At 53.2% G+C, this 138,233-nt stretch overlaps 2 protein-coding genes across 3 annotated transcripts in view; both read left to right on the top strand.

Annotated features, from left to right (window-relative positions):
* Positions 1-20,156, top strand: part of PUF60 (poly(U) binding splicing factor 60) — a 21,091-nt gene extending 935 nt beyond the window's left edge. Inside the window, exons 2-11 of the mRNA XM_054385641.1 lie at positions 5,981-6,076; positions 7,982-8,071; positions 9,031-9,081; positions 12,861-13,022; positions 13,434-13,526; positions 14,644-14,857; positions 15,357-15,547; positions 16,951-17,086; positions 17,936-18,171; positions 19,742-20,156. Of these exons, the coding sequence (XP_054241616.1) occupies positions 5,981-6,076; positions 7,982-8,071; positions 9,031-9,081; positions 12,861-13,022; positions 13,434-13,526; positions 14,644-14,857; positions 15,357-15,547; positions 16,951-17,086; positions 17,936-18,171; positions 19,742-20,041 (1,569 nt within the window). The 3' untranslated portion in view covers positions 20,042-20,156. The remainder of the gene's footprint in view (positions 1-5,980; positions 6,077-7,981; positions 8,072-9,030; positions 9,082-12,860; positions 13,023-13,433; positions 13,527-14,643; positions 14,858-15,356; positions 15,548-16,950; positions 17,087-17,935; positions 18,172-19,741) is intronic.
* A 7,979-nt stretch (positions 20,157-28,135) lies between these two features.
* Positions 28,136-118,541, top strand: SCRIB (scribble planar cell polarity protein). Of its 2 annotated transcripts, XM_054385621.1 has the most exons (46): positions 28,136-28,297; positions 49,792-49,909; positions 50,110-50,188; positions 51,707-51,796; positions 52,513-52,569; positions 54,898-54,961; positions 56,054-56,128; positions 56,205-56,349; positions 57,030-57,148; positions 57,738-57,937; positions 58,645-58,811; positions 59,367-59,491; positions 60,533-60,670; positions 61,685-61,909; positions 62,331-62,648; positions 64,263-64,325; positions 76,726-76,815; positions 77,291-77,368; positions 78,117-78,431; positions 79,213-79,293; positions 84,307-84,561; positions 84,804-84,914; positions 85,243-85,419; positions 85,819-85,935; positions 86,546-86,734; positions 87,151-87,270; positions 87,472-87,528; positions 89,451-89,507; positions 90,200-90,283; positions 94,434-94,835; positions 97,393-97,461; positions 99,624-99,674; positions 100,378-100,419; positions 101,181-101,306; positions 101,602-101,709; positions 102,723-102,770; positions 102,972-103,134; positions 104,444-104,612; positions 106,121-106,210; positions 106,846-107,034; positions 111,561-111,710; positions 112,383-112,522; positions 113,239-113,276; positions 114,032-114,106; positions 115,118-115,169; positions 117,682-118,541. In XM_054385621.1, exons 1-46 carry the CDS (start codon positions 28,136-28,138, stop codon positions 117,840-117,842), a joined length of 5,949 nt encoding a protein of 1,982 aa, XP_054241596.1. In that variant the 3' UTR covers positions 117,843-118,541. The 2 variants fall into 2 exon arrangements, with proteins under 2 accessions (XP_054241596.1, XP_054241597.1); XM_054385622.1 differs by lacking the exon at positions 102,723-102,770 and having other exon boundaries at positions 94,434-94,839; positions 97,403-97,461; positions 101,178-101,306; positions 101,602-101,732; positions 102,995-103,134.
* Positions 118,542-138,233: the final 19,692 nt, after the last annotated feature.

Below are 138,233 nucleotides of genomic sequence, written 5' to 3' on the forward strand. Positions count from 1 at the left end.
TGGCGACCCTCCAAGGTGTCCAGCCTCTGAGACAGGAAGCCTGTGCTGCGACCACAGGTGCTGGGGTGCTGCGGGGGAGGTGACCAGGCTCATGGGGACCATCCATACATCTCCAGATGCTTGTGGAGTACTGGGTTGCTAAAGAAACTGCAGCACTCTGAGCCATTCAGTGCCGCCACTTTCGGGGTCAGTCCTGTGGAAGTGCCACTATGCCACAGCTTGAGACGCTTCCATTGGAAATGCTCCTTTAGTGCCTCCTTGCCCTCGGTGGTTATTTCAGGGTGACACAGTGAGTGGGATTTACCCCATTTCTTGCTCTTGTGAACTTTTTTTGCCCATTTTCTGTGTTCCCTGCATGTTTCCCAGGCCCTTGTCATCCTGCGACAGAGGCTGGAGTGCTCCCTGGCAGGGTCAGCAGCCCGCAGTCTGCCCCAGTGGCTCTTGACAGGCTCAATCTCTGCCTGGGGTTCTGCCCTCACCTGGCGCAAGCTCTGGACTCGATGAGTTCTGGCTTAGCACTTTAATGAGGAGCCCATCCTGGAAGGATTAATCGTGGCCATGTTGGAGGATGCTGCTCCAAGGCTCCTGCACACAGCAGCGTAGGGGCCACGACCATTCTGAGTGCTACCTGAGGGTCCTGAGCCCTCAGTCTCTGACAGAGCAGTGGCCTCGTGGCCCTTTGCTGGTTTTTCCCCAGCTGTTTAGTGTTGTGTTGGGACTTTAGGAGTGATGTGGTGTCCCATGTGGTCTGAGGAGTGAGCTGAGAGTTGAAAACTGAGGTGCAGGTGATGTCTGTGCTGATGGCAGAGCAGTGACCCTGCAGAGTGTGATGCTGCACACAATGTCTGGGAGTTGGTTTTGGTCCAGGATTCCATCAGATGCAGTGCAGGTGTATCCCAAGGAGTTGTTTCAGGGCACACAGATCACTGTGGGTGTGTTTAGGCACTGTCCCTGTTCTCAGGTGTTGGATGTGCAGAGGACTGGTGCTCTGGATGGGCTGGGTCATGCTGCTGGGCAACACATTGACATCTGTCATAGGATCTCCTTGTTCATTTGCTACTGGCCAAATGTGCAGGGATGTGAGCAGCTGGGTCACGAGGTGCCAGAGCAGTGAAGTCTTTTGGAAGGCTTTAATCCTCTCCATTCTCTGCAGAACACATCTGGTAGTACGGACATGCCCTGTGCCCAGGCTCTGCGGTGTAGACAACCCGTGATCACTGCTGTTACTGGCTGGAATAATATTCCATAGGGAAAAGAGCAGTGCTATAGAAATTCAGGGATGGTGAAAGGTTCCCCTACACTAAGGTTTTTAGAGTGACAGGGTTTGCATCTGGGTCCACCAAAACCGAGAATAGTGTAGCTAGTAGGTCAAGGGAGGTTCTTCTAACCTCTCTCCTCTGCCCTAGTGAGGCCACAGCTGGAGAACTGGGGCCAGTGCTGGGTTCTCCAGTTCAAGAGAGACTGGGAACAACTGGAGAGAGTCCAGTGGAGGCTGGGAAGATGCTGAGGGGCCTGGAGCATCTCTGTGAAGAGGAAAGGCTGAGAGCCCTGGGGCTGATGAGCCTGGAGAAGAGCATCTTGAGAGGGGATCTTCGCAGTGCTCAGCAAGAGATAAAGGGTGGGGTCATACTCTTCCTAGTGGTGCCCAGGGACGGGCCAAGGGGTCTGGGCATGAATTGGGGAAGCCAGGAGGTTCCCTCAGGGCTCAGAGGGTGCAGGAGTTCAACCCACCCCAAAGGGCCCAGCAGTGCTCATAGCAACAAGTACTCTGCTCATTCGTCTCCTGAAGGAGGGTCCTCTCCTCATCCTCTTCCCAACTCTTCTCCCAGTTCTTGTGCCCTGCTGCCTGTTACAGCTGGTTTAGATGGGAATGTTCTCGTCTGTAGACCACCCTTCAGTAGGTTCCCTGCTGCCCAGCAGACTCCAGTTTGTGAGACTAGTGGCCCTTGTACTCTCTTTTTCTTCTCCCAAGTCCCATAGCCCATCAAGGGCACTACTGAAAAGCTGAGGGGAAGGGGGACAGAGCAGAAGGTGTGGGCTTTGCCTACAGAGGGTCTGCAGAGAACTGAGGAGGTTTCTTGGAAGTCTTTGCTAGCAGATACACAAGGTGTAAATGAGGAGAGCTAGTGGAAAGCATCCCAAAATGGGTTTTAATTATCTCTTTGAATGTTCTACAACTGAAATGAATCCTGGAGTCTTCCTGCCACCATCACCGTATTGTGACCATATAGGTGGAGATGGTTTGGTGGTGACCTGGCAGTGCTGGGTTGATGGTTGGGCTTGATCTGAAAAGTCTCTTCCAACAGTTCTGTGATTCCATGGTTGGCTTTGGTGGTCCAAGTGGGCTGATCTGGGAGAAGCTTGGCAGTGAGTACAGGAAATGCTTCAACCCCATTTTCTGCTCTGCACTTTGGGTTTTCTATGGTTGCCCTGCAACCAGTGATGTTCTCAGACATCTGCTCAGCCTCATGTGTGTGTGGCCATGTGGTCATCTCAGTGGTGAACCCTGGGCTGAGGAAAAACATTTGTTCTGCTGGCTGATACAGGCAGAACTTCCAAGAACAGCAATGGCAGATCCATGTCTTGTCCTGCCACTTTAAGCTGAAGAGGTGGTGAGATGAATGGCTCCTGCAGTGGGACCATCCTGTTGTGACTGTGCTCTTGACCTCTACTGCATGGATTGGTAGGAATGAATCAGGCCAGTCCTGCCCTGAATCTGTGAGAAGAGGTCAGGGCTCTCTTGGGAGGGATCCCAGGGCTCTCTTGGGAGGGATCCCAGGGCTCTCTTGGGAGGGATCCCAGGGCTCTCTTGGGAGGACACACAATTATCTCATGGGCAGATGTTCCTAGTCCAGTGGTTGCTGTTACTGAGGTGAATGAGCTTCTGGAGGATCTTGAGGTAGAAGGTGGCTGGATAGTTTGGTGGCACACACAGTGCTCTGCATTGGGAAGATGAAGGGGTTAGGGTAGGCTGGGGCAGTCTGTAACCAGCTGTGTCCTGCCAGCTCTCACTGGGGTCTGTCTGTTCCAGAGGAACATGGCTCCAGTTTGTACCCAGTGACAGAGACCTTGATTCATGCACTGGGTGAGCAGCATCAGCACCAATCCTTGGTTGCTGGGGAAACATGTTGGTGACAGCCCTGCCTTGAGGGTAGGGTCCCTGTGACAGCTGGGAGGGGTGGAAGTGAGGACATTTTAGTGTGTATAACCGTGGAAAGTCACCATCCTGTATCCCATGTGTAGGTGACATGAGCAGATGGGCCAGCAGGCAGAGCTGGGGATCACAATCTTCATGGTGGGTGCTTAGTGGTCTTGGCATTGAAAGGCTGGCACTGGAGCTTCTATTCTCCATCCAGAACTTGCCATGGCTGTGGATGGCTCAGATCCTGCCTGGAGTTTGGTGCTCTTGTCTCTGCATTCTGCTCCTTTTTGGTGGGGGGACTTGAGGGTTCCTGCCTTGGGCCAAGCTGCCTTGTGAGTAGCTGTTGCTTGTCTCCTCTCTGCTGCTTGCTCTGGGTCTTGGCGATTTCTGTTGTCCTAAAGTAACCTTTAGAACCCAAGTGCTAAACTGAGGACACTGTGGGAATGTGCTCGAGCTACATCTGCACTTGGGTGGTGTCTGTCACTGCTGAGGGAGAATCCAAGTGGTTAAGGTGTCTCCTCCTTCCCAGCACAGCCAGAACATTGTGCACAGCAACCTAGAGAGAAAGTGTGAAAATACCCTTGCTGAGAAATGGGGCTGCTGGAGAACTTGGTCACAGAGGATTCTGCTGGCTGCAGGGTGGCACCACAGCAGGGCTGGTGTCCTCTGGAGCAGCTGTCCTTGTGGTGATGTCTGTGTGCTTGCACCTCACCACCCCATCTGACACTTCTCTGAGGTCTTGTGAGAGCTCTTCAGCAGCTTTCCCATCAGGGTGACCATGTGGGGTGGAGAGGGTGCCATAAAGGATGTGTTTTCTGTGCAGCCGTGGTCAGGATCTAGTGCTTCTGAAAAATGTTCTTCTCCCTGAGGCTTCAGGTGTGGCCAAACCCCACCCTTTTCTGCTTTGCCTCCTGGTGTTGTGTTCATGAGATCTGGATGAACCTGCAAGGGGATTTATTTTCAGAGACCTTTGTGCCTAACCTCTTGAATTACTAGCCAACATCCGCCAGTACCAGCAGTGATGGTCCTGCATGAATGGGAAGGAGGTCAGCAGGACACCTCTCTGCTCTTTGTGTACCAGTTGCTTTGATGTCCGTTTTCCCAGCGCCAGCTGTCCCTTTGCCAGGGGAGCTGCTGTGGGTTTGCCATGTGGTGGGTCAGGTCCTCCCTCTGCACTGGACTGTTTCAGGGTGCTTCCGTATGTGAATTTTTGTTGGTTTGACTGGGGAACTGGGACATCTGTCAGGAGGTTTTTAGTGACAAACCCTCTTGACTGGGAATGGTGCTGGCACTTTGGGATGCCACACAACAGCACTCTGAGGGTAGCAGTTGGCTGTTCATCAGGAAGATCTGAGCTGCTGAATCTCTTTAATCTAACTCAGGCTGATGGGTCCACCTTGGAGATACCTTCTGGTGCTTTGTGGGGGGAATCATGGACCAGTTGTTTGACAGGAAGGGAGTTCAGGGTGGAAGGGGTGCCTGAGGCAGAGAAGTCACCAAACCACCCAGCGGGGTAACATTGTGTGTCTGAGCTCATGAAGGGTCATTTCTGTGGCCCAGAGGCTGCTTTTGGACCTGATGTGCGTCAGTGTGAGCTGAAATTCCGCCCCCCACCGACAATAACCAGGCTAGATCAGTATGGAAGCAAATGAAAGCTGTATTTACAAGCAAAATCTACAATCTATGATGAAATGCAATGGATATGTACAAATGTACAAGATTCACAACATTTACAAATATATACAATCGACAGAAAAGCACAACCAAGCTCCCTTTGCTTGCCCCCAAAGGGGACCTTTCCCAAGGGGCCTCTCTCCCAGGGGCCTCCCCCCCAGACCTCCCTGGCAGAAAGCAGTTAGCTAAAGCAGAAGGGTTGTTAACTTAGCCCGCCAAGGTCAGTGTGTTGTCTTCAGCCAGAAGAGAAGAAACAGCAGCCAGACAGCCCAGCAAGCTGCCCTGACTGCAGACTGCAGAATGCCCCACTTTGTTTTGAGTTCATAAACATTTCTATCTATCCAGTGGAAGTGTTTAGAACAATCATTATTTTGCTTTCTTACACCCAGTAGTGACTTATTTACACTCTTTCTCTGCTTGAACTTTGTAAAGAAAAATTAGAGACAGTTTCAAACCATCACATGCTGAATCTCTTTAATCTAACCCAGGCTGATGGGTCCACCTTGGAGATACCTTCTGGTGCTTTGTGGGGGGAACCATGGACCAGTTGTTTGACAGGAAGGGAGTTCAGGGTGGAAGGGGTGCCTGAGGCAGAGAAGTCACCAAACCACCTAGTGGGGTAAAATTGTGTGTCTGAGCTCATGAAGGGTCATTTCTATGGCCCAGATGCTGCTTTTGGACTTGATGTGTGACACCCTGATGGTGCCCTGCAGGGACAGATGGTGCCCGTGGGGACAGCACTTCCCTGTTCTTGGGTATCTGGAGTAAGATGTGGGAGCTAGGAAGGGGTTAGGAGGGGACTTCAGAAGGGAACTTGAGAAACCAGGGAGAAAACAGTATGGGAAGGGATAGGAAGAGAGAGCAGAGGGGTCCAGTGACACCTTAGCTGGTGACACCTAGTTGGGAGGTGGGGTGGAGGTGATGGGAATGCAGAGTGGGAATCGCTTTATCTCCTTTAGGCTGAGAAACTGCTGGTGGGGAGCTCTGAGTGCCCAGTGTGGCATCAGCCCTTACACTGGTGGGGCAGTTCTGCCCTGGGAGCAGCCAGATGTTTGTGGACAGGTTTGGGAAGGCTTTCCTTGGTGAGCTCTGAGTACCCTGGGTTCTGGCAGTGAAGGAATCCATCCCTTTCGTGTTTCTCACAAGCATTCTCTATCCCCTCAGGGCACAGAGTCCATTAAGATGGAAAATGGACAGAGCACAGCAGCCAAGCTGGGGCTTCCTCCCCTCACACCAGAGCAGCAGGAGGCTCTCCAGAAAGTGAGTAAACCTGATGTCAGTTTGCTTCTCAGTGCTCTCCTCTGCCTGGGGATTGGTTTTGTTTGGTGTTTTTCCAATTATTCTCTGTTCTGATGTTGTCAAAGGGAAGTGGTCTGCCAGGGACACATCTGGGGTCATGGCTGTGCTGTGCCTGGATTCAGCCACCCCTGTGCCCAGGAGCTCTTTAGTTTAGGTGGGTTTTTATGGAGCATGGTGTTGAATTTGCTGTTGGGATGGGGAGAGTGGTTTTTAACTGCAAAACTCCCAAATGATGAATAGATAAGATCTGAAGATCAGATCATTGTAAGACAACATGCAGCTGCCACAACACTGCTGAAGGGAGCAGCCTCTGCTACTCAAGCAGTGAGTGTATGAGATGCTCCAGCTGGTCTTTTGTTCCATCCACACATGAAGACATCACAGAACGTCTCTGCTTTTCCCTCTGCTCTTCCTCACATTGTAAAGAGGCCCAGTAGAGAGCATTTTCATAGATTTGCAGAGTGGATTGGGTTGGAATGGACCTTAAAGGTCATCTAGTTCCAAGCCCCCTGCCATGGGCAGGGACACCTCCCAACAGACCAGGTCACTGAAGGTCTTATCCAGCCTGGCCTTGAACACCTCCAGGGAGGAGGCATCCACAGCCTCCCTAGGCTACCTGTTCCAGTGTCTCACCACCCTCACTGTAAAGGATTTCTTCCTAATCTCCAGTCTAAATCTGCCCTCCTTAAGCTTCAGTCCATGTGATCCAACCTGGTTGAATCCAGCTGAAGCTCCAGTCCAGCTCTGATGGCTGGTCCCGTCTTACACAGCCAGTGGGGAGGCTCCTGCTGGCTTGGTGCCCACCTTCCTGATGGGAATGACCAGTGCTCAGCTGAGAGCTCTGGAGAGCAGAGCTGAGCAAAGAGGGGAGAGAAACCAAACCCAAGGCCTGTGGGAGCTGTGGGTAGGTGGCCCTCGTGGGCCAGCAGAGCCCTGCTGTAGGTGGGCTCCGTGTGGGTGTCTCCTGCTGTGCAGCTGCCTGTGTGTGGTGGCTCTGGGTGTGGAGCAGTGTCTCCTTGGCTCACGGCTGTGACTCCCCTTGTCCGTTTCCAGGTTCCGAAGCTCACGCCTCACATCCACGGCTTAGAGCCTGCTGTGCCCTGGCACCTCCCAAACCTGCAGCCAAGGAAAGCAGGTGCCCGGGGGTTGGCTCAGTGTGTGCCCTGCCCTGGGGCTGGGCACGGCTGGCTGTTAGGTGACAAAGTCTCCATGCCAGCACCACCAGGTGTGAAGTTCAGGCTTTGTCAAATCTGTAGAGTGCTGAGAGCTAGGACAACTGAGGCTCGTGCCAACAGGCAGGAGCTGAGTGTGTGGCTCAGGCTTTGTCACACCCATGGAGCACTGAAAGCCAACCAAGCCCTGTGTCTGCAGGCTGGAAGCAGAGGAGCTGCAGTGTTGTAGACAGCAGAAGCAGCAGGTCCTCCAGGCTAGAGCAGGCCAGATGTGATGGGAGAGAGGGAGTGCCCAGTCAGGAAACTGGATTGGGGAGTTGGAGGCCCTTCCCTTCTGTAGAAACTTTGTCCAGATATTCTCTGAATGGAGAGGACTTGAAGGAGGCTCTGTCCTGCCCTCATCCCAGCAGGTAAGGTGCTGTGGTGGGACCCAGGGGCCGAGGGCGGAAGCGGGGAACACTCAGTGTCCAGTGCATGCTGCTCCCTACCATGGTGCCCTGCTAGCTTTCTGCTCCAGCCCTGTGCTGTGCTCCAGGGCTCAGGGCCCTGTGAGGAGGACCAGGATGCAAGTGAGCTGGTGGCAGTGCCTAGGGCTGGAGCATCCAGAAGTCCCAGTGGTGTGGTGGTGTGGAGCCAGCTGTCCCTCCCTGCGCTGCGGTGCTGTCCTGTGCCCACAGCCCCTGTCTCTTTCCAGGCCAAGAAGTACGCGATGGAGCAGAGCATCAAGAGTGTGCTGGTGAAGCAAACCATCGCCCACCAGCAGCAGCAGCTCACCAACCTGCAGGTGAGAGCCCCCCGGGTGCCCCCGCGCTGCCTCACCTCCCCCAGGCGGTGGAGTTCTTGTTGTGCTCAGAAGCAGACACAGCCCTGAGGCCTCCCTGCAGCCAGGTGTTGTCTGGTGTTTCCACAGTGAAATTCAACTATAGAGGGTCTTCAGCCCACCAAAGAAACCCACATTGCTCTCCTGCACAAATTGTCCCACATTGGCCTGGTTTGAAGAGGACATTTCTGAGGGTTTCTCCCCTGCTGGCTGGCCTAAAGCTTCCTGAAGTGCCAGAAGCCAAAATGTTTGTTCTGGGTTTTGGTTTTGACTCATGTTTGAGGTGATGTCCAGGGTCATTGGAAAGTGTCCTTCACCACCTCTTCTGCCTGAGGGGACAGTCCCTGTGTCCTGTGTCCCAGCAGTGCTGTCCCATTGCCCTCATCCAAGTGCATCCCAGAGACATTCTGTTGGCTGTTCCTGCCAGTGCTGGAGTGCCATTGCACTGGGAGCACCTAACTAGGGTGGAAATCTCCCTGCAGAGGTGTACTGGTCATGTCTCGCTGCCCTCTGCTCTAAGGGACATGGATGTTGACCCCAGCAGCAGCAGTGGGTGGCCTGGCCATGGGGTAGCTCAGGGCTGTGGGTGCTTCTGAGCCTCTGCTCTAGTTGAGGGGCTCCTTGTTAAAGGCTGGGGGTGAGCCAACGACAGTGGTTGCAGAGGTTACTGTTGCCTTGAGTCCCCCCTGGGAAGAGAAGACCCTGCTTCCTGAGGCAGTGGCAGCAGCACAACTCCACCCTGGCCTGGTGGGACTGGCATCTGCAGGCTCCCCGCGCCGGACAGCCCTGGGGAGCAGGCAGTGAGGGGCGAGGAAGGAGAGGCCTCTGCCGCAGTCCCTGTGCCGCCGCCTGCTTGAGTTTGTACAAACAGCCGTAGTATGCTCAGCTCCAACAGACTGAACTCTGTCTTTACTGTCTTTCAGATGGCAGCAGTGACAATGGGCTTTGGAGATCCTCTCTCACCTTTACAATCGGTCAATAGACATATTCACTTCTTCTGGGGCACTTTGTCTTAGTCAGGGCCTAGCGTGGGGACCTACCTAGTGGTGATACAATGCTCTTAACTCCACCCAGCACCACCCTCCCACATCCCCACCTGTTATGGACAAGCACCACAAGCAGAGGCCAAGTGTAAGCTCCCCAGAGAAGACCCTAGGCTGGGTGCAGTCTGCTGAGACACGGGCAGTCGGGGTCCTGCAGTCAGGTGGCAAAGCCAGCGTTAGATTTCCAACAGCTCTGAACGCACCCGTGAGATTGTGGCAGCTGCATTTCTAGGGATGCTGCAGTTCTGAGGTCCTGACCCAAAACTAACTGCCAAGGTAACTCACCAGTGGGCAAGTTCTCGGCCAACAGAGCACCGGAGAGCTGGCAGCTGCGGTGCTGGGGAGGACTGGGGCACTCCAGGCTGGCAGAACATGGTGCAAGACTGCTCTTTACTGTGCATGTGTCCAGACTAGGTGAATATGGCATGTTCCACAGACCATGAACACAGGATGGAAGTAACAGAGCTGCAGAAACACCCAGAGAACCTGTGCAGCCCCTTAGTGCTGGAACCTCTAATCAGATGCCACCAAGAGCTTAATTACCTGGGATTGTCCATCCCCTCCTGTTTTTGGGCACTGGCCACTCAGCTCCCCCCTGGAAAGGTTCATCTGTAAATTCACCTGTCAATATTTTTCCATCTTGTTGGAGTTCAAATACAACCAGAGCCTCCCACTGCAAAGGGAAAGCTGCACCCAAACTAAGCCTTCCTCCAGCACTGCCCCAGCTGTGTCAGCTGGGGAGGCACAGTAAATGTCAGTGGGGTGTGAGCTTAGTGTCCACCTCAGTGGGAGCTTGGCAGAGTGGCTGCCTGAGCCCTCACACCCCAGTAACAGCAGTGAAGGGAGGTGCACCCTGGAGAGCACAGCTCCATCCCTTTAAATGAAAAAGCTGAGGCTCATTACTCCCAGCTGGGCAGCAGATGAGAAGTGTGTGCTGATGGTGGTGCAGGAGCTGTTTCATTTCTCCTCATAGCTGGGTTTGAGTTCTTTTCCCAGAATATTCCTCCTCTCTAGGGTCAGACCACTCCTGGTGGACAAGCCAGGAGCAGTGGTTGCACTAAATTAGCCTGGTGCAATTGGGGTGCCCTGTCCTCAGCAAGTGCCTCATCCCAAAATCCCCAGGGGTGTAAGAAGTGCCCACAAAGCCCTGCTCAACACTTTGTCCTGTTGACCAGACTCACCAGTCCCTAGCTGGAGGAGGTGCAGCCTCTGCTTCCTATAGCAGTGTCTCAGTGCCTGAGGTTGTAGCTCTTTCTCTTCCCAGCACTGCATCAAGACCAGCACAACTTCCTGGCCTTGTAGTGAAGCTGAAGCCAGTGGTGATGTTCTTGCATCACCTCCTTTGTTCAGAGGAGCACTCCCAAGGGGATGTTTGGCTTGTCCTGAAAATAACCTCCACAGGCCCTTGGCAGCAACCCCACCTTGACACAGCTGTCAGCTGCTGCCTTTGTGAAGGCTGCAGGTGCTTCAGGCTCCACTTTGTGGGTGGAGAAGGAGGTCAGTGGCCAGTAAAGCCCCCTTGGTGTAGCTGGTGAGGACAATTGAGATTTCTGGTCAAGAGTTACTGATGCTGTTGTGTGCTCAGTTCACAGCTCTACATCCCATCATCCCCCATGCCTGATGCTGCAGATCCCTGCTGGGGAGCCATGTAGTCACCGTGGCCAGCTCAGCTCTGCCTTTTGTAGGCCCAGCTCTCTCACATGGTGTAGAGAGTCCTTCTCACTCCACCCCACCTGTTCTGTTAGGATCTCTGCAGCAGGGTAAGGTCTGGATGTCTTCCTGCAGAGGTTGCTGCCATAGTGGAGGACAATGCTATTTTCCTCCCCCTGCTGCACTGATAGAAGAAATGTCCTCAGGGGGTGTCTGGGCCCTCTAGAAAGGGGAGATCTCTCTGCTTGGGGTGCCTTATCAGGAAGCACTCACAGGAGAGCACTAGGTATTTGTCACAGTCTGTGGCACCCGGGGTGAAGCACGGGGACACTTGGGGTCAGGATGGTGGTGGCTCTGAACCCATAAAGCCCCAGAGTGCACAGGCTGAGGGCTGATGCTCACGGGCTTTCCTGCACCAGAGCTGGGAATGTGTTGGAGAAGCTGGGAGACAACCCACCCGCTGTGTGTGTGCCATAGTCCTCTAGTTGCAGCCGTGCAGAGTAATTTGAACACTGCCAGACACTTAATGTCACCTCAGGAGCAGCAGCATGGGGTGAGAACCTTTCCTCTTCATGGTGGCCCTGCCCTGCCCAGGGGCAGGAGCTGAGCCTTCACAGTTGGCTTCCTCCCATGGCAATGCCAGTCCTGAGTGGGCTGTGGGGGAGGAGGAGTTCTCCAGGTACAGTCTGTGGGCCTTGAGCTACTTGTTCCAGTGGGAGGTGTCCCTGCCCATGGCAGAGGGTTGGAACTAGGTGATCTTTAAGGTCCCTTCCAGCCCAGCCCAGTCTGATTCTGTGACTGTCACAGATGAAATCCTGTCCCCAGGCACCTCAGAGCCCGATGTGCTTCCTCCACAGGCAGGCCTCTTGTCAAGGCCTCAGCAAAGACCCTCTTAAGCAGGGCTGGGACAGAGGTGGTGGTAGTCCAGAGCTCCCCAGTTGGTTCCAGCACTGCTGTGCTGGGAAGGGAGAGGCCCTCAGTTCTGCACTGCATGTGCCTGCTCTGTGGCAGGTCCTGGCCCTCCCTGCCCCACCGCTGTCCCTGCAGAGCAGGAGGACGAATCTCCAGTGCCCTGTAGCTTGCTGAGCATAGGGAGCTGCCTCCACAGAGACCAGGTGCCTGCCATGATCCCCAGGAGGTGCAGCCAGGACCCATTGTCCAAGCTCTGCCAGCCCTGCAGGCAGCCTCTGCTAGAACAGCCCCAAGGTCCTGGCAGGATCAGCTGCTGCCTGGGTGCTGCTGCCAGAGGTGTTCTGGGCTTGTCCTGCAAACAGCTTCTCAGGCAGGCCCAGGAGATAGCACAGAGCCTCTCTCTCTCCCAGAGTAGTGCCCTGGGGGCTGCAGCCCCTCGGAGCTGGAGGGCAGGCAGTGATGAGTACTGGCACCACACAGGCCCAGCAGCTCCAGTTAACTCTTTAGGTCATGTTTTTTTGCTTTGCTCTTGAGTGAGGTGGACGTGGTGCCCAGTACTGGATCTCCTGCTGCCTGGGGCGGGTGTGGGGGTGTGATGCCTGTGGGGGTGGGAGGAGGTGCCCAGTTCCAGATCCTTTGCTGCCTGGGAGGATGGGGGTGGGAGGGAGTGCCTGGTGGTGCCCAGCATTGGATCTCTGCTGTCCCTTGTGGGAGGGAGTGGGGTGGGAGCACTGCTGGGAGTGTCCAGAACCAAGACCTTTGCTGCCTGGAGGGGGATCTGTCCTAGAGTGAAGTTATTTTCTCCTCCTGCCAGCGCTGCTGGAGCTGTGGTCAGGCTTGGGGGGGTGCAGGGGGGAGCGGTTAGACCTTGCCAGGGGGATTGGAGCTATGGCTCCTGAGGTGCCAAGCCCTGCCAGAGCTTTGGCTGTCCGGGACTGAGCTGCAGCTGCACTGCTCTCCTGCTCCCGCGGTCTGCATCCAGCACGAAAAGGCTTCCTCATACCACCTGTGCCAGGCTGTGCTGCAGCCCAGTGAGGAGCTCCCTGCAGTGGGGCCGTAGCTCCTGGGAGGGAAGGAGGCTGGGAAGGAGGTCCTGGTATCCATGGCCACCCCCTGGTCTAACCAGCCAGTTCTTCTTTCCACTACAGATGGCAGCTCAGCGGCAGCGTGCCCTGGCCATCATGTGCCGCGTGTACGTGGGCTCCATCTACTATGAGCTGGGAGAGGACACCATTCGCCAGGCCTTTGCCCCCTTTGGACCGATCAAAAGCATTGACATGTCCTGGGACTCGGTCACCATGAAGCACAAGGTGAGTTGGCAGCCCTGCAGTGACCTGGTCATTTTTCTCTTCTGAGTGTATCCAGGGAGGAAGGAACCGTTGTCACCCTTGTGGGGAGCAGGATAAACATCTGTGGCTGCTGCTGCCCTTGGCTCTGCAGGATTCTGCAGTGGGAACCAGGCCTGGGTGGAGCGGGGTAGATGAAAGATGCCCAGCAGCCCTGTGTGCCATGGCCTTTGGCTGGTGGGCCTCTTGCTGCGAGTCTGTGGGAGCCTTGTGTCAGCTCTTCTGCACCTGATTCTCTGCTTGAACAAAAGCTTCTTGAAGGAGAAGCCTCTTCTTGGCTGCAAGAGTACATGGGAGGTGGTGTCTGCCTCAGCCTGGCACCAGACTGGAGGCAGGATGGGTCTGGTGGTTCAACAGTGTGTCCTTCTGTCCCAGGGCTTTGCTTTTGTGGAGTATGAGGTTCCTGAAGCTGCCCAGCTGGCCCTGGAGCAGATGAACTCAGTCATGCTGGGGGGGAGGAACATCAAGGTGAGTAGCAGGCTGCTTAGGGGGTTCTTGGTTCTCTTTGCTGGCATAAAGGCTTTGTGCCTCCAAATGCTTCTCATGGGGCTGTAGTGTGGGGGATAACCTCAAGTTTGTTCCTTGGACCTTGGTGTTCAGCCTGTTGGGGATATGGTGGCACTGAATACCTTTTCCTCTGAGAAGGCTCCAGCATGCTATCAATCCTAGGAACTTCTGGTGAGCCATCTCAGGGCTTGCTTGCCTGCACATGGGCTGGAAGTCTCCTGAGGATAGGACAGAAGTGATGGCTGATCTTTTACTGCCTCCATCTCGTGTTGCACATATGTGGGTGGCAGATGAGTAGCACCAGACTTCGGTTGGGCCTGGTGATAGTGAGGGACTTAAAGCAGAGGCTGACCTTGTTTCCAGAAGGAGACCTTGAGCACAAAGGCACAAACCATGGCGTTCAGGTGTGTTCAGGTGGTCAGAGTGGGCTTGGGAAATGTTTAGGGGGAACCCAGCATTTTCTGCATTTCTATCTCTTCTGCACTCTATCTGCGGTGGAGTGTCCAAGGGCTTGGGCTTGCAGGAGCCTCCAAAGGAAGGATGTAGAAGAACTGTGCTTTGCTGCTAGGAGGTTCTCAGTTCCTGGCAGCTCAGGGAACATAAGAGGAGATGTGGCAGAGAGAGAGATAAGAGTCTGACCGGGCTCTCAGTTCTCCTGCCATGCCCAGAGCTGGGTCAGCAGTACCCTTCATTAATGATGGCCTAAGAAGTGTTGTCTGGCTGGAAGAAGGGTGAGGGCACGAACTTGAGCATGAAAGGTTCCATCTCAGTGTGAGGAGGAACTTTGTTAATTTAAGGGTGAGAGAGACCTGGAGCAGGCTTCTTCATAGAGGTGGTGGAGTCTCCATCTTTGGAGACGTTCTAAGCCTGCCTGGACGTGTTCCTGTGTGATCTTCTCTGGGTGACCCTGCCTTAGCAGGGGGATTGGACTTGATGATCTCTGGAGGGTCCTTCCAACCCTCACCATTCTGTGATTCTGTAAAGAGGCAGTGGGTGGCCAGTGCCTTTCTGCTGCAGCCCCTGGTGAGGCTGCTGGTGCTCCTCAAGGCTGAGGGGCTGCTTGCTGTGTCCTGTGCAGGTGGGCAGGCCCAGCAACATTGGGCAGGCACAGCCCATTATCGACCAGCTGGCCGAGGAGGCACGGGCCTTCAACCGCATCTACGTGGCCTCCGTCCACCAGGACCTCTCAGATGATGACATCAAGAGTGTCTTTGAGGCCTTTGGGAAGATCAAGTCCTGCACACTGGCCAGGGACCCCACGACAGGGAAGCATAAAGGCTATGGTTTCATCGGTAAGTGGCTGGGGAGCTCCCTCCCCCTGGGGCTTTCACTGTGGTGGAGAAATTGCGATGGGACAGAATGAGACCCTGGAACAGGCTGCCCAGGGAAGTTGTGGATGCCCCCTCTCTGGAGGTGGTCAAGGCTGTGCTGGATGAAGCCTTGAGCAACCTGGTATACTGGAAGGTGTCCCTGCCCATGGTGGGGAGCTGCCCATACAGTGCAGGGTTGGAACTGGATGGCTTAAGGTCCCTTCCAACCCAAACCGTTCTGTGATTCTATAAAAGATTCCTGGAGCAGGCCTGTGCCTGAGCTTGGAGGTGCAGTGAGCAGCCAGTGATGTTGAGTCACTGTTTTGTAGCTTGAGGGATCCCTGCTGGCTGCAAGCAGCAGGTCTGGTGGGATGAGGGAGCTGAGCACCAAGGGCTCCTCACAGGAGCTGTGTGTGCTGAGAGAGGGGCTGGGTTTGAGATTAAAAAGGTGGTTCACAAACACTGCTCTTCCTTGCTGCAGAGTATGAGAAAGCCCAGTCCTCTCAGGATGCTGTCTCCTCCATGAACCTCTTCGACCTGGGGGGCCAGTACCTGCGGGTGGGCAAGGCTGTGACGCCCCCAATGCCACTCCTGACGCCTGCCACACCAGGAGGGCTCCCGCCAGCTGCTGCCGTGGCTGCAGCTGCTGCCACAGCCAAGATCACAGCACAGGTAAGGCCTGGGCTGGTGCCACCCAGCCAGGGGCATGGCATAGGTGTGCAGTGACAGCCAGCTGTACCCCCACTGCTCATGGGAGAAGCTCCTCGCTCAGACCGTGCTCAGCTCCCAGGACATCACAGGAAGAAGCCTGCCCCTGACACCAGCGTTTTGGGGGATTCCAGCATAGCTGCTCAGAGCTTGGTTGGGGGAGGATGAGAAGGGGACAGCAGTGATGAGGGAATGGATTGCAGAGGCTGGAGAAGCCCTGGGAGTACATGAAGCGGGGTGGGCTGATGAGGGCAGTGACAGCTGGGTGAGCAGCATTCTGTTGAAAGGGCTCTGCCTGCCTGGTGAGGTGGCATGGCTGCAGTGGTTTCAGGCTGGCCAGAGACAAGAAGAAGCAGTGATGGAGCGCAGGACTGGTGTTGATGCAGCAGTACAGAGGTTCTCCAGTTGTTTTCCTGAAGTGAGAGAAGCTCTTGGCTGTGCACTGCTGAAGGAGGGTTGCCCCTCAGAGCAGACCCCCATGTCTGTGTCCATAGTCCTTGCCCTGGGCAGCAGAATCTCCCCTTGTGTTGCCCTAACCCATGAAAGAAACCAGTCCCACCACTGCTGACTTCTTGGGTTTCTTCAGGCCCAAGAGCTGCAGGGACATGCAGGCTGTGCATGCTGCTGGTGCTGGCTGGGCTTGGCCTTGTGAGGGGCTCTTTATTGAGAGCAAACGCAGGAGCAGGAGGAGCTGCCACTGCAGTGAAGTGCCCAAGCTGGGGACCTCTGCAGTCAGCTGAGGCTTGGCTAGAAGAATTATTTGGACCAAAATGACTTTGGGAAAGAACTGTTAACTTCATGGGATGACAGAGATCTGTCACAGACATGGAACATCTCTGGGACACCTTGACCAGAGGAGTCAAAGGTGACAGTGGCCTGGGCAGAGCCGTGGGGTTCCTTTGTTAGCAGCATGAGGAGCTGGGCTGAGGATGCTCCAGGGTGGAGCTGCTGTGTGCTGGGGGTGAAGCTTAGAGCCTGGCAGCTGCAGGGCCAGGTTTGCCCATTTGGGGATTTTGCTGCAAATTTGTCCCGTGCAGGCTGTTGCTGTGTGGCTGAAGAACAGCAACAGTGGGACTTGCTTTCAGGGAAACTGGGATCTGCAGGCACTGATCTCAGCCCTGCAGCTCCAAAGGAAAGAGATTTCCCAGAGAAGCTGAGGTGCAGAGCCTGGTGTTTGGGGGACACGCACTGCTAGATTAGTGTGGCTGCCTTGGAGAAGACTTGCAATTCATGAGGGAAAAAGTGAGAGCATCCTATGGAGAGCTGAGGAGTTGGGGACCTCTGTGAGAAGTAGCTGAGCCTTAGTGGGATCCCCTCCATCTCTGGCTCCTTGGTGCAGAGCTAACTCCTGGGCTTTTGTCTTGCAGGAAGCAGTGGCAGGAGCTGCAGTTCTTGGCACGCTGGCAACCCCTGGGCTGGTGTCCCCAGCCCTGACGTTGGCCCAGCCCCTGGGGGCATTGCCACAGGCTGTGATGGCAGCACAAGCTCCAGGAGTCATTACAGGTGTGTTGGCTCTTCTCTGACACTTGTCACCTCTCACAGAGTAGGGTCCCTGTAGCTCAGGAGAGGCGGATGCTGAGATCTTGCTCCCTGCCCTGGAGCTGCAGTGGTTTTCATTGGTGCAGCAGAGCAGGGATTTGGTTTGGTGCAGGACAAGGTGGGGGATGGCTTTTGCCTGAAAGGGGGAGCTTTACATTAGATATTGGGAGGAAATCCTTCACCATGAGGGTGGTGAGACATGGAATGGGTTCTCTAGAGAGGTTTTGGGTGCCTCATCCCTGGAAGTGTTCAAGGCTGGGTTGGTTGGGGCCTTGAGCAACCTGCTCTAGTGTAAGGTGACTGCCCATGGCATGGAACTAGATGATCTCAAAGGTCCCTTCCAGCCCAAACTATTCCATGACATAAAGACATGACACGTGAAGGTCAGAGCAGGAGAGTGTGGGATTCTGAGTGGAACTGGGCAGGTGTCCCTCCGTGCAGGATCCTGCGCTCCTGCCCTATGTGTGGGTGCTGCATGTGCTGAGGGTTTGTGTCCTGGTGCCGCTGAGCTGCTGCTTCTGCTGTCCTGGGGGTTGTTAGAATCATGGAATTGGCTGGGGTTAGAAATGACCTCCAAGGTCATTGAGTCCAACTATAAACACCACCATAGTCACTAATCCATGTCCCCAAGTGCCATGTCCACATGTTTCTTGAACACCTCTGAGGATGGTGACTCCACCACATCCCCTGCTCCTGCCTGTTGGTACAAAGGAACCCATCCAGACTCTGGCCCCCCCTCTGCTGCTGCTGGTGTGCACCCAGGTACCACAGGGCTTCGATTCTTCTGATGCCACAGAGCTTGTGCCCCTGCAGGTGTGACCCCCGCCCGCCCTCCCATCCCCGTCACCATCCCGCAGGTGGGAGTGGTGAACCCCATCCTGGCCAGCCCCCCGGCACTGGGGCTGGTGGAGGTGAAGAAGGAGAAGGAGGAGGAGGAGGTGTTGCAGGAGTCGGAGCGGCCGGAGATGCTGAGCGAGCAGGAGCACATGAGCATCTCGGGCAGCAGCGCCCGCCACATGGTCATGCAGAAGCTGCTGCGCAAGCAGGAGGTGAGTGGGGCTGGTGGGCAGCAGCAGGCCACCCCTGGTAGGGCTCTCCACACCTGGTGTGGCTGTCTGAGGCAGCAGGAGGCTACCTGCTTGCCTGCAGCTCATGATGGTTCTCCCTCTGCCTCTTGAGTCTTCTCATGGTTTCCCTGAAGGTTCAGAGCAGTCGCTGCCAGAAGAGCCCTTGGTGGCCTTTTTGGCTTGTCATCGGTGGGGCTGGCACATGGTCAGGGACAATCTAGCCCTAGCTGTTGAGTCCACCTTTTCCCTAGCACCTTTTCCTGCAGGATGGAACTCTGAGGTGTTGATAAACCAGGGTTTCACAGGAGTTGCCATGAGAGAGGACAACTAAATGAGAGGAGCAGCCAGAACATCAAAGAGAACAGTGTGGAGTCTTAGGTGATTTTTGAAGGGGACATGTTGATCATCTCAGCAGGCTTCTTGTTTTGGCATGAGCAGAGGTTGAGGTTCCTCTGAGATGTTTGCTGAGCTTTGACTCTGAATTAATGACATGTCTTCTGTTTGGTGAGCAGGGACAGTGCTGAGGGGCATTTCATGAGGGAAGACACAGCTGGCTTAGCCAGGGAGTGTTCTCTTTTGCTTTCAAAGACATCTCCAAGCTTCTGGCTGCACAGCCACTTCTCTTCTCACAAGCACCTTCCCCAGAGAACCACACTTACTTGGCTTATTGCTTGAAGAAATGTAGCAGTGCTGAAAAAGTCTTAGTGACATGGTCCTCTGAGATGCTTGGTATTCCCAACAGCTTTTGCTCTTCTAGGAGACCCTCAAAGGTGGTCCAATCAACAGGAGAATGAGAGCTGCAACAAATGTTTTGGTTAGCCCATGATAGAAAGGACCAGAAGCTTCCCAGAGAGGCTATGGAGTCTCCATCTTTGGAGACACTCTGAAGTAGTCTGGAAAGCTGGACTCTGAAGTAGTCCAGGGAAGCTTCAAGTGGTTCTTGAGCAGGTGACCTCCAGAGGTCCCTTCCAACCTCATGTGTTGTGACAGAGAGGTGCTCAGTCTCAAGAGGGCTCAATGGGGGATGCGTGTCAGAGGTGTGCTGCAGTTGCTCTGACCAACTAACCAGCTGGCAAAGGTATCACAGACCTGGGTGACCTTTCCACCTGATGCAGAGATGAAGGAAAACATGAAAGCCATGTAAGGTGGGAATGATGAAGATGAGAAAATAGCTGGATAGCAGCGTGAGGAAAATCAGAGACATCTCCAGGTCACTTGAGATTCCACAGTGTGTGTGAGGAAAGCCTAGGAGAGGGCACAGGGCTTCCCTGACAGAGCTGGCCATGGCACAGGAACTTGGGACTTATGCTTTGGGTGTTGGGGGAGATGGACTGACGGATGCCTGAGAACGTGGGACATGAGTGGGTTGATGGAATGTGGCTGTGCTTCCATAGCTCTGGAAGGACCGGTGGTGCTCAGACACCTGCACAGCCCCATTTGGCTCTGCAGGTCCCATCTGTGTTTCAGGGACATTGACTCATGGAGTTGTTTGGAAAAGACCTTTAAGAGCGTGGAGTCCAACCATTAACTGACTTGTCCCTTCTGTCTGCAGTCCACTGTGATGGTGCTTCGCAACATGGTGGATCCAAAGGACATTGATGATGACCTGGAGGGAGAAGTCACAGAAGAGTGTGGCAAATTTGGGGCTGTGAACAGAGTCATCATCTACCAGGAGAAGCAAGGAGAAGAGGAGGATGCAGAGATCATTGTCAAGATCTTTGTGGAGTTCTCCATGGCCTCAGAGACTCACAAAGCCATCCAGGCTCTGAACGGGCGCTGGTTCGCGGGCAGGAAGGTGGTGGCAGAGGTCTATGACCAGGAGAGGTTTGACAACAGTGACCTCTCGGCATGAACTACACTCCAAGGACTTGGCCTGGTGCCCTCTGCCCTGCCCGGCAGGATTTTGGCCGCGGGTGCCAACGTGGCAGGGTGGGCAGGGGTCTCTGGTGTACTCATAGCTTGGATAAAGGCTCAAAGCAAGCTGGTGGGCTCTGTGTGTGTGTGCCCAGGGCTGGTGGTGTGTGTGTGTGTGTGTCTGGGGCTGGTGGTGGGCTGGGGGGATGTGTGTGTCCCCAGGGCTGGTGGTGGGCTCTGCGTGGGTGTGCCCGGGGCTGGTGGTGGGCTCTGCGTGGGTGTGCCCGGGGCTGGTGGTGGGCTCTGCGTGGGTGTGTGCCTTGTGTGTGCGTGCCTGGGGCTGGTGGTGGGCTCCGTGTGTGTGCGTGCCTGGGGCTGGTGGTGGGCTCCGTGTGTGTGCGTGCCTGGGGCTGGTGGTGGGCTCCGTGTGTGTGTGTGCCTGGGGCTGGTGGTGGGCTCCGTGTGTGTGTGTGCCTGGGGCTGGTGGTGGGCTCCGTGTGTGTGTGTGCCTGGGGCTGGTGGTGGGCTCCGTGTGTGTGCGTGCCTGGGGCTGGTGGTGGGCTCCGTGTGTGTGCGTGCCTGGGGCTGGTGGTGGGCTCTGCGTGGGTGTGCGTGCCTGGGGCTGGTGGTGGGCTCTGCGTGGGTGTGCGTGTCCGGGGCTGGTGGTGGGCTCTGCGTGGGTGTGTGTGCCTGGGGCTGGTGGTGGGCTCCGTGTGTGTGTGTGCCTTGTGTGTGCCTGGGGCTGGTGGTGGGCTCTGTGTGTGTGCGTGCCTGGGCTGGTGGTGGCTCTGTGTGTGTGCGTGCCTGGGGCTGGTGGTGGGCTCTGTGTGTGTGTGCGTGCCTGGGGCTGGTGGTGGGCTCTGTGTGTGTGCGTGCCTGGGGCTGGTGGTGGGCTCCGTGTGTGTGTGCGTGCCTGGGGCTGGTGGTGGGCTCTGTGTGTGTGCGTGCCTGGGGCTGGTGGTGGGCTCCGTGTGTGTGTGCGTGCCTGGGGCTGGTGGTGGGCTCCGTGTGTGTGTGCGTGCCTGGGGCTGGTGGTGGGCTCCGTGTGTGTGTGCGTGCCTGGGGCTGGTGGTGGGCTCCGCGTGGGTGTGCGTGCCTGGGGCTGGTGGTGGGCTCCGCGTGGGTGTGCGTGCCTGGGGCTGGTGGTGGGCTCCGTGGGTGTGCGTGCCTGGGGCTGGTGGTGGGCTCCGTGTGGGTGTGTGCCTTGTGTGTGCCTGGGGCTGGTGGTGGGCTCCGGGTGTGTGCGCGCGCCTGGGGCTGGTGGTGGGCTCCGGTGTGTGTGCGCGCCTGGGGCTGGTGGTGGGCTCCGTGTGTGTGTGCGCGCCTGGGGCTGGTGGTGGGCTCCGTGTGTGTGCGCGCGCCTGGGGCTGGTGGTGGGCTCCGTGTGTGTGTGCGTGCCTGGGGCTGGTGGTGGGCTCCGTGTGTGTGTGTGCCTGGGGCTGGTGGTGGGCTCCGTGTGTGTGCGCGCGCCTGGGGCTGGTGGTGGGCTCCGTGTGTGTGCGCGCGCCTGGGGCTGGTGGTGGGCTCCGTGTGTGTGCGCGCGCCTGGGGCTGGTGGTGGGCTCTGTGTGTGTGCGCGCCTGGGGCTGGTGGTGGGCTCCGTGTGTGTGTGTGCCTGGGGCTGGTGGTGGGCTCCGTGTGTGTGCGCGCGCCTGGGGCTGGTGGTGGGCTCCGTGTGTGTGCGCGCGCCTGGGGCTGGTGGTGGGCTCCGTGGTGTGCGCGCGCCTGGGGCTGGTGGTGGGCTCCGTGTGTGTGCGCGCGCCTGGGGCTGGTGGTGGGCTCCGTGTGTGTGCGCGCGCCTGGGGCTGGTGGTGGGCTCCGGGTGTGTGCTCAGGGCAAGGTCCCACAGCACGTGCAGGGGACTGTTTGCTGCAGATGTGTCCTTTGAGTGGTGAGAGTGCAGGAGGGATTCCCCGTGAGGTGTTTGAGCAGCACCCTGAGTGCTGCTGTGTGACCATGGGGGGAGCCTGGGTCGTGTTGGGAGGGGCTTTCCTGCTCAGGATCTGCTTGTTCAGCTTGGCCTGAGGCGTCCCAAACGTGAGTCAGAGCCAAGAACTGGACCAGCTGGGCCTTTGTGAAGGGTTCATAGCAGCTTTGTGCTGATGCATGGTTTGGACTTCACTCTTCTTTGGTAGGTCAGAGCCACCCTTCGCTGCCTTGCTGTGCCAAGGCTTCCTCAGAAGGGTGGGCTGCAGCTGGGCTGGGGTGGGAGAAGTGCTGGGGTATGGCACCTGTGAGACACAAACCTCTGGTCCTTGGGCTGTGATAGTGACACCAACACCTCTTGCCTGAAGGGGAGAGTTCAGGGGGGCTTTTGTGAAGATCTCAAAGCTTTGGTGATGCTGACAATTCTGAAAGATGTTGACTGCAGCAACATATCCAGCTGAGGAGGAGCAGCAGAAGTAGCTTCTGGTAATGAGTTGAAGGGGCTGCTCCCCTGCTTGGTGTGGGTGATGGAGGCAGAGCACAGACCTGAGGAGATGACCTGAGAAGATGAACCATTCTAGATCAGAAGCTCAGGTAAAGGAAGAATGATCTCAGAGGGGTAGGTGAGCCTGCAGCTGTGGGTTTGGAATCCAATGTTTGTATTTTGTGTTGGACACACAATGGAGCTTTCTGTGCTGGGCTGGCCATTTGTGGTCACTGCTGATCAAGTTGTGCTATTTGCACTCCTGCTGCTTGTCAGCTTGGATAACCACCTTCTTCCCACCCATTCCAAGTTAACACCAGGCCTGGCCTCCGCTTGTTCCCTCAAGAAAACAGCACTGATGGGAAGCAGAGGCCAGCAGGCTGCTCTGGATTGTCCTTTGGGTCCTGATGCTGTGTCACTAGTTAGCAGCAGAGAGGTCACAGACTTCAGCTCTCAGGACTGTGAACCTTTCCTGCAGGTCCAAAGGGGCTGATTTAGAGGATGCAGCCTCAGTAGGGTGAGGAAAAAAAACCCACAGCACATCAGCCTGGTCCCAGCTGTGGTAGCAACCAGAACCTGGTGGGTTCTCAGGTCTTTGAATGGGATCATTTTGGTGTAATAGGAAAAAGAGCTTGGGAACTCCTGCTGAGACCTCTCCTGCCTCTGGCAGGATTGCTGCAGGAGGGTTGGACTTAGATGACCTTTGAAGGTCCCTTCAGATGGTTCTGTGATTGCATTCCTGGAAAACAAGCTTGAGGTCTCACCCCAAATGACACAGCTTGAGTAAACTTAGCCAGGAGACTTACGTCTGAATTCATCTCAGCCTGCTTCCAGTCCATTCCTGTATCCATGGCTCCTGTTTTTCCCCACCCCAGCTCTGAAATGGTTTCCTGAGTCCATTGATCTGAACTCCTGGGCAAAAGGGAAATAAATCTCCATCCCAAGTCCTGCAGGATCCAGCTCAGAGCTGCTTTCTGCTGTTGTCATCCTTGGGCAGGACCATGTATTCTAGGGCCTTAATTCAGGGGATGCTGCTCTGGGTCCAGTTCCTGCTGCAGGCATAGGTTTAAACTGGAAATTCTATAGGCAGGGAGAGACCAGGTGAGTTGGGAAGCAGCAGTCAGGAGTAAAATAGCTGCCAAGAGACCTCCTTATGTATCTCCCTGGGGCTTGGACACACCACCTCTCCACGTCTTCACTCAGGGTTCAGCTTCCAGAGTGGATCAGGCACAGTCCTGATTTGTCAGTGTTTTCCTGCCTGTGCTTCTCATGCAGATCTTCCTCTCATAGCTGCTGGGCTCTCAGAGATGGCTGGCATGACAAGGCCCTGTGCTGGTGGCACAGACAGGAGTGTCTTATGCTCTCAGTGTGGCTGAGAAGAGGGACCTGATGGGAACATTGAAGAGCAGCTTCAGACAGTCTCCTCCAACTGAACTAGGGGGAGCTGGAGTAACCTGAACGTACACCCGGGGGAGGTGGTGGCTTTGCTGAGCTGGTGACCAGACCTTCACTGGCAGGTCTGGGGAGTCCCTGCCACAGCAGCCTATCCCTCTGTCCTCACTTGGATCTCATACAGGTCATGCAGCAGAGCTTCAGCAGTACCCCTCCTGTTCCCAGTGACCTCTTGGTGGTGACGCTTTTCTGCAGAGCCCTGGTGCAGCTGCTGCTGGAGAAGATCAGTCCCTGTCTCTGGTCCCTGCTTTGTGCTGGTGGGGTCCTTGTCTCTTGGACCTCACCTGGAGTCCTGGAGACTGATGTAGAAGAGCCATCAGCTATGGCTCTTCCTACTCTGCCCCATCTCAGCAGAGGCTGTGACACCCACTGTTCAGAAGCTGCCTGGAAATGGGATTTCCATAACTGGGACCCAAGGTTCCTCACCTCTGAATCCAGGTGACTTCCACTGGATCAATCAAGAGGGCCTTGGTCAGAGCCCACTGCCCACAGCCCTGCTTCTCCTGCTGTCTTTGACCCTGCTCCAGCTGAAGTGCCTGGGGACTTTTAGAAAAGAGCTTTTTCCTCTGGGCCTGTTTCAGTGAGCCACTGAAGATGCTCAAGATGACTCAACATGGGTCATGTTCTGGGGGACTTCTGAGGCTAAAGGGAGAGAAGCAGCTGCTCCAGGGCAGGAGGCTGCACACAAGGAGCTTTTGGATCAGGACATGCTCTGGGTCCAAGCTTCCTGGTGAAACTGCAGCTTCCCAGTGAGAGCAGCAAGCAGAATGGCCTGAGCTTCTCCAGCAGTGCTGGGCAGAGGAATGATGTCCTACAGACAGCATCTGCTTGGCAGCAGGTGGGAGTTCAGGTGTAAAGACACCAAAACCTGCTTGTTTCAGAAGCTTGGTCCTGCAAACGAAAGCAGCATCACATGGAGAGGGGACCAAGGCTGTGGTGGGACATTTCTAGTAATCTTTGATAAAGTCTCCTTAGGTTGGTTTACCATTGGTGGGATGTATGAGCATCAGAGCCTTCTGTGTTGGGATGGTGACACCCCAACAGAGGCAGAGCTGGCTCAGTGCTACAGCCACTGCAGAGAGCAAGAGAAGCCCAGACAAAAAATACATCTTGCTTCATCTCCAGCTTCAGGGGAAAGGACCTCACACCCCTGAGCTGCTGTCAGGTCCAGCAGCACCTCCATCTCTCATTGGTTTGCAAGATGAGTGATGATATTTTGTGCCTTCAGAAGTTCTGCCACTGTGAGCTTGCAGAAACCACCCTGCTAGTCTGGCTGCTCTTAAATGGCCCCCACTTCTCCCAGATGTTTCACCTGTCCCTCCACAAAGATCTGAACTTCTCAGTAGAACCATTTTCTTTCCCCAACAGAGGCATTGAGAATGTCTGTGCTGGGCAGAGACATGGCAGGGCTCATGTTTTTGGATGGTGAGATTTACAGGTAGATTTTTGCCAGCTCACTAAAGATGGAAATTCAAAGTCAGCAGCTTTAGCTCTTGTGCTAACACCTTCATTTATCTTCAGTGGGTCCTTCTCCTCACCCTTGACCCTGTGCTTCCATGGAGCACATTTCTTGCCATCATCAGTGAGTTAGGTGGATCAAATTTACAACCTCCTTCCTCAAGGGTTTCCCATCAATCTGCTGCTTCCAGTAGCTGGACAGGGACACAATTTGTCAGCTCATTTTTTCTTGAGCTGTAAGTGACCAGCACTGAGGCATTTTGGTGTCCACCAGTACCTGGGTGACCTGGCTATGATAATCAGTGGACACATCCAAACCCACCATGTCCTTTCAGCTCCCTCAAAGGCGCCTTTTGGGTTGCTTTCTATTCTGGGTGAACTGTTTCTATTTCTCCCACATCATCTCCGACTCGTGCATAACTCAAATTCTTGTTCTTCACCTCTGACATGACCCTGTGCTGAAACCATCTTCAGAACAGCCTTGTATCTGCTGCCTTGTGCCACCCCTCCATTCCTGAGAAGCACAGCTGGGACATTCCTCAGAGCTGGCCTTAAATATCCTCTTTCCTGATGGCTGAGTCATCACCTGTTCTGCAGTTCCTGCAGTCCCTCCCAGTTTTTTCTAGGCACCTGCCTACCTTGGTGACTTCTGACAGGCACTGCATCAGCAGCATGGCACCGGTTGTGCTTCTGCCCACAGGAAAACAGCTGAAGTCATGGGTTAAGGTGATAGGATTCCTGTTACAGAACCACACTGCAGCTGAAGTGCATGGAAGAGTAACACACTCAGAGGTTTCAAAGTTCCTTCCTTCAGCATCTCACAAACACTGCCCTGTCCAGAGAAGGAAGCTGAGGAGGGGTTTGGGGAATTTGTGAGGAGCAGCTAAGGGATTTGGGATTTTTCAGCCTGGAGAAAAGGAGGCTGAGAGGAGACCTTTTGGCTCTCTGCAACAACCTGAGAGGAAGCTGGAGCCAGGTGTAGCTGAGATATCTCATCCCAAGAGACCTCAAGATCTCAGACAAGAGGAAATGGCGTCAGGTTTCCCCAAGGGAGGTGGAACAATTTCTTGCCCTTGGGCCTTGTCCAGGCAGTGCTGGAGTCTCCATCTGTGGAGGGTTTCAAAGGTGTGGAGATGTGGTGCTGAGAGCTGTGGTTTGGTGGTGACCTGGCAGTGTTGGGTCAGTGGTTGGACCTGGGTCTTCAGAGGTCTTCGTCAGCCTTAATGATTCCATGATCCTATGGCTCCTCACAGGGAAGCTGGAAACAGGAGGAGGACAGAGGCTGTGGAAGCAGCCTGGGTAGAGCTGCGGTGGGCTGGTGTCTGAGGCTCTGCCCCATGTCACAAAGGTGTACATGAAGATGCCGCATTGGAACCCTGAGGGATGAACAGCTCCAAGTCTGGCTGAGAGATTGATGTCTGCCCTGAGAACTGGTGGGGAGTGAGAGCACAAAGGGCTTGGGACATCGCATCTGGCTGGAGAGGAGATGAGTGTGGTGGGACCAGGCTTTTTTCAGTGGTGCCCAGTGACAGGACAAAGGGTTACGGGCACAAACTTGAACATAGGAGGAACCCCTTTACTATAAGGGTGACTGAGCACTGGAACAGGTAGTCCAGGTCATGAAGTCTCCATCTCTGGAGACATTCCAAACCCACCTGGGTACGTTCCTGTGTAACCTCTAGGTGAATCTGCCTTGGCAGGGGGCTTGGACTCAATGGTCTATAGTGGTCTCTTCCAACTCCTACCTTTTGTGATGGCTGGGTGGAAAAGCTGGGCTGCAGGTGGGATATCAGGACGTGGTGAACGGAGATGAGCAGAAATAACTGGGCAAGAAAGAGAGCGGTGAAGAGATCAGGAATGGTGAAGGTAACACAGGGGACCTGCATTGTCTTGTGGACATCTTACAGCTCCCCACTTGTTTTGGGTTTTACACTTTTGTCATAGAGCTGCAGTTTAGGCTGTGAGGCTTTGTGTGGGGGAGATGGCAGCTGCTGTCTCCTCGAGTCTCGTTTCAAAGCTCTCGCTGTGAGCCGCTGCCGTGTTCCCCCAGCTGTGGGGCTGTGAGCTCCCGTGGAGAGCCTGCTCCTCGGTGTTCTCAGCTCCATACCTGGCAGGCGCCTGCAGCGGGGACTGCGGGCTCCTCCCGAGCAGTGATCCTGGCTGCAGCTCCTACCCCTGTCCGAGCCACACGGGAGCTATCGAGCCCCGCTGGGTCCATTTCAGGGTCGTTTTTCCCTCTGGTGTTCCCGCTGCGGGCAGAGCGGGAGGGTTCGGGGCCGGGAGTTTGTGCGCGACCCCCGCGGCGGCCGGGCTGACTTTGAGGTGGGACACCGCCATCACCGGCGCCGGATACTGCTTCCGAGTCCGGCTCCGGTTTGTTGCCCCAGCTCCCTTCTCGACCCCACCGGGGGCGCTCCGCGGGCGGGGCCGGGGCGGGCGCGGGGCAGGGCGGGAGCGGACTCGGTTTCCCAGGGAGAGCCGCGGCGGGGCGGTGCGGTCCTAGGAGTAGACCGCGCCCGGGCGGGAGCGGCGGGGCTGGAGCCGGAGCGCGGCACCCAGGCCCGAGGGGCGGGCGCGGAAACGGCGCGGAGCGGATACGGGGCGGCTCGACTCGGGCCGGCCCTGCCCAGCGCAGCTCGGCTCAGCCCGGCCCGGCCCCCGCACATCCGGGCCCTCCCTCGGGCAGGCCCTTCCCGGCGCGGCGGCGCCCGGCCGGGCCCGCCCCTGCGCGGCCGGAGCCGATCGCGGCGGAGCGCTGGCGCGGCCCGGCGCGATGCTGCGCTGCATGCCGCCGCTCTGGCGCTGCAACCGGCACGTGGAGGCGCTGGACCGGCGGCACTGCTCGCTGCAGGCCGTGCCCGAAGAGATTTACCGCTACAGCCGCTCGCTGGAGGAGCTGCTGCTGGACGCCAACCAGCTCCGGGAGCTGCCCAAGGTGAGGCCGCGCCCCGGCCCGCCCGCCCCCCGGCGCAGGCCTCGCTTTGCCGCGGCCCGGCCAGCGCGGCCCCGGGGCTGAAGGCTGGCGCGGCCCGGTCCGGCCTGGTGGGAGGCCGGCCGCAGCCGCCCCTCGGCTGGCCGGGAGCGGAGCCGGCGGGCGCTGCCCCGGCCTGCCCGGCGCCGCTGAGGGGAAGGGCTTCTAGCTGCTGGCCGTGCCGCCTTCCCTCCCCTGTGTGCTGGTGGCGAGTGGGCTTCCGGGCGGCCGGGGACCGGCCGCTTCCCCGTGCTGAGTGTGGGGCTGAGCCGGGGAGCGGCGGGGCTGGAGCGGGCTGTGGGAGGGGAGCGGGGCTGCCGGGCCGTTTCGTGCTCCCCGCAGCCGGAGGAGAGCCTCGTGGGCAGGGGAGCCCCCGGGTGGGTCGGTTGGCACTGGGGCTTTGCCGTCCGTCCGCCGGGGGACCTCTGCTCGCGAGAGGGAAGCTCTTTGCTGCTAGCAGCAGCGCCCAGAGCTGCGTTTGCTGCTGCTGCTGAGCGAAGCGCAGGGGGGTTTGAACACGGCTTTAGCCCATGAAGCCGCGAACGAGTTCCTACAGCGGTACCGGGGCTCTGCTCTTTGGCTGCCCGCGCCCGCAGCCTGCGCCGGCAGCGGCTCCCGCAGCTCCGTTTGGCCGCAGAGCTCCGAGCTCAGGCACCGCGGGGGTGAGCCCCCAGCGAGGTGCCCCGCACCGCACGGAGGTGTCCCTGCTGCAGCAGAGGGGAGTTCTGTTCGGGGACTCCGGTTACCCGCATCCTCCAGCCCCCGGGAGGTCTCTGTGCACCAGGGGCCGTGCTGAGCTCGGGTGCTGGGCCTTGGAGCCCTCAACAGGAGCTGAGCCATGGTGGTCCCAGTCTGCTGTGCAATCTGGAGCATGGGGCACCACAAACAGGAGGCGGAATCTGAACCTGGCTCTGGGGAAGAAGGCCCTGAGATGGCACTGGGCATGGAATGTGCTGGAGAAAGTTCTACCACACACCCTGTGGAAACTGCACTCTTTGTAAAGAGTTAGGTAAGGGTTAGTTGTGCTGGAGAGAAGCATGGGGCTGTAGCTTGTTTGGACAGAGGCTCCTCAGTGGATGCGGACTCAGTCACCTCTTTATTAAAGATGTTGAGAAATAGGTAATTAGTTTTTGGTTTAAAGTTTCTTGTTGAATTACTGACGTGTTAGGAGATTGGCCACAAAATCTGGAAAGAAAACCCCTGTGCAGCCCCAAAATTGACTTTGAGTCAGGCCAGACTGAACTGGTTCAGTGCTGTCAGGCTGTGCAATTCATCCTTCCCTACCTGAACTCATTTCCTTGTCTGGACTGGACAGCTTCTCGTGTCCTCTCTTCCCTGCTTGTTTGCTTCTGGACTGCCATGAGCCAGATTGCTCAGGTGGAGACACCAGGATGACATCTCCTCAGCTCTCTGTCCTTGCACCTCAGGATCTTGTACTTGAGGCAGGGATGTTTCTCCAGCTGTTGGGAGGTGTGTTACAGGCAGGTCAGGACACATGGTGAGAGTTGGTCTCCTGCAGAGGAGGCTGATTGTGGCCTGGCTGCCTGGAACCTGATGGTTCTTGCTGCTGCTGCGTGGTCACTATCCTGCCCTGTGTTTGCAGTGATCCACTGGGGCTGAGAAACTGCTGGGGTCTGGGCAGCTGGTGAAGAGTATCCCTGGGATGATACAGACACATTTTGCATTGATATTTGGTCAGTCTGTGATCAGACAAAGTTAGTCCTGCCCACGAGCAGTTGCTGTGTCTACTGAGCACCACATCTCCTTCCTGCTGTCACCCAAAGGCTTTGTATCCATGAGTGCTGCTGTTGAACCTGGGCTGTTGTGTTAGTGTGGCTTGGGAGCATCAGAGCTCTTGCCAGGACTTTGCCTGTGGTCATGGTTCCTCTCCGGTGTTTGAGTTCCCACACGTTATTAGGAAAACAACAGAGAGCAGGCAGGGAAGAGTCTGGTCCTCCACTCCCATATGAGCTGTGGTGAAGTCAGAGGAATGGAGTGATCACACCCAATGGACAAGCTTTTTTGGTTTGAAACTAGAGCAGGGTGGATTGAAGTTGGACATTAGGAAGAAGCTCTTTGCTATGAGGGTGGTGAGATGCTGGAACAGGTTTCTCAGAGAATTTGTGGCCACTTCATCCCTGGAAGTGTTTCAGATCAGGCTGGATGTGGGCTTTGAGCAGCCTGGTCCAGTGGGAGGTGTCCCTGCCCATGGCAGTGGGGCTGGGACTATCTGATCCCTTCCAACTAAAGCCACAAGCTCCACAGTCATGATGGGTATTGGTCCTCCTCCAGCAACACCTAAATGCCCTCTCTCCCTCAAGGCAAGGTGAGCATCAAAGATGTGGATGCTGGAGAGGAACCAGGCAGAGCACCTTGAGTGTGAGCTGTTCCTGGAACACACCGAGGAGCTGATGGGTGCTGCCTCAAGATGGTGAGCACCAGAGACACGTCAGGAAGACAGAGCAGAAGCAGGACTCAGAGTCTTTCCAGCCTCTTTCCCTAGGTTTCCTCCTGCTGATGGCATGGATGGTCTGGAGGCAGCTGGTGAGGAGGTCCTCAGCCTGGTGAAACGAGGACAGGAGGTTAGATCCACCTGAGGCTTCCCCAGTGTGTGTCCTAATGGTTTGTGCTTGTAGAACTTACCTGGCAGTGACCAGGTGGACTTGATGGTCCAGAGCACGTGCAGGAAGAGCCTTGTTTGTGGATGCTGGTGTTGGGGCTGTGTGGGCATCCATGAGGAGGTGAGCAATGGAGGGCTGGCTGGCTGGCTGGCTGGCTTTTGGAAGGGCCACCTTGTCCTACAGTTTGCAAGTGGCTTCCTTTGGAGTTGTTGGAATTGAGCTGCCTCCTCTCCTAGGCTTCTCCTGCCCAGTCAGGCCACCTCTGCTTGCCGTGCCCATCTGTCTGTGTCATGCTTATCCCGGAAATGTGGGCAGCCTCTGACTCTTTCTGCAGCAACATTTTCTTTCCTACCAGAACCTCAGCTTCAGGGAGACCTTCAGCTGCTGCCTCGCTGATCCGATTGGATGATCTGCTGGCCTGCTGACTTTCCTGACCACATCCCTCCATTCCTTCTCCAAGTCTGTGTCTCTGTCCTCTGGTACCAAGCACTCTCTACTTTGTTCCTTTTCTCTTGTTCCATGTGGAATCTTGTCTTTTTTGATCCTCTGTTTTCCATTTTGGAGGCAGTGCTGTGATGGCTGCAGTGATGGATGGGATCTGTGTCAGGAGCATCTGCTGCCTTGGTGCAGGGATTTGCTGCCAGGGTGACAGAGATAATTTAATATAAAATTATCAACTCCATCTGAAAGGTCCCTGTGCTCTTCACCAGGGTGCTCACCTCTGAATTCAGAGGAGGCCATCCTGACACTGCTGACTCCTGCCCTACCTGGCACAAAGTGACTTCTGCAGGACCTGAAGTGCAGGTTCATAGCAGGTGCTTCAGCTGGGGTGGAGATTTCGAGAGTGCAGCCTCTCATTTCAGGAGAGCTACAAGATCCACCTGGCTCATTTAATCCACTCTCAGGAGCACTTCAGAGGTGCAGGTCTCAACCAAAGAGGAATGAGCACAGTCTGGAATTCAGAGGAGGAATTTGGAGGTGGTGGATGGAGCCGGTCACAGCCCAGGAGCAGATCCAGAGGCTCTTGGTGTGCTCTCAGGAGTGCTCAGGTTTGGAGCATGGGAAGGCAGAAGGGAGAGGTCGGAGGAAACTTGGGTGGAGCAGCACTCCTAGGACCTGGTGTAGGAGGAGGAGAAGGTGGAGCTGAGCAGGGATGAAAGTCGTGAACAAGTCATTGCAGAGGAGGGAGGAGACCTCTCCTGTGTCAGCAGGAGTGATGGCTGCTGGAGACCTGCAGGAAGGATCCTTGGGCAGGAGATGTCTTGAGGTTGGGGTCCTTCAGGGAGGGGAAAAGAAGGAAGGTGCAGGGAGGAGAAAAGGAGGAAGCTGCAGAGCTGGCTTTGATAACAAGGTTTTGAGCAGCAGTGGTGCTGGAGAGGCAAGCCCTGGGGATGTCTGTGGAGGGGTTGTCATTCTCTGCTGTTTCCTTGTTCATGCTCCCATGCCAGACTGGGCCCGTTGCAGAGCAGCTTTTGTCTTGCCCAGTGAGCTGTTACTGGCTTGCACTGGGAGCTGAGAGATGGACACCTGCCTAGAGCACCAGAGGGAGGAGGCTTCTGGGCCCAGTATGGGCCCTTCTGGCCAGACCTGTTGCTTGCCCCTTGGCCAGGCCATTTTGGCCAGCAGGAGCCATCCAGGTTCCAGCCATTCCTCCTCTTTGGCTGCTGTGGGCTGGGGTGACAGCATCCAGTGTCCTTGTCTGGAGCCTGGATCCAGCTGCTGGAGCAGGGTGAAACCCGAGAGCAGTTTGTCACTTTCCCAAGACAAGGTGGGGCCTTGCAAAGCTAATTAAGAGCAGCTTTTAATTTCCTGGCATCTGGGGCCTGCCAGAAGCATCTTGGGCTTTAGTCACTTCATGGAGGTGCAAAGCTGCTTCTTTTAATTTCTCCTTGCTCCTGAGAAAGTCGGGGAGCCAGGAATTGGTGCCTGGACTTCTCCAGGGTTCACCAGACTGAGCCAGCTTTGGTACCCATTAACTCTTGAGCATGTGGTGGGCACCTCCTGGGCACCTTCTGCGTTCTGCCTGTGAATTCTTTGCATTGTGGGCCATGTCAAACCTGCCAATTGCATTTGCTTAACAAAACCAGTCAGGGAACTGGTTTCACTTGCTTGCTGTGGGACCTGTGTGCAGAGTTGGCAAACCTCTCTGCTTCCTCCAGGGGCTTCAGGGCTGCATGAGTTGATGGGTACAAATGGATGTGGTGTTGTTCCTCCACAGCCAGGTGCTCTGGACATGGTGCTGCCCAGAAGATGAGATAAAGGGCAGGTCATTTCACCTTGTCCTTTCCTCTCTCTGTGCAGTCATCATCTGTCATCCAAACCCTGGGAGGTGGCCAGGGGTTTGTGCTGGCATGGTAGCGGCTCAGTTGTGGAGAGAAGAGCTGCTAAATCTCTTCTGGCATAAAATTCTTGGGCATATGCCCATGAAGGTGGTGAGGCACTGGAACAGCTTACCCAGGAAAGCTGTGGAGGCTCCAAGCCTGGAAGTGTTTAGAGCCAGGCTGGATGGGGCCTTGAGCAACCTGGTCTAGTAGATGTCCCTGACCCCCATGGGGGCTTGGAAGTGGATGCTCTCTAAGATCCCTTCCAACTCAAACCATTCTGTGATACAAAGAAGGGAACAGGAAAGGGGAGCACGGAAGCAATTTTGTCCTTCAAGGCTTGCAAACAAGAGCTGACTGTGAACATTTACCCTCTGAGCTCCAGGGTGTGCAGCCACCTTGGCTGTTGGACAGCGTGTGGGTGTGCTGCCTGTGTGCATCTCAGAAGGACCTCAGGTCTTGGAGAAGGTTCAAGAGAGTGTGACAGTGAGATAAAAAGACCTGCTGGGCAGTGAAGAGCTTCAGTGGTGCAAAGAGTTCATGAAGACGTGGGTGACTGTGGGTCTGCATGCTGCTGCCTCTCACCTTCCTTTGCGCTGCTGTTGTGTGACGCGGGGAGGTCACCACCTCCTCAGTCTGTCCCCTGGGTTCAGCTGACCTGGTTATGTTGCACCTCTGTCGTGTGGTTAATGACATCCTCTGTGTCTTTGGGTGCACTGACTGCTGAGCTGGCTGCCTGGGGCTCAGTTGCACCTCTGGGGTTCCTCCTGTTCTTTGGTGACAATTTCTGGCATAGGTTTGCCTTCCCTCACTCATGTTCCAGGACACTGCATCTAAAGCATGGTGGCCCTGCAGAGCCATCACCTGATCTGCCTTAAGACCTCTCTTTATTCCCTCTGGCTACTGTCTGAGTGTCTGCAGGAGTGACTGAGATGTTTTGTTGATGGTTAGAGGTAAAGACAGGACTAAGTGAACCTCTTTAGGTCTCCTCTGACCTGTTGCATACGTTCCCCTGAACGTTCCTGGCTTTCACTGACAGAATGGGATGAAGCAAGGAATGGTGGTGGAGGAGCCTGGTGGACACTGAGACAGGCTGCAGGCTGTGAGGCCTACAGAGCTCTTGCACTGCAAGGTTCTCTGTGGCTTCTGACTCCTCGTCTTTCCATTTCAGGGTGTTTAATGGTGGATGTCTGAACTGCTCCCCTGAGAGCTGCTTTGGCACCTGCCTGCTCTTTGTGCTCTTCCTGTTCAGAGTTGTTTGTTTCCTTCGTGTCTGAGAATCTCCTGCTGTCTCCTTCCACACAGGGGCACTTAACTCTTCCGGAAGAGTTTCTTCTCCCAGCCCCCTGAGGTGTGCTTCCATGAGCTCCAAATGTCCAGCCTGCTGCAGTCTGAGTCGCTGTCTTCCAGTTAATCAACTTGAGCTCCTTGGCCAGTTTCAGGGTTAGAGCTCATTTGTTGGGGTTGGTTGGTTTGATGTTCCTTGGTGCTGGAGATACAGCTGTTTGTTGTGTGAACTCATGGGGTGATAGGACTTCTGCCTCATGAAAACACCTGAGACAGCTGGAGGAGGTTCTAGTGGAACTCGTGGTGTTTCTCCCTGCTGCTCAGGTCTGTGGCATGACAGAGAAGTGAGTTCTGCCCTCTGCAGTTGTTGGGTGACCCTTCTTTGGTCAGAGGAAGCTAGGTTGGTAAGTCAAGCCTCTTTGTTATGCTGGAAGAGGCCATTCCTGAGGTGCTGGTGTGTCAGGGCTGGGTGGGATGAGATAAATGGTAGAGTAGATAAGAGGAGTCATCTTTGGCTAGTGCTTGGGGTGTGTTAGGTTTTGCTTCTGCACCCTTGGCCAGAACACTGTCCCATGGAATGATCTCAGCAGGTCTCCAGATCAGTGCTTTTGCAGTATTCTGCTGGAAAATGCTGCTGGGTGCTCCATGGCCATGCAGGACTTGCTGGTGTGTTGGTGGCACTGGATGTTGGACTGCTTCTGGTCTGCTGTGTGGGACTGGGGTGGAAGTCCTGGTGCTCTGGTTTCAGGAAGGGGTCCCTCTGCTGCTGCCCTCATGTCTGAGACCATGAGTTGCTCCTGTCAGTAAAGCTCCCACAGCTCTTCTCCAGAGCAAGGTGTGAACTGTGGTGTGGTCATCTGCTTCTGGCCTGGGCATTCCTTTCTGTGGCCAGGAATTGGTTCATCAGGGCATTTGGACCAGAGACTCCACTCCTGCATCCATCCTGATCAGTGAGCAATCTGTAGGAGAGCTGGTCTTGGTCAGTGAGCTGTGTGCAGGGCAGCAGGTCCTGGTCCTGGTCAGTGAGCTGTGTGCAGGGCAGCAGGTCCTGGTCTTGGTCAGTGAGCTGTGTGCAGGGTAGCAGGTCCTGGTCCTGGTCCTGGTCAGTGAGCTGTGTGCAGGGCAGCAGGTCCTGGTCCTGGTCAGTGAGCTGTGTGCAGGGCAGCAGGTCCTGGTCCTGGTCAGTGAGCTGTGTGCAGGGCAGCAGATCCTGGTCCTGGTCCTGGTCCTGGTCAGTGAGCTGTGTGCAGGGCAGCAGATCCTGGTCCTGGTCCTGGTCAGTGAGCTGTGTGCAGGGCAGCAGATCCTGGTCCTGGTCCTGGTCAGTGAGCTGTGTGCAGGGCAGCAGGTCCTGGTCCTGGTCCTGGTCCTGGTCAGTGAGCTGTGTGCAGGGCAACAGATCCTGGTCCTGGTCCTGGTCAGTGAGCTGTGTTCAGGGCAGCAGGTCCTGGTCCTGGTCAGTGAGCTGTGAGCAGGGCAGCAGGTCCTGGTCCTGGTCAGTGAGCTGTGTGCAGGGCAGCAGGTCCTGGTCCTGGTCAGTGAGCTGTGTGCAGGGCAGCAGGTCCTGGTCCTGGTCCTGGTCAGTGAGCTTTGTGCAGGGCAGCAGGTCCTGGTCCTGGTCCTGGTCAGTGAGCTGTGTGCAGGGCAGCAGGTCCTGGTCGTGGTCCTGGTCAGTGAGCTGTCTGCAGTGGCTTGTTGGCCCCAAGAGGTTCTGCATTCCTCAGGCCCCTCTCAGTGCCCAGGAAGCAGCAGCTGGGGAGCTGTGGTGTGGAGAGGACCTTGTCTTGGCTGGAATGTCCCCTGGCCAAGTGCTCTTGCATGTCTGAGCTGCATTCCTCAGGGCCTGAGGCTGGGGTTAAATGGTCGGAAATCCGCAGCCTGCGTTCCAGGGCAGCCTGCTGCCTGTGGGTCATCTCCTCCTGGCTCTGGTGTGTGTGGGGACACGTGGGGCTGTTCCTGTGTCCCCTCCTTGTCCTGGGTCTGCCTGGGGAATGTCTTCGCTTCCTGAGGCCCCTCTGCAAGCCCCAGCTCAGCTGAAGGCTGCTTGGACCGTCAGCTGTCTCTGGACTCTTGTGGTCTTCTTCCGGGCGCTGGTGGTTGTGTGCCTGTGGCCAGGAGCCAGTTTGGTGCCTGTGGCTGGAGCCGGTTTGGTGCCTGTGGTGAACTCTGGGAGGAGTGTGGAATGGGAGCTGCTGTGACCTGGGGTCAGTCCCTGGGGAGACCTCTCGTTTGGGATGGCAGCTGCGGTGTCCACTGTCTGTGGTCTTGTCCCACACTGCCCAGGGGGTCAGGCTGAGTATCCAGGTGCTAGCACCAGGTGCCCAGGGGTGGGGGTCTGCTTTGGTACTGCTGCCCTCCCCATGGCATCAGGGCTGCCCCGTGGGGGCCTCTCTGCTGGAGCTGCAAACTGCTGTTCTCCTCTCAGCAGTGATGATTACTTCTTTGTCCTCTGCAGCCCACCTGGACATGGTGATCCTGGGCAGCCTGCTCTGGGTGACCCTGCTGTGGCAGAGGGGTGGACTGGATGATCTCCAGAGGTCCCTTCCAGCCCCCACCATGCTGGCATTGGGTGACCACTGGCTCCCTTACCCTGACTGGATTTTGTGTGGAGTGATTCCTCTGGGACCTGGCTGTTGTGGGAGGGCACCAGGTGTGCACTGCTCCTCGGTGCAGGGAAAGGTGTGTCCTGGGTTCACTGCCAGGTGACGCAGCCTGGCTCTGCTGGAGGTGGCCTGGCTCCTGCTGCTGGCATCCTGCCCGAGCTGCCCTGCTGTGGAGGACAGGTCTGGCTGGTTCTGTGAATCACCTGTGAGGTGTTGGCTTTGAGCAGAGCGACTCGGAAGGACCGAGTGTAACCTCAGACCTGAGCAGCTCCCTAGTGCTCAGCTTTGCTGGCTTTGCTTCCAGCTTCTCCTGAGCCTCTCCCATGCAGCTGGTGTCCCCAGGGGCAGCCTCATGGGCACTGCTGCCAGAGGTCAGCTCTGCGTTGCAGGAGGACAAGAAGGAACGCCGGTGGTGGTCACTCTTCTCCTGCCTGTAGGTCTCCGGGGCCAACATGTGTTGTGTGTAGGGACCCTTGGCTGTGGAGCACAAAGCAGAGCCTCTGCTTGCTCCATGGGCAACTTCTAAGAGGCCAAGTCCAGGTCTACTCAGGGAGGTGTGAAGGGAATGTGGCTCAGAGGCCTGACCTGGTTTAGCTGAGAGCACCTCGAACTGCTCTGTCACTGGTGGTGGACACCTCCTGCCCATGGTGGCAGAGCCCTGGGCATTCGCTTTGCATGGGCATGACCATGGAGCTCTGCTGCATGCTGCTGGGAGCCCAGCCCTTGGTGGCATGGGAAACAAGCCCTCCTCCTGCTCCTGAATCACCAGGAGAGTTGTAATTATCTTCCTGCCTTTAATTAAATGTGTGCTGTCCTGCTGGAGGCAGTGGGACTCTGCCAGCAGGGTTTGACAGCTGGACCTGAAATTCTCTTGAGTGCCATGAGATGTAAGGAGGACCTGTCCTCATCAGGGGCACCTCCAGGGCTGGAAAGGTTAGCAGAGCCTCTGCTTTGCATCCCCTTAGCCTGTGTTGGAGCAGGAATGCAGCAGCTGTTGGTGCTCAGTCCTGGTCTGAGCACCCCTGGCTCTGGGCCCTTGTCTCAGAGACAGCCTGGTTTGATTTTTGGGCAGGAGGAGGAGGGGTCTGGGACCTATCGTTGCCCAGTAGAGCTTGGGAACATCTTGATGGTTCTGACTGCATAAACCAGAAGGTTTTGTGGGATTCCAGTTTGAAGACCACGGTCGAGGTTCAGACTCAGTTCCTGGTCTCCAGATGTGTAAATGGTCACCACCTTGTTTTGGAGACATTGGGCTGCATCTGAGAGCATCATAGCCCTGTGTGTGTGAGCTGGGTGTCCTGCTGCCCTTCAGCAGAGCTGCAGGTGTTTCTCCTTGAGAAATGCCTCATGTTGGAGGTGTTTCATTGAGGCCTGCTGAGAACTTGCTTGGTGGAGGGGAGGACTGTCCCTCCAGCCTGATGGTGCTTGACAGCTACTCTGTCCTGTCTGCTGTTTGCAGCAGGGTCCTGGCGTTGGGGCAGCCCTTGAGCTGTCTGCTGCACAAGAGCATGGTTCCTTCTCTGGAGAGACTGTTAGAGGACTCCTGCCTCTTTCTTGGCTGCTGTGGAGATGGTTCTCCTCCAGGTACAGCAGGAACATGAGGGCTGGCTGTCAGAGGAGAGCAGTGAGTTGATGCTGTGGCAAGGACCCCGATGTCCTGGTCCCCTTCCCCTGGGATTAGGCACATTGCCTTTGGAGGGACTGAAGCTTGAGGTGTGAGATGGGACAGATACCTCTGCTAGGATACATGGGATGGCTTCATCTATGTCTCAGTGCTGTGAGTTGGTGCAGGGGTCATGGAGAGCATCTCACTGGAGCATGAAGAGTGTCTCTGTACCTAAGCAAAGCCAGGTGAGGGGAGAGCTGGAGCTGAGCCTTGGGTAGGCCAGGAGATATTTGCTATATCTGCAAGGAAACAAAAGATTCAGAGGAGTCATGAAACCACCCTGGGGCTGACCTGGAGGTGAGGAGCAGTTGGTGTTGTCCAAGTGCCAGGCTGCAGCACCTTTCCCTGCTCACGTGGCTGGACTGTGTGGTTCTGCAGGTGGGATGGAGCTGTCGGACATGTGGGCTTGTCCTGCATCCCTCTGTGGATTGTAGATAGACACAAGGCTCTGGCCTCGTCTCAAGGACTCCGTGGCCATGGTGGGTGCAGGCACAGGAAGCTTGGTGGGCCTGGTCACTCTGTGTCCCTGACCCTGCTGCATGTCACCAGCCTGCTGGTGGTGTTCTGGGACCCGATCTGTTCCCTCCCTCCCAGCACAGCCATGGGCCAGCCTCACCAGGTCTCTTCTGAGGAGCACGGGGTGGCTGGGGACAGGAGGCTTCCTCAGGGGTGACTGGAGGCAGGTGGCTGGGGACAGGAGGCTTTCCCCCGGGTGGCTGGGGACAGGAGGCTTTCCCCCGGGTGGCTGGGGACAGGAGGCTTTCCCGGCTTGCCCTTGGGTTCTGTTGTTCGTGGGAAGGGGCACAGCCGAGGGTGGCTCAGTGGGGCTGTGCTGAGCCTTTCATCCATTGTCCCTTCTCCTCCTTTCATTTTCCACCTCTTGCTCTGCCTGAAAGAGCGAGCAGGGGTTGGAGGCTGGGCTCTGAGCGGAGAAAGGAAGCCTTTGGGGGTGGTGGCCACATTCCCAGCGTGGTTATCTGAGTGCTGTGGTTCTCCAGGCCAACCTCATAGCTCCAGGAGCTTCTTTCCTGTCCTGGGGCATTGCTGCAGCCCCACCAGCAGTGCTGGGAGCTTCTCAGAGGTGAGCATGGGTGGTTGGAGGCAGGACTCTGGAGGACGCTGTCTCGTTGGCACGCCGGAGGCACACAACTCAGCTGGAGGCACGCTGATTGCAGAGAGGAGGATGGAACCTCCTCCAGAGGTTTTCTGGGGCCTCTCACAGACAAGAGACTGGGCTTACAAGGGCCCTTTGTGGCTTGGCTGCATATGAACGTGCTGTGTGTGACCTTCCTGTGCCAGGTCCTTGTGCTGCTGCTCAGAGGGACCTCAGCAGGCTGGGAAAATTGGCCAGCGGAAGGCTGCTGTTGCCAGTTCTGCACCTGAAGAGGAACAACCTCATCCAGCAGGACAAGCAGGACACTGACTGCCCAGCAAGCAGCTTTGCTTGCTTTGCAGCTTGGGGGGCCTCAAGCTGACCAGCAGTTAGGAAGAGCATTGTCACAGAGGTCAAGGGAGGTGATTCTTCCACTCTGCTCTGGAGGAGCGTGTCCTGTGCAGGGAAGGCATGGACATAAATAAGGGACTCTGGGGCATCTGTGGTGTGGGGAGAGAAAGAGAGAGCTGGGAGTGTTCAGCCTGGGGGGAGTTCACTGTGTGTTTATTGACAGGGAGCAAAGAAGATGGAGCTGGACCCCTTTGCAGTGGTGTCTGAGGGCAGGACAGGAGATAACTGGCACAGAGTGACACAGAGGAAATTCTGGGTTTTCTTTTCCTGGAGGGGTGGTCCAACACTGGAACACGCTGCCCAGTGAGGTTGCAGAATGTCCATCCTTGGAGGTACTCAAAACCTGAGTGGACTCTGCTGTGGGTAACCTGCTCTAGCTGACCCTGCTTGGAGCAGAGGCTGGAGTAAACAATGTTGAGAGGTCCCTTCCAGCCTCAGCCATTCTGTGGTTCTGCTGGACCTGCCTCCATGATGCACGTTGCCTTTTTGAGTGCACTGCTGCATGTGGGACCCTGCAGCCCTGCCTTGCTCTCCTGCTGTACTCCTTTGGCTGGTACTGACTTCCTGCAGCTGGGAGCTCTGTGCTGGTCTCCACAGGCAGCGAGGTGCCTGGTGCTGAGAGAGGCTGGGGGTGAAGGCACTGGGGGCTGGCTCTACTCTCTTGCAGAACAGGAAGTTTTGGAGATGGACACTTGGAGTTCCTTATGTAAGGAATGAGGAGGGTGGACAGGGGACTGTCAGACTTCTCTCTGCTCAGGAGCTGGACATCTCCCCCTCTTAATTTTGGGCAGTGCCATGTCCAGTGTCACCCACCTGCACTGCTGGGGAGCAGCTGTGCCATGGTGAGGACATGAGGCCAGAAGCTCATCTCTGAACTGGGTGGGTGTTGCCTCTGCTTTTCCATGTGGAGCTCCTCACTGACCAGGGCTGGAGCTGTGGGAGGCTTGGACACGAGGTGCCTGCTTTGTGTACGCTGAACTCCATGGGCTTGTGTGCTTCTGTGTCTCACTGGGTGGGAGGCTCTGCAAGGTGGCTGCCGGACCTCCTTGTGTTGCCAGTAAGAAATGTGTCCTAGGTCACGGAGGGTGTGCAGCTCAGGACCTCAGCTGCCCAGGACCTCAGCTGCCCAGGTTCCTCAGCAGGAGTCAGGTGAACCTGCCACATGGAGCCCTACCAGTGTTTCTTGTTCTCATGGACTGGCTGTGCCTGGTGCTGCTATGCAGCACCTCAAATCAAACCAGCATGCTGCTGGGAGATGTTCCTTGGGTAGGACTGACCTACCTGCTGGAGATGAGTGCTCTAGGCTCAGGATATTTCCATCAGAAGCTGACGTTTCTGTCCCTTTGCAATGAAATTTTGGACCATCACAGCAGTGGTTTTGCTCTCTTAGTCTGACCTTTTTCTTCTATGAGGTGACTCCAGAGGTTCATTGGTAGCTTCACTGGGGCTTCATCCTTTCTCAGTTCTCCATGTATCATGGTGTGGATGTTGAAGTGGGGCTTCCAGAGCTGCTGAGCCATTGGTCATTGTTAAGACAGAAGCAAAATCATTCCAGTCTAGCTGTGGTTAGCTGGACCTAGCTGACTGGTGAGCATTGTGTCTTCAGTCAGGAGCAGAGCAGCTCAGGGTAGTCCATGGGCTTGCTGGAGTTTCTTGAAGCCCAGCCCACTGATGACAGGTAGCTGTGACTCGTGTATGTGTAGCTTCCAGGTGACTGGTGTGGTTTACTTTGAAAGCTTTGTCACAGTCAGGGGGCTCCTGAAGTTCTGCTGGTTGTGTTCCATTGTTTATGTTGGTTGCACACTTCAGGGTTTTACTGGAAGCAGCAGAAAGGGAGATTGGAGGCTTTTTGTTTGGTTATGCAAATGACCCTGTGAGCCTGTGGCAGGTGCTGCTGTTGGCAGTGCTCTCTGTGCCTTGTTGATAGCCACTTCCTCTCTGCTCTCCTCATGGGATGTGGTGCTCAAGGTGCTCAACTTTTGTCCTTGGGTTCAGCTTCTCACAGGGTCTCACCCACAGCAGGTTGCTCAGGATCCTGATGTCCAGGTGGCTTTGGAAGCTCTCCAGAGAAGGAGTCTCCACAACCTCTCTGGACAGTTTGCTTCAGGGCACTGAACCCTCCAATCCAAGAGGTTGCTCCTGATGGAACCTCCTGGGTTCCAGTTTGTGCTCCTTGTCCTGTTACTGGGCACCACTGGGAAGAGTCTGGCCCCATCCCCTTGCCGTTGCCTTTAGCTCTTGCTGAGCATTGATCAGATCCCCTCTCAGGCTGCTCTTCTCCAGCCTAAACAGCCCCAGGGCTCTCAGCCTTTCCTCCCAACAGAGATGCTCCAGGCCCCTCAGCAGCTCTCCAGCTTCCACTGGACTCTCTCCAGTAGTTCCCAGTCTCTCTTGACCTGGGGAGCCCAGAACTGGACTCCAGCTGTGGCCTCACTGAAGCAGAGTGGATGGGGAGAAGAACCTCCCTCAGCCTCCTGGCCACACTCTTCTTCATGCACTGAAATGTTTCATCTTAATAGAGCCTTTCATTGCAGTGCTGAATTGGTGTCTTCTCTCCTGCCAGCTGTGTGAAGCTGGGTCAGTGTTGATTAGAGAAAGGGATAATTGCTGATCTCCACAGGGGCAGGCCTGGAGCTTCCACTCTCATTTCCAGCAACATTTTGGAAATGACTTTGTTCTCTGTTTCCAGTGCCACAAATGAGTCCCTGGTGCAGGCTGTTTGGCCTCATGAGCTGAAGTGCCCAGAGCTGAGAGTGAAGGGCTGGGTGTGGTGTTTGCAGCCCCTCAGGTCTTGGTGATGTCCTGTTCCTGTGCTCTACAGATTCGCAGCATGCAGCAGCCTGATCCAGTGTTTCACCACTCTCATTGTGCAGAGCTTCTGCCTTGTGTCCAACCTAAACCTATCCTGCTCCTGTTTCAAACCACTGCCCTTCATCCTATCATCACAAGCCCTTCTAAAGAGTCCTTCCCCAGCCCTCCCACAGCTCCCCTTCAGATAGTGAAATGCAGCTATAAGGTCTCTCTGGAGCCTTCTCTTCTGCAGGCTGAACAGCCCCAATTCTTTGGGCCTGGCTTTGTAGCAGAGATGTTCCAGCCCCCTGGTCATCTTGGTGTCCCTCCTCTGGAACCATTCCCTCAGGTCCATGTCTCTCTTGTGCTGAGGGGCCCAGAGCTGGACTCAGTACTCCAGGTGAGGTCTCACCAGAGAGAGCAAAGTGTCAGAATCACCTCTCTCAACCCACTGGCCATGCTGCTTTTGATGCAGCCCAGGATGGGATTTGCCTTCTGAGCAGCAAGTGCACATTACTGGCTCATGTCCAGCTTCTCATCCACCAGCAGCCCCAAGTCCATCATATTGATTCCAGTCCCAGTAGAGGTGAGAGCAAACTTCCCCTGCTTGCTGGCGTTTGAGAAGAGCTTTGCCAGCAGGAGCTGAGCTTTGGGTGCTCACACAACGAACGCTCCCAGCTCTGATCCAGCTGTGTCCTGGGCTGATCCCCAGCACCAGTGGGAGGGAATTCTGCCCCTCTGCTCCATGCTGCTGAGAGCCCACCTGCAGTGCTGGGGCCAGCTCTGGAGTCCTCAGCACAGGAGAGACATGGACCTGTTGGAGCAGGGCCAGGGGAAGCCACAGCAGGTGGTGATGGTTTGATTTTGGTGGCCTTCCTAGGACAGTCAAACTGCCTTGTAGGCAAAGCTCCAGCTGATGTTCAGGGCAACCTGGTGGTTGCCCCACAGACAGATAATTCATCTCTGTTGTGTCACTGACCACTTTCCATGCACACTGCAGTGCAACCTGCAGCAGGAATTGTCCTAGTTTGTTATAACTTGATTTTTTTTAAAGAAGGGTCAGCACCTCTCCTGTGAGACCCTGCAGGCAGCAGTGCTGGAGGTCTGGCTGTAGATGTTCTGTTCCCGTTGTTGTTTCCCAGCCTGCAGCCTCCAGCAGGTCAGCACAATGTCTTGCCTGGAATTTCCTTGCATTCTAAAATTAGGAGAAGGATCTAGGAAACAATAGCAGATCAAGTCTCCCAACCTCCTGCTCTGGCCTGAACCTTTGTTGTCTTTTAGACTTTCACCTACTTCCCTTCTTGTTAAACTGATCAGCCTTAGATAAACTGAACCCAAAGGATTGAAGTTGTGCAGTGTCAAGAGGACTTTTTCTCCTTCCTTCCTTCTCTCTCTCTCCCTCCTCCTTCCTTCCTTCTCTCTCTCTCCCTCCTCCTTCCTTCCTTCTCTCTCTCTCCCTCCTCCTTCCTTCCTTCTCTCTCTCTCCCTCCTCCTTCCTTCCTTCTCTCTCTCTCCCTCCTCCTTCCTTCCTTCTCTCTCTCTCCCTCCTCCTTCCTTCCTTCTCTCTCTCTCCCTCCTCCTTCCTTCCTTCTCTCTCTCTCCCTCCTCCTTCCTTCCTTCTCTCTCTCTCCCTCCTCCTTCCTTCCTTCTCTCTCTCTCCCTCCTTCTTCCTTCCTTCTCTCTCTCTCCCTCCTCCTTCCTTCCTTCTCTCTCTCTCTCCCTCTTCCTTGCTTCCTTCTCTCTCTCTCCCTCTTCCTTGCTTCCTTCTCTCTCTCTCCCTCCTCCTTCCTTCCTTCTCTCTCTCTCCCTCCTCCTTCCTTCCTTCTCTCTCTCTCCCTCCTCCTTCCTTCCTTCCTTCTCTCTCTCCCTCCTCCTTCCTTCCTTCTCTCTCTCTCCCTCCTTCTTCCTTCCTTCTCCCTCTCTCCCTCCTCCTTCCTTCCTTCCTTCTCTCTCTCCCTCCTCATTCCTTCTCTCTCTCCCTCCTCCTTCCTTCCTTCTCCCTCTCTCCCTCCTCCTTCCTTCCTTCCTTCTCTCTCCCTCCTCCTTCCTTCCTTCCTTCTCTCTCCCTCCTCCTTCCTTCCTTCCTTCCTTCCTTCTCTCTCCCTCCTCCTTCCTTCCTTCCTTCTCTCTCCCTCCTCCTTCCTTCCTTCCTTCTCTCTCCCTCCTCCTTCCTTCCTTCCTTCTCCCTCCTCCTTCCTTCCTTCCTTCTCTCTCTCCCTCCTCCTTCCTTCCTTCTCCCTCTCTCCCTCCTCCTTCCTTCCTTCTCCCTCTCTCCCTCCTCCTTCCTTCCTTCCTTCTCTCTCCCTCCTCCTTCCTTCCTTCCTTCCTTCCTTCTCTCTCCCTCCTCCTTCCTTCCTTCCTTCCTTCCTTCTCTCTCCCTCCTCCTTCCTTCCTTCCTTCTCTCTCCCTCCTCCTTCCTTCCTTCCTTCTCTCTCCCTCCTCCTTCCTTCCTTCCTTCTCTCTCCCTCCTCCTTCCTTCCTTCTCTCTCCCTCCTCCTTCCTTCCTTCCTTCTCCCTCCTCCTTCCTTCCTTCTCTCTCCCTCCTCCTTCCTTCCTTCCTTCTCTCTCCCTCCTCCTTCCTTCCTTCCTTCTCTCTCCCTCCTCCTTCCTTCCTTCCTTCTCTCTCCCTCCTCCTTCCTTCCTTCCTTCTCTCTCCCTCCTCCTTCCTTCCTCCCTTCTCTCTCCCTCCTCCTTCCTTCCTTCCTCCCTTCTCTCTCCCTCCTCCTTCCTTCCTTCCTCCCTTCTCTCTCCCTCCTCCTTCCTTCCTTCCTCCCTTCTCTCTCCCTCCTCCTTCCTTCCTTCCTCCCTTCTCTCTCCCTCCTCCTTCCTTCCTTCCTTCCTTCTCTCTCCCTCCTCCTTCCTTCCTTCCTTCCTTCTCTCTCCCTCCTCCTTCCTTCCTTCCTTCCTTCTCTCTCTCCCTCCTCCTTCCTTCCTTCCTTCCTTCTCTCTCTCCCTCCTCCTTCCTTCCTTCCTTCCTTCTCTCTCTCCCTCCTCCTTCCTTCCTTCCTTCTCTCTCTCCCTCCTCCTTCCTTCCTTCCTTCCTTCCTTCTCTCTCTCCCTCCTCCTTCCTTCCTTCCTTCCTTCCTTCTCTCTCTCCCTCCTCCTTCCTTCCTTCCTTCCTTCCTTCTCTCTCTCCCTCCTCCTTCCTTCCTTCCTTCCTTCCTTCTCTCTCTCCCTCCTCCTTCCTTCCTTCCTTCCTTCCTTCTCTCTCTCCCTCCTCCTTCCTTCCTTCCTTCCTTCCTTCCTTCCTTCCTTCTCTCTCTCCCTCCTCCTTCCTTCCTTCCTTCTCTCTCTCCCTCCTCCTTCCTTCCTTCCTTCCTTCTCTCTCTCCCTCCTCCTTCCTTCCTTCCTTCCTTCTCTCTCCCTCCTCCTTCCTTCCTTCCTTCTCTCTCTCCCTCCTCCTTCCTTCCTTCCTTCTCTCTCTCCCTCCTCCTTCCTTCCTTCCTTCTCTCTCTCTCCCTCCTCCTTCCTTCCTTCCTTCCTTCTCTCTCTCTCCCTCCTCCTTCCTTCCTTCCTTCCTTCTCTCTCTCCCTCCTCCTTCCCTCCTTCCTCCCTTCTCTCTCTCCATCCTCATTCCTTCCTTCCTTCTCTCTCTCCCTCCTCCTTCCTTCCTTCCTTCTCTCTCTCCCTCCTCCTTCCTTCCTTCCTTCTCTCTCTCCCTCCTCCTTCCTTCCTTCCTTCCTTCCTTCTCTCTCTCCCTCCTCCTTCCTTCCTTCCTTCCTTCCTTCTCTCTCTCCCTCCTCCTTCCTTCCTTCCTTCCTTCCTTCTCTCTCTCCCTCCTCCTTCCTTCCTTCCTTCCTTCCTTCTCTCTCTCCCTCCTCCTTCCTTCCTTCCTTCCTTCCTTCCTTCTCTCTCTCCCTCCTCCTTCCTTCCTTCCTTCCTTCCTTCCTTCTCTCTCTCCCTCCTCCTTCCTTCCTTCCTTCCTTCTCTCTCTCCCTCCTCCTTCCTTCCTTCCTTCCTTCTCTCTCTCCCTCCTCCTTCCTTCCTTCCTTCCTTCTCTCTCTCCCTCCTCCTTCCTTCCTTCCTTCCTTCTCTCTCTCCCTCCTCCTTCCTTCCTTCCTTCCTTCCTTCTCTCTCTCCCTCCTCCTTCCTTCCTTCCTTCCTTCCTTCTCTCTCTCCCTCCTCCTTCCTTCCTTCCTTCCTTCCTTCTCTCTCTCCCTCCTCCTTCCTTCCTTCCTTCCTTCCTTCTCTCTCTCCCTCCTCCTTCCTTCCTTCCTTCCTTCCTTCTCTCTCTCCCTCCTCCTTCCTTCCTTCCTTCCTTCCTTCTCTCTCTCCCTCCTCCTTCCTTCCTTCCTTCCTTCCTTCTCTCTCTCCCTCCTCCTTCCCTCCTGCCGTCATTCCTTCTCTCTCTCACTCCTCCTTCCTTCCGTCCTTCTCTCTATCAGTCCTCCTTCCTTACTTCGTTCAGTCTCTCTCTCCCTCCTCCTTCCTTCCTTCCTTCTCTCTCTCCCTCCTCCTTCCTTCCTTCCTTCTCTCTCTCTCCTCCTCCTTCCTTCCTTCCTTCCTTCCTTCTCTCTCTCCCTCCTCCTTCCTTCCTTCCTTCTCTCTCTCCCTCCTCCTTCCTTCCTTCCTTCTCTCTCTCTCCCTCCTCCTTCCTTCCTTCCTTCTCTCTCTCCCTCCTCCTTCCTTCCTTCCTTCCTTCTCTCTCTCTCCCTCCTCCTTCCTTCCTTCCTTCCTTCTCTCTCTCTCCCTCCTCCTTCCTTCCTTCCTTCCTTCTCTCTCTCTCCCTCCTCCTTCCTTCCTTCCTTCCTTCTCTCTCTCTCCCTCCTCCTTCCTTCCTTCCTTCCTTCTCTCTCTCTCCCTCCTCCTTCCTTCCTTCCTTCCTTCCTTCTCTCTCCCTCCTCCTTCCTTCCTTCCTTCTCTCTCTCTCCCTCCTCCTTCCTTCCTTCCTTCCTTCCTTCTCTCTCCCTCCTCCTTCCTTCCTTCCTTCCTTCCTCTCTCTCCCTCCTCCTTCCTTCCTTCCTTCCTTCCTTCTCTCTCCCTCCTCCTTCCTTCCTTCCTTCCTTCCTTCTCTCTCCCTCCTCCTTCCCTTTCTCTCCTCTCTCCCTCTCTCTTGCTGAGGTCTCCTTTGGTGCTTCAGACATCAGGAGCATGGATTTCATGTCACAGCTGTTCATCCTGGAGCGCTGCTCTGTTAGCATGGGCAGTGACATGGAAGGACCACTTCAGCCTGGCAGAGTCTCTGCTGGCTTTTGCTGTCCTTCAAACATTCCCTGCACCCAGCAAAGCTTCCTGACTGAGGCATCTCTCAGAGATGGCAGAGAAACCTCTCTGGGTGTATGATTTGCGCTGCTGTGAGTGACAGTTGTGGGTGTCCCACTGCCCCACCCCCCCCAGCTATGCTCCTGTAAGGGGAGGTCTGTTTTGGCAGCCTGGAATACTTGGAGAGGCAACTGAGAAAGCAGGCTCAAACCTCCAGTCCTGGTTGGATCCTCCTCAGTGTGAACAGCCCTGGCTCTCTGGGGGTGCTTCCTGCTCTGTAAGCTGGGACTGCATGTTCAGATGCTTGCTGTGACCCCCTCACTGGTGTGGGACAGGCAGGATGGTTGCATGGATTGGAAGTGGCTTCTGCCTGTCCCTTCGTGGGCCTGAACTTCATCAGTACTGACTTTTGCATCCCAGTTTGAGTTTGCTAAGACTTGGCCAAGACTCGTGGATGGTTAGAGGAGTCCTAGAGGCCTTGTCTGTGCTGTGCACAAACTCCTTGTCAGAGACAGCTGGGTGTGCCCAGCAGCCTGTCTCTGCCTTTATCTGCTGGTGGGTCCTGCTCCAAGCTGCAGGTTTTCTACAGTGCCCAGTGTTGGTTGGATGCCATTCCCAGGTGCTCTGAAACATTCCATGGCTCTGGGTCCCATCCTGCCCAGTGTCCCCTGTCCCAGGGGGTCAGAAGCAGCTGCAGGATTTGCTCAGTGGATGATTGCAGTGGTGGTGGTCAGTAGGCTTCTGAGATGCTGCTGGGGTCTAGAAAGTAGGAGTGATGATAGAAGTGACTTCTGAGAAGGGTCAGGTGTGAAGAAGTTGAGTGCTGCTGGGCTGGGACAGCTCTGGAGGTCCCTCCAGCCAACGTTTTGATGACTGTGGGGATTTTAGAAAGGACAAATAGCACAAACTAATTCCCTCTTGGTGCTGGGGCTTGTTACTGGTGTCCTGGGAAGGGTCTTCCAGGTGTGAGGACCTCACTGGTGTCCTGTCAAAGCCAATTCTACAGCAGATGTGTGTGGTAGCAGGGGCAGGCCTTCAGCATGGAGGTGCCCTCATTTCTCCTTTGTTGGCTTCTCTGGGCCAGACTCGTAGACACTGTGATGTCTGCTGGAGAGCTGCTTTGTAGTCACCTCCTCATGGAGCTTGTCTCTGAATGCCTGTGGTGAACTTACCTTGGGAAGCAAGGAGCATCCATTCTGTGCCCTACCAGGGAGGGAGAGGAGCAGTGGGATGACAGAGGTGGTAAAGGAATCCTCAAGCTAAACCCATTAAATGCTTTTCTCCTTTCACCCCCACTGACCTTAATCAGGGTTCTCATCTGTGCAGGAACTGCAGGGTGAGGCCCTCAGCAGGGCAGAGGTGGTGAGGGAAGGCAGTTGTCTGTGTGGCTGGAGCTGAGCTTTGCCCTGAGGTGAGGAGATGAGTTTCCCCCAGAGCTGACTGAGTTTTGCTCTCCTGTCGTAGCCTTTCTTCAGGCTCCTGAACCTGCGCAGGCTGGGTCTGAGTGACAATGAAATCCAGAGGCTGCCCCCCGAGGTTGCCAACTTCATGCAGCTGGTGGAGCTGGACATCTCCCGTAATGGTAAGGCCAAAGCCAGCCCTGCACTGCTCTGGGCACCCCTGTCCTGCAGGGAGTCCTGCGGTCACCTCTTGTCCAGACCCAGGGCAATATGGTGGCTTTACTTTGCAAGGCTGCCACCAGTCCCTGCTGTCCCATTTTCCACCTTCTAGGCTCTTCTCAAGCCTCTTTTTTTTTTTTTTCTTCCATGTATTTTTTTCCAGACATTCCAGAAATTCCTGAAAGCATCAAATTCTGCAAGTCCCTGGAGATCGCAGACTTCAGTGGGAATCCTCTCTCCAGGTAGGAGACCCTTTTATCCAGCTGAAAGCAAAGTTCCTCCTTCTCCCTAGCTTTCTCTGGTCTTCATCTTGGAATCGTCTTCTCCTGAAGTCCAGGCCTAGAATCATGCAGGTGTCTGCTCTCCAGGCAGGTGGAGCACTCAGCCTAGGGAAGAGCTGGTGTGTGCTCCCTCTTGGGGGGACTTGTGGTGATGACTTTTAGTCATATGGGTGCCAGTGGTGTGAGTGGTGAGGACTTCAGTCCTCCTGGGAGAAGCTTGTTTCCTGCTCCCAACCTCATCCCCCGGTGCACAAACTAGAAGGGATTTGGGCTTGTTCTACTACAGAGGAGCAGAGAGAGGCCCTCCTGCTGTCCTCTGCTTGCTGCTGGCCTTTCTGCTCTCCCATCTTAGGGTGGCTGCCCTTTGAGCTCTGTTGGGTTGGCTTCCCTGCTACCTCAGTGCCCAGAGCTGTGCCTTGTTGTTTAGTCTCCTCTCTCTGCATCTCTAAATTCACAGTGTTTTGGGGAGGTGGCTCCTTTGCTTTGGTGGACCAGGACTTCAGGCACTGGTGTCTTGAGGTCTTGTCTGCAGGATCCCTGTAGGTGCCAGTCTGGTTCCTGCCCTTTGTGTTCCTAGGCAAGCTCTGCCCAAGCCACCCTTTAACCAGCTTCCACTCTCTGCTTCCCTCTTGTGGTGCCAGAGCCAGAGAGTTGGAGTCAGTTGGGTTGGAAGAGGCCTTTAAGGCCCTCAAGTCCAACTCTTAACCCAGCATTGCCAGGGCACCACCAAACCATAGCCCTCAGCACTACATCTCCATGGCTTTCAAACCCCTCCAGGGATGGACACTCCACCACTGCCCTGGGCAGCCTGGGCCAGGACTGAACAACTCTCAAGGGGCAGAAATTGTTTTTCATGTCCAACCTAAATCTCCCCTGGGGCTTCTTGGGGCTGATTCCTCTTGTGCTATCAGCAAAGCTCTCGATCAGTGAGATACCCTGTCCCCCAGGAGTGACCAGACCAGCATTCCTACACCAGCAGTGACCTGTCAGAGTCTTCTCGTGGCCCAGGGCTGTGAGATGTGTCATGAGCAGTGGGACAGGGGAGCTCCAGGAACAGCAAAGGATTTCTCCTCTTTTTCATGGGTTATGTTGTACGTTGGAGCTGTTCTGATGCTACCCCTTGGTCCTGGGGAATGCTGCAGTGTCATCTGCAGAAACACCCAGAGATGAGCATTTGGATGACTCTGTAGTCCTCCCTGCTTCCAAGTTTGAAGGATCCTGTGGGCATCATCTAGTCTGGGATTCATTCCTGGGTGCTGCAGAGGACAGCCTGGACTTGCAGTGGTGCAAGGGAGCGTTGGCATCTTGGAAATGGGCATCTCCTGGGCCAGGAGCTGAGGGCTTGGTTGGTTCCTGCTCTTCTCCTTTTCTCACCTGGGCACTGATCGTGACAAGAGTGGCTTTGGAGGGTCAGAGCGAGGAGCTGAGTGCTTGCTTTGTGCACAGCATTGATGTTGGTTTGTTCTGCCATGCCTGTAGGCTTCCAGAGGGCTTCACACAGCTTCGGAGCTTGGGCCACTTGGCCTTGAATGATGTGTCCCTGCAGAGCCTCCCCAATGACATTGGGAAGTGAGTACGCCACAGTTCCTCGGGCTGGGGAGGAGGGCTGGGGGACACCACACTGCTGTGGAGGGAAGCCCAGCAGGATGTGGAGGGGCAGGGTGTGCCATCCCACTTACAGCTTGCCACTGCACTCAGCATGCCATGGAGCACCTCCAGCTCTGTAAGAAGAATAATGACTCTTCTTAAAGGACCTTTCTAAAAAAGGATCCTTTCCTGGTCCCAGCTGCTGCTGCTCCTCTGATCTGTGGCACAGGCAAGGAGTGCACCCAGGGTCCTCGAATCCTTTCCTTACTTTTGAGTCCCTGTTTGCCCCTTCCCAGCCAGGTGTGGTCTGTCCCATCACGTGGAGGTGGTTGTTGGCTTGGCTGTTAGCAGGTGGCCAAGGCAGAGCCCCTGGGACCTTGCCCGTGGGGTGCAGGGCCTCTCCCCTGGGATTGGGCTTTCTGAGGGCATTGGTCTTCTGGGGCAGACAGTCCTGTGTGTGATGCCACAGTCCTTGTCCTGGGCACGGCGTTGTGTCCCCATCACTGTGCCATCAGCAGTCACCTCCATCAGAAGCCATTGCAGCCCCTCCTGTGCTGTGTCCTCCCTCATCTCCATCCGTGTGCTCACGCACTCCTGCAGGTGACCAGGGTGGTCCCAAGGGAAGGACATGAGCTCTCCTGCTCTCCCTGAAGCCCTGGTCAGTGAACCTGGCTTTCTCCATCCCTTTTCTCTTGCAGTTTGGCAAACCTGGTGACTTTGGAGCTACGTGAGAACCTGCTAAAGACTCTCCCCACGTGAGTGTCTGTCTGGTGGCTTCAGGAGTCTCCTGCTGATTGTTCTTACTGATCCCTCAGGGACTTGCTGTTTCTGTAGCACAGGCTCAAGGCCTTACACAAATTAGCTGCATCTCACTGGACTTCTGTAAATTGGGGTGAGGAGGGAGAGAGGCACAGGGCTGAATGGCAGAGAAGGATGGTCAGGGTCCTTAGCCTCTGTGTCAGGACTGGTTTGGAACCAACAGGGTTCCCCAGGAAAGCTGCTGGAAATGGTGAGAACCATTTTTCCTGGAGTGGTGTAGCAAATGAAGGATTCATCTGGAAAAAGATGGAGAGCTGTCCTGATGTGGGTATAGGGAGAGCTCTGCACAGTGCAGGTGATCCTTTGAAGAGCAGCAGAATATGGCTGAAGATCTGCTTTGCTTCTGAGATCTCTGGTTTCTGGGGTATCCCTTCTGATAGCTCTGGCTGAGGGATGGGTGGGGTAATGGGCTTTGCTGCAGCAGACACAATCAGCCAGCCAGGGAGAAGAGGTAAGGTCTGAAGTGTGCCAGAGCTCAGGGGCAGAGAGGAGTTCCTGCTGGAGGGCCTGGTTGGTGCAGCTGCTGCTGTGTGGGGTAGATAGAGGAGGGAGAACCAAGTAGTCTGTGCCTTAGTCCTGGCTTGGAGCCCATGAGAGCTGCTTATTGAGGTTTGTAATCCACATGAGCTCTGTCAGCCAGATTTCAGCCTGCTGCTTATCCATCCAGTCATCCTTGGATGGATGTTGGAGGGGGTTCTACCTGACTGATCCTCCAGTGGCAGTGTTCTGGGGCCACAAGAACTCCTCAGTTGAATGTGAAACATGCTCAGCTCATGTGAAACATGCAGCTGTGGTCACCTCAGTGCCCTCTTGCTTTTCATGGCAGGTTTTCGGTTTGGCTGCCTGTATTTTCCTCTCACTCCTCTGCTTTATTCAAGAGAGAAGGCAGAGGAGGCATCTGGTGGTTGTGTTCAGGCAAGGTTTGAGCCTCTGAGCAGCCAGGGCTTTAGTCTTTCTTCTGTGGTGGCCACATCTCCTCACTGTGAGGTGTTGCTTTGACTCAGGCACATGTTCTTCCTGTTGGTTATTTTCCTCTGGGACCTGCAGGTACCTGCCAGGCTTTGTCTGTTGTCATTTGTGTCTGCTTGTAGAACTTGTGTGTCACTTTTGGCCTAGAGGACAAGATGCTTCCACAAAGGAGCTGAAAGAGTCTGCAGTGGTCATCTCCCAGGCTTCATGTCTGGTGATGGCATGGTGTAGAAGCACAGTCCAGACTGGCACTGTCACCTTGCCTCTGATGCCAAAGTCACCAGATCTTCCCTGCACAGAAGCTGGCAGCATGAACACCCTCTGAGAACCTGCTTCTCCTTTGCCCCCCGGGTGTTGTTCTAGCCTGAGACAGGTCTTGTAATGCTGTCTCACAACTTCCTTGGTCAGGATGGCACTGAGATGTATGGCTCCAGTTCCATGGAAGTGGACTGACTTCTGTGCTGGGACAATTCCTTGTGAAGAGGAGGAGCTGAGCACCCTCCCTGCTGGGGAAACGGGCAGGGCTGTGAGATGGCATCACAGCAAGAGGCAGCTGCCCCTGTCTGGGGCAGAGGCAGTTGGAGTTGGTGGGGTAGGACAGAGCTGAGGACATGTGAGCACCTGGGCTGTGTAAGAATGGCTGTGTGCTGGTGGTCTGGGGCTGCAGCTGTTGGTACCACCAGGTCGTGATGCATCTGGAACCTCAGGGCACATCCTTGGACCACCATTGTGGACAGGCTTTGGCTCCCCTGAAGGCTTTTTGCAGTGTCTTGTGAGCTTCTTGTCTGTATGTCTTGACGTCCTCCAAGACATCATGCCAGTGTTGTCTTTGCCTTTCTCCTGAGTGGGGAACCTGAGGCTGCTGAGTTTGTCCTTCCTGCCTCTCCCTGCAGCTGTGCTCCCCCTCCTCCCCCAGATATGTGTTGTCCCCTGCTGCCCCACTCCTGTTGTCAGTCTGTGCCCAGGTGCTGATCCCTGGGGGGTTCAGCTGTGGCTTGTCATCTGCCCTGGTTTTGTTCAGGGTCTTTTATGGTGGGAGGGGGAGAAGGCAAATTGATGGGAGTGGGAACTGGGACTGCTGGTGCTACTGAATCAGATCCCCTGGTGTGGGGAAGGTACTGCTGCCCCAAACTGCTTGGCTCAGAGGGGTTGTGGTGAATCTCAGGGTGGCCCCAGCAGCTTGAGGAGTTACTAGAAATGGTTTGATTTGTGAGGTGGATGTCCCAGGTGCTAACCTCTTGTTCTTCTCTCTTGTTTTTCCCTCTCTTCCCCTCTCTGCTCCCTGTCTCTTGCAGCTCGCTCTCCTTCCTTGTCAAGTTAGAGCAGTTGGATCTTGGTGGCAATGACCTGGAAGTACTGGTAGGTGAGGGGTGGTGGGGGAGGGCCTGTGGGTGGCTGGAGGGGTAGAACCCTGGACCTCTGTGGAAACAAGTGGGGTTTTCACCTGAAATGCAAGGAAATGGCCCCACAGGGTGTTTGGGCAGGTTCTGATCTGCCACCATGGCCTAGTCATTGTTCCCAGCTTGATGTTCTCTCCATGTGTTAGCCCTTGTGTCTTGCTTCCTGCTATCCTCAGGCACACCTTGCACTGCTCTGTCCAAGCACTTTTGCTCTGGGATGTCCATTGCTGTCTGGCTGCTTCAGAACCTTCCTTTTAGGGACTCTGGAGCTTCCTTTCTCTTCTGTGCTGCTCTGCCCTGAGCTGCTGTTCCTCACCCCTGGGACAGCTTTCTGCCTTTCCCATATAGTTTCTCTGCTGCAGTGTGGGAGCTTTCCATGTTCTCCTGGCAGTGCAGTCACCCAGTGTGGGGTGTGTCCCCTTGGAGGTGTGCCCAATGCCAGCCTCGAGATCCTGCTTGGCTGGGCACTCAGGGGCATCCCGTGAGACTCTGATTCTGCAGCTGTGGGTGAAGCTGTCACTGCTCTTCATGTCCTGTCGTGCTCTTCAGCAGAACCCCTCTAACCTGGGAGGCAGAGGAGCCTGTGCATCTTGCTGTGCAGGAGGGTGCAGCATCCCTGGGGGAACAGCTGTCTGATACCCACCAGGAGCGTGAGCTCCAGAGCCTCCTCGGAGTGTGTGGGGTCTCTGGAGTGATGTGATGAACAGGTTGGGTTGGCCACTGTTCCCCAAATGTCTGTGCTTGTGTCTGAGGAGGAGGGGAACATCTCATTCCCTCAGGAAGGCAGGGATTTCCAAACCCCAGTTTCGTTCTTGTCCTGCCTGCTCCCAGACAGTCCCTGCTGCTGTCCCCCATGGTCCCTACTGGACTTTGTGCAGAGATCTCCAGATGTGTGCTGCTGGATTGTGGCACACCAGAGAGGAGCTCCCTGAACCGTTTGGTGGCTGGCTCCAGGAGGCGTGGGAGCTGCAGCAGGGGCTGTGTTTGGAGAGGCCTGGTGTGACCTGTGGCCTGCTAGAGCAGGTGCTGTCACTGTCCTGCTCTCTTGCAGCCGGACACCCTGGGAGCGCTGCCCAACCTGCGCGAGCTCTGGCTGGACCGGAACCAGCTCTCGGCCCTGCCCCTGGTGAGTGCCCCTGCAGGGCCCTGGCTTCTCCTTCGCCCCCTCCTCAGCTGCTGCAGTGTCTCCTCTCTGACCCTAGGAGCTGGGCAACCTCCGCCGCCTGGTGTGCCTGGATGTGTCGGAGAACAAGCTGGAGCAGCTGCCCAATGAGATCAGTGGGCTGGTGGCACTGACGGACCTGCTGCTGTCCCAGAACCTGCTGGAGTGCATCCCAGATGGGATTGGTGAGTGCTGTGGGAAGGGGGAGCAAGGCAGGACTTCAGGGCAGTGCTCCTGGCAGGGGAGCTTCAGGTAAAGGGGATTGTGACAGGGGATTGGGGCTTTGTGGACACGGTCACAGCAGCTGAGTGCAGAAGCAGTAGGTGATCCTGGTGAGCAGAGCTGTACAGGACAAGTTCAGGTTCTTGATCTGCATTGTGCATGGGTGAAACCTGTGGACAAGCCTGGAGGGAACAAAGGCAGTGCCTGCATTACAGAATCACAGAATGTTAGAGGTTGGAAGGCACCTCCGGAGACCATGGAGTCCAACCCCCTGCCAAAGCAGGATCACCTAGGCAGGCTGCACAGGAACATATCCAGATGGGTCTTGAAAGTCTCCAGGGAAGGAGACTCTACAACCTCTGTGGGCGCCACCTGTTCCAGGGCTCTATCACCCTCACCATAAAGAATTGACTCCTCACGTTGAGGTGGAACCTCCTGTGTTCCAGCTTTCATCTGTTGTTCCTTGTCCCATCACTGGGCACCACCAAAAAGAGCCTGGAATCTTCATCTTGACACCCACCCTTCAGATACTTGTAGAGGTTGATAAGATCTCCTCTCAGCCTTCTCTTCTTGGCCATGTGAACATAAAGCGGCATCATAATCTTGGTGGCACAGTTCATACCTCGCTTCTTGTCCTGGCCAGGTCAGCTGAAGCAGCTCTCCATCCTCAAGGTGGACCAGAACCGGCTGACAGAGGTGACAGAGTCAATTGGGGACTGTGAGAACCTGTCAGAGCTCATCCTGACGGAGAACATGCTGACGGTAGGTGTCCCAGCAGCCGCCTGCCTCTCCTCTGCTGTTCCTTAGCCACATGTCAGGGACCTTTTCCCACCTTCTGGTCTCTGAGCCAGATCCATGAGCGTGCTCCAGCTGCTCTGATCGCAGTTCCACTGAGCTCACAGGCTCTGGAGAAGACCCTGGTGGAATTTGCCAGAGTGGTGGCCCTGGAGGAGCCGGGGTGCTGGCCCTGGGAGATCAAGTCCTGAAGCCCATGCAGCCTGGGGGAAACAGGGCTCCATCAGAAGCTGCATTTGGCAGGAGGCCATGGAGGCTGCTCTGAAATGGCTGCTGCAGACTGCTCATGATTTGATTGTCAAAACACAAGTGCTGGGAATAGGCAGATGAGCAGGAGAAGAATCTTGGCCATTGTGTTCTGAGTGCTGGGCTGAGGTGAGGAGCTGGCATCTCACAGCCTGTGAGCCTGTGGAGGATCTGTCCCAGAGCTGTGGTGAGAGCTTCAGGAGAATGTCTGTTAGGCCTGAAAGCAGCTCTCCTGGACAGAGCTTTTTGCCTTTTTACCTTTATTCTGCCACTCTTCTCCTTTGCAACCCCTGCATCTCCTCCTCCCCAGGCCCTGCCAAAGTCCCTGGGCAAGCTGGGCAAGCTGACCAACCTCAACGTGGACCGGAACCGTCTGACGTCGCTGCCGGCGGAGATCGGCGGCTGTGCCAACCTCAACGTGCTGTCCCTGCGCGACAACCGCCTGGCCCTGCTGCCCCCGGAGCTGGCCAACACCACCGAGCTCCACGTCCTGGACGTGGCTGGGAACAGGTCAGCAGCACAAGGGTGGGGAGGGGCTGCTGTGAGGAGTGAGCAGTGAGCTGGGCCCTGCTGTGCTTTGGGAGCTGCTGGCTGCCAGTGGCCTGGCTCTGCCTGCTCAGGGCTCTCTCTCTCAGGCGTTGCTGACAGAGCCATTCCTCCACGTTGCTGCACGCAGGGCAGAGCTGACACAGGCGTGTGGGGGCATTTTGCCACGTGGGAAGTAAAGGCCAAGAGAAAGCCTGGTCCAATCTCTTGCCTTCCTTTAGATTTTGTAGCCTTGTGCCATCGGTCTCAGGTGGCTGGTGGTTAAGCCATGCTCATGGTGTGCACAGCTCCATGAATCTGAAGGATCTGTGCTCTCTTCTGGGAGGCTACAGATTTTATCTGGAGGATTTTGGTAGCAGTTGACTGGAGCTGCTCTCTGGAACAGTCTCTTGAGTACTGGTCTATGAAGGACTCATTTTTCTGTCTTTAGACTCCTCTTCAAAGTCGTCCTTTTTCACATGGCTGATGGGAGTTGTTGTTGAAAGCTGATGGGGGTGAGGGTGGGTTACTGAAGTCCAGGCTGTGTCAGACCATATGGATGCAGCATGGGTGAGAGGGGGGTACTGCAGTGGCTTGGCTCTCTCCCTCTGCAGTGAGGTTAGGCAGCCTGGGGCTGAGCTGAAGTCACTTTGTTGCCAGGTGAGTTTCACATCAGATCTTTACTTTTGCAGGCTGCAGAACCTGCCCTTTGCTTTGACAAACCTGAACCTGAAGGCCCTGTGGTTGGCAGAAAACCAGTCCCAGCCCATGCTGAAATTCCAGACTGAGGATGATGAGAAGACAGGAGAAAAAGTTCTGACTTGTTACCTGCTCCCTCAGCAGCCCTCTCCCAGCCTAGGTAAGAGCCTGCACTGGGAGTGCTGGGCAGCACCATGTCTTCTGCAGAGCGCTGCAGGATGGAGCCTTGGTCCTTCCCCTGCCCTTGGCTGGACTTGTAGTGGTCACTCAGACCCCAGCTCTGGAGTGGCTGGGGGCAGCTTGCCAAGGCAGATATTAAAACTGAAATTGCTTCTCTGCTGGGTGGTAGAGGAGCTGCAGCCCAGTCCTCAGCGTTCTGCTTTGCTCTCTTGGCTGAGTAGTTCATTGTAAGGTTTGCTTCCTGTCCTGATGATGCTCCTGTGTCAATATTTTCAATCAGTGCCTTCATCTCATCCTTAGTTCTTGGGTAAAGAGTGCTAGATTTAAACTATTCAGGTCCTCCTGTAGAGGCTGCTATAGATCTAGTGGGAGATGTCCCAGTGGTGACAAGATGTGCAGGCTGCATCCTTTGTCCTCAGGGCCTCTGTCGTTTGATGCCAGAAGTGCCCTGGTGGGTGGAGAGTTGTCTCTCATCCAAGCCTTACAGCCCTGATTGTGCTGAAAGCAGCTCCCACTGTGTCACCTTTCTCCCCAGAGAACCTTCTGCAGAACAGTGTGGATGAGAGTTGGACAGACACAAACTTAAACAGAGTCAGTGTCATTCAGTTCCTGGATGAACCCAAAGGAGATGATGAAGAGGAGTCTGGAGCTGAGAGAAGGGTAAGAAGAAGAGTCCCAGGAGGCTTGTTGGCTTCCTTTGGAAACACAGGAAAAACCTTAAGGTTGTGCAGGTGGGGAGCTGTTGTGGTGTCCATGCTCTACCCTGTCACACTGCTGCAGACCTGTGCTGCACTTCTGCAGGCTGAAGGGCGTTTGGTGCCCTCAGGAGACAAGCAAGTCTGGAAGCCTTCCCATGGGAGTTGAGCTGTGACTGCTGAGCTGTCATCTGGGGAGTCCAAAGATCCCAACAGTTGGGATCACCTTTAGGACTGGGCTTTGGCTGGGGAAGATCTGCCCAGCTAAGCTGGAGCCAGGCATTCCCCACTACCCCCTGCATGGAGCCAATCACCAGCCCCTGCTGTGGAGTGTCCTGTTACTGGGGCAGCTGAGCACCGTGGATGGCCTCAAACCCTGTGGAAGATCATTTTTGCTTTGGCAGATCAAAGAGCAGGGTTTAAGTTTGTTTGCAGCGAGTACTCTTGGAGTCAGTCACCTGCAGGGTTTGTTTGCTTTTTATTCTCTTGTGGAGAGAGACCTGAATCTTCTAAACCCTGTCCCTGCAGTGTGGGTGTCCCTGCTGCTGGAGGTGCTGGCTGTCTGGAGTGGTTTTAACATTGTTAGTAACTTCAGAAGAGTTTTGATTATCTCTTAGCTGGGATGGCGCTTCACAAGTTCAGGTGGCACAGGAGCTTGTCAGGCATGTTCAGCAGCACTGGAGGGATGGAGAAGATACTCACCTGTGTGGCCCTCAGAGATTTCTGTGCTGACAGCTCCACATTTCCTAAGCCTGAAGCACAACTGGATATTTCCCATCCCTAGAGTTCCTCCCAGTCCCTCTGTCAGATGCGGAGAGCAGGATAATGGCTGAGAGAGCTCCGAGCAGGGGTCTCTGCCTCCCTTTCCTCTCCCCAGCTGCAGTGGAAAGACCCAGATCACGTCCTTCAGCCTGACATTTGGGTCATGCCCAGCTGGGGCCCTGCACTCTGATACAAAAGGTACCATCCTGAGAGCTCTGACTGCTGCATCTGCTGCTCTCTGCAGGGCTTGCAGCGCAGGGCAACTCCTCACCCCAGTGAGCTGAAGGTGATGAAGAAGGTGATTGAAGTTCGGCGCAGCGAGGCGCATGCCGCCAAGGCTGACCCCGACCTGGCCTCTCCTACCTCGGACCTGAGGAACGGGGTAACCACAGAGAGCATGAGCAGGGGCTGGTGGGGGGTACTGGGAGAAGGATGGCAGAAAGAACTGACTTTTGGGAAGGACTGGAAGGGGCTGACTTGGATCGCCTGGATTCCAGGGGTTGGAATCTGCCTTGCGGTGTCAGCTGGGGCCACTGAGGCAGAGCAAAGAGATGTAAGCAGGAGACAGCAGGAGGGGAATTGTGTGCACTGGTCTCACTTTGTCATAAGACAGAGAGAGGGGAAGGCTCTGGTGTTCCTAGTACAGAATGATGGGAACAGAGTGCTCAGAGGAGGCATCTTGCTGCCCAGGTGTGATAGCACCAAAACAGAGGTGGTGGGACAGGGATGGTGTGGTGGGTTGAAATTGCCCCCAAAATAAAATTGCCAGACTAGCTCAGTTGGAAAGCAAATGAAGCTGTATTTGCAAGCAAAACTATAATCTAGAAGTATGAAATGCAATGAATATGTACAAAATATACAATATTTACATGTATCTACAATTTGTAAACAACACAAGAAACCCCCCACCCCCACCCCCCCCAGACAAAACCAGGGGCTACCAACAGCTTCCCCCTCTTCCTCCTGGGACAAGGGAGAAAGAAAGAGGAGAGAGGCAGAGAGTAGCTTGTTAGTACTTGGCCACAAGAAGAATGCAGCCAAAGTCAGCACCAGCCAAGCCAAAGCACCCAGCTAGTATCTGCTAGAGCGAAGAGCTGAGAAAGAAGAGTTAGTTTATACAACTAACTTTATGTTAGTTATCAGACCAATTGGATTATTTTCCCTTTTACATCCAATGATAATTTATTTGCACTCTGACACTTTTCTACTCAATCTGTGGAAAATTCTCCTGGGCACAGCCTGAAACTGCCACAGGTGGCCCATGGTGAGATGCAGCAGGCTTGGCAGGGAAAGCTGCTTCTGTTGGTAGTGGATCACAGCCCAGCTTGCAGCAGGCACGCTGCATTGCTCTGCCTGCTGCTTTGGTGTCCATCTTGATCTGAAATCCTCTCCTCAGGAGAAGAGGCTGAGCGCCACGTCGCAGCGCAGCGAGGACTCCCACCTGTCCAACAGCACAGCCTCCGCTGACCACAGGGGCGAGGAGCAGGCAGACAGGGGCTGGCCCAACGGGCAGCTGCCTGAGGTGCCCGAGCTGGACAAGGAGGCGAAGCCCAGAGCCGAAGAGGAGCGTAAGGAAGCTGCTGACCAAGAGGAGGAGGATGTGGAAGTGGAATACAATGAGGTAGGAGCCTAGGAACAGCAGCGAGGTTGGCATAAAAAGTGAAAGGACTTGAGGTTTTCCAAGAAGATGGGTGAGCAGAGTGGGATTTGGGCGTCGCTGCTGGCAGAGCACAGGCTGTGGAGGCCAAGTGCAAGTAGAGGTGGAGGGGCAGCCTGTGGGAGGCCAGGGAGGGCAGTGTGGAGACCAGATGGGGGCTGTGGGAAGATGGAGTTCACGTGTTGGAGTGCCCTCAGTCCCTGGAGCTGCCAGAAGATGTCAAGGTGAAGGATGTGAGGTGGGGAAAGGCAAAGGTGGTGGCGTTTGGTCTTTTGTCTCAGACAAAAGCAGCGGTGCTGGCTCTGCCTGTGTGGGTGGGGGGACAGCAGGGGTCTGCACTGCTGCTGCCTGAGGTTCACAGCTCTCTGGGGCCTTGCCCCTGCAGCCCACTGTGCACTTTGCTGAGGACACGCTGATACGGAGCGAGGATGAGGATGAGGATGAAGAGCGGCCGTTCCCGGTGGAGAAGCAGAGGCTGATCCGCAAGGACACGCCCCACTACAAGAAACACTTCAAGATAACCAAGCTGCCCAAGCCAGAGGCAGTGGTGGCACTTCTGCAGGGGTTGAACAGTGATGGTGTCCCCAAAGAGGAAGAGGAGTTGGGAGGCTGCAATAACAACACAGAGGCTGAGGATCAGGAGGAAGCATGGGATGAGGATGACAGAAAGAATGGAGCTCTATCTGCTCAGCCATCAGTGAAGGTAAGGTCTTGTGGGGAGGGGGCACAGTCAGAGGGGTGCCAGACTTCCCTTCTGCTGCTTTGAGCTACCTACCAGCTCAAAGGTACCCATGGAAACGTTGGCAGGAGGCTCCAGCACTTCAGGAGAGATGTGCTGAGAGTGGGAGAGCTGCTGTTGGTTCTGGGGCTCATGTGGCTGTCCAAGAGCTGTGCCATGCTGCCTGTGTCTCGACTCCTTGTGCCGTACCTAGGTTCCTGCACCCTTCCCGCTGTGTGTGATGTGTCTGGTGCTGCAGGAGCAGCTGCTTTGTCCCACCACCCACAGGTTCTTCCATTCTTTCCAGTCACCTCTGTGCTTGCTGGTTGTTGTACCTCCTTTGCACAGGATGAGCTTTGGATGGATCTCACCTCAGGCTTACCTTCAGGCTGCTCACATTGACCTTTATGCTTCTGGAGAGGAGTGGGCAGTGAGAGCAGACAGGAGGGAGCCCTTCCCCTTGCTCCTACCCCCATGCCCCAGATGTACTCCCATTTAGGGAACCCATACTTTGCAGCTTTGCCATCCCCATGAGGCCATCATGGACCTTTCTGCTTGTGCTGGAGCCTAGTGAGATAGGAGGTCCTGGGCTCTACTTAGCTAAACCACCACAGTTTGGTCTGCAACATGTAGAAATTCTTGCTTGAGGAAGATTCTCACAGTAGAGTAGGAAAGCACTGGTGAGGGAGACACTGTATGAGACACCAGTTGATAGTGGAGTTGTGTGATGGCTTTGGGCAGTGCCCTCTCCCCTGAAGCTTTAGTCAGGAGCTCAAAGCTGAGGACACGTTGGCAAACCCTGTGAAGTCTGCACAGGTCTTGAGACCACAGGCTTGGTGGCTGCCAGACACCTTTGCTGCTGTCTGAGCCTCCTGCCTGGAAAATGGCAGTTTCTTCCTTCTGGGCTGGTTGCCTCCTGAGCTGTCCTCAGAAGCGGAATGTGGGGAGCAGTGGCCCTGTCCAGAGGAGCTTCCATTAAGGTGCTGCACGCATGTTGAAGGAGGGTGCAGGGCACGCCATGCAGGAGCCCCAGTCCTTAAACCAGGAGGTCTTGCAGCGACATTTTGTTTTCAGGGAAAATTCCAAGGGCCCCTGCCTTTGGAAAGAGGGTCCCTAGGTCCTTGGGAGGCTGTCCTGTTCCACCAGAGGCTCTTTCTTCACAGGAGGGACCAGCGTGGTTGGATCTGGGACCGCTTCACTCCTGTGCAGCAGCTGGGTGGCACCAGCGACCCTTTGGGCTCTCCTCCTGTGTTTTCAATCCTTCCTTCTTCACTGAGGGACTCGGTGCAGAGGGGTGACCTCAGCTAATAGCGTCCAGCTTGTGAGCCTGGTGACCACAGCCCCGCGGTGCCAGCGCGGAGCCAAGGTGTTCCCGAGGATGGGCTGCGGCTGGCCGGGCGCCGGCACCCTGCAGGCTGTGCCCCGGCAGCTGCCCTGTCGCCGGCCCCGGGGAAGGTGGTGGCCAGGAGTGGTGTGAGGGGGTCTGCTCTGGTGCTGTGCCCTGTCAGTGGTGTGTGTTGGGTGGTGGTGGTCGTGGTGGTGGGTTTGGTTTATGCTCCACTAATCCGCATGCCTCTTTGCTGGTTCCTGTCCTAACAGGGGGTGTCGTTTGATCAAGCCAATAATCTGCTGATTGAACCTGCTCGCATTGAGGAGGAAGAGGTCTGTACCACTCCTGTTCTCTGCCAAAATCATGCCCTCTGCTTGATTTGCTTCCCAGGCTCTCCCCTCATTGTAAGGGAAACTGATCTCTCTGGGTCAAGTGGCTTCTGAACCTGACTGATCACAGACACCCAGTGATTGTTTCCTCCTCTGCTTTCACCTCCTTTCCCTGCTCTTCCATCCCTGAGGTGAGAATGGCTGCTGCAGACCAGGAGTGAGAGGAAAGGAATGTGAGAGCCCAAAGGGGCCAAGGTGGAAAGGTCAGGTTCTGTTTGCTGTGCATTGAGAAAAGAGAGGGTGAAGGAAAATAAATGCCTGCTTCTGGGAGTGGGAGGCAACCCTGAAGGAGCAGAGGCCTCAGGAACCTGCTGGGTACTGTGTGTGACACTTTGGGAGAGGGAGGAGGATCCAGCTCAGGACATGGTGCCATGGCCTGAGAAGGATGGACTGGACCTAATCTCTCACGTCTTCACGTCCAGCACTTTGGGATGGCAGAATGGGGCAGGTGGCACTGGAGGGGGTGTCAGAAGGTGGCAGGTGCCACCAGAGGATCTGTAAAGCTCCTGGACACGTGGTGTTCAGTACCCAGGTTTAAGGTCCTGTATCTCACTGCGTTGGCTCATCCTCTGACTATGATCCACTTCCTGAGGCTGTGTTCCCCAGGAATGCTTGGGAGCAGGGTGGTGCTGCACTGAGGCAGGAGCTGTTGTCAGTGCTGATGGCTCCTGAAGGAGGCTTTCTCCTGTAGGACACAGGATGGTGCCAGTCCCATGTATGGTCTGAGTGCTGGCCTGCTTGTCTCTGTGAGCTGGGCTCTTTGCTGCTCCCTCATCAGGGTTTCCTTCTTGGCTTTGGAATAAGACTGTGGAAGGGAGGTGGCAAATCCTTTCCACTCCAGGAGAATGTGAGCTGGGTCAGATGTGGTCCACTGCTAGGTTTGTCCATCCTAGCTCTAGATCACTGACAAGTATTTCTTGCTTTTCTCTTTTGCCTTTGCTCTTCTGTCACTCCAAGGTAAAGCTGTAGCCAGGGCTTCCTGATCCCTCACTAGGGAAATGGCTGCTTTTGATCCTTCTTTCTAGCTCCTTCTCTCCTTCTTGCACCCTGAGGTGCAGTGGCCTAGGAAACCTCAGCCTTGTGTCAGCCTGCCTCTTCCATGGCTCCTGTCTGAGCACCACCTGCCTCTGGTGGAAGTGCCTGGAGCTTCTCTGGTGACTGGAATGAGTGGCTGGTTAGAGGCTCCAGTTTGCTCTGCTGTCCCTGCAGTGCAGATCTGTCCCTCAGTGTGAGGAGCAGTGTGGTAGTGCAGCTCCTGAGGACAAGCATACAGGAGATTCACCAGATGGGTGGTGGTAGCTGAGGTCACCCCAGAGCACACCAGCTTTGGGAAGCAGTGAACTGTCCTCCAGCTTTGGGGGAGTGCTCAGCTCAGTGGATGGTTGCTGGGTTCTCCAGTCAGTTGATACTCTGCTGTGTTGGTGGATTCATGCTGGGCACCTAGCAGGGCTGCAGCTCCTGTGGAGAATTGTCTCCAGAAACATCAGTGGAACCAAACAGTGGGGCTGGGGTTGAGAGTGCCATCAGTGAGAGCTGAACTGGGGCACTGGGCAGCTGGGACACACTGGTGCTGGAGCTGTGTCCCTGCCACCTTTCCTAGCACGTGGGCTGTGGGAAGCACCTGCCTCAGTGCACAGGTGGAGGACAGCAGGAGAACTATCCAGGGGCTTAGAGGCTTCCTAGCACCTGAGTAGAGAATTAGCTTGGGAAGTGACCCATCCCAGGAAGAACATCTGCCTGCTCTTCAGGGGTAATTTCAGGTCCTTGAGAAGAGGCTGTGACAGCTGAAGCAATGGGCTGATGGAACTGAGTGAGAACATCGTGATGTGGAGAGCCTGGAGCCCCTTGAGCAGCACAGTTGAAGTTCCTCATGCTGTCACATTCCTTGTATAACTTCATGCAGCTCCTGGAGAGAAGGAGCTGCTGATTGTGTGTTCCTCAAGCCTAAACTGTAGTACTGAGCCAAAGAAAAACCTTGGAGACATCTGCCTAGCTTCTGCCAGCATCTCAGGGGGTGGGGAGCCTGGTGCTGATACTGCCAGAGCTCCTTCAGCTGCTGGTGCCAGTGGGAGTCTGCTGTAGTGTAAGACATCATCTGTTGGAGTGCATGATGTCTGCTCCTGGAGACCTGGCTTCCACTGCTGGCTGTTCCCTGTTCTGTCTCCCCCTTCCCTGCAGAAGTGGCTGTGTCAGGGTGGTAGGCAGGCTTTAGGAGGAGAGAAGAAACATGTTGAGCTGCTCTTTGAAGGCACAATGTTACACCTGAAGTCTTTTTTCAGGTAATTTTGGAAGAAATAGTCCAGAAAGAGTTGCCAAGCAGGGTGAGGGCCACAGTGGAAGGAGGGTCCCACACTCTGAGTGACCTGTCTGCAGTAATGGCTGGAGTCCTCCCGTGGTTGCCCAGGCTTAGCCATCTTCTCAAGGTGGGGCTCTGCACTGGCAAGGCTTGTGCTGGCTGAGGAGCATCAAAGGCTTTTGCTTCTGCATGGTGCTTTCTCCCAGCTGCACTGGGTGTGCTGCTGAGTCTTCTCCCTAAGAAGTGAGGCTGAGCTTGGATGTTCAAGGCTCTTTGACTTCCTTGCATGAAGTGGAAAAGATCCTGCCAGCTGCCTTTGCTCAGATGCCTGTCCTGTCCTCTGGAGTCAGAGCCAGTCACATCTTCTCTACCAAGGAGCCTTCTCCTGTGGAAGTTGCTCAGAAGCAGAACTGTTGGTGTTTGATGGCTTCATGCATGGCACCACCCTTAATGCTGGCCACAGACAGCTGGGTCCTGAAGCCCCCCTGTTAAGGGGTTCAGCTTTGGAAGGCCTCTCCTGCTGACTGGGTGCCATGGGGATGTCCTGTGTCACAAGCAGTCCTGCTCATCTCTGTGAGGCTGCCACAGCACTGCCTTCACATGTGGCCCTCTGTGCTGTGGTGCTCTCTGGGTGAGACCACAAGCCTGGCAGGACCTTCTCAGGCTTAGAATTCTTACCTAGCAAATTCACCTGTCCCACAAGGTGACCTGAACATTCTAGACCCTGAAGAGATGAGTGAACCTCTCCTGTATAATGTCACCTGTGTTTGCTCAGCTGCCTTGGCTAGAAGATACCTTCTGAGAGGGGAGAGTCCTTCCCATGTTAGCAGACCCACAATGCTGGGACTTCTCTCCTTACACGATGGAAGCTCCTGTGAGCAAGGCAGACGGTGCCATGCTTGCTGTTAGAACTTGTCTGCTTTCTATTCATTGCCACAGGAATGTCTTTATGACCTCTTCCCACTGGGTTGGAGGGCCCTGATGTTCTTGTGCTGTGACCCCTCAGCAGCTGGCAGACAGGGCTTGGAGTCTCTCCCCTTGTACAACTTCAGGTTCAGATCTGCAAGGCATAGTTTAAGTTCCATTCACCTACAGAGTGAGGAGGGGGCTGGTGTGGTTGCTGCTGGTTCATCTTCATTCATCACTGTGGCAGCTCCTGATTTGGTCTGAACTGGAGCTGTCTGGAGGAACAGGGAGCAAACTGTGGAGTGACTCCTGACACAAATGCAGAACTGTCTGCAGAGTTTCCTTCTCCTGCTCTAATCGCAGAATCATTTAGGCTGGAAAAGACCTTTCAGATCAGAGAGTCCAACCACTAACACTACCACGTACACCACCCAACCCTGTCCCTCAGCACCACATGTACATATCTTTTAAACCCCTTCAGTGATGGGGACTCCACCACTGGCCTGGGCAGCCTTCTTTCAGGGCTTGACAACCCTTTTGGGGCAGAACTTGTTCCTCATGGTCAACCTAAACCTCCCCTGGGGAAACTTGAGGCTGTTTCCTCTTGTCCTGTCACTTCTTCCTTGAGAGAAGAGACCAACTCCACTGGCTCCAACCTCCTTTCTGGGAGCTGCAGAGAGCCAAAAGGTCTCCCCTCTCTTCAGGATTAACAACCCCAGATTCCTGAGCCACTTTTCACAGGATTTGTTTCCTGGACCCTTCTCCAGCTTTGAGAGCCTTCTGCTGTCAGAGTGGGGCCTGGCCACCCGGTGTGCAGATAGAGCAGATAGCAGCAAGGGGAGAGGGCTTAGCAGACAGGAGCTGCCATGTCTGTACAAAACACTCCCCTGCCATCCTGATTTTTAGTCAGATCCAAGCTCCAGCTTGGATCTGGGAAGTGAGACAAGGCAATACTGGGAAAGGTTGGCATTCCTGGAGCAGGCTTTAGTCAGTGCTCTGCTCAGTTCAGGAGCCACCAGCTCCATTCACAGTGGAGGTGACAGATTATTTGGAATGAATCCTGGAATAAAGTCTCCTACTACCACTGGCACCCGGACACTCCCTAAGTCAAAGGTTTCCTCTTTTACTCAATGTGTATGCACACATTCAGCTTCATCCTACTTGGAGAAACCAAAAGCTTCTCCAGGATTCCACTTCTTGAATGATTAAAAACCCTGACGTTCAAGCAGAAGTTGTGTTTGATTTGATGTTTTCTTTGTGCTTTGTCTTGGAAATTCTCTGTCCTTCTGTTGACCCTTTGCTTGTCCTTGCTACGTGGTTATGGACATCAATCACAACTCCTTCCAGCCTTTGTTTTGCCACATTAAAAAAAGAAAATTCTTCTGGTGCTCTCTTGTGAGATAGATTTGTCCCTGCCTTTCTTGTTGCCTCTTCACTCCTTTGTGCCACCTGAATTTGGATTTGAGTGGTTAACATGACAGTTTGTTCAGGTTTTAGGTCACTAAACTCTTCCACTTCACTCATGGTAGTTTCTCTTCACAGATGGAATTTTCCTGGCCACCTAACATTTGTTTTTGCATCATCAAGGTCCTCATTGAGTTTTGTCCTCCAGACTGTGGGTGTACATAAAGATGTCTCTGCTTCTGTGTTTTCAAATGGGTAATGCCAGGTTTACTGCAAGAATGTTTCATTGTCACCTTGGACAAATGCTGTCCCCTTGTGCTGTCTGCCTTTAGCAGCACACAGCTGAAACAGGTTTTAGAGAGATGAAGATTTTCCAGTCCTGTCAGTCTTGTAATTGTGCATTAAATCATAGAATGGTTTGGATTGGAAGGTCTAGTCCAACCCTACTGCAGTCAGCAGGGACATCCTCAACTAGATCAGGTTGCCCAGGGCCCCCTTGAGCCTGACCTTGAACATCTCCAAGGGTGGGACGTCAACTCCCTCCCTGGGCAACCTGTTGCAGTGTTCCACCACCCTCATGATAAAGAACTTGTCCTTAACATCCAATCTAAATCTCCTCTAATGTCAAACCATTGTCCCTCATCCTATTCCTACAGGCCTTTAGAAGCAGTCCCTCTGCAGCCTCCTTGTAGTCCCCTTCAGGTACTGGCAGGCTGCTGTTAGGTCTCCCTGGAGCCTTCTCCAGGCTGAACAAGCCCAGCTCCCTCAGCCTGTCTTCATAGCAGAGGTGCTCCAGCCCCCTGATTGTTTTCATGGCTATCTGGACCCACTCCATCAGGTCCATGTCCTTCCTGTGTTGAGGGTACCAGAGCTGGACTCAGTATTCCAGGTGAGGTCTCACCAGAGCAAAGCAAAGTGGTGGAATCACCTCTCTCCATCTGTGGCCATGCTGCTTTTGATGCAGCTCAGGATGTGTCTGACCTTGTAGTCTGCAGATGCACACTGTTGAAATGGACCTTTAGAGCAGTAAGAAAAGACTGGGCTGAGAGGAGCCTCTGGGTGAAATTTTGTAGTCAGAAGGATGCAAAATGAGTGCCTGCAGCAGTGATTTTATCACCCAGAATCGATAGGAACATAAATTCTTTACTGCTGAAGGGAGAAAGAAATGCAGTGTGATTGTGCCACTTATTCCAGCTGAACCCACAGGACTTCCATGTCCAGGATTTTGTCCCATTTCCAGCTCTAGGAATGGTTTGAGTCTTTGTAGCTTTGTCCAAAGCTCGTTTTGTTTCTCTTTATCCAAGAAGTTGAATGTCTTCCTTTCCAGAGGGACTTTGTCATGTGCCATTCCATGCTTTAGCCTACCCTGTTCCTATTAGGCTCCTCCCGCTGTTGGCATTTCCATTCCTGTGGTACACCTGGGAACTGCCTTCTGAATTCCCTGTTTCTTGAATTCCTCAATGACAGAGCTAGTCCTGGAGACACAGGTTCATGGAGTGGTTTGGGTTGGAAGGGACCTTAAAGATCGTCTAGTTCCAGCCTCCCTGCCATGGGCAGGGACACCTTGCACTAGCCCAGGTTGCTCAAGGCCTCATCCAGCCTGGCCTTGAACACCTCCAGGGAGGGGGCATCCACACTCCTCCCTAGGCAACCTGTTCCAGTGTCTCATCACCCTCAATGGAAAGAATTTCTTCCTAATCTCCAGTCTAAATCTGCCCTCGTCAAGCTTTAATCCATTCCCTCTCATTCTCTCACTACAAACCCTTGTAAAAAGTCCCTTCCTGGCTTTCTTGTAGCCCCCCTTCAGGTACTGGAAGGCTGCTCCAAGGTCTTCCCAGGGGCTTCTCTTCTCCAGGCTGAACAGCTGCAACTCTCTAAGCCTATCCCCATAGGGAGGTTCTCCAGCCCCCTGATCATCTTTGTGGCCCTCCTCTGGACCTGCTGCAGCAGTTCCATGTCCCTCTTACACTGGGGGCACCAGAACTGTATGCAGTACTGCAGGTGGGGTCTCACAAAACAGCCCAGGTTGGAAGTGAGCTCCAGAGGCCCACCCTGTTGTGGGAAAGGACCAGCTTGGCCAACCTCCCCTGATGACACTCCACCACATTCCCGGGGAGGTTGTTCCAGTGAATGATTGTTCTCACTGTAAACCCATTTTGGTAATACCAAGATGAAATCAAATCTCTGTCAACCCCCCACGTGCACGTGGATGCTCAGCTGTAGCTTGAGCTGTGATTCATGGCTGTGTGGTGGCTGCATGCTCACATCTCTAGATGTTCACCCCAAGATGACTTGTGTCTCCATGAACCCAGGTGTTCAGTCATGGTTCAGAAGTCACCATGTTTCATAGTTTTATGAGTGCTTCCTTTCCTCATCCTCACATGGAGATGTTCACTGCTCTGGAATCTCTCTGGGGGAGGCTCTGCAGGCCTCCACCAGTGTGTTCACCTTGCAGGTCCCTGTTCTGTCTGCTCTTACCACTGTTGTCAGCCCCTGGGGCTTTGTGTTGCTCATCTTGGGACCTCTGGTTGGTACTGAGCTGGATGGGAGGTGAGCAGTAAAGAGGCAGTGAGGTGCTCTGGTCTCTACCCTGCCACCTCTGCTTCTCAGTGTCCATTCCCTTGGTGGCTCCAATCCCACCTGAGCCAGGGGAAGGAATCACACCGGAGCCCAACAGCCTCTGTGTGCACCCAGCAGCCCGCTCCCTGCCAGGGCAGAACCTCTTCTCCTTGATCCCTTCTCTGTGGTTGGTTTAATTTAGCTCTCACCAGCTCCTGCAGGAATCTCCCACCTCCTGTTGGGTCATGGATATTTTCAGCTTCTCCCCCCGTCCTCACGAGTTGCTGTTTGCTGCAGCCAGGCAGATTTAGCTCTTCTCATCTTGCCTGGTGAGTCAGTGCTCTGGCTCCCCAGCTCCTGTGTGTCTCTTGGATTGATGTGCTGTGGAAGTGCCCCCTTGGGCCGAGGTGTTCCTGGAACAGGAGCACTCAGAGCTGAGGGTGACATCTGGGCAAAGATGTCTCTAATGGTGGCTGTCAGGGCCTTCCTTCAGGACTAAGAAGCACTGACCACAGTGAGATGTGGTGGTCCTTTCTATGGTACTTCCCCAGGTCCTTGCAGTCTGTAGTTGAGGGTTTCTGGTCTGTACATCTGTCATAGACAGAGCAGAGCTGCTCTCTATGGACTTGTCTGATCTCTCCAGTCCCTTTTGCACATTTAACTCCACAGTGTTCAGTGGTTTAAAAGTCCGGCATTTACTTGAGATTTGTAGCAAAAGGCATCATTTGAAGCCTTCTGGTAACATTTCCTTTGGTCCATCCCTGATTCCTTTGCTGTTGTAAACGTGGAGTTACCATTTCCTATGGAGTTACTAATGGCATGGAAAGATGGAAGATATATGTCCCTCCCCACTCCGTTTGAAGGCTCCTGGCCTCTCCTTGTGTGAACCTATGAACATTTAAACTCTGGTTTGGGATGAGATCAGGTGTAATGCAGTCTTGGCAGGACCCTGTTCTTGGTTCTTCATTGGTGACCAGTACTCAGCCTCTGCTAGGTCTTGGTTTGTATAATACCCACCTAAACCAGCATCATCCATGCCAGAAAGGATGTTTTGAGTAAACAAATGCTGTGTTTTACAAAAACTTTTGCATTAAATCTCTGCTGTGACTTTGTCAGCTGTTTGTGTTCCCCTGGAGGGTTGTCCAGGCCTGGCCCAGACTGCCTGGGGCAGTGATAGAGTCACCATCCCTGGAGAAGTTTCAGAGCTGTGGAGATGTGATGTTGAAGACCGTGGTTTGGTGGTGTACTGGCAGTGCTGGGTTAACAGCTGGACTCCATGAGCTCAAAAGTCTCTTCCAACCAAATCTATGATTCTGAGTGCAGTCTTGTTGAAGAATAAAACAGAGATGTGTTTGGTTTTTTTTGAGAGACATAATGCTTCTAAAATGCAGCTGCTTGGCATGAGTGCTGGTCCTGTGTGTGCCTGCTGAGAGGCATGCCTGTTCTTCAGTTGCTCCTGTGGAGTCAGCGGTGGCATGATGGGCTGATCGTTCCAGGCACCATCCTGTGTAATATCCTGGTCTAACAGCACAATCTAAGTGCTATTTCAGGGTATCAAGATGCCAGAATTTCATAAATTGGCTGATGAGCATCTTGGAGATCTCAGTCAGTTGTTAGGACTTTCCAGTCCTCTTGCTTTCTGAAAGGGTTTTTCCTTATTGGTGATAAGCAGTGAACTCTTCAGCTGCTCTTGGAGTGAAGTGTGGCTCCTTGCCTCCATGAGATGTGGTTACATCATCATGCCTCTGCCCACACACAGCCTGAAGCATTTATGGCATGTTTGTATTTCCTGTGTCTTTGCTGGCTGTCCAGGTGGTGTAAATTCAGGGACTGGACACTTGGGTGCTCTTGCATGTACAGCAAGTCATAGAAAGGTGCCTGTGCCTCCAGACACTTGCTGCCTTCTGGAAATAAATCCCTGAAACCCACACTGCCCTGGCTCTGTCTGGAGGAACAGCATGGTCTTTCAGCAGGTTCTGAACTGCATCAGCTCCATGCTTTGGCAGCTCAACCCTGGGAATGTCTGGTCCCTGCCCCTGGGTCTGCTGTGCCCCTGCTAAGAGCAGGCTGCAGAAACCCTTTGCTGGCAGGGGCAAGGCACAGCACCAAGTGCTCTCCAGGTCTGCTGGGTGATGCTCAGCTGGGAAGTCACCCTGTCCATGTGTGCCACACTTCTGGCTTCTCCAGAACTATGTATGCTACAGGCTGGAAAACCTCCCAGGATCAAGTGGCTCTGTCACAGGGTTAATTTAGTGTATTAAAAATGCCTGAACAATGGGGTGGGATGGAAGCAGGCCCTGCTTGAGGGCGTTCCCCAGAGACAAACAGTCAGAAACTCAGTGGATGAGGGAAACAGGAGAGGAGGGGACCTACTGCTGCTTCCTTGGCTTGTGCTGTGGTGCCATCAATCACAGGTGGGTTTCCCCAGGTCTCCAGTGGCAGTTCAGGGAAGTGACAGCTCTAGGCTGAGGTGGCAGCATCTTCCATTTTCCCACTTTTCTCCTTCCCCAGTGGCACTTGTCTATGGAGGACATGGATGCTTGGCTGCCTGGGAGGAGCTAGGAAGGAACTCTGGGTGTGCTGACAACATCATAAAGGTTTGTCCTTTCTGCAAAGGGAGAAGCCAGAATCAGCTGGGATCAGGTCACAGATCACTGTCACCTCTGAGTTGAGCTGCTCCTGGACTCCTGGTAACTAGGGGAAGAAACAAAGAAGAGGAAAATGCCCTGTGGACAGGATGGCTGTCAGTTCAGGGTGTCAGGCCAAGCAGGGTGGGAGTCAGGGCAGCTCTGGAGCAGCCCTAGGACAGATGTGCTTTGGGAAGAGATAACTTACTGGGTTTGTCCAAAAATCAGTGTCCAGACTGTGATGTGAAATACTGAATGTGAAACAGAGGCCATCGTTGCTGCTGTATCCAGCATCGAGATCAAAGGGACCTTCAAAGATCATCTTGTCCAGAGCCCCTGCAGTCAGCAGGGACACCTCCAACTACATCAGGCTGCCCAGGCCCACATCAACTCTGATCTTGAATGTCTCCTGGGATGGGTTCTCAACCACATCCCTGGGCAGCCTCTTCCAGTATTTTACCACTGTCATTGTGAAGAATTTCTTCTGAATGTCCTTGTGGCCAAGAAGGCCAATGGTGTCCTGGCATGTATTAGAAGGGTTAGTAGGTCGAGAGGTGTTCTCCTACCCCTCTACTCTGCCCTGGTGAGGTCACATACAGAATATTGTGTCCAGTTCGGGGCTCCTCAGTTCAAGACAGACTTCAGAGAACTGCTTGAGAGAGGACAGCACAGAGCCACAAAGATGCTGAAGGGAGCAGAACATCTCCCTTATGAGGAGAGGAGACTGAGAGGTGACCTCATTTGTGTTTATAAAGATATGAAGAGTGTCAGGAGGCCAGAGCCAGGCTCTGCTCAGTGGTGTCCTCTGATAGGGCAAGGGGCAGTGGGTGCAAGCTGGAGCAGAAGAGGTTCCACATGAACAGAAGGAAAAACTTTTTCACGGTGAGGGTGACACAGCCCTGGAACAGGCTGCCCAGAGAGGTTGTGGAGTTCTCCTCCTCTGGAGACGTTAAAATCCTGCCTGGATGCATTCCTGTGTGACCTGCTCTGGCAGGGGTTGGGACATGATCTTTTGAGGTCCCTTCCAACCCCTGACATTCTGTGATTCTGTGAATACTGCTTCTTGGATCCTGTTGGTGTAATGCTCTCTGGTCCTTGTCTGCAGACCTAGTTTTCCATTGTCTTTAGAAGTCTTTGTGTTGAGTGTAGCTGGAAGTCTTCAGAACACCACTGCAGTCCAGTGGGACTGGAAGCAAGCAGTGGTGTTTGCAGGTACATCCAGCAGCCTTCTCCCTCCTCCAGCCCACGGCTCCTCTCCCAGAGAACTGTAGATGGCACATGGTGTTGCCCCAGGCCTGCCACGTTTCTGTCATCTGAACAATCCTTGTCTTTCAGTACTTGAGTTGTACTCAGCCTCTGGGTCTTGCACTAGAGTCCATGTTCTTATGGTCTACCTAGAATCAGGGATTCTCTTGTGAAGATCTCAGCAGCTTTCTGCCATGCTGTGGACTGGGCACCAGAGGAGATGGTCAGGACCATCACTTTAGTTCTGTTTCCTGGCGTGGTTGGGTTTGGGTGTGGTTTAAACTCAGCAGATCGTGAAGGTCCACAAGCTGTTGCTTGTGTCCTTGTAAAAGAGAAGAGTTTGAAGGGAGGGTCCCTGCTCCCTGTGCTGCCCATGCTGGGGTCCTTCCCAGGCCAGGCAGACCTCATTGAAGCCAGACACCTCTGCAGCAGCCGCTCTCTGCTCTGGATGTTGCTTCCAGAGAAGTGACGTCTGGAGAACACCAAATCTGGGTCTCTCCGGGAGTCTGTGTACATTTCTGTCATCTACCTCACCAGCTCCTTGGCCTTGACAGATCCCTGGAGAGCCCTGTCTATCCCATTCCTTTCCCTGTGTCCCGCCACATGCTCCCTGTTTTCTTTCTCACGACTGGGTGAGTGACTGGTTTGTGCTGGTGTCCTGAATATGAGCAGTTTCAGTTCAAGCCTGACCAGAAGTGTTGCTAGTGGAAGGAGCATGGTTTGGTGTAGAGTTGGGGCCAGGAAGGAGAGGAGACTTCTGGATTGCACAGCTACAGTCCCGAGCCTGCCCTTGCAGAGGGGCCAGCTGGACAGAGCAGATGGCTTTTCTGGGATCACACAGTGATATCCATCAGAGCAAACCCAAGTGCCTGTCCAGGGTGTTCTGGAGGAGGTGCCATTCCTCTTACAGACACTGTTGTGGTGACCCTCAGTCTCCCAGCATGGACTTACACCCCAGAGGGAGTTACATGGTGGAGCTGGGCTGTGGTGTGAGCACTATTCCTGCTCCTTTACCCAGTCCCATCCCACTACTGCTAGGTTTGCTCTGGGGTGGACATCTCATCCTGATGTGTTCATGACAGGCAAACTGAGTCTTGGTCTTGAGCTGTGGCTCTTGGCTCAGCTGCGGGAGGGGTTTGTTTGTTGTGCCTCTGGTGCCTCAGGGTGGACACCACAGCTGCACCCAGCTGTGAGCAGCTGCAGGCAGGTGAAGTCCATGCTCTTATTTAAGTAGCCACACCTTGCTCCTCAAGATGTTCTGGCACTCTCCTGGTCTCACTGACCTGTGACCTGTGTTTGCTTCCAGCTGACCCTGACAATCCTGCGGCAGACAGGGGGGCTGGGCATCAGCATCGCGGGGGGCAAGGGCTCCACCCCCTATAAGGGCGACGATGAGGTAAGCCCCTGGGCTGTCCAGCTATGCAGCACCCTCTTGGAGGGCCTGCTTCTCTGTAGCTGCAGCTTGGATGTCTGTAGAGATCAGCTGTGTGGCTGGGCTGGGCTCTCAGAGCAAGATGGGAGCAGACAGAGCTCAGAACAGCTGCTCCTGCCCCAGCTGTCTCCTAAGGTACAGGACCACAAGGCACAGAGTGTGAACTTGTCCCCCACATGTGGTGGCCTCAGCTACATCACGTTCTCATCCCACTGGAAAAGGCCTCCAGCGTCATTCCCTTTTCCCCTCTGCTGCTCTGTGGTGAATTTGATCCTCTTCTGACTTCATGTCATGGGGGGTGCTGTGGCTGCTCTGCCCTCACACCCAGGGGGTGGCATTGGTGAGGGATTTCCTCTCAGATGGGGCAAGGTGACCTCTCTGCGCTCCGGAGAGCTGAGGAATGGGCTCCACCTCTTCTAACAAGCACTTCTGTTCCCAGGGTATCTTCATCTCCCGTGTGTCAGAAGAGGGCCCTGCAGCTCGTGCAGGGGTTCGTGTTGGGGACAAGCTTCTGGAGGTAAGAACCTCACTGCTATGAAGAGGCCTGCACTGAAAGTAGGGGGAGAAGCATGGTTTGGGTTGTCTGCCGAAGGCCAAACGAAGCATCAGGAGGTGGGCAAGAGCAAAACAACCCCCCCAGCTCAGAGTTAACATCCCACCACCCCCCTGGCTCAGGGTTAATGTCCCACAACTCTCCCTGGCTCAGAGTTAACGTTCCTGTGAATCTGCTGCCACTTCCTGAGGACAGGAATGGCTCCTGTCCTCGCCTGAGGTGTGGGGTGACCCAGCTGGGAAGATGCCCTCAGCAGAGGGTGCCCCAGTCCCCACAGGGTGATCAGCAGCCTCTGCACAGCTGCGTTGCTGTGTGGGGTGGAAGGTGACCTCTTAAGAAGACTTCTTAATAGGGAGCCAGCCACATGCTGTGTTTGTCCATCTTCAAGTTGTGTCCAAAGTGGATAATCGTGAAGGTGGAGAAGACACAAGTGACAGAGGGGTTAGAGCTTCCTGTACAGGTGCTTGGCGGGGGCAGCTTTGTCTCGGGACAGGCAGCTGGGTGGTGGGAGCCTCCTGAGCTGGGCAAGTGCAGGAAGATCTCTTGTGGGCAGCAGATGAGGTTTGGGCAGCCTGCAGGAGCCAGGTGTGGAGCCAGTGCTGCAGGGTTGGAGCTGAGGTGCCCTTGGGCGGCAGCTGCAGAGGCTGGAGCCAGGTGTGCTCTGCTGGAAGAAGTCCCAGGAGGTAAGGGCTGTCCCCGTGCCTGTCGGCAGGTGAACGGCGTCTCGCTGCACTGCGCTGAGCACCACGTGGCGGTGGAGGCCCTGCGCGGCTCGGGCAGCTCGGTGTCCATGACGGTGCTGCGGGAGCGCATGGTGGAGCCGGAGAACGCCATCACCGTCACCCCGCTGCGCCCCGAGGACGACTACAGCCCCCGCGAGAGGAAGGGTGGCCTGCGCTTCCCAGAGCGGCCCGAGGGGACGCCTCCCACCGAGAGGTTCTCCACCTGCCTCATGCGCAACGAGAAGGGCCTGGGCTTCAGCATCGCCGGTGGCAAGGGCTCCACGCCCTACCGGGCAGGGGACACGGTCAGTAGCCGTGGCCTCGATTCCCAGCTCTTGGCAATACTGTGGGGGCTTTCTAGTGTGGGAAGTTGCGGATGCCCCCTCCCTGGAATCCTTGAAGGCCGGGTTGGATGGGGCTCTGAGCAACCTGGTCTAGCAGGAGGTGTCCCTGCTTTTGGCAGGATGTGGTGGGTTGAAAATTCCTCCCAACATAAAATTGCCAGAGCAGCTCAGTTGGAAGCGAATGAAACTGTATTTACAAGCAAAACTCCAACCTAAAATGAAATGCAATGAATATGTGCAATATAGTGGAAAATTTTCCAGGCACAGACTGAAACTGCCACACAGGGTTGTTGGAACTAGATGATCTTTAAGGTCTCTTCCAATCCAAACCATTTAGTGATTCCTCACCTTGGGCACATAACAGTGCAGTGTGGCCTGGGGCTGGTGGCCAGGAGGGCTGTGGGAGTCAGAATCTTCTCTCAAGTCATGGAAGGAGAGAAGTTCAAAGGAGGTGGGGCTGGGACTGAAGCCCTGCCAGTGACATTTAATCTTGCTGCTGTCCTCCTGACATCTGTTCTGGGCGCTCGGCCACATGAAGGCTTTGCTGCAGCTGGAGGCTTGCAGGTGGCTCTAGAAGCAGAGGAGGGTTTGTGTGGAGCGAGGAACAAATGGGCAGTGCCAGGGGAGGGGTCTGCGAAGGGGAAAGGTTTGAGCCCTGCCAGGTGTCCAGGAGTGGCTGCGGGAAGCCCAGGCCTGGCCGGGGGGAGCCCGGGTTGCCCTGACTCCCCTGCCTGTGTTCCAGGGGATCTTCATCTCGCGGATCGCGGAGGGCGGCGCAGCACACCGGGACGGGATCCTGCATGTGGGAGACCGGGTCATCTCGGTGAGTCTGGGCTGGGGGTCCTGCCTGGCCTCACACAGGGGCTCTGCTGCATTCTGGGGGTCCTTGGCTCAGCTTCTGAGCCTCTGGGGAGAGCGCTCGCTCTTGGTGGTTCAGCTGCTGCCCTGGCTGCTGCTGGCTGCAGTCAGTGCCTCCCATTTCTCCCAGTGCTGCCTGCAGCTGGGCTGCAGTGGGGACAGGTGACACGGGAGCCCTGTCCTGGTGTCCCTCATCCATGTGGGACAGCGCTGAGGACTCTGCTGTGGCTCGGCATGTGGATGGGGGAGCCCTTCAGGGTTCAGTGGCTCTGGCAGGGGTCAGTATGGGTGGCAGTGGAGGGTGATGAGGAGCTGGGCGGGTGTCCAGAACCACTGTGCTTCTGCTGCTTCCACTGGGAACTCCAGCCCCAGTTCCTCTCCTGTTGGTGCCACTGGTGTGGATTTCTGCTGCCTCTAACCTGAGTCTCTCTGCCTAATGTGTCGCTTGCTCCCCATCCCGGGAGCCTCCTGAGCCTCTCCCTGAGCTCGCATGCTGCCTCCGAGGGAAAGCTCCTGCATCTGGTGCTGGTGGTGGGGTTCTGGTCCAGCTGCTGTGGTGAGAGCATGTGTCCCCACAGGGCTGCGTGAGTAAGCACTGATACAGCCTCGTCAGTGCTGGCTTCTGTCTGCTCTACCCCTGGCTGGGGGCTGTGCTGTATTTGCTCTGGCCCAGGACTGATGTTCGCATCTGGGCAGGAGACTTGAACGGGGACAGCATCTCTCCCTTCTTGCTAGTGCTCCCTCCTCCTCCCCACGTCAAGCCCTGACTCTGATTGTTGCCAGATTGTCCAAATTACTTCGGTTTTGCTCGTCTTTTGGTGCTCCTGGTACTGAGGCATGACTGAGAGGTGTAAGTGCAGGCACACAGCCCATCATATGGCGTTCATTTGCCCTACCTGTGGCAAGAAGGAGACACGAGACCCCAGAATAGAGTCACAAGTCAGAGCTGCTCCACCCCCACTAGCAACTCTATTTATATCTGTGGGCAGCTTGGTAGGAACAGCAGATCCAGTTCCCTGGTAAGAGCTTGCAGTGCATGGGCTCAGAGCCTTTGTTGGTTGTCCACATGGGTGGAGGCCTCTGACAGTCTGCTGCACTGGCAGGAAACCTGCCCATGCTTGAGTGTGGTCCCCTGCTCTCCAGGATGGCACCTCTGCTGAGGTTTGTGCAGGCATAAAAGGTTTGGTGCTGGGCATCAGCTGCACCTCTAATCTTGTGCTCAGTCATGATGGAAGCAGGAACAAATTGTTGTCCTCCAGGAGAAGACTGCCCTGGGCTGGACTGTGCACAGAAGCCCTTTTTGTGCCTTCCAGCAGGTGTTTGGCTGCCACTGCCCTGGCTGCCGTGCCTCCTGGGCTGGTCATGCCTCAGTTTTCCTTGCCACTGAGCTTCAGTTCCTTGGGACAGGGAATACAGCACAGCTTCATGCTCCTCCCCTGTGTTCAAAACCCTCCTGGCCTTCTCTGCAGGGGAAGGGCTGGGACAGCTCCTTTGACTTGCCTAAGGGAGCTTTGAGCACACGGATTGAGGAGCCCAGCCCAGATCACTCTTCAAAGTTAAACCCCCCCCCCCCTAAAACTCACCAGTGACTGACTACTAACCCTCCAGCTTTGCCCATATTCTGGTGTCTTGGGGTCATCACAGATGTCCTGGGAGTCATTTTGATACTGGAGAACATAGGGAGCTGTGAGGGAAGAATGTCTGAGAGTTTGCATCATAGGATGAGAATCCTGCAGGGAGGGTGCAGGGCTGGAACAATGGCTAAGGGCAGCTGGTTTTTGGGATAGGGCTGAGAGTAGACTGGAAAAGTTGGTTCTGTGGGGTATGTGGAACACTAGGAGCAGGCAGTGACACACAGGGATCCTGGTGAGAGCAGGCTGATCACTAAGAAATTGGCCAGAATGATTGAATTCTCTGGTGTGCAGAAAACTCTGTGGAGCTGGAGAAGGCCAGGTAAGACTTGCCCTTCCTCTGGGCACTTGGAGAGCTGAGCTGCTGGCGTTGGGCTGCTTCTCTTGCCAAGCAGGGCCACTGAAAACCAGCTGCTGCATGCTGGGAGGGCATTGTGACTGCCAGACACTTGGAAGTGGGTGAGTGAAGTGCCACCAGGGGCTGGTACATCTGGTACCCCTAGGACTCCAGTTTCACTAGTCTGGGGAAGTATCACTGCATGCTTCTGGTCTGACCAAGCCTGAGCATTCTTCTTGTCAGTGGCAGAGAAATCAGAGGGGAATGCAGGAAGTCATGAGCACATGCAGCTGCTGCAGGGCTGTCTGTGCAGCACCTTGGGCCTTGATCTGGTGAGAAGGACCTGAGGGCCTTGTTCTAAGGGCCATGACCTAAGAGTTGTGTTCTTCAGCGTGCTATCTGTGATAGAAATTGAAGTCTGTCAGACAGGAGGACCTACGGGAATCTTCCTTTCTAGACCACTGAACACAAGGTCCAGCCATCAGGAAGGCTACGTGCAGGTTCCAAACACCACAGGCATGGGTGGCCACAGATCTACACAGGCAGAAAGGGGACAGTGCCTTGATAGATACAAACACAAAAGGTCCTCACAGGACATGAACAAGACAGAGAACTTCACCCTCTTCCTACCCTCTGGGTTGAAGTGTGCTGGTGGAACACACACAAGTACAGTTCTTCACTCAGCTCTCATCAGTGTTCATGTCTGCAGGGCTCTTCAGCCTCTGGCCCAGGGGTCATGTTCTCAAGGCTCTTTGATCAGACCCTGAGCCAGTTTCTGGGCTAGCTGTTGGGTCTTTCCATGTTTGGATTCCTTCCTGCTGGCTCGTCCCACTTGAATTTTGCTAGTAGATATCACAAGCACACCCAAGATGGAGAGTCAGCTCACAGAGGAATACAGCCAGAGCTTGATGGACAGAGCAGAGCAGAGCATGGTGATCATCAGGCACAGGGCTTGGCTGGACTGGGGACACACTGCCTGTGCTCAGCCTCTTATTCTCTATTGTCTTGTTTCTCATGTTTGTTCCTCCCCTTTCCTCCTTGGCCACTCTCTTTCCCCACCGCTGGTCCTTCTGCTCATTCCCACAATCCCCCTTCAGACTCCCTGCAGAGGCTTGTTCTTCCCCACCAGAGTTGTTTTGAGAGCCCACAACAATCCTGGCTTCCTCTGCAGATTGATGACCAAGTTCTTGGTCACACTTCTTCAATATTACCACCTGTGTGAGTCCTGTAATGGTCTAACCATGAGGAGCCTGAGTCTTGTCTCTGTCACCTGCCTTTCATTAAGGTTTTTGTACCCATGTGGTTAATTAATGAACTTGCCTTCTCCTTGCCCTGTCACAGCAGCCATTGCTGGGTATCTTCAGCTCTTTCCCCACCCCGCTTGCCTCCACCTCCTTCTAGTGTCCCTGTAGGTGGTGCCAAAGGTGTCTCTTTGGGGACAGCCCTCTGAGTAGAGGGGGTGCTGTGGGGCTGAGAGCTTCCTGGCTTGCCCAGCACAGCACGGGGCTGCTTTGCCTGTCTTCTGCCAGCATTCTTGATGGGATGGGGCAGGTGGGGTGAGAGTGGTGGTGTGGTTTGTGGAGGGTCTGGAGACAGCCTTGTCAGACTGCGTGCAGTCAGCTTTGTCCAGGAGCAGCTTTTCTTGGAAGGAGCTGGGGATTGGCTGGAGTATTTCTAGGAATCACACAGGGAGGAGTCAAGGCTACAGAACCCAGCTGCTGGGGCTGTTCAGTCAGCTTGTAACTGTGTAAGCTGGTCCAGCTCCAGCTAAGCAACTGCTGTGTCCTCATTGTTCATTTAGGAAACCTTTTCCAGAATGTGGGAATAGAAACCTTTTAGTTTTCAGCTTCTGCTCTTTCATGGCAAGTTTTGTCCCTTTGGCAGTGTCCTCCTGACTCAGCTCTCCTTGGTGTTTTGTCCCTGATACTTCCAAGGAGAACAGTCACAATCTTTCTGGTCCTTGGAGTTTCTAGGCAAGCTGTTTGAAACTTTGGGTTTGTAGGCAGGGCTCTGCATGCTGCCTGTGGGAGCAGCTTTTCTGTGCACTTCTTAAACTGCACTGGCTACGTTTTGTGTGTGTGAAGGATGAGGAAACAGCTTTTTGGATGGGTTCCCTTCAGTGCTTCAGCAATGACATCACTGCTTCCCTGCGTGTGCTGAAGAGTCTCCTTGAAGCATTTTGTCTTTCACTGAGATCACAAAATGACTGTAGCAGGATTCTTGAAGTGACTCTGCAGAGCATCTTAGATAATGTTTCCTTGTCTAAAGGAGTTCTGGTTTTCATTTTTTGTCAGCCATTTGGTCACTGTGGACCAGCAGAGTCCCTTTCTCAGTCTTTTTCTAGCTGGGGTACATTTTTTATGGCTTAAAACTTTGCCCAGATTGCTGTGACCTTGGCCAGCATGGGTGGACAGCAGCCTCGTGGGCAGTGACAGGTCTTGTCACACATCAGACCATGCTCCTCAGTGCCTGTGCCTGGGCTTTGAGAGCCCTTTGATAAGGACAAAGGCAGCCAATGCTGTGGCACATCAGTGACCTGTGGCATCACCTCTGGGGATTGCTGTTCTGTCCTCTTTTCACGTTGAGGTCTTTGGAGCCTTCTTCTTGAGCTGCTTTTGTCATGACCCAGTGGAAAGCTGCAATGCAAAGCCAAGGAGGAGTGACAGGGACCCTCCTGGTAAAGAGCGATCCACAGCTCAGCCCAGGCAGTAGCCAGGTTTGTAGTGCTCCAGGAGCACCATGCTCCGTCTTCATGGGCCCCTGCAGCATCCCTGATGCTGTCAGGGCTTGGAGGTGTGCAGGGAAGGTGGGGAAGGGGCTGTTTAAAAGAAGGATCCTGGTCAGGTGGGAACGAGCAGGGCCTGCATCCCCTCACAGATAGGAAGGAGTGGGGTAAGTCCCAGAGTGCTGCGGGGAAGGAGCTTTTGAGAAGGGACAGAGCAGGCTGGGGCTCCCAGGGGTGCTGGGCTGCGTGCTGGAGCAGGGTCTGACGCTGAGTTGGTCGTTCTAGATCAATGGGGTAGACATGACAGAAGCCAGGCATGATCAGGCCGTAGCGCTGCTTACCGCGGCCTCCCCCACCATCGTGCTGCTGGTAGAGCGAGAGGGTGCGGAGCCGCCCGGCGAGGGAGACGCAGCGGGCACCCCGCGGGCACGCATGCACTCCCCACCGCCCCCCGCCCATGGCGACAGCCCGCCCGAGGAGACGCCCTCCCTGCAGAGGAACCATCTCCCCAAGGGCCTGGAGGACCAGTACCCCATTGAGGTGAGTCTGCTGGGCCCTGGGGTGGTGCCAGCTTGGGCGTTCTTCATCTGGAATGTCGGCAGTGCTGTGGGGGCTGGGCCCCTGTTACTGAGGCATTGAGAAGGAATGGGGAACCCCCTTGGCCCCTCAGTGCTTGCCTCACGGTCACTCACCCAGAACCCCCCTGACTCCACGTTTTCCAGTGTTTGTGATCCTCATGTGAACCCCATCTTCCCTCTGACTCTGCTCCTTCTTCCCTCCAGGAAATTCACCTTGTCAAAGCAGGTGGTCCCCTGGGCCTCAGCATCGTAGGAGGCAGCGACCACTCAAGCCATCCATTTGGGATTCATGAACCAGGTGTCTTCATTTCCAAGGTAGAGTCCTGCAGGGTTACATTTGAATTCCTTCAGAGCTCTTGTGAGAAAGCTCTCATCTGATCACAGTCATGGGTAGAGTGATGAAAAAGCTGACCCAGGTTCAGTTCAGATGAACATGAGAATTCGAGAACACTTCAGAGGAGACCTTCCTTCATTCACTGACAGCGTTCACTGTTACTTTACCTCTTGGGGAGCTTTGAGGCAGAGAGAGAAGTCAAGAGAGGCCTCAGAGGTTGTAGGAAAGTAGGCTGTGGACAGAAGCAGTGTCTCTCCCAGGAGAGATGACATTTCCTTCTCCAGCTGTAACATCAGTGATTCTTCGTAGGTCATTCCCCGGGGGCTGGCATCGCGTAGCGGGCTCCGTGTAGGGGACAGGATCCTGGAGGTGAACAGCATTGACCTGCGCCATGCTACCCACCAGGAAGCAGTGAATGCCCTGCTCTCCAACACCCAGGAGCTGACCATGTTAGTGAGGAGAGATCCTCCACCACCGGGCATGCAGGTAGGCTCTGAGCAAGAGAACGCTGGGGTTGCGCTCTCCTTTGTGGAGGGGTCACTTCTGAAAGCAGTTTGTATCTGGCTGCTTGTCTTGATTGGAATTCCCTTCTCCTTGGTAGAATCCAGTCTATTGGAAGGGTGTATCAACTTGAGGGCTGTAGAGGGTCTCTGGCCATGCTCATGGTGATGCTGTTATTGGATTTCATGAAGACCAGACTCAAACAGCAGACAGAGAAGGGCAGAGCCTCATTAAAAGGGATAAACTGTGCTGGATGAGTGAAGAAAGGTCTAATGTGGGTCTTTTTCAGGGTATTTAAAGTATGGCCAGCTACCAGGAGTGTCTCCTTAATGGTTCCAGTCTGACCTTGACCCAGAAACAAAGAGACCTTTTCTGTGTTTCCAGGAAATCTGCATTGAGAAAGCTCCAGGAGAAAAGCTGGGCATCAGCATCCGGGGTGGAGCAAAAGGTCATGCTGGAAACCCCTTTGATCCCACCGATGAAGGCATCTTCATTTCTAAGGTACCAGAGGTGTAACTGCAGCTTGGTCACATGCGAGGCCTACCAGGGGGTCCTGTGGTCCCTGTGGGATTTGTTCACTGTGCTCTCTCCACTTTTCACTGAGTGCATCACATCTGGAGTGTTCTCCAGCCCCTGGAGGAGGCCCATCTGTTGCCTTTCGTATTTCCTCCTCTGCAGCAGCTACAAAATTCCTTCTTTCTGACTGCAGTCTCTACCAGGCAGACAGTGAAGAGCCTTTGTGCCTCCTTCACCTCTATCCACAAAAAACATCCCTGTGCTTGCATTTCCTGAACCCTAGAGGGGAATGCTTGCTTCCTCGCCTGCCTAACTGACCAAGCAAAAGCAGTTTCTTTTCCTTGACACTACCCCTTTCAAGTACAGATTCTTCATCTCCCCTAAGATGTTTCCTGTTTGCTCTACCAAACCCTCCCCACTCTTCCACCTTCTTCACAAGTACCTGCAAGTACTTCCAGATGCTCTCCCTGATGCCTCAGCCTGTTCCCCTGTTCCCTTGGCATGCTACCCTCTCCCTCCTTCCTGATGGTCCCCATGCTCTCGGATCTTCTCCTGCCTCCCGCGGCGAGATCTCAATTGCCCTCCTTTGTTCCAGGTGAGCTCCTCGGGGGCTGCAGCCCGCGATGGCCGCCTGAAGGTAGGCATGAGGATCCTGGAGGTGAACCACCAGAGCCTGCTGGGAATGACCCACACGGAAGCTGTGCAGATCCTGCGCAGTGTGGGTGATGCGCTGCTCGTGCTGGTCTGCGATGGCTTCGACCCCAAGGCTGCAGCTGCCATCGAGGTGAGAGCTCCTGTGTCAGGTACCCCCATAGAAACCAGCACTAAGAGGAGCTCACCTCTCTCTTCACAGGAGGTTGCTGGATCTTTACATTTGTTTTTGAGGGGTCAGTTGGAGTTTTATTTGAGGTCCCAGATTCCAAAGTCTGGTGGTGGTTGCCAGTTCATAGAAGCAATCCTATGTCTTCTCAGCTTTCTTTCTTCAAGGCTAGGCAGTTCAGCTTTTCTCTTTTCCACTAGCATGTGTGGCCTGTCCCTGCTCACCTTATCCCCTTTCTGCACCTGTTTCCATTTAAATTCATCTTTCCTTGGGTAATTGACAGCTGAAATCAAGTTTCAGGTTGCCCAGGGTCATCCTGGTACTCCGTGTCTGTGGAGTTCTTTCTATGGCAGACGTTTTGTGACCATTTTGTTTTGCAGATGTCCCCAGGAATTATTGCAAACCCTTTTGCTGCTGGTATTGGGCGCAAGAACAGCCTGGAAAGCATCTCTTCTATCGATCGGGATTTGAGCCCTGAAGAACTGGAGATCCTGCAGAAGGTGGGTGTTGTGCCTGGGAGAACATTGCACCAAGTGTCTCCCTTGGAATCTGCAGCATAATGGGCAGTGGACTTCCTTTTGATGGGATCAGCAGGTCCCAGCACTTTCATCAGGATGGGACTCCAGTCCTCAGGAGGTTACAGGTGCTCCCAGCAGAGAGAGAGCATTGGGTGAAGTGGCTCTAACTTTGGTCTCTCCTAGGAGATGGAAATGGTGAGAGAAGCAACTCAATGGGAGAGAGAAGAAATGGAGAAAGTGGTGAGAGCTTTTTCGTGTAGCAGAATCTGTCCTTGGCAGAGCCCTGAGGAAAACGCCACAGATTGTCTCTGCCCAGTCAGTGCTGGGGGCCTTGGACCTTCCCTCTCCCTAGCGCTGCTTGGTTGCTCCAGCTGCTCTTCGGCTTTGCCCTGCCTTCCCGTGTCCCTCTCTGGTGATTCTCCTCTGCTGGTCACAGCTTGGTTACCTGCTGGTTCTTTCTGGCCAAGCTGCAGCTTTGAGGGTTAGCTTGGAAGTCTCATGCTGAATCTGTTCTGCCTGTGAGCTGACAGAACTTTTCATGAGCCACGATGAGAACACAGAGCTGCCCTGAGCTGAAGAAGTGGCTCTGTTGTCATCCTTCCCAGTGGACATCAGCATTTTTCTGATGTGTTGGAAAAGTTTTTTGCCAACTATTTCAGCCTTTCACAGAGTCAAGCCTCTTGAGGACTTGGGTTTTCTGCTTCTCCCTCTTAAAGCTGTAATTTACTCAGGTTCTTTCAGAAGATGAGGGCAATGGAAGTCTCCAGTGCTTGTCAGCTGGGAGCCTGCCCTGGCAGACAGGGCTGAGTCCCTTTTGCAGTGTTCCTTCAGGCTTCCACCTGAAGTGCACCCAACGTTTCTCTGGGTTCTTTCTCTGGTGGCAATCACTCAGCTGCTTTTCTGTTCACCACCCCACCCGAGTGTAGTTACCCTGGCAGTTCTGGTTGGAGGTGATCTCTGGAATTCAGTTACCACTTCAGACTTGGCCTGGTTTGGAATAAAAAGGTCTGAGGTTTTGACCAGAGAGCAGCACAGGCTGTGAGAGGACCGAGCAGCCGGCAGGAGCCTGGCCGTGTGACTTGCCAGGCACGTGAGCTATGTGATCATTAAATGACATCTGCTTGTGTTTCACATTTACATTACCCTGCCCTGCCTCTGTCAGGGCCTGCAGTGGCCTCTGCAGAGCACAACTTCACAGATGACTGGGACAGAAAGACAAAAGGGTTCAGGGTGCTGCAGCCTCCCTTTGGAAGCTTTGCTATCCCACAGCTTCCACTGATGTCAGCACATGCAGGAGGAAGGCAAGTGTCTGCAAGGCGTTCTGGTGGTGTTTGGGGTCTGTGGTTAGGAGTTCTTCCAGTGGAATGACTTCACAGAGTCATCTCCAGCCTGATCCAGCTGAAGATGTCTTTACTCATTGCAGGGAGGTTGGACTAGATGACTTTAAAGGTCCCTTCCAACCTACAGAAGCTATGGAAGTATAAATGCACAGAAAACCATTCTTTAGGACAAGTGACACCTTAGTACCTGGCAGCTGGGAAGCAGCCCACAGCTGGGGCTGGTCACCTTAGTCACTGGTCACTCTCATAACACTCCTGTGATGTCTGAGAGCTGACCACCTGGTGGAAGCCCTTAGTCTTTTGGCTGCAGTGCTCCTAACAAGATATTTTTAGGTCTTTTTCCTCAGTGACAAACAGGCCTATGCTCTGTAGATCTCTTCTTCCATTCCTTTCCAGCTTCTCCAGTCTGTGCTCTCAAGATATCTGTTCCAGCAGTAAGCCATCTTCTCCTGTCTCGTGATGATGGTGTAGCTTATGCTTGGGGAAAGCTTGAACTCCCTTGGCTTTTCCCCAGGATGGACTCTGCTGATGAGGATCTTAGAGACTTGTGCTCTCTTCCCCTTGTCTGGTGACCCCCTGGCTTGCATTGGGCAGGGTGTCTGTTCCTGTCCAGCTTATAACCAAACTCATGCAGAGTTCCAGCTCCTCCTTCCCCAGGCCCAAGCTAGGTGCTGGGTTTCTGCTCACCCTCTCCTGGTGCCAGTGCTGTTCATGCTCCTCTGTCCCCTCTGGGGTTACTCCCAGCACGGTGCTGACCTCTTTCCTTCTCTCTTTGCCTGTGCTGCTTGGATGCTGCTCTGACTCTGTCCTGTCTCATGGAAGGAGTGGATGCGTAGGGAGCGGGAGGCAGCCACACAGCAGCTTGAGGAGGAGGCAGAGGTGAGGAGCACGGTGGGAGGGTTGGAGAGTCACAGAAAAGGGACACAACTGGAACTGAAGGCCAGAGAAATTTCCAAAAGTGCTTGTTCCTCATAACTTCTGTTCTCCACTCTCCCTACCCCCTAGAAGACTTTCTTGACTTTGGGGTGTAAGAGCAGATACCAGAGATGGAGAAGTCTGTAATGTGATTGAGGAAGGGCTGGTGAAGAGCCATTGCTACAGTTAGAAATGAATGAGACTCTGTGAGTCAAGGCTGAGAACAAACACTGGAGAGGATCCACAGACTGGCACTCTCAAATGTCTCCAGGTCCAGGCTGGAAACCTCTCTGGGTGCTGTTTGGAGAACACTGGCATGTACCTCATGTTCTCTTCTTCCCCTCTATGGAGAGAGTGTGTGCACGTGGGACAGGAGGATTGGTGGGGGTCTGTGCACTGGTGGGTGATGAAGAGCCCACTGACATGTCCTCTGCAGTACTGCTCAAAGCCTGGCCTCCTCATGGGTCCTCATAGTTGTGCTTGGAACAATTCCAGGCTCATTTCCAGGCCATGGGCACATTCTGCAGAGTTTGGAGATGAGGACTTGATTACTGCTAGGGGTGGTTTCCTTTAAATTGCTTTCTGATGTAGTTGACTTCTGGCCTGATCTTTCCTGCTGTTTGTGTCTTTTTGCTCCCCACCTTGCCCCTCTCCAGAACATGACCAGTGAACCCCTGAGGCTGGACTATCGGACCCTGGCTGCTTTGCCCAGCAGCGGCTTGCAGAGAGTCAATCGCAGCGTAAGTGAGGGGCTGTGCAGATGGAGGTCCCTGCCTGGGGGGAACGTGGGTGTGCTGGGACCTGCCTGCTCCTCTGCCCTGCTGTCAGACCTGGCAGCACTCTGCAGAAGAGAGCCAGCAAGCAGAGCTGTGGTGGACTTGGACACTGAAACGTGGAGATGGCCACAAAAGCAAGATGGGAATAAGGAAAATGAGGAGAGCGGAGAGCCAGGTCACTTCTGGTTTGGAGAGGAAAGTGGCCTGTGGCTCCAGGGAAACCTTATCGTGGCCTTTCAGTCCTTAGAAAGGTCTGTGAAAATCACAGAATTGTTATGGTTGGGAAAGGCCTCTAAGATCATCAAGTCTAACCTTGAACCCAACACCACCATGGCCTTTAAACCATGTCCTGAGATGACGTGTGGAGGCAGAGAGGTGAGAGATGCTCCATCCAGGTCAGGTTGGATAGGGCTCTAAGCAACCTTCTCTAGTTGGAGGTGTCCTTGTTCAGTGCAGAGGATTGAACTGGATGAGCTTTAAAGGTCCCTTCCCACCCAAAACATTGTGTGATTCATTCCAGAGCATTAACAGGAGCGGGCAGGGGGTTTACCATGGAAGGAAGATTCCTTCTGGCACAGGAGGTAATAGCTCTGTGTGCACAGCTTAGCTGTGAACTCATTGTGGGGTCGTGTTTAGGAAGGGGGAGGGACAGAGGGTGCTGACACCAGAAGTATTAAAGTCAAGATCCACCCAGGAGTGCAGAAGGCCAAGTGTCAGTGACTGCAGGCCATGGCTTAGCCCTGGTACAGCCCTGGCCACTCCTGCCCCTGTGACCCTAATGTGCAGTGATAGCTCAGCCCAGAGAAAATCCAGATTGCACAAATGTGACAAAGTCCTCTGTCTCCCCTCTGGTGTTTAAAATCTCACCTCACCTCTCCATCTGTACTTCTTTTGATCACCTTTTATATCCCTGACTTGTGACTATTCAATGAGTTTCTGCCTGTTCCCCCACACATCCTGAGTCTTCCTGTTCATTCCTTTCCCCCTCTTGCAGCAAGGCCACACTTTGCTGCCATCATCTCCTGCGTTCCCATCCTGTTGTGCCAGGGTCATCTTTTTACCTTTACTATCTCCATCTTCTTCCACCCAGCCAGGTCTCCCCTCCTGCTCATCTCTCCTCTCGTTGGCTTCAGGCCCTCCTGCTTTTCTGCTGCCACACTGATCTGAGCCCTGCTCTGTCTTGGGGATTTCTCTGCTGGCTCTTCACCCAGAGGAGTCTTCCCAGGGAAAGGTTGAACGTATTTTTAGGACCTCTTGGTGTGGCAGGGAGGCCAGCCCCATGCCAGCAGCTGCCCCTCTGCAGTTCAGTGCCAGTGTGGTGGGAGCAGAGCAGCAGTGGGGGCCCCGTGCAGCCGCTGTCAGCCTGGGAACGCCTGGCGCGGGAACGCCTGGTGCTGGAACGCGGCGGCCATGCCGGAATGCCAGGATCTGCAGCTATAAATGTCCCCTTCCGGGGAGGGGCCACTTGGTGCCCACGTTTAGCCTGCTCCAGCTGTCGTTTGCCCAGCCCATCTCTGCTCTGTTTGAAAAGACGTGTCTGCCTAGCTGGGCAGGGCAGGAGATGTGGGCTTTGGGGACAGCCAGGTTCTGCTTGCCTTCAGGAGCTGGGGACAGCCTGGTGGGGTCAGCCTGGCAGCCTCGGGACAGCCCAGCCGGGAGGGCAGCACAGGGCTCACTTAGCAGGTTGCCTCCAGCCTGACTGCAAGAAGGTGACCAATGCTATTGCCAGGTGCCACAGTGCTCTTCTTTTTCTTCCTGACTCTAGGCCTCACCATGTGAGAACTTTCTCACCAGGTACATCCTCCTCTCAGCAGTGTCCAGGAATCTTTTGCTGTCTGTGTAGGTCCCTGCAGGGGAGCTGCAGGACCTGCTGCTCTCCACACCATTGAACGGGGGGAGGTGCAGGCCTCCGTCCTGGATTGCTGTGGAATTTGTTGTGAGGACACTGAGAACTGCCCCTAAAGAAGGGGTCTGGGATTGATCTGTCCTGCTGTGTCCCTTTTGGCAGCAAGATCTAACAGGCTGAGGTGCCAGCCTCTCCTGTATGTTTGCTTTTAAAACTCCAACTGAAAATTCCAGTTGAAAGCTGCACGAGAGCCCGCCAGCTGTGCCAGCCTCTCAGCACCTTGATGTCTGCAGAGCCCCAGCAGCCTGCAGGCTTTGGATGCTGCCATTGCAGTGCTCAGGGCTCTGTCCTCTGCAGAGCACAGCCTTGAAGCCCCTACCCATGAATGGCTGTGTCCAGCCACAGCAAAACATTGAGGATCCAGCTTTGCTTTCTGGGCTGTAAGACCTGACAGCTGTCAGTAGTTGTCACCAGGGCTGCTCTGCATGTTCTAGTCTGGGTCTGTTTCTCTCCAGGTTCTGGTCTTGGAGTCTTCCTCTGGACTGGTTCATTAGATTTAAGCTCAGATTTGTTTTGGTGTTGGGGGTGAAGGGTGGATTGTTTCTTCTGCACTTACCTTGGAGGATGGAGAGTGAGACATGATTGTCCTGTCTGCTGGAGCAGGGAGTGACAGGGCAGGGCTGGGAAAAACCAAGATCTCTGCCTGCCCAGAATAGAAATTGCTTCTTGTCTGCTAAAAATAGCCCCGCGTGGGGCGAGGCATCCCGCGGCGGGACGTGCCACTGTGGAGGGGGTGATGCAGCTCAGTGCCAGTCATGTCCAGGGGGTTGAGGCTCCCTAGGGAATACTGGCCTTCATGCAGTCTTGGTGAAACGCCATCTCAACAGTGCCCTGAGTGTGTTGATTACTTTTGCCCTTTGTGCCAAGCAAAGAAAGCCTCAGTGGTGGGATCCACCTGGAGCCAGGGTTGATTAGTGTTGGTGCTCCTCCGTGTGGCATGGGAAGGGGGCAGTGGTGTCGGAGGGGCTGGCTGCAGGACCCCCAGGGCCAGTTTGTGGTGGTGGCTTGCTGGCAGGGTTTTCATTGTAGCATCCTCAGTGAACGAGTGCTGCTCCTGTGGGAACTTTCTTCCTAGCATGACTTTATGTCAGTGTAGCTCTTGCCAACATAGTTGATGGCACTGGGAAGAGAGGGTTGGAATGTGGGGGTGTTTGGGGATTTTGCTGGGATTTTTTTATATTGGGATGTCACATTCTTACAATAGCAAAATTCCTAAGGGTAGCACAGGCTCCGCTGTCTGAAGAAATATGATCCAAGGCAGGGCTCTGCCAACCACTGCTTTAGGTTGGGTTGGGGTTGAGGGGTTAGGGGAGGGCCTCAGGAATTCCAGAGCCTCTCAGCTGCCCACCCAGCCCTGAGAGCTATTTTGGTGAGTGCTGCCATGACACAGGAGCTGGAGAATGTGCTCTGAACGAAGAGGTCTTTCTGCTCCCTAGCAGGCTCTTGGATAGGAGGAGGTTTGACCATTGCTCTCTGGTTATCTCTGCTTCCCTGAAGAAGGCTTTGGCTGGGGTAACAAACTCTTTTGCAGTGTTAGAAGAGGAAGGTCAGTGGATGAATGCAGCTGAGCTGAGGCAGAACTGGGCCTCTGCTTCAGGCCAGCCTTGGCTGGAGCACTGCAGGGGTCTGTGCTCTGTTGGCTGATGCTTGGCTGTTCCTGGTGGGGTGTTTTGATGAGGTGGGGCCACAGAGGCATGGGAGTGCCTGGGGTGGGTGCTATGGTGACATCTATGTTTGCAAGGCACTGCCTGGGAGCAAGGTGAGAGGTGCTCCTCTGCTGGAGCTACTTGAGAGGGTGCTGGGGTGAGAGATGGTGTTTGACCATGTACTAGTGGAGCTGAATTGAAGATGTGCTGCAGTGAGGTGGGGGAGGACGTGTGCTGGGCAGTCAGTTTGCTAGAGAGCAGCAGTGTCACTGGTGAGCTGCTGGAGTGCAGCCTGGATCGTGTGTGAAAGCTGGAGAAGTGCAGGGAGCGTGCTTGTGCCTGCCAACTGCCCATGGATGAACTGCTTGTGGACAGCAAGGTCCTCCCTTGGAAGCAGCATTTGGGACCAGGAGATTGGTGGTAGAGCAGAGAGAAGGGATGGTGGTGTGGGCATTAGTTGGGGAGCTCTTCTCTGTCCTTCAGCATCTGCTCTGTGTTTTCTCCCTCCTCTCCTCTGCTCTCTTCTCCTGATTTCTTTCTGACCCTTTTCTCTTCCTCTCAGCTTGCTCAGTGGGATAAGGCCAGCTCCAGCATGGAGGGGGACTGCACTCTGCTGGCTCTGCCCGTGGCACAGGACAGCCGGGAGCCGTGCTCAGACCCAGCCGCGGGCCCGGCCGTCGGGAACGTGCCCGGGCTGCCTCAGGACCCTGCCTCGCCTGGCACCAGCGGGGCAGAAAAGCCCCAGCTGGACAAGCAGGATCCCACAGGTTGCTCCTTGCCCCAGGAGCAGCTGCCAGAGACGCCTGAGCAGGAGTGTTTGGTGGACTCCCAGCCCATCCTCTTCAGTGAGAACCCCTTTGTGGTGGCCAACCGCAGGGGCAAGGCAGCAGGCAAGGCGTGCCTGGGGGGCCCGCCCCTGGGCTATGGCAGGGGGGGAGTGCTGAAGACCAACCTTTACTCCAAGGCAAGCTCCCAGCATGTGTGTGTGGCATGCAGGCACCAGCTACGGTCTCCCGCCCACTACTAACCCCCCGTGCCCGGGGCTGGTGCCACCTAACGCATCGTCCGCTGCCCCGCGTGCCCTGCCGGCCTGCCAGCCTCTGTCAGGCTGTGCCAACACCTAACTGCCCTGGTGGAGGTGCCCAGTGTGGTGCTGAGCCCTGCCTTGAGGGCAGGCAGCGATGCCAGGCGATTGCCATGGGGCTCTCTGGGTGGGCAGGAGTCAGGCGTGAAGCCATGGTGTGCCTTGTCAGCTCTGGTTGTGAGGGGGACTTGGCTGGACTTGTAGAGGGATGATGGTCCTGGGCTGTACCAGAAATGTGACCAGCAGGATGAGGGAGGTGATATTCCCTCTCTGCTCTGCTCTTGTGAGACCTCACCTGGAGGACTGTGTCCAGTTCAGGTGCCCCCAGCATAAGAGGGACATGGAGCTGCTGGAGCAGGTCCAGAGTGGGACTGTGAAGGCTGGAGAACCTCCCCTATGGGAACAGGCTGAGAGAACTGGGGCTGTTCAGCCTGGAGAAGAGAAGGCTCTGGGGAGACCTTAGAGCAGCCTTCCAGTACCTGAAGGGGGCCTACAAGAAAGCCAGGAAGGGACTTTTTACAAGGGCTTGTAGTGAGAGAATGAGAGGGAATGGGTTGAAAGCTTGAGCAGGGCAGATTTAGACTGGAGATGAGGAAGAAATTCTTTCCAGTGAGGGTGGTGAGACATTGGAACAGGTTGTGAAAGGAGGTCATGGATGCCCCCTCCCTGGAGGTGTTCAAGGCTAGCTTGGATGAGAGTTGAGCAACCTGGTCTAGTGGAAGAGGCCTATGGCAGGGGGTTTGGAACTAGATGGTCCTTAAGGTCTCTTCAAACCTAAACCACTTGATGAATCTATGGTGGCGTTACCCTTGTGCATCTGGGCCTGGACAAGCACAGCCATGCTTAGACTTCTGAAAGCTGAGGCAGCACAGCTGTCGTAGTTAGTCCACAGCCCAGGGCCACACTGTTCCTGAAGGAACGGGCTTCAGGATGTCAGGACTTTCAGATTTCAAGAGGGAGCTTTGCTTTTTGCTCTATAACTTTCTCACTGTTGCACTCTGGCAGAGCAAAGGCTACACCTGAAGATACTACATTCCAGATTAGCACCATACTACTCTCCTTTCTTTCTCAGCCTTTTGGGAGGTTTGAAAATCAAGAGAAGCAAAACAACTGCAGACAAACAGCCCCTCCACTTCTCAAAAGAAACAAACCAACCAAGCCCTGGCTGTAGTACTCTTTGATGTCTGCAGCCTGGTTCCTTGGTGAGACTTTGCTTCTCACAGGTGTGTAGGCTGGAGCTGAATCTGTGACCTCTTGGTATGTTGAAAGTCAAAGGTGTGGTTTGGACATTATAGACATCCAGGTTTAGAGTTCAGAAGATCAGAACAGCACTGCCCCTTTGTGAGGGTAGGCTTCATGCCAGATCAACTACTAGGTCAGTCTGGAGGTGGGTGTCACAGGTAGCTGGAGGTGATCTCATTCCACATCACTGTTAGAATGGATCAGTTCTCCTCCAGAACTGGAGCAGCTGTGTGGTGGAGCTGCAGTCCATCAAAAGTAGTGCTGTAGAGCAGCTCCTTCCCTGGTGGCTGGTAAAGCTGCATGTGCAGGCACAGGGGAGGACTTGGGTAGCTGTAGCCAGAAGCAGAGTGGGCAGGAAGGGTGGAAGTAGGTCAGTTGATAGTGTCTGTCCTTGAGTGCTGAGTGGGATCAGATGTTTTCTGTGCTCCAGATTCAGCTTCAGATCACATCTGCTGGCTTGGTCAGTAGAGGTGCAGATGCCCATGGCTGACTTGAATCAGATTAACGAGGTTCACAAGTGCATGGGCATGGTGTTGATGATTGTGGAACCCTGCAGTTGCTTAAACAGTTCTCTAAATCCCAAATGACCTCTCTTTAGGCATCTAAAGTATGTTTTACATTGTGCTCCTTAATCCTCTGCAGAGGGTGCAGGTGGTGATTGAGACTGCTGCTGGGGCTGGCTGTGGGCTGGTTGGTGATTGTGGGTCCCGCTGGAAGCAATGAGAGCCAGGTCTTTCCTATGCTCTGGGCTGCTCCTGGAGGTCTTACCAGACGACTAACTGCTGTGGGTGTGGCTGGGGCTGCATCTTGTCTCCTTTGGGGGGGGCTTTTTTTCTCAGGAGGTTTGCCCAGACTGGCCCAGTCCACTGAAGACTAAAGAGAAGTTGGGGAGAGGGTTCCTGGGGAGGCAGAAGGCTCTAACCCAGTTCTGTTGGCCTGGCAGGGGGTGTGGATGGGGCCTTAGCTCCAGGGTTTAGTGTCACCCCCTTGCTGTTTCCAGCACTTCCTGCAAGTTTCTGCTGTGGCACAGCTGCTGTTGGGCCCAGTGCTGACTGCTCCCCTGCAGCCAGGTGACCCTTGGCTGGCTCCAGGCTGGATGTCCCTGGTGTCCTTGCCTGCTGGTGTCACTGTGAAGGGAGAGGCAGGGAACCTGCTGCTGTGCAGTAACTGTGTAGCTTTGTCTGCTCTCTTTCAGGCTCCTGCAGGCGAGGCTGGGACAGGAAGTTCCAGGCGTGAAACCCCCTTTGCCCCTGGCACCCAGCAGGTGAGACTGGCCCCAGCACAGGCAGTGTGGGGAGAGGCAGGGTGGCACGGTGCCAGGGCAGACTGTGCCAGGACAGGAGAAAGAGGCTGAGAGTGAGTTCCACCCTTGAGAGTGGACAGGCTGTCCATCACAGGGGGCAACATGAGAACTGGGGGGAAGAGCTCTGCTCCTCAGATGTCTCAGACACAAGACAGATAGCTGGTCACAGGCTGCAGGTCAGCACTCCGACAGGGAGCTTCATCTGGAGAGTGATGGGCAGCACGGTTCTGGAGTCACTGTGTGCTGACAGGGGTCTGGCTTCCCTGAGCATGGCCTCACCAGTGCCTCTAACAGAGACTCCTTCATTCTGGCACCTCAGAAGAAATGGAAAAGTCAGGATTTGGGAACCGTTTCCGTTTTGGGAGCCATTGTTGCTTGGTTCCCCAGAGAGCCCTCATCCTGTCTGGGCTGCTCATCAGCTCCTCTGAAGAGAGCTGAAGGATCCTGCAGCAGACAGCTGTCGGTTCACCTACCCTTAGGGAGTGGGTTTCTCAAAATTGCTTGGTTAGAGGCCAGCCTTCACTCTGTGGTGGGAAGTTCTTTATTTCTTGTAGCTTTTGACTGTTTTTTTTTGCTGGAATTATCTCTTGTCATCAGCTGTTCTTCTCATACCAGCTCTGAGTCTTTCCCTCTTGCCAAGTCTTTGATCTCACTCTCATGCTGTGGCAGTCACAAGGTAGTTGAGCCTTTTGAGGATAAATCTTCTCAAATTTTTTATATTTAGAGAAGAATAGATTTAGTTTGGATGTCAGGAACAAGATCTTTACCAGGAGGGTTGTAGAACACTGGAACAGGTTGCCCAGGGAGGGAGTGGAGACCCCATCCCTGGGGATATTTGTAGTCAGGCTCAAGAAGGCTCTGAGCAACCTGATCTAGAGGAGGATGTCCCTGCTGACTGCAGGGGTTTTGTCTTGATGGCCTTTGGAGGTCCCTTCCAACCCAACCCAACCCATTCTATGATTCTAAGTAACTTTTTTATGTTAGGGGGCTGGAATGAGCTGCCAGTGGGACTTGTTCTCTCTCCTTAGTCACTTTGAGTCTGTTGTGTTCCTTTGAAGTGCAACATCTCCACAGCGTTTCTCTTGGGTTTTATCTCTGTTCAGAGCTGGTTCAAGAGAGATTCTGTCGATTCCTTACAGCATTCACAGCCCATTTCCTTGCTTTGTCCTTTATTTTAGCCTTTTAAGGTCTTGAGCAGGTTTGTTTACTGCATTCCTTTCTGAGGCTAGGGTCTGTAGAATCATAGAATGGTTTGGGCTGGAAGGGAACTCCAAAGGTCATCTAATCCAACCCCCCTGCAGTCAGCAGGCATCCTTCACTAGATCAGGTTGCTCAGAGCCTTGTCGAGCCTGACATTGAAGATCTCCAGGCATGGGGCCTCAACTCCCTCCCTGGAGTGTTCCACCACCCTCGTGTTATTTTGATGGCCTTTCCTCTTTACTTGTTCTGTGGCTGTTGCCAGTTAGTCACACTGGCAGAGCTGCTCTGGTAGATGCCTGGGTGTCACAGTCTTGCTGGTGAAATTCTCAGTCCTGTGCTCTGTACCTGAGCTTTCTGTCACACTTAGATGATTTAACCCTTTTTGGAGCAGAGCCTTCCACAGATGTCTGTTTCTGGCAGATTTGATTCTGCCTGGACAGTGTGATGCAAAACAGAGCAGGTGCAGCAGGTAGTGCTGAAGGACACAGGACAGTCACTGTTTGGGGGACTCCAGAGTAGAGGTTCCCAGGAGTTGCATCTCTCATTCTCTGCCATCTGTTTTTAGTGTAAACTCTTCGGCTTTACAGCCCAGCCAGAATTTGTGGATTTATTCCAGAGAGTTCCTGAGAGAAGCTGGATTCTTTGTCCCAAGGCTGGTGTCAGGATGGTCTTGCCTGGCCTTGAGTTTTGCAAGCTTCTGGTGGGGCAGGAGGCGAGAATGGGGAGGAAGGAGGTGGTTGTGGTGGGTCTGTATGTGTGCCAGTGAGGGCAGAGGGACTTCCTCCATGGGGACAGTGGCAGCTCTGGGTGACTGCAGCCTCTGTGCTGGGAAAGGTGCTTGTCTCAGCCTCTCCACAGAAAACCCAGTCTCTTCCTTTTCTCTCCCACTCCACATGGTCCTCCCTGGCACTGCCCCTCTCCAGATGCCGGCAGCCCCTCGGCCAGCCCCCCTGCCAGGCAGGGAGACACGCTTTGTAAGTGCCCACTCGTGTGCAGTGTGCCAGCCCCTGCCAGGCAGGGACACCTGCTTTGGAAGTGCCTGCTGGTGTGCAGTGTGCCAGCCCCTGCCAGGCAGGGACACCTGCTTTGGAAGTGCCTGCTGGTGTGCAGTGTGCCAGCCCCTGCCAGGCAGGGACACCTGCTTTGGAAGTGCCCGCTGGTGTGTGCTGCTGCTCTGCTTGCTCCCGCCTGGCACCACTGCCTCTTGCCTCCAGCTCTGGGGCTTGCTGGGCACTCAGGGCTTGCGCCCAGGGTGGCAAGCCAGGCTCCAGAGCCTGTTCCCTGCTAGCCACTGCTGAGCTGGCATCTGTGGGTGCTTCCTGGCAGAGGAGCTGTGCTGCTGATGGCTTTGCTCAAGCTCAGCAGCAAGTGCAGAGGGCAGGGAGGTGAAGAAGGGCCAGGGCCAGCTGAAGGGGGTGCAGAGATGGGGGACATGGGGGTCGGAGCCTGGAGATGTGCAGAGCTGAGAGTGCCACAGGTGGCTGAGGAACTGGGAGAAGCTCTTACAGGTGGACTCTGGACTGTTCCCCACAGCAGAAGAAGGTTTGGTGGGGGTCAATATGGAGTAGGAGCTTCTTCCTGCACAGGACAGGGGAGGGGTTGGAAGGTTTGGGTGGAGCAGGGTAAGCTGAGGGCTTCTCTACAGGCTCCAGATGTCCCCTGTGTTTCTGTTTTCAGGCTTCCATTAACTTCATCACATCGCAGGATGACAGCAAATCAGTGAGTACATCACCATGGACCTCCTCATGCTGTCCCTGTGCCTTCTTCAGCCTGCCTGTGCCTTCTGTGTGTGCTGACTCCCAGCCCTGAAGTCTCCCTGTTGGCTCGTGCTCTATATTCTTCTGTCCTCCACTCCAGCTGATGTTTGCACAAACACAGGGTCCTGAGTCTTGTCCATTTGAGGACCTGCTGCAAGTGTTTTGGCAGCTTCTGTTCCTCTTTACTCTTGCAGCTTTCTCTCCTGTGGCTTTTGCTGGCCTGCTTCTGCTCTCTTTTGTGTTAGATGTTTCATCCGTTCCCACACAGCATCCAGCAGTGAGGACAGAGCTAGATCAGATCTCAGGCTCATTTGTCTGCTCTTCTAATTGGACCCTGCCTGGGTCTCAGTTAATTTCCATCCCTGGCTTTTGCACATACCCTCTCTTGGCAGTTGTTCCCCCTCTGTACCTTCCATTCCTGGCTCCTTGACATGCTCATGCCATGCTCCTGTGACCCTTGCATGTGTCCTGTCCTCTGTGACCCTCTGGTCCTGTCCCGAGCCAGACTTGTCTGAATCTCTTTGCCTGTCGACAGCACTCACACCAGAGGCATTGTTTGGTGCCTTCTTCACTAGCTCCCCCTGCCTGGCTGGTAGCTGAAAGTCAGCCACTGAGGTGCATGGATTGGTCTTGTTGCATGGCAGAGCCTGCTCCTGCCCTAACTGCTGGTTTCTCTCTCCTCCCTTCTCTGCCTGTGCCCTCTCGTGGTGCTGGCACAAGCAGACCAAGCCTGGCGTCATTCAGCCGCTCTCCCGAGTGCGACCAAACGCTGCCTCGCATAGCCCGGAGGACGGGGACAGCCCCAACCCCTTCCAGCAACCTGAGCTGTGCCTCAGTACCCACAACACTGTAAGTGGCCTGCAGTTGCTCCTAGATAAGCTCTCTCTGTCTGCCCTGGGTCGCACTGGTGCCACTTTCTCTGGTGGATAAAGATCATGTGCCTTAGCTGGGGCTGGTCTTATTCAAGCACCAGTCTGGATACCCTGGGTGAGGACACAAGTCATAGGTTCATAGAATGGTTTAGGTTGGAAGGGACCTTGAAGACCATCCCCCTGCTGCCATGGGCCAGGGACACCTTCCACTAGACCTGGTTGCTCAAGGCCTCGTCCAACCTGGACTTCACTTTCTGCTTTTGTCCATGCAGCAAAAGCCACCTTCACCACCCTCCCCTGATGAGATCCCCATCAACGTCAAGCAAGCCTACAAGACCTTTGCAGCAGTGCCCTTGTCACAGCCTCTGCTCGGGACACAGGTAACTGGTGCTGGGGGGACGATGCACAGTGGCACCACCACTGCAGCTGAGAAGGGAGGGTGGGTGCAGGGAGGCTGCACAGGTCCTATCCTCCAGAGGAGGCTGTCCTCAGGAGACTGCACTTCTGTGGCATGGGTTCTGCTCCTTGCCACTCACAAATCACCTTCTGGTGTCCAAGTCACAGGTGGCAGTGAAAATGTTAAACAGGTTTGGTCACAAAAGTGAGCTTTGAGGTCTCAGACACATCTGTGCAGATTCACAGGTTGCATTGGTTTGGAAGGGACCCTTAAAGGGTATCTTGTCCAACCCCCTGCAGACAGCAGAGACGCTTCCAACTCGATCAGGCTGCCCAGAGCCACATCAAGTCTGGTCTTGAATTTCTTCAGGGACAGGGCATCCACAGCCTCCCTGGGCAACCTGTTCCAGTGTTTCACCACTCTCACTGTGAAGAACTTCTTCCTAATGTCCAACTTAAGCCTACCCTGCTCCATTTTCAAACCATCTACTTGCAACTCCCCTGACATGGCCAGGGGCACCTTCCACTAGACCTGGCCTCATCCAACCAGACTTGAACACCTCCAGGGAGAGGATATTCAATATTCTCTTGTGGATTTTTTTTGTTCTGGGTAATGCAGACTTTTTCTTTCCTGATGTTGTTTCCACTTCTTAGAAGTAAATTTTGATGGCTGCATCTTTGATTTAAGGAAGGTCTCAGCCTCCTGGATCTCACACTGAGCCTCTGCTCCTGCTCTGCACCTCCTTCCCCATGCTCTTCAGTTTCTGCCCTTGTAAAAGTTGTCCCCATCAGTTTGTTCAGCCCTCAATTTCATGTCAGTCCCTGTCGCTCAGGATTGCCAAGCCCAGTGCTTTCTGGGACTGCTTTGGGAACCAGCCCACCAGCTGATATCCAGCACTGCTGCTCTTCACGTGGCCTTGGTGTCACTTGGCTGGAGGGCAGGAGTGCTGGGAGAAGACTTGCTTTTGAGAAGGTGCCCCTTTCTCTGTGTTCTTAGGAGCTGCCTGGCCAGACCAGCACAGAGAGTCCCAGAGCTGCCCCGGAGGTGAGTTCTGGTGGCTGGAGCTGGCAGGAGGACAGGGACTTGCAGGCTTTTGGGACTGTGGAGATGGGATCACAGCGTGGTGGGGCTGGGAAGCAGGAGGAGGGTGTGGAGCAGGTCTGGGATGGGCAGGTTGGGGGACAGGTGGGGCTGGTGGGGCAAGGTTGGCTCAGTCACTTGGACAGTGCCCTGTGGCTCTCACAGGTGGCCGCGCACAGCCCCAGCAGGCACAGCCCCGAGCAGAGGTCCTTCCGCGAGAGGCAGAAGTACTTTGAGATCGAGGTGAAGCAGCAGCAGGTGGATAAGCCTCCCAAGCGTGTCTCCTTGGTAGGAGAGGATGACCTGAAGAAGATGAAAGAGGAGGAAGGTATGTTGGGATCTGTGCCAGGAAATTGCTCCAGTGTAGTGAACCCTTTCAGCATGGGAGGCATGAGAGGGCACTGAGCAGAAATCCAGCACTTCCCAGAGCCCTGGGTGCTCGCTCCCAAGGCCTGGAAATGGCTGAAAGCAAGTGGATCTTAAGGAGTTTTGTGGATGCTCTGCTGTCACGGTGCGGACTGGGGGAAGTGCTGTGGTGTCAGGGTTTCCTGTAGTTTCCTATGAACTTCTATAACTGGGGAAGTGCCGGAAGAGTCTGCACACAACTCACAGTTTGAGGATGAGTAGAATCATAGAATGGTTTGGGCTGGAAGGGACCTCCAAAGGTCATCCAGACCAACCCCCCTGCAGTCAGCAGGGACATCCTCCACTAGATCATGTTACTAGATCAGGTTGCTCAGAGCCTTGTTGAGCCTGATCTTGAATACCTCCAGGGAAGGGGCATCCTGGGCAACCTGTTGCAGTGTTCCACCACACCCATGGTAAAGAACTCATCCTGAACATCCAACCTAAATCTCTAATTTCAAACCATTGTCCCTCATCCTATCACTGCAGGCCTTTGTAAACAGTCCCTCTGTAGCCTCCTTGTAGTCCCCTTCAGGTACTGGCAGGCTGCTGTTAGGTCTCCCTGGAGCCTTCTCCAGGCTGAACAAGCCCAGCTCCCTCAGCCTGTCTTCATAGCAGAGGTGATCCAGTCCCTTGATCATCTTCATGGCCCTCATCTGGACCTTCTCCATCAGCTCCAGGACCTTCCTGTGTTGAGGGTACCAGAGCTGGACTCAGTACTCCAGGTGAAGTCTCATCAGAGCAGAGCAAAGTGGCAGAATCATCTCTCTCCATCTGTTGGCCATGCTGCTTTTGATGCAGCCCAGGCTGTGATTGACCTGGGCTGCAAGTGCACAGTACTGGCTCATCTCCAGCTTCTCATCCACCAGTACCCCCAAGTCCTTTTCTGCAGGGCTGCTCTTGAATTGCTTCAGTTGGAAGAGACCTTTAAGATCATCAGGTCCAACCTTCAACCTGAGACCACCATGGCCATTAAACCATGTTCTGAATGCTGTGTCCACACTCAGCAGGATGAACCACTGGAGATCGTCTCTCTAGAACACCCAGGAATAGAAGTTTAGTGAATAGAGGAGGGACTGAGGGAAGGGTGCAGAGTTTGTTAGATCTGAAGTGTTAGTGGAGTGGAGAAGAAACAAAAGATCCATGGAGAGAGCATGGACTTAACAGCTGCATCCTTGTAGGGGTTTAGTGAGTGGTTTGTGGTGTAAGATGAGTCTCTCTTATTTTGGCAGCTCGAAAACTGCAGCAGAAACGTACCCTGCTGTTGGAGGAAGAGGCAGAAGAGGATGAGGTGGTAAAGCAGGTGCCTGAGATGAGCATGCAGTCCAGTGTCATCATTGAAGGAGTCGAGTACAAGATTGAGAGGCTAAATGGAAGGAGCATCCAGGCTCCAGCAACTCGGTAAGACGAGACTGGTGGCTCAGCACCACCCACATGTGCCAGAGCTGATTTCCAGGAAGGAGGGCCAGGCAGTATTTCTTCTTCAGCACAGAAATGGGTGGGGGTTTCCAGCTCTTTCTGTTCAGAAGAGTAGCTCCTTCAGCTCTGCCTTGGGTGCTTAGAGGTACTGTTTTTTAGAGACAGCTAATTCAGAATAAACCCTGGAGCTGAACCTAGGTTTAGGCTTTTTAGGCTTTTGTTTCCTGCTTCTGCTGTACTGGTCCTTCAGGTTGCCTTCATGTTGTTTTGATTCTTGAGCATAGAACTAGGGAAGGATGAAAAGGCTTCTCACAAGAGTTCAACTGAAAAGGGGGTTGCACTAGAATAGGGCTGAAGCTGTCCTTATCTGACTGACTCTTCTGAGTCTTACAGTCATTTTTCTCTTCACAAACACATCCATTGTCAGTCTTGCAGTGGCTGAAAACCCTTTTCCTGTCAGTTTTCAATCTCATTTCTCTCTGTTGTTGCTGTCTGGTCTCTGTTGAGGAGCTTCTCACATAAGGAATGCAGTGAGACCTTCCTGTGCTGCCAGGGCAGCTCTGAGGAGGACAGCAGCCAAATGCAAACCAGCTTCCTGGTTTGACATGAAGGCCATCCCCAGTGGTGTCATACTGAAACAGGGCAGCTGAGAGAACAGCAAGCTTGGGTCCATCAGATGGCTTCCAGTTGCTTACCGTTTATGCTTGAACAGAGGCAGGCAGTGGAACAGACTCAGTTTGTGTTTCTTTTTGTCACACCAGAACAGAAACTGAAATGTAATCAAAATAAATTTAAGCAGAAAAAGGAAGACCTCAGAGTCAGGATGAACTTTCTGCCTGGGCCACAGTACCTGTGTGTTCTTAACCTGTGGCAAACAGGCTGGTTGGACCTCCCTCCACTGCTGACCAAACCGAGTGGAGTCTGCGTGTGCACAGCCTCAGAGTGAGCTGTGACTGCAGCTGGGCTGATCTGCAGGCTGCAGGGGTTTGGTTAAGGGCATAAAGCCCTTAGGTCAGGCACTGTGCACAGAGTGGCCATGCTGAGAATCTTTGCTCTGAGAACACTCAGGATTTATCCCTGGCCCAGGCATGCCTTCACCTGCAGCCCAGGAGGGTCCTCCTGTGCTAACATCCAACATCAGCAAAGGAAGAGTTTGGAAGCAGCTAGGCAGCCCCTCAGGTGGTGACAGCTGGAAGGATCCAGGCTACAATTGTGCAGAACTTGTCAGCAGACACACTGCTGTGGGTTTGGAGAGTGTGTGTGTGTGAGACTGGATGGTTGACCTCCAGATGAAGAAGCTGAGTTCTGATGCTGGAGAGTGTGAATGACTGAAATCAGCAAGGAAGTGCTGGCAGCAGTGGAGAAGGAGCTGTCAGGGTTGTGTCTTCAGAACGAAGTAGTTGATGCTTTCTGGGGCTTGGATCTGCTTTGGACCTTTGTTGGTGTGCCAGCCTGTGGTCCTGTGGGCTGACCTGCTTGTTTTGCTCTAGGCCCTCTGAGGTCAATGAGAACAACAGCTCACAGAGGAATTCACTGGAAGAAGGCCTCAAGCCTGAACAAAGAACCAACTCTGTGTCTGGGTAAGTGGATCAGCAATGTCCTTGGCCTAGGAGCTGCCTGATGATGGAGCAGATGTCTCCTCCTCTTCAGCAGACTGAGGGTGTAAAAGGAAGGAGTTTGTGGGGAGGTGTAAACTGATTTGCACCAACTTGTTTTCATCTCCCATGTCCTTGAATGTGGACTGTTTGGACCCCCAAACAGGTCATCACCCTTTCTCTTGAAAAGAAACCTGGATAAGAGGAGGCTCTGGGGAGACCTAATAGCAGCCTTCCAGTACCTGAAGGGGACCTACAGAAAGGATGGAGAGAGACTGTTTAAAAAGGCCTGCAGTGACAGGACAAGGGGCAATGCCTTCAAACTAGAGAAGGGCAGAATTAGATTGGGTATCAGGAAGAAGTTCTTCACTATGAGGGTGGTGGAACACTGGAACAGGTTGCCCAGGGAGGTGGTTGAGGCCCCTTCCCTGGAGATATCCAGGGTGAGGCGTGACGAGGCCCTGAGCAGCCTGATCTAGTTGAGGATGTCCCTGCTGACTGCGGGGAGGTCGGACTGGATGACCTTTGGAGGTCCCTCCCAGCCTGTAGCATTTTATGATTCTGTAAGAGTTGTGGTGGCCCAGGCCAGGCAACCTCTGGCTGCTTCTCTCTGTGCCCAGGCTGAGTCCCTCGTACCTGGGAGCGGGGGAGGCGGCGGCGCCGGTGCGGACAGCCAAGGCGGAGCGGCGGCAGCAGGAGCGGCTGCGGATGCAGAGTCCTGAGCTGCTGAGCGGGCAGGAGAAGGAGCTGTCTCCAGCAGAACGCCGGGCGCTGGAGGCTGAGAAGCGAGCCATGTGGAGGGCAGCACGGTGAGCCACAGCAACCTTCACTGCCCTCTAGGCTAGCTCCTGAAAAGGGCACCTGCTGCGTGGCTGTGGGATGGTTCCGTGGTGGTAAAGGCAGGGAATCAGGAAGCCCTCCTGAGCCGGGTGTCAGGGGAGGTGACAGCCTGTCTATTCAAGCAGGAGAAGGCATGTGGCACCTGGCTGAGCTCTCATCTGCTTCTGACAGCCACAGGGGTGAGGCTTGCACAACCATGAGGGCAGTGGGGTTCTGTAAGAACCACAAATTCAACACCTTTAGGTGATGGTGAATGCAGTGCCTTCCCCTCAGCACACAGCCTTACACATGCAGAGCAGATCTCTTGTGGAGCTGCCAGGTGGCATACTCAGAATGGAAAATGGAAAGAGCTTCTCACCTATCCAGTGCTGCCAGGCTGGAAAGCTTGCTGAAGCCAAGGAATGAGCAAGATGAGGGCATTCTTATCCACACAGCTATGGAACAGTGATTCAGCATTGCTTTGGGAGGGAATCTCCTAGCTCAGAACTCCAGACTTAAAGCTGGCCCAGGCATTTGCTGTGCTGTGTGAGTCCTTTAAAACTCAGTCAGGCTGCTCCCACTACTGATGGTTGTTTTCTTCCCACAACGTTCCTGTAGGACGCATTCAAAGAACAAGCTGAAACACTCTCTTTTGGAGGCTGAATGCAAGGTTTCAGAGGAGCAGAGCTGCTAGTGCCTCATCTTTGCCAGCATGCTAGATAAGACATTGTAGGGATGACTATGAGCTGGCAGTCCCAGTGGGTTTGTTTAGACTTGGGGAGGCTCTGGGGATGAACCACAGACTGGAATCCTCAGGGAGAGCTGGCTAATTCTGTAGGGCTTTGAGGGTACAAAGCTTCCTGTTTTTACCTGCTCACACAACATCTCCTTGTGGTTTATTCAGAGCTGGACTCATGTTGCTGGTACCAGGGCTTCTGCCCTTCAGGGATAACTTTCTTGGCATTCTGCTCTTTGCCTTGGATGAGTTCTTTGCCTGCTCTGTCTCAGCTGCAGATGGACGTGCTGCCTTAATTTCACAGCACTGCCCTGTCATGTCAGGAAGCCTAATAGGCCACTGTAAGGCCTGTTTGTGTTATGGAACCTTGATTTGGAGGAGAATGAATTCTGTCATCCTGTAGCAGGTTTGTTAGGCCTTTGAAGCTGGCCCTGCTTTGAGCAGCTTTGGATCAGATGACCTCCAGGGGTCCTTTCCAACCTGAGTTACTCTGAGTCTATTCTTGGTAATCTCTCCTTCCCTTCTCCTGCCTGCCTGCTGGGACAGGGATGAGCTAGGATGCCACAGGGTGCTGTGACAGGATTGTTTCCACTCTGTGCTGTTGTTCCATGCCCCCACTATGGTGAGATTCCATCTGCTGCTGATTCACTGCACGTTCTGCTGTCTGGCATCTCACACCTGTTCTGCTTGATGCTGTTCCCATGGTTTCTGTGACACAACTTTTCAGTGGCATCGTGTGCAGATGGAAGTTCTGTATTTTCATGCTCAACCAGGAGCAAACCTTCTGCAGAAATAGCAGTGGAGGAGGGTTTGTAAACAGCTGCCAGGAGGGACACAGCACCCTGGTGAGCTGTAGGAATGTGTGCTGAGATGGTCAGGTCCAAGTTCTTGCTCTGGCAGGTGCTGCCTCATGACACTGGCCAGACCAGTAAGTCCCTGTGTGCTGCAGCAGCACAGAGAGGCCTGCCATCACTGCTCTGCCTCCTAGAGAGGCTCCTAGCCTTGAATGCCTCACAAATGCTGCCAGGGTGATGCCACAGGAGCACCACGGTGTCATCAGGGGCAGTCTTGCACAGAGCTGCTGCTCAGCCTTTGCACCTAAAAATACCCCAGAAGCTCCACTGGTGTATCTGATCCAACAAAACAGAAGCTGTCTGTCAGGCTTCTGCAGATCACCCTGACTGTGCTGGAGAGGCAGCAGAGCCTGAGCTCTCATCCCTTCCCTCCTGCCTCCACTGCCTGTGCAGATTTCCTCACCCAGCATGGCAAGCATTGTGAGGGGGGTGACAGCTCTGGCTCCTCCAAAGCCTGAGAGTTTTAACACATCCAGGAAATGCTGTAACAAAAGCTTTAGGATTGGTGTAGGAAGGAGAAGCACAACCAAAGCCACTGCAAGGACCTTGCTGGTGTCAGAGAGCACCAACGTGCCTCAGGATCCGTTCTTCTGTGATCTTGCTGCTGTTACCAGCAGGAAAATCTGAAAAATAGAGGGCAGGTGTGTCGGTGTGAGCTGAAATTCCCCCCCCCACCAACAATAACCAGGCTAGCCCAGTCTGGAAGCAAATGAAAAGCTGTATTTACAAGCAAAGTCTAAATTCTACAATGAAATGCAATGAATATGTACAAATATACAAAATTCACAACATTCACAAATATATACAATCAACAGAAAAGCACAATCGATCTCCCTTTGCTTCCCCCCAAGGGGACCCTCCCAAAGGGGCCTCCCTCTCCCAGGAGCTTCCCCCCCAGACCCCCCTGGACAGAGAAGCAGAGTTTGTTAAGCAGAAAGTTGTTAACTTAGCTGCCAAGGTCAGTGTGTTATCTTCAGCCAGAAGAGAAGAAGAAACAGCAGCCAGACAGCCCAGCAACTGCCCCCACTGCCGAATGCAGAATGTGCAGAGTGCCCCTCTTTGTTTTGGGTAATAGTTCTTAAACATTTCTATCTATCCAATGGAAGTGTTTAGAACAATCAGTATTTTGCTTTCTTACACCCAATAGTGACTTATTTACATTCTTTCACTTTCTCTGTTTTGAACTTTGCAAGGAAAAATTAAAAAGACAGTTTCAAACCATCACAGCAGGTTATTTTTTAATTATTTTAGGGGATGCCATGATTTGCTCTGTACATCTGACCATGCCTTTGGGTTGGCCAGGAGGCCATAGAAGGGTCTGGGAGTGTTGAGTGTCCACCATGGGTGTAGGAGCTTGATCCCTGCATTGCAAACTTTCAGTCTCTTCTCAGCATATTTTGTCCTTGGAAGATAAAGTAGTGAAGGGAGCCTTCCAGAGGTGAGAATACCTGACAAGAAGCTACTTTCAGCTGCCTTGCTTTCCAGTTATCAGATCCAGTGTTACTGGTTTTGAGTTCTGCAGACCAGGTTGTCAGCTCTGCTGCTGCTGCTAACGAGGTGTATCTCTTGGAGAAGCTCCTGGCTGTCCTCTTGGGTAGGGTTAAAGCCTTGCTTATTTCAGCACTGGCAGGAATCAGGCACCACAGTGTGCTCCTTTTGGTAACACACAGGGACTGTTCCCTGCCACCACAGATCTCTTCTTAGGTTCCCTCTTCTCTAGCAGCTAGAGCAGGCATGGTGAGGCGATGGCAGCCAGGGCTCAGACTTTCTTTCATAGGCCTCCAGTCAGCACTGTGCTGGGGGGAGAGCTGTGTGGCCCTGCAGAAGGTGCTGCAGCCACACTAAGCTGTGTGTTCTGTAAGTGCATGCCACTGGGTTTGTTGCTTTCTTTCTAATCTTCTGCCTTCTGCTTCTTTCCAGTTTTCTGGTCTGTGTGCTGTCACTCGTGACCCCATCAGTTTGCACCTTCTTGGGCTTTCATTTTTCTCCCTGTGTCATCAGTGCTCTGCCAGGATGTGTGGTGTGCCCCCTTTGTCCCCCCCCCAGCACTCACCCCTTTGCTCTCCTGGGACAAACACACTGGGACCTGTACTGTGTTGTGGGCACAGCCAGCCCTGGCATTTGTGCCGCAGGGAGTAGGGAGGGTGTGATTCAGAAGGCACAGGCACATATTGAGGGGCAGGTGCCCAGACAGTGCTGGATGCCCCTCAGCAGCTCTCCCACCATGCACCCCCCTCAGCTGCAGGTGTGCCAGGGCCTGGGGCACACAGACCTTCTGTAGTGTGCTTGGCCATTTGGCTTGCCCCTCTGGTGGCCAGACAGATGCACACAGAGGCACACCAAGAGACCTATGCATGGACACACACTCGTGCCCTGCGCTCCCTCAGGCTGCCCCACACAAATCTGCCCAGGGAGCCACCTCCTGGGCCTTGCTTTTGGCCTGCTGAGTGTGTCCACTGGATGCTGAGGCTTTGAAGGTTCAAACTTCTGGGCATGCCATCCCAGCAGGCTCTCTGGAGGTTCCTGCTTCTGCAGCAGAGTTGGTGTGGGACAGAATCAGAGAGAGCAGCCCGTTCTAATCAAGGCTGTTCCTAGATCAGGCCCACGTTTCTCCTTGCCAGGGTATGTTCCTGTATCTGTTTCTTTCTTTCCCTGTGCTTGTCTGCTGCGATGTTCATCACCATCATCTCCTCTTCCTCTTCCTCCTTTTCCTTCTTCTCCTCCTCCTTTTCCTTCTCCTCCTCCTTTTCCTTCTCCTCCTCCTTTTCCTTCTCCTCCTCCTTTTCCTTCTCCTCCTTTTCCTTCTCCTCCTCCTTTTCCTTCTCCTCCTCCTTTTCCTTCTCCTCCTCCTTTTCCTTCTCCTCCTCCTTTTCCTTCTCCTCCTCCTTTTCCTTCTCCTCCTCCTTTTCCTTCTCCTCCTCCTCAGATCCTCAGCTCTTGAAGACAGTATTAAACAGTACGAGCAGGATCTGGCCAGGAAGCTGTACCAGTCCCGGCAGTGGGCACCTGCTCCCGGGGCCAGGCCAGCTCAGATGTCTAGTCCAAGGCAGAGTCACGGCTCAGGAAGCCAATCCAGGTGTGCACACCCCCCTCAACCCCACCAGCTGCATGCTCCACAGCCCCAGCTGTGTCCCTCCCTCCTCCTGCAGAGCTCCAGCTGTGGCTGGCCTGCCAGGGGCAGGGAGGGGGTGGCAGTGGTGGCTGGCCTTCACTTCCCTGAGGTCCCCCTGGCCATGGCGGTTGTCTCAGTGAGAATGGGGGGAATATTGGCTCTGTTTGACTGGGAGAAGGGAGCAGACATTTCTGAGTGCCTAGCCCACACTTTCTTGGCTGTGTCATGATCTCTTGATGGCCAAAGAGGGCTTAAGATGCAACACACTGAGAGCACAGAGGAGAGTCAGGCCCCGAGAACTGACCTGACTCATCTGAGCCCCTGTGGTTCCCCTCCCAGCCTGGGCTGCTCCCAGTGTGTGTGGCACCTCTGGAAAGCCTTGCAGCTCCTCAGTGTGTTGGTGCTCAGCTCCAGGCTCTGTCTGTCCAGCACGTGTGCTGTCCTGTGTGTGGGGGACTGCAAACCCAGCTGCTCTCCTCTGCTTTCGGTCTGTCTGTCCCTGAACACCAAGGGTGCTCAACCCCACCGCTGTGCCCAGCCTGCTGGGGCTGCTCTGGCTGATGGGCACAGAAGGTGGCATTGTCCCTCATTGAGAGGCAAGGTCTGATGTCTCTTTCTCCCTCATTTCTGAGGCAGGATGAAATCACTTGAACAGGATGCTCTTAAAGCCCAAATGGTTATTGCCAAGTCCAAGGAGGGGAAGAAGCGCAGCACCCTGGAGCAGCTGGCAGAGTCACCCTCACCTGTTCCCACCCCATCACCAACACCACTGGAAGGTAGTGTGCAGCTCTCTGAGGAAGAGAGTTCATCTGCTCTACCTAAACCTGCTGCAAAGCAGAGCTGCTGAAAGCACTTCCCTCCTTCAGTCTAGCCTAGAAGGTCCTTTGGGACACATGACATCTGTCAGCACAGGGGATGGGCCTGGTCTGTGGAAAGCTGAGAGCCCAGAGCAGATCCTGAGAGGGGATCTGATCAATGCTCAGCAAGAGTATAAAGGGTGGGGAGCAAGAGGACGGGGCCAGACTCTTCCCAGTGGTGCCCAGTGACAGGACAAGGGGCAAAGGGCACAAACTGGAACTGAGTAGGTTCCATCTGAACATGAAGAGAAACTTCTTTGCTGTGAGGATGCTGGAGCCCTGAAGCAGGCTGCTCAAAGAGGCTGTGGGGTCTCCTTCTCTGGAGAGCTTTCAAACCTACATGGACATTGGGATCCTGGGCAGCCCGGTGTGGGTGATCCTGCTTTAGTAAAGGGGTTGGATTACATAATCTGTAGGGGTCCCTTCCTCTGGGAGGGAGAACAGGAGAGAACGTCTGAGGGATGGTTCCAGGGATCCAGAGCAGAAACAGAACCAGCATCATGACCCTAGAAAAACAGGAGAGGCACTGTCCTGAGAGGGCAGTGTCCTTCTGAGCACAGCCTTCTGTCACTGGAAGGGGGGCCCGGGGGGGCGTTGCATGGTCACTGATGGTGCTGTTTTGTCATCTTTTGCAGACTGCAGTCCCAGAAGCATCACTTCTCCTGGAAGGCTGGTAGGACATGACCTCTGCTTGCTTTTGCTATCTCCTGTAACCCTGGGCTGTCTCAGGTGTGGGCTGTGCATCTGGGTAGTGGGATCCCCAAGTGACACAGTGGATGGAGCTCTGCCATACCCACTGCTAGAGGCACTCCCTTCTTCTGCCACTGCAGCATAACCTCTGCTTTCTGTTTCCCTGTGTTGTTGTTTCATCCTTTTCCTGGTTCTTCACCTCCCTGTTCAGAAAGCCTTGCATGCCACAGGCTTTGGCCCTTTGTCTCCTTAACAGCATCAAGCTGGGATTTTAGCTGAAATCAGCTTTCTCCTTTTTCTGAGCACTGTCTAAAAGCAAGAGGACATTGTTAGCAGTGAGACAGACAAAGGCAAGAGTGTGGGAGCAGCTGCACAAGAGGGGTCCTGGTTTGGCCCAGAGTCACACAGTAGAGCCAGCTCTGCACTGAGCTGACCATGCTGCAGCCATCAGGAGTCTTACCACCAATTTTCCCAAGCAAAGCAGCTTTCCTTCCTGACTTGGTGTTAGTGCAGCACATCCTGTGTTCTCTGCAGCTTGAAACCCCTGGCCTGGCACCAGAAGAGCTAATAGTCCAGACTCCCAGAGGTGCCTCGTTTTCAGGCTGTCTTGCCTCTAAGGATGATGCTTTGCTTCTGCTTTGTCTCTGCACAGTCTGCTCAGCTTGCTGCTGGTTCTCCATCCATTTCTCTCCCCTTACTCTCTCTTCTCTCTTTCTTCTCTTTTGCTGTCCCTTCTAGTCCCTGTCTGAAAAGAAGTTTGACTACCGGGAATTTGCTGCTATTCCTTCCTCCAAACCTGTTTACGAAATCCAGGTACAACCTGCATGCTGCACCTCTGCTGGGGCTTGGTGTGCTGGAGGTGCCTGCATGGGAAGTCATGGCCTTCAGAGCAGGGGCTGAATGATTTAAGGAAGTCATAGATTCATAGAATGGTTTAGGTTGGAAGAGACCTTGAAGATAATCTAGTTCCAACCCCCCTGCCATGGGCAGGGACACCTTTCACTGGACCAGATTGCTCAAGGCCTCATCCAGTGCTGAGCTCAGTGTTAACTGCTGTGGATGGGCCTAGAAGGAGCAGTGGAAGTGACCAGTGCAGCCAGTTGTGAAGGAGCAGAATTCCTCAGCAGAACACTTTGAGCTCTCTCTTCTTGAGGAACTTAGAACTGAAAGGTGAGGAGGGCTTGGGACATTTATGCCTGTCCCCAGAGTAGTGCTGATTTTCAAGCCACCTCAAGTTCAGGACTGTGAGCAAAATTTTTCCCATGGTGTTGTCAAGTCTGGTTTGATGAGCTCCAGGCAGCACTGGGTGTTGGAATGACCTTTATTTTATGAGGGGTTTAAAATCAGCAGGGGCTGCTGGAGGTTGGTGGCTATCAGTTAGCTGTCCCTTGGGCTGTAACTGCTTCCTGCCCTGCTCGGTTCTCTGTACACACCTGAACATAAAGGAGGTTGGTTTTGTGTAGGGACCTAGGCCTGCAGATGGTGCAGAAGCAGAGCTGGGATCCAGGACTCTCAGGGAAATGTAGCTTCTGTCTTTGCTCTCCTCCCACATTTCTGCTCATTTGCTCCAGTCTCTGTGCTTCCTGCCTTTTGTGTTCCTGTCTTCTCCTCCATGCACACAAAACCAGAGGAGAGCTCTGATGGGCAGACACTCCTCATCCTGCAGATCAGGCCATGGGCTGCTTGGCTTCAGCACAGAGGGTTAATGCTGTGACCTCTGAGGGTCCTGCCCCAGCTGCTGTGGTGTGCTGGAAGGCTGGAGGTGGGGAATTACCTGGCACCAGTGTTACAGATGTGGGCCTCATGTCTTCTGTTCTCTTCCAGTCACCTGATGCAGCTGATGACCTCAGATATGTAGATGACAGAAATAACTCAGGTAAGCCCATGGCTAAAGGAATCCTCTTTGTACTGCTTGAGTCCCACCATGGTTCTAGAGGGTTCCCTTCTTGTGGAGTCAACAACCCTGAGGACTTGAACTTCTTGCTGCTTGAAGCAATGTGCTCTTTTGTCCATTCTAGAGTGAAACCTCCAACTCTCCACGTTCAGATTTGGGTAGGAGACTTGCATTGTGCTTTGGTAGTGACTAATTTGCTGACAGTCTGTAACAAGCATGGCTGGTTCTCTTCTGGGTTTGTCTTCTGGAGTAACAAGTGGTAGCAGAACATGGGTGGGAAGTTTTGGCCTCTGTCACCAGCTGTAGGTGGGTAACTTCTGCTGTTCACGGTCTTTTTTGTGCCCCTTTTGCTGGAGCAAAAACTCCTGCTGCCTGCAGCAGCAGCAAAGTTCATCTTGATTTAAGTCTTGAGATTATTTGGGTGCTCCCAGGTGACTCTCCAAGTCTGCACTTCTGCATCTGTGTGCATGGTCACCTAAATAACCAGCAGCTCAAGCTCTGACTGCTGTCTCCTTCAAGCTCTCCCAGCTGTGCTTTGTCTTTCTGGCTGTCCCCAGCTCCAAACTTGGTAAGTCAGCACAAGGTTCTGGCTGGTCCAATATTGTGTCTGATGCAAGCCACTGGGAACACCGAGAAAAGAGCAGAGAAGAAGAAGAAAGGCACAAAGTGATTCCTTCCAGAATACTGCCCTAGGCTACAGCAGCCTGTGGTTGAGCACCTCCTAAGCCAGAGGACTTGACTTAGGGCCATTTCTCCCTTTCTTGAACCTGTTCACCTTTGCAGTAAATTTCACCCTCCACATCACTGCCCACTCAATGCTGTAAAGTCCTAATTCTGTAGTTGAGTTTCATTTGACTACCCTGGTCCACAGCTTGGTACCACCAGCAGTTTCTGTCAGTAATGTCTTCAGCAGTTCTGTGCCTTCTTGCTGGTTACCAAATGCTGACCCTAGCACAGACAGCTGCTCTGTGTGTGATATCAGGCAGCATCTCCTTGCACTTCTGTGTCTTAACCACTCATTTACCCACTGAAGGGCCTCTTGTCTGTGGGCAGCTTGTTTTCATTAAGAGCTTTCCTGAGGAACAATCAAACAAGTTCAGAATGCTGTGTTGAGGTCAATTAACTTGCATGTTTGATGGCTGCTCTGGCAGATTTGGGCCTGAGAGGGTCTAGAAGGATTGACTTCCCTCCAGGACACACTGATTTCCTCCCCCACACCACTCTCATCTGGATGTTTGTCTGCATGTGTCCCTGCCTTGTTTGGGAGTCACTCAGCTGCTTACCAGTCCCAGTGTCCCTTCTAGGCATCACTTACATTCATTTGGGTCTGAGGCCTTTTCAAACAGCAGTGGGGAATGGTTCAGGAAGGATTCTGGATCCTAACAGTTGCTCACACTTGGGTGCTGTAGCAGCAGGGACATTCTTTCAAGATGTCACATCTTGGAGTCTGGCTCTAGAGCCAGGGTGAGCCACCAGGTACAGCTTAGAATCATAGAATTGTTGGGGTTGGAAGGGACCTCAAGGATCATCTAGTTCCAAATGCCCTGCCATGGGCAGGGACACCTCACTGCTGCCCAGATCATGTCGCCCAGAGCCACATCCAGCCTGGCCTTAAAAACCTCCAGGGATGAGGCTTCTACCACCTCCCTGGTCAACCTGTTCATGTTTCACCACTTGGCTGGGCACCTCTGATGCATCTCCACAGGGTTCTGTGCTTGAGGTTCTCTGCTATGTTCAGAGACTTTAGAAAGGCTTCCCACGAGCCAGGTCCCACTGGAAGGGAAGAATCCCCTCCATCTCTGAGGAGTTTTTTGCTTTTTACACCACAGTACCTTCTCAAGCCCAAATGGGCAAAGGGCAGATGTCCCAGGACTGTGTCAAAGCACACCAGATAAGCTCTACAAGTTCCTCTCAGGAGGGTAAGCAGCCATGGTAACAGCAATCCTTGAGATGCAGAACACATCCTGGAAGACCTCAGACCAAGTTCCCTGAGAGCCTGCCCTGCCAGAGGATCTTCCCCAATGAGCTCCTTTGGTGAGGGCTCCACATCACAGTCTGAATTCAGAAAAAGGTCTTAGCGTTGAGCAGGGCCAGGACCCTCACCTCTCATAGAATCATAGAATCAAGAAGGCTGGAAGAGACCTCAAAGATGATTGAGTCCAACCTGTCACCCTAAACCTCACCAACTGTCCCAGGCCATGCTTAATGGTCACACCAGTCCAGGCTTGTGTGTTGGAACAGGTGGAGTGCCTCGAGCCCCCCAGTCCTTGCAGCACACTTGATTTAGGAGCAGGCATCTTCTCACACATGTGACAGTGGTCAGGACACAGCCACAGGCCACCAGCAGGTTCTGGGCTGGGGTCACTGGAACTCACTGAGACAGTGGCACTGCCCCAGGCCCAGCCTGGCCATCCCCTCAGTCAGTGCCAGTGCTGCCAGCTGGATCCTCAACACGGCACCTCCTCTTAACCCTGCACTTTTCTTGTCTGCACAGCTCCTCAGGAGCAGGATGGGCAGCCAGAGGAAGAGGACATGCTACTACCACGAGATCCACCAACACCTACTTCATCAGCACTTGAAGAGATGGCCCTGTACAGCAGCAAGCGCAAGCTCCGACACGGCCGCCGCAGTTTGGAGGCTGCTGTCCCTACGTAGAAGATCTGCTGCAGCTGGGCGATGGCGTGGCCCAGCACAGGGCTGCCGAGCTCCTGTGCTCCAGGGACAGCACTGGACTGCCCACACTGCTGCCTCCTGGGCTCTGCATGGGACCTGAGCACCCCAGGGAGCATTGTGGTCAACTGACTTCCTTTAAGGCTGTGAACCGCCCTCTTTTCTCTCCCAGCAGTGCACTGGGGCAGGTCCTGAAGGAGACGGGACAACACCAGACTTGTTGATGGCAAACTGGGAGGAGGTGCGGGCAGGACAGTGGGCAGCTCGTTAGCCTGTAAATATTGTGTGTGGGGAAGGGTAGGACAGGGAGAACGTGTGAGTGTGAGAGTGTGCTGGGCTCCAGCTGTTGTTTCCTCAGCTTGAATTTGTCGGTGGTGATTACAGGAGCTTCTGCTCTGGTATGAATCAGAAGAAAGGCCCCAGCCTGCGTCGGCTCCTGTTTAATTTCCAGTCTTTTGCCAAGAAACTTCTCCTTCCCCCTCCCGTGCTGTCACCTCACTCTCTTTTGGGAGCGTGTGGAAGTAGCTTGGAGGCAAAAGCAAAACCAAACACACGACAAAAGGAGTTTCAGCAAAGTGCCTCCCTCTGACACTGACACCTGTGTGCTCAAAGACACCTGACCAAGCAGGGGCCTGTGCCAGCTCTGTGCCACCTGCCTCTGTGAGCGCAGTGAGCTCTCAGCTGGGGGCGCTGCTCCTGCCGCAGCCTTGTGCTGTCCCAGGAGCCGGGGCCCTACCAGCCGTGGTGACCGCGGGGGTCTGGTGGAGCGCTCCATGGCACACTCTGCTGGGTGTCAGAGGCCAGGTCGCTGCTTCTGTCGGCAGCAGGCTGGGGAGTGAGCTGGGGCAGGAGGGAGCTGAGCAGCTGTAGCAGGGGTAGCTGTGTGCATGCGGGACAGCGCTAGAGAGCAGAGTAGCTGGGGTAGGTACGGTGCAGAGTAGGAGGGGGACACAGCAGATACCATAGCAGGTAGGAAGGATAGGAAGTGGCATTGCTGGGGTCAGGTTAGGAGTAATGGGGTCTTACAGGTGGGAGGGTCCCGTTGGGAGCCTGCTGCATTTCCTGCTGGCTGTGAACTGAAATTGACAGCAGGTGCCCAGCGCGGGGCTCTGGCAGAGCACCTGCCAGGCAGGGAGCATGGTAAAGCGGGCTGGGCCCAGCCTATGCCTTGCAATAACTTCACAACTCTACTCTTTGCCAACTCGTTGGCTTCAGGCTCCTCTCCGTGCAGAAAGAGAAAATGCAAGAGAGAAAAAAGAGAAACTGAAAAAGGAGCAGGGGGTTGATTCCTGGTTTCCGTGAGTGGAACAAGGGCTGTGAACAGGTGTGGAGGAGACAGGTGCTGCCCATAGCTCTGACATCAGCCCCTGCTGCCCACTACTGAAGTTAAACATGGGGGTTTTAAAATGCTTCTGACAGGGAGCAAGGCACCAGAGCTCAGCAGGGCTCTGATCTGTCTGCCCTGATACATTGGTGCTCTCTGCTGAACGCCTCTAGCACTAAGACCAGAGTTGGACCTTAAGCCTTTCAGTGACTCAGAGTGGCTCTGGAGCAACAGGCACTTCTGCTTGTACATTTGCTGAGCGGGAGAACTGGATGCAGTTTCCTTTAGCTGAGAACCTCCCTTCATGCCAAAATCCAGTGGATCCTTTTAACTGACTTGGTATGGTTTAGTTTTACAGAGCTTTGAAGGGGGAACTCTGAATCAATCTCAAACTGCAGCTGTGGCTGCTTCCATCATCAGCAATTTGAGCTTTTCCTTTTTAAATCTAATTTTAGCATTTGCTTTTTAACAACAGCAATTTTGGAAACAATCCTGGATTGGTTTTGGTGACTAACTTGTGATTCTTTTCTTTTGGTTTTCTTTCCCTTTGCGGTACCTGGTGCCAGGCTCTGGGTTCTCTCCCATTCTCTCCTGAGAGACTCTGAGGGAAAATTAGCGCATCAAGACTGTAACTAGTGAAATTTGTACAACCAAAGAAATCTATTTTGTGGTTCAAGGATAATAAAAATTTACTTTACATTTTAGAACCTTTAGTTAGTGTGGTTTGCCCGGCGTGGAGTCTGCAGTTTGGGTATCAGCACCCTGGTGTGCTGCTAGGCCATCAGCTCACAAACAGGCTGAGGCAGAAATCAGTGAGCACCTAACTCAGCTGCAGGAGTGTCAGGGTGAGCATGGGCTGCTCCTGTACCTTTGGTGGAATCAGAAGGGTTTGGGATGGAAGGAACCTCCAAAGGTCACCTAATCCAACCCCCCTGCAGTCAGCAGGGACATCCTCCTCTAGATCAGGTTGCTCAGTGCATTGTTGAGCCTGACCTTGAATATCTCCAGGAATGGAGCCTCACCTACTTCCTTGGGCGACCTGTTCCAGTGTTCCACCACCCTCATGGTAAAGAACTTGTTCCTAACATCCAACCTAAATCTCCTCTAATTTCACACAAGGACAGATCCAGTGCTTCTGTTAGAATCAGTTTCTCAGTCAAGTGGTCTTCCAGTATCACCACGGTCATCTGAATAGATCGGACATTCAGGATCCTTTGGGATTGTGGCTAAGGCTTTCCTGTGGAGGTGTCGTAGAGCAGTGCCTGATGGAGCCACAGCTCTGTATGCTGGGTAACCAGTCTCCTCCTCAGCTCACACCAGAGCAGCACTTCTGGGTGTTAGAAGGTCTTTAGGGATGCTGATGTTCCCAGGGCACAAGCAAGGTAACCAACAGACTTTCCTGCAGAGGTGTTGGTGCTGGAATCAAAACACTTCTTGGGCAAGCAGCAGCATTTCCATTTATTTAGCACTAAACAAGTTGCCTGGGGGTTGGCTCTCAAAATCCATAAGTCCTGAAGTGAAGCTTCTACAGCTGTTTATAGAGGAGTTTTCACAAGTCACTCCTGCCTAATTTCTCCTACCTGTTACATGTTGATGGGATAGGTATTTGAACACCTGCACAAACGGTCTGGTCTGGGACCCTTCAAAGCCCTTCCTCAAATTGCCTTCTGTGGCCACCAAGGGCACTCTCTCACACCTAAGACCACGACTTCCTTTCTCACCTATGTCTAGCTTGCATACTGAGTGAAGGAAAAGCTCAAAACCAGCACAGATTCACAGACTGCACTGGGTTAGAAGGGACCCTCAAAGGGCATCTTGTCCAACCCCCCCTGCAGTCAGCAGGAATACCTCCAACTAGATCAGGATGCCCAGGGCCACATCCAGTGTGATCTTCAATGTCTCCAGGGACAGGGACTCAACCACATCCCTGTTCCAGTGTTTTACAACTCCCATTGTGAAGAACATCTTCCCCTTGTCCCATAAAAATCCTGTTGTGCCCATGTCATGGTATTGAGTTGTTCCATCCTACAAACCATCATAATACAGAAGAAGTTGTGATTATTTATTTGGATATTGATCCAGTCTATTAGTCTAAGGTGGGATCCAGCCTTGTCCTGGTGCTGCTGGGACAGAATCCCAGTCCAGCTATTAGCTGCAGGCCATTAGCAGCTCTGAGTCAGCCAGGACAGCTGACTCCAGTTGGCTACAGGTATGTCCCAGACCATGACCATCACACTTGGTATAAAGGGGCAGGTTTGGTGAGGAAGGTTTCTTGCTAGAGCCTCTTGCTTGGGTTCCTCCTGCTCCTGTGTCTTCTCCTGCTCTGGAGGACTACAGGCAGGCAACCTGTGTGGTGTAGCTGCTCTGCCTTTGCTGGGGTGAGTATAACTTTGTATAGACATTGGGATCAGTTTGGCTGTTCTGTGATTCTGTGACTCTGGAATGAAAGAAGCAAACCCAGCCACTCACACACATGTGTGTATGGATCAGTCTCCTTCAGCACCGGAGCATACTAATGACTCCAAGTGCTTGAAGCCTGACGTTTAGATTTGCAGCTTCTGTTTTTCTCGTGACAGAAATCTTGAGGGGTTCATTGTGAGACTGTTGTGAGCAGTACCTCAGACTGGCACACGATGGCAGGGTGATGACATTTTAAAGCAGCTGTCTTTGTGCATTGTGGTAGTCATGGCAACTGGTTTGAAATGTGGCCTTTAAAATATGTTTTGCAGAGGTAAATATTTTTCATTTTTCATTTCCAGCTGCAAATGATATTACCTTTTATTTATATATATTTTTTAGCTAGCATTAAACTCAGCTGCATCATACAGGACTGACTTTAGTTAAGAATATTAGGGAGTCCTTGCCAGAAGTCTCTCAGTGCATTCAAAGCAAGTCATGGAATCGTAGAATGGTTTGAGTTGGAAGGGACCTACAAAGGTCATCTCCTTCAAACCTCCTGCAGGGACATTCTCCACCAGGTCAGGCTGCTCACAGCCTTGTTGAGCCTGACCTTGAATACCTCCAAGGATGGAACCTCAAGTACCTCCTTGGGCAACCTGTTCCAGTGTTCTACAACCCTCATGGTAAAGAGCTTGTTCCTAACATCCAATCTAAATCTGCTCTTCTCTAATTTCAAACCATTGCCCCTTGTCCTGTCACTGCAGGCCTTTGGAAGCAGTCCCTCTGCAGCCTTCTTTTTTGTTGCTGTTTGCTTTGGAAGCCTCATCCCAGTAAATCTTTGCTCCTTCCCAGAAAACCAGAGAGCCTGAGTTCCTCATTGGTGAAGAGGATCTGAGGGAGGTGTTGGGAAGCAGTTTTCATTTGTTCTTGCAAATGCTTTTATGCTCTTATGCTTCCAAGAAGTCTTTGAGCTAAATGTCAGTCAAAAGGCAACAGTGTTATGCCGATTACACCCTCACTGAAACCTGTAGGTTTACTACAGTGAACATGAAAACAATTAACAAAATCTGAAGAGGTTTTGATAATTGTGAAATAACTGTGCTGAATTGAACATGCAAAGTCTTTGTTTCTGAGTATTCAGATAATGGCCAACTACTTTCAGAAATCAGTTCTTAAAACAGTCTGAGAAGTTGGTGCAGATCTGTGTTTAGTTTTCCTTCACATCTGTTTGGTACAAAAGTGATCTAGATGCTTGCTCACAGCACAGAGACAAGAAACACCACTCCAGCATGCCTTAGGTCAACCCCCAGGCAGGTTCTTCAGAGACACCCAGGTGTCTTGCTGCATTTATCAACATAGATAACGTTGCAGGACTGTGATCTCACTTTGGGGAAGCTGACACTGAGGCAGGAACCTCTTCATAGCAAAGGGTACATTCAGCAGTGCAGAGGAGGAACTTGGTAAACAATCTTAACAATGCTTGGCTGTGGCAAATGAAGGCACTGAATGATGTTGGAACATCCTGTGACCTCAGATTGCTACAAACCCCACATTTCTAATGTTTTCACTGGAAATCAATTAAGAGCTGCCCCCCATGGTCTGGCATTACTGATTCTTCTGTTTCAGAAGCCTGAAAATATTAACATATCTCAGTATCTTCAGAATGGTTCACATTCAGCCTGAGAGGGTGAGAGAAAGGAAAGGTTTTAAGTGAAGTTCTTTCTTAGATTCACAAATTGCATTGGGTTGGAAGGGACCCTCAAAGGGCCTCTTGTCCAACCCCCCTGCAGAGAACAAGGACACCTCCAACTAGATCAGGCTACTCAGGGCCACATCCAGTCTGATCTTCAGTGTCTCCAGAGATGTGGTCTCAACCACATCCCTGGGCAGCCTGTTCCAGTATTTTACCACTCTCATTGTGAAGAACTTCATCCTTATATCCAACTTAAACCTACCCTGTTCCAGTTTAAAGCCACTGCTCCTCATCCTATTGCTACAAGCCTTTCTGAACAGTGGCTCCCCAGCCTTCCTGTAGGTCTCCTTCAGATAGTGAAATGTGGCTATAAGGTCTTCCCAGAGCTTTCTCTTCTCCAGGCTGAACAGCCTCAATTCTTTCAGCCTGTCTGCACAGGAGAGGTGCTCCAGCCCTCTGATCATCGGGTACCCTCCCTGCCTTGTACTCCTGCCCACACAAGGCTGTTCTGCCAAATACTTATTCACAGACTGAAGAGCCCTTTCCACATTTTCATCTTGACACTCTTTTTAACAGTACAACACACTTTCTGAAAATGGTTTTTGAGATTAAAAGGTTGTGCTTTTGGGTCTAGCTCTAACAAAGTGAAAAGGAAACACACAAACCTCAGCCAGTGTTTTCAGGATGGCTGCAGATGAATGATGCATCTTTCTGTACCCATACCAGGCTGTTACAGCTCTACAGTAAAGCTGTTTTGAGACTGTTTTGAAGTTTACTACTCCCAGTTTTTCCACTTCAATCACTGAGATGCATAAAACATTTTTTCCTATTCAGATAGCAATTTGCATGAGCAGCAGGGCTTTATCTGTAATGCTTGTGACAAAGGCTGTTCTTAGGTTGGGTCAGCTGGAAGTTATTCTTCATTACTGTAGGGCTTTTGGGTAAATTCAAAGAATCTGTTTGACTGCTAATGCCTGGTGTACTCCAGATAACAAAAGTACATTTTTCATCAGTTTGTGGGAAGAGACACAGCTAGTGCACCTCCTCAGCTGTAGCCACAATGCACATTGAAGCTTAGGCTGCCCAAAGATTGACTTGATGTTTTAGTGAGGCATATCTGCCTGTGATGAGCCAACAATGTGCACTTGCAGCCCAGAAGGCAAACCACATCCTGGGCTGCATTAAAAGAAGCATTCCCAGAAGGCTGAGGGAGGTGATTGTGCCACTTTGCTCTGGTGAGACCTCACCTGCAGTACTGTGTCCAGATCTGGTGCCCTCAACACAGGAAGGACATGGACTTGATGGAGCAAGTCCAGAAGAGAGCCATGAAAATGGTCAGGGGGCTGGAACACCTCTGGTATGAGAACATGCTGAGGGAGCTGGGCTTGTTCAGCCTGGAGAAGAAATGGCTCCCAGGAGACCTAATAGCAGCCTGCCAGTACTTGAAGGGGGCCTGCAAGAAGGCTGCAGAGGGACTGTTTCCAAGGGTTTGTAGGGATAGGATGAGGAGTAATGGTTTGAAATTAGAAAACCATAGAACCTTAGAGGTTGGAAGGGACCCCCAGAGATCATGGAGCCCAACCCCCCTGCCAAAGCAGGATCACCCAGGGTAGTCTGCACAGCAGTGCATCCAGGTGGGTTTGGAAAGCTTCCTGAGAAGGAAACTCCACATCCCCCATGGGCAGCCTGCTCTAGTGCTCCACCATCCTCCCTGTAAAGAAGTTTCTTCTCATATTGAGGTGAAACCTTCTATGTTCAAGTTTGTATCTGTTGTTCCTTGTCTGCTTTGCTTTAGACATTCCACAAAGTACTGATGTTTACCATTTAACCAAATCTATTTAAATATTATGCAAGTTAATTGGTAACAAAAAAAGGCACCTGGGACCAGGGAGGGAATTTGTAGAGGTTATTATAGACCCTGAGGACTTGAAAGGATTCAAGGTCTGTCTTTGCTTCAAAGGGAATTTGAGACATTGGTTAGGTGAAGGAAAAGGGATTGATAGGTTTAGATAAAGGAGAAATGATCTTGAAAGCCTAATGAAAATAGAAAATCTGAAGAGGAAAAATATGCTATAATCCAATTGAGCAGAAATAGAGAACAAAAAATCATCAAGAGACTTCTCTTAAAAGAGGTGGTAGAATGGGGATCCATTTTATAGGCTGCTATATGGGATTAAAGGAGGCCTCAAATGAAAAGCTCCATACCACAAAGGCATCAGACAGGCAGGTTTCTCCTTTTCTTTCTTGTGGCTGATGGCTTCCAGCCCCTTTTGCATATGGTTGACTGCAAAGTCTGAGATCTCTGAGGGGCACAGTTATCTTTGGCTTTTGTTGGTGAGAGGTGCAGAACAGAACCATTGCAGCTTGTTCCTATCACAATGGCATCTTTCCCCCAGGAGGAGTAGGCAGAAAGCTAGACAGGATCCTTTTATCCAGCTACATGGCAGGAAAAAAAGATCCAGGTGTACCATGTTGTGTATCCAGGGCCAGATGTGCCCTGGAGTCATGGCCTGAGGTGGAGACATACTGAAGGCTTTAGCCAATGTGAAGTTTATTCCTCTTTTCTCTGTTTGTGTTTGCCTTGGCAAGCTTCAGCTTTTCTTTCTCCACTTTTCTTACAAAGTCACTTGGCCTGAAGGACTTGGAGGTGTCAGCTGATAAAAAAAATCTCAGCATGAGCTGGCAATATGAGATGCAGCCCAGAAAGCACCTGAGTCCTGGGCTGCATCAGAAGTGTGACCAGCAGGATGTGGGAAGTGATACCCCACCTGGAGTACTGAGTCCAGTTCTGGGGACCCCAGCAATAAGGACTTTGAACAGCTGGAGTGGGTCCAGAGGAGGACCACAAAGATGATCAGGTGGCTGGAGAACCTCCCCTGTCAAGACAGGCTGCAAGAGTTGAGGCTGTTCAGCCTGGAGAAGAGAAGGCTCTGGGGAGACCTTAGAGCAGCCTTCCAGTACCTGAAGGGGGGCTACAAGAAAGCTGGGAAGGGACTTTTTACAAGGGCTTGTAGTGAGAGAACGAGAGGGAATGGGTTGAAAGCTTGAGCAGGGCAGATTTAGACTGGAGATTAGAAATTCTTCACAGTGAGGGTGGTGAGACACTGGAACAGGTTGCCCAGGGAGGCTGTGGATGCCCCCTCCCTGGGGGTGCTCAAGACCAGGTTGGATGAGGCCTTGAGCAACCTGGTCTGGTGCAGGGTGACCCTGCCCATGGCAGGTAGGGTTGGAACTAGACGATCTTCAAGGTCCTTTCCAATTCAAACCATTCTATGAATCTTTTGAAATCATAACATATCAAAATGCTTTCTATCTGAATGATGCTTCAGACATGGCTGTAGCATGGTCCTTTAGAAAGCCAGACCCACTGGGTGACTTGACTGGTTCACCCTCAGTCAGATCCCCACAACGTGGCTGCTGCCTGACATGAGCAGTGATGTACTGGGACTGCTGCTGAGACATCACAGGCAGAGCCTGAGCTGTGGGCAGGGCAAGGAATAAGGATAAAAACTATTCCAGATCAGTTCTGCCAATAAGATGAGACTGTAAATGGTTTCCCTATATCAGGAGCCAGCTTTGTGCATGGGCTGGTGGGTGCAGCACTCAAACTCATGTTTAAGGCATCACTTGGGGAAAGTGGTGTGGCCAGCAAAATCTCCAAAGAGTTTTTGCTTTTTCAGGCAGTCCTATGTAAAGTGAAGATCCCTTTATGTTGAAGGAAGCCTGGGGTCTGGGCCTACACAGCTGCAACTTTTCTGAGTTTGCTTCTAAAAAAATCTTTGTCTTGTCCTTCATCCTCTTAGTTTAATTGTTGCAAGCATTGTTTTACCCAGTGCCTAGCTTTGGGCTTTCACCAGCAGTCTGTCCAGGTGCTCTTTTGTCCACACTGGGTGCCTTTTTGGACAATCAGCTGAAGCTTGGTCGAGCTGTGCTTCATCTCATTTCTGCTCTTCTGCTTCTCCCCTGACCCCAAGTCCTTGTTCTGACATATTGTAGGGATGCTCAATGCTTTTTTCCCAGCATCTCTGTCCTCATTCTGTTTCATGACCTCTTTTGTGTTGCTCTGTATTCCAGGAGTTCTGAGACTAAAGCTGGGACAGAGCAAATCTCCTTCATTCTCATCCCGGGAGATTATTTATCCCAGGAAACCTGTTCTATTGTCTCACCTACCTTTGTTGTTTAATATTAAAGCACTTATGCACCAGCATGAACTGCACTTAGTGTGAATTATGCCACATGCCAGTTTCTGCCCTGATTTTCTCTCATTTACATAAGTGCTAAGCTGTAAGCACACTTTGTCTTCCAAACACTTTCCAAGCTTAAAGGTAGGTGCTTCTGAAAGCCTTTGAGTGCTCGTGGGTTGGTGAGGGTGTTGGGAAAGAAGAGCACATGGAGCATGCTGGGTCAGGAAGCTACTGAGATTTTTTTTGAAATACTGTTTTACTTTCTGCTGGCATTACACAGGCAGGTTTCAGGTGCAGTAAATGTTGGGGCATGTCTGACTTAGAAATTGTGCCTCTAAATCACAGAATCATAGAATGGTTTGAGTTGGAAAGGACCTCCAAAGGTCATCTGGTCCAACCCTCCTGCAGTCAGCAGAGATATCCTCAACTAGATCAGGTTGCTCAAAGCTTTGTGGAGCCTGACCTTGAATATCTCCAGGGATGGGGCCTCATCCATTGGCAACCTGTGTTGCACCACCCTGGTAGTGAAGAACTTGTTCTTGATGTCCAATCTAAATCTCCTCTAATTTCAAACCATTGCCCCTCATCCTGTCTCTCCAGGCCTTTGTAAACAGGCCCTCTCCACCCTTCCTTTAGTACCTTCAGGTACTGGCAGGCTGCTATTAGGTCTCCCTGGAGCCTTCTCTACTCCAGATTGAGCAACCCCAGCTCCCTCAGCCTGTCCTTGCAGGAGAGGCATTACAGCCTCTGATCATTTTCATGACCCTTCTCTGGACCTTCTCTATCAGGACCATGTCCTTCCTGTGTTGAGGGCTCTGGAGCTGCAGACATCCTTTACTATCATGTGCATTACCCCACCCCCTAGAAAACATTCTTCAAGTTATTTAAACCCAGTACTTCAAACTCCTTGTCAAAATGACATTTTCTAAGCCTGAGGCTGGGGTAGTATTTCCATGTCTTTAGGTGGTACAAATTTTTGATCTTTTCCTTTCCTCTGTTTAATAAAGCACCCATTGCACTTCAAATACCTCTCTTTCATTCCTGCAAAGCTGACTGTTTGTGCCACCCTAGGTCTCTGAGGTTGTTAGTAACACAAGAAACATGCCCAGCCCTGCCTACGTGATGCTGCTACTTTGTCTGAAGGCATCCTTCTCTCCAAGGCACAGAGCTCCACTGCTGTGCTCTGCTCAGCCTGCCACTCACTGCACAACACTTACCAGTGTTGTATGTTGTCTGCAAAACTGTCTTGTGCAGCTGTGGGTCTCCTTTCCGAAGGGGAGTGCTATGTAAATCATTGATCACATTACCCAAGGGCAGCAAAGGATGCCCAAGTCCCTGTGCTTTTGTTTGGTGCTGGTGTAACCATAGTGTTCTGTAAGCCTGTTCAAATATCTGCTTGAGATAATGGCTGCTATTGAGTTTTGAGCAAGAGGAGGTCTGAATTATTTGTGCTTCTTTCAGAGCCATTTTAATACAGTGCTCTTAAACATTTTGGATTGGAGGGAGTGAAACAATAACAGAGAATGAAAGCTGAGAACAACTCTGGGCACGTAGAGATACTGCTTGCTTAAAGTGGCAAACAGGAGTAAAACTTTACCTGCCTCTTTCTTTTTTTTTTTTTTTTTTTTTTCTTCATCTGCTTCATCCTGAGATCCCAGAAGCTTGAAAATACAAATAGCTCATGAAAAAGCTATGCAGTCCATCTATTTCTACCCCAGGATTATTCATCACCATGTGCTTTGCCCATCTGGTCGTAAATGGCCAAAACGCTGAGACCACCACTGCCTCCCTTGGAAATTCTTCCACGGTCTAAGCAGCCATGCTATTGAGAAGCTGTGCCTGCAGTTCAGCCCAAATTGTCTGCAATCATACTGCTTCCTTTTCCTTCTTGTCCTGTGCAGATTCTTCCCACCCACGTGTTTAACCTCTCTGAAATACGTTGTGGATGGCAATCAGATCCTGATGAGTCACTGCTTAGCTAAGCTGTGCACATTCTGAGCTTCCTTCTTCTCACATGTAAATATTTGCAGACATTTAACCATTCTTGGACACTTTCCTGTGAAATCTTCAAGTGAAGTCAGTAGAAGAAGTGCCACTGGCTGAGCATGGGAATCAGTGGCAAGCCTTACACAGATGGTCTCTTCAGTGGCCTGTATGTGGCTGGAGCTGTGCTGTGAAGCAGTAAAGGACTTGTGGGTGCTGGTAGATGAGAAGCTGAATGTGAGCCAACAATGGGCACTTGCAGCCCAAAAGGTCAGCAGCATCCTGGGCTGCACCAGAAGCAGTGTGGTCAGCAGGTCGAGAGAGATGTGCCACAATGCACATTGAAGCTTAGGCTGCCCAAAGATTGACTTGATGTTTTAGTGAGGCATATCTGCCTGTGATGAGCCAACAATGTGCACTTGCAGCCCAGAAGACAAACCACATCCTGGGCTGCATTAAAAGAAGCATTCCCAGAAGGTTGAGAGAGGTGATTGTGCCACTTTGCTCTGGTGAGACCTCAGCTGCAGTACTGCATTCAGCTCTGGAGCTCTCAGTGCAGGAAGGACAAGGACCTGAGTGAGAGGGTCCCAAGGAGGGCCACAAAAAGATCAGGGGGCTGGAACACCTCTGCTATGAGGACAGGCTGAGGGAGCTGGGGTTGTTCAGCCTGGAGAGGAGAGGGACTCCAGGGAAACCTAATAACAGCCTGCCAGTACCTGAAGAGGACTACAAGCAGGGTGCAGAGGGACTGATTACAGAGTTCTGGAGTGACAGGACAAGGGGCAATAGTTTGAAATTAGAGAAGAGCAGATTTAGATTGGGTGTTAGGAGCAAGCTCTTTATTATGAGGGTGGTGGAACACTGGAACAGGTTGCCCAGGGAGGGAAACAAGGTCTCATCCCTGGAGATATTGAAGATCAGGCTTGACAAGGCTCTGAGCAACCTGATGTAGTGGAGGATGTCCCTGCTGACTGACTAGCTGACCTTTGGAGGTCCTTTCCAACCCAATCCATTCTATGATCCCATAAGCTGGTGGTTTAAAGAGGTAAAGTCCCAGCTGTTACAAGTCAGTTCCCACACTTTCTAGCTGCAGTGTGGCCTGATTTAATCACCTGAGAAGCAGTACACAGGAAACAATGTGTCTTCCAGCCTTCAGTGGTGGGACCACTGTTTTATTATATTGCTGCTCTGACAATCTGACTAGTTGCACAGGAAGCAGTTTTTCCGTTTATTCACCATTTTGATTTGAACAACATTTTTGAAATATGAAATGTTCTGTGCAGTGGAAAGATTTTAGAATTTTCCCTTTGGAGAACTAACACAAAGCAGCACTTACAAAAGTACTGTGGTGGAGGAACTGACTCCTGGCCAGGGGAGGAGCCCAGGAAGTCAGGCAGCTGCTCAGCACTTTTGACCTCTCCTTTCCTAGGAAGCCTGGTGACCAAAAATCTGTCCTCCCAGAGTTAAGGAGCTTGGAAGTGCAGGCAGGTCTCACCAGCCTCCCTGCCTGCTTTCCATCTTTCCATCACAACTTTGACAGGTGCCCACGGAGGGTTGCCATCAACTCAAGTCACTATTTACAGCCAGAAAATATCTGTCAGAATAGATTTTTAACAAGCTGAACTTTAATTCTTCAGCTGTCTGTATGGGAGGCATGTCCTTTGCAGGCAATTTTTCATTCCTCATTCCCTTAAAATGGTTTTCAGCTTAACATGCCAAAATAACCCTTTCTCAAAAAAAAAAAAAAAAAAAAAAAAAAAGCCAACCCCAAATTTGTCATCTAGCAAACAGATGTATAAAAATCACATCATACCTTTCACTCCCAAACTAATTCTAAGGGAAGCCAGAACAGTACTTAAATGCATGAGCAAACTGGAGAGCTTATAGGGCAGTGCAACCTACTCAGATTTAAAACATAAAGATTAAAAAAAACCCCTAAGCTAAGAGCTTTGAAATCTGGTGTTATCTGACAAGTTGTTGAAGCTGTGTAAGGAGAAAGTATCAACCATTGAAATTCCAGTGCTGTCAAGAATGTATCAGGTGAAGTAATCGGGGGAGGCTATAGTGCACAGGGAGACAATCCAGCCCCAGTGTGCCTGCAAGGTAGAATCATCAGATAAAGCACTTGCAGAAGACAGTAGTACAAATTGGCATGCCTGCATTCCACAGTTGTCCTGGCTCTCAGAAAGACCTACTGTCTTTTATATTTCTGCTTTGCTTGTGGTAAGCCACTCCAGACAAGTTTTTGCAGTCACAGATTGCACTGAGTTGGAAGGGACCCTCAAAGGTTGTCTTGTCCAACCCCCCTGCAGAGAGCAGGGACCCCTCCAACTAGATTAGGCTGCCCAGGGCCACATCCTGTCTGATCTTGAATGTCTCCAGGGACAGGGTATCAACCACATCCCTGGGCAGCCTGTTCCAGTGTTTAACCACTCTCAATATAAAGAACTTCTCACTAGCCTTGGGCACATATTGGCAGTCAGGGAGCCTGACCCTTGCGTTATTCCAGTTTCAAGCCTGCAGATCAGGAGTCACTTCTGAATTCTTAAAACACAGTTTGATATCTATGCTTTAACTGTATAAAAAGTCTGGAGGGGAAGAAGAGGGAGACTAAAAATGTGTAAAGTACAAAATGATACAAACCTAGAATCTGTCAAGTTTTAGGAAATAGAAGCTGTGCTGCAGCTCGTTTTACTTGCATGTGATCTACATTTGTTTTCTTTCTCTGCTTTAAGTGGATGCTATCAATGGAATTTCTACCCAAACACTTAGTTAGGCATTTTTCATCTTGCTTACTTACCTGCAATCCAGCTGTGAATGGGCCTCAGTAGGACACTAATTCAATTGATTTTTAATTAGAATAGCAGTCAATGTTTTACCCTCAGATTATCAGTGCCCTTTCCTAAGAACAGACATTTGCTGCTCACAAACTCTGTCTTTAAGCTGTTGAATGCCACTGCCATGAGGTCACCCAGCTACTAGTGCATACACACCTTCCCACATCAGCTGAAATGGGCTTCATGGAATCATAGAATGGTGCAGGCTGGAGGGATCTCCAAAGGTCATCCAGTCTGACCTCCCCACAGTCACCAGGGACATCCCCAACTAGATCAGGCTGCTCAGGGCCTCGTCACGCCTCACCCTGGATATCTCCACGGAAGGGACCTCAACCACCTCCCTGGGCAACCTGTTCCAGTGTTCCACCACCCTCATAGTGAAGAGCTTGTTAACAGATTTAACAGCCTAACAGGTTCTTCCTTTTGTAAAGCAGTGACTAAAGCTGTGTTACAGAGACCCTCCTTCCAGGAACAGACACCTTATATTCTGAAGTTCACTGCTGCTTTTCTTGAACAGACCTGAAGCACCTGAGTGTCTAAGGTATTGAATTGAATTGTCAATCCTATGGCTTTGAGAACTGATCTGAAAATGCATTAATTTGTTCTTATCTGCAAAACCAACTTGCTTTTCCCTAATTCTTGAAGAACTTTGTGGTTACTGAAGTCCACAGATTTTAAACAGCCTGAGCAGGTCTTTCTCTTTTCTATGTGCTCGTAAAGACATTCAAGAGATCTCTCCAGCTGTTTGCAGATAGGTCAGAGAAGCTGGCATTTAAAGCACTGAAAGTTACATAACAGCTATTCATGTCAAAAAGTCATGAATACGATGAATGAAGAGCTGTGAATTAACATTCAGAAATTCAATCAGCTGGGGTGGCTCTGTGAATGAGTACAAAGGTGAAGGGAGATTTTTTTTTTTTTTTACAGCTTTCATTGTACGTCAGCACTGCGTGACAGAAAAATTATTTTGAGAACACCTCAATATCACAGTTGCAGTAATCAGCCCTTAGGGATGTAGAAGGTGGTGGGGCTGGGTGTGGGGGTTTTTATGGTTGTTTTTGGGGTTGAGTTTGTTGTTTTGGGGTTTGTGTTTTGGTTTGTGTTTTGGTTTGGATTTTCTGTTTTGGTTTGTGGTTTGTGTTTTGGTTTGTGGTTTGTGTTTTGGTTTGAGGTTTGTTTTGGTTTGAGGTTTGTTTTGGTTTGTGGTTTGTGTTTTGGTTTGTGGTTTGTGTTTTGGTTTGGGGTTTGGGGTTTGGTTTGGGGTTTGGTTTGGGGTTTGTGTTTTGGTCTGGGGTTTGTGTTTTGGTTTGGTTTCCTGTTTAGTGGGAAAGTTTTCAGAGCCTCCTTTTTGCTACCTCTGGCCATCTGCTGTGATGACAAGAGAAGGGAAGATCATGGCTCACTTGAATTAGCTTAGGAACCACTGTGGTTCTAGAACTCCTTTAGTGAAAAATCTCGAAGCAAGGCTGGGATGTGCCACAGAATCAAGTTTTGCAGTGAAGCCATCATGAATAGTTGTAGTAGAAACCCACATGTACTGAAAGGGCAGAAACAAACTGTTCCTGAAGGTAGAAGTTATGAAGCTGTTATGGGTTGAATTAGATCCTTCCACATGTATAATATTACATGTTACTATAAAAAAATAATAACTCTTGAATTAATACATTTTTAGTTAATTTTCATCATTTGTGCTGACTGTGATAGCCTCAAGCTTTGTCCTAGAGGACTTGGTCATTGGCAGAACTATTTTGGGGCAGAGGAAGTTTGCTGCCTGATGAATCACTTGTTGCTATGGTAAGGCTTAAGAGTTGCTCTAACTTTGGTCACCAGCTCACATTCCATTGAGTGTCTAGGGATGTGAAATAGCCTGAGCTCCATGGGACAAAAAGTATCACCACAGCTGACCTGAAGCAGAGTGAGCAGGCAGATGTTTGTTTAATGCAGATGTAAATCATGCTTGTAGAAGCACACAGACTTTGCTTATTTCCTGTAAATGGAGTAGAATAAATTAAAAAAAAAAAGAAGTCTTGAGTCTCTGTGAGTCCCCAGCAGCAATGGGATGACTGTAGTGATGCCTCATCCATCTTAAAGACCTTGAAATGATTTTGCTAGTTGGCATTCACAGATTCTCTTGACCTTTCCTGGAGGTTGGTTAGGGTTATCTCTTCATTGGTGCATTTCTGTAACAAAATGTGCTCTGTCCTTTCCCTTAAGTTAATTGGTGAAGTAGCAGTCGTTAGTGGAGGTGATTTCTTGCTCTTGGGTTTACCATATCTGAGGGGCTGTGGTGAAATAAACTGGAATAGAAAGAACAAACAAACTGTCTGGTACAGAGTTTGTGCAGTTCCATTGACCAAGCCATGTCTAATATCTCTTACAACAGATACAAACACAGCAGTCTTGAAAAATTCACAAGCAAGATGGTCCACAGACATCTCCACTTCACTGCAATGATAAAGATGAAATGGTGCTGAGGGCCAGGCATGCAGACAGTCAAGATCTGAATGCTAATATGCAATGGCAAAAAGAAAACAGTTTCTTTGTTTAGAGATAAAGAACATGTAGAATTGGAATGAGGAAGTCAGAGGCAGTATGGTTTGATCACAAACCAAAGTTTGAGAAGCAGCAGTCTTAAAGAGAAGTGGCCATCCTTTGCCACAGGTCTCTGATACTGCAAGGCCATTTTCTGAATCACTCACAATCACAGAATGGTAGGGGTTGGAAGGGACCTCTGGAGATCATCTAGTCCAACCCCCCGACCTGTGTGACCCTTTAAATTCCTTACCATAGTTTTCTGTCTCCAGGAGAATTATTAGGATCTACAAGTCGTCTTTTTCTGTATTGTTGAGCCCATCTTTGCAAGTGATCCTCAAGAGCTACACAGAGAAAAGAGGTAGTAAGGTAATGTTGAAACACTGAAAGTCCTGTGAATATGAGAAGCTACCCTACAGGCTCAGGGAGGAGCTGAGTATCAGTCCTGTGAATATGAGAAGCTACCCTACAGGCTCAGGGAGGAGCTGAGTATCAGTCAGGTTTGCTGATGTAAGGTAATTCACAGAGCTATAGAAAGGAAGAGCTGCAAATCTGGATCACTGGGAAAAATGCAGACCTGGGAGGGATACTTGGAAACTGCTCAGACACTGTTATGGATAAGGGTCACCACTACAGCCATGATGGGAGATCATTTTGAAGGACATTTCCTCTAAGATGTGGGAACAACATTCTTGGCCTCCCTCAATTCTTCTCATAAACTGGGTACCAAGAACAGAAACTTACCCTGCCATGTTTTGAAAGTGATCCTATTAATAGGGCAGCAATTTAAAGACTTACAATGCTAAGTCCCAAAGCCTCAAAGGCATGGAGCTAGATACCTGAATACCCTTGAGGCTGTTGATCCTGTTGTGCAGCTCAACTGATTCTATTGTTTCAGCTTAGCTGAAAAGTGTATGTAAGACATACATGCTTTTAATATTTAGCTGAAGGAAGACTGTCTTCCATAAGAAAGTCTTCCAGGGTGCTCATTTCAAGATTGATTTCATCCTATAATTTCAGTCTCTAGGGCTGTGGAGGCTGGTGGGATCAGTATTTCTTAAGTAAGATTTTTAGTTTCCTCCTCACCTCCTTGCTCTGTGGCTGGCTTTTTATCTGCTTGGCAAACAAAACAGCTGATCACTCTGGGCAAAATTAAAGCTTGAAAGGGGTCAGCCTTCTAGAGAGAACATTAGAAAGCTGTAGACTTTAGAAATTGGAGGATTATTAGGAATATGAATGATCTTAATTGGCCAGATGGTAGCAGTTAGTGGACTGGATGCATTACAGCCATTAGAGTCTCTCCTGTGAACTGAAGGTGTTTCTCAATGCTTCATATTTGTTTAGGCAGTTTCCATGGAAGGCTACCTGTGGCTGTGTGGGTGGCACAGCAATGCAGATAGCTCACAGGAGCACTTGTGCTGTTCCCCTGTTTGCCTTGCTGAGCCACACAAGACAGCCTCTCCAGTCACAGGCAGAACTGTTTACCATGTCACTGTAATTCCAGCCCCCAGGGTCAATGTCTTTCAGAGTATTTCTGAGGGCTAAAGCTTTGCCAGAACATATATGGGGGAAAGAGATGGGGTGATTGTGAATTTGTGAATGGCAGCAAAGGAGCAGAGTGATCCCAAGTTGTTCTGACATTACTACACTGAAATCATCCCTTCTGTACTTTCAGAGTAAGAATCTGATCTCTATCAAAGGACAGAACCTTTCAAGCAAAGCAAGCAAAGACAGTTCTGCATGCAAAGCACAGTAAGTACATTGGAGGCTTTACATTCATCCTCAACTCTAAGAAAATGCCAATAACACAGCTAGGTCAAGATGAGAGTAGAAGGAATAAGATTTTCTTTGATGATTAAAGCTGAAGTAGTCAACAGTTTGGCCCTGGTTTAAATCATTCCATTCTCAGGCAGTTTCCTTTTTTTTTTTTCCTCTCAGCAAATCCTTAGTCTTTGGCCTTCTTGTTGGCTGATGTTCTACTTCTGTCATAACACACACAAGCCATCCCTTGCACCTGTGCTGTTCCCTTGCAGCAGCCCTTCTTATTCTGTTGGATATATGGAAAATGTTTGAAAAAGTCTTTCATTCGTGATTAGAAATGGAAATCGTGTGGATGCTTGTGCATGCTTATGGAAGTGTGATGTAGTGGAGTTGATGGTGAGAGGTCTTTTACTCTTACTTGTCCTGCCTGCCAGTTGTTCAGGTGTGTGTTGTAGTGGAAGGCCTGAGGAGACAGCAAGCATTTTCATTTCAGTGTTTTTCTTTCTGACTAGGGATGCTGCTTTCAGACAAGGTTGCACCTTACACCTAGGACAGAGAAGTAGGGGTGTGGGTGCAGGCATAGGGCCATCATCTTGTTGCAGTTATGGAGACATGATAGCAAGGCTTGCATGACTGGAATGCTGTCCTTGATGGCCACATGCTGTCTAGGGAAGGCAGATATTGTTGCTCTGAGCAGCTTGACCCGGCGGAGGATGTCCCTGCTGACTGCAGGGGTGCTGAACTGGATGACCTTTGGAGGTCCCTTCCAACCCAAACCCTTCTATGACTCTGTTCTATGGGTAGCACCCATAAGCTTATTCCTGTGGCCAGGACTAAGCTAATTGAACTTCTAAACCAAGGCATGACACATTCTTTGCCCTGGTGGCATAAACCAAACCATATCCTTTTATCAAAGAATAAACTCAAAATAATTAAAAAGACTTTGAATCCTGAGTCTGATTTTTACTTTTCAGCTTGTTTTCATGGGGGTAAAAAGATTGTGCAACTTGTAGGGGACTCAGTGTGGTGTTAGGTTCTGTTCCACCCAACAGTCTTCAGCAGACAAACACTTGTAGGTAAATGCTTTTTGCTCCTGTACACCTCACACTCCCTACACAGTCACTCAGTGGGAGTGATTCATGGCATGTCTGGTTGGCTTATAGAAGCTGAGAAGGGATGAAACATCCTTAGAACAGATGGTGTCTGTGGAAACTGCCAGCATGGAACAGATCTCCACTGACCATAATGAGATCTTATTCAAAATTTTCTCATTTGCTTAAACTTGGATGGATTTTTTGGGGGAGTTAAAAAAGGGCCAGTCCCTGACACCAGGAGGACTCTTGTCAAATGTCAGGCAAGTGCTTCAATGGACACAGCAGTTTGATCTTTTCAGTCAGCAGGCATGAATTTTAAAAGTAAGCTAAAGCATCATGTATTTCCTCTGGCTACAGCAAGTGTTCACTCCCTTTAATGGAAACTCTTACAACAAAATTCAGCCTGAAGCAGCACCTAAAAGGAAACTTTTGAATCTGAACAGCCATAATGGGTTGGAAGGAACCTCCGTAGGTCATCTAGTCCAACCCCCCTGCAGTCAGCAGGGACATCCTCCACTAGATCAGGTTGCTCAGAGCCTTGTTGAGCCTGACCTTGAATGTCTCCAGG

The sequence above is a fragment of the Indicator indicator genome, chromosome 12 (genome assembly GCF_027791375.1).
Source record: "Indicator indicator isolate 239-I01 chromosome 12, UM_Iind_1.1, whole genome shotgun sequence".
Lineage (NCBI taxonomy): Eukaryota > Metazoa > Chordata > Aves > Piciformes > Indicatoridae > Indicator > Indicator indicator.

Bases quoted from the DNA above. Each gene is read 5' to 3' on its own strand.
- SCRIB (XM_054385621.1), top strand. From the start codon at position 28,136: ATGCTGCGCTGCATGCCGCCGCTCTGGCGCTGCAACCGGCACGTGGAG. The intron at 78,432-79,212 runs GTCAGTAGCCGT...CCTGTGTTCCAG, and splicing joins CCTACCGGGCAGGGGACACG to GGGATCTTCATCTCGCGGAT. The intron at 111,711-112,382 runs GTGTGCACACCC...TTTCTGAGGCAG, and splicing joins GGCTCAGGAAGCCAATCCAG to GATGAAATCACTTGAACAGG.